The 139,786-nt window shown below is 37.9% G+C and overlaps 7 protein-coding genes across 9 annotated transcripts; 5 read left to right on the top strand and 2 right to left on the bottom strand.

Annotated features, from left to right (window-relative positions):
* Positions 1 to 1,025: 1,025 nt before the first annotated feature.
* Positions 1,026 to 58,895, top strand: gabrb4 (gamma-aminobutyric acid type A receptor subunit beta4). 2 transcript variants are annotated; one of them, XM_059351562.1, is made up of 10 exons: positions 1,026 to 2,050; positions 4,893 to 4,987; positions 37,267 to 37,334; positions 40,017 to 40,237; positions 47,699 to 47,781; positions 51,608 to 51,745; positions 54,712 to 54,864; positions 56,267 to 56,523; positions 57,153 to 57,242; positions 58,446 to 58,895. In XM_059351562.1, exons 1-10 carry the CDS (start codon positions 1,971 to 1,973, stop codon positions 58,797 to 58,799), a joined length of 1,539 nt encoding a protein of 512 aa, XP_059207545.1. In that variant the 5' UTR covers positions 1,026 to 1,970; the 3' UTR covers positions 58,800 to 58,895. The 2 variants fall into 2 exon arrangements, with proteins under 2 accessions (XP_059207545.1, XP_059207546.1); XM_059351563.1 differs by lacking the exon at positions 57,153 to 57,242.
* A 16,227-nt stretch (positions 58,896 to 75,122) lies between these two features.
* LOC131986565 (V-set and immunoglobulin domain-containing protein 1-like) lies at positions 75,123 to 81,952 on the top strand. Its single transcript, XM_059351586.1, has 7 exons — positions 75,123 to 75,372; positions 75,491 to 75,645; positions 77,037 to 77,244; positions 79,601 to 79,747; positions 79,832 to 79,936; positions 81,107 to 81,251; positions 81,343 to 81,952. Exons 1-7 carry the CDS (start codon positions 75,330 to 75,332, stop codon positions 81,428 to 81,430), a joined length of 891 nt encoding a protein of 296 aa, XP_059207569.1. The 5' UTR covers positions 75,123 to 75,329; the 3' UTR covers positions 81,431 to 81,952.
* A 2,913-nt stretch (positions 81,953 to 84,865) lies between these two features.
* tmlhe (trimethyllysine hydroxylase, epsilon) lies at positions 84,866 to 91,351 on the bottom strand. The gene is made up of 7 exons (XM_059351575.1): positions 90,867 to 91,351; positions 90,607 to 90,783; positions 87,436 to 87,715; positions 87,190 to 87,309; positions 85,801 to 86,037; positions 85,512 to 85,650; positions 84,866 to 85,333 (listed from the first exon to the last, which is right to left on the bottom strand). The coding sequence occupies exons 1-7, from the start codon at positions 90,988 to 90,990 to the stop codon at positions 85,202 to 85,204; spliced, it is 1,209 nt and encodes a 402-aa protein (XP_059207558.1). The 5' UTR covers positions 90,991 to 91,351; the 3' UTR covers positions 84,866 to 85,201.
* Positions 91,352 to 95,557: 4,206 nt separating this feature from the next.
* On the top strand, positions 95,558 to 107,021 carry mpp1 (MAGUK p55 scaffold protein 1). Of its 2 annotated transcripts, none has more exons than XM_059351570.1 (12): positions 95,558 to 95,923; positions 100,625 to 100,753; positions 100,865 to 100,943; positions 102,046 to 102,131; positions 102,249 to 102,317; positions 104,534 to 104,730; positions 104,865 to 104,968; positions 105,061 to 105,141; positions 105,282 to 105,362; positions 105,450 to 105,652; positions 106,051 to 106,125; positions 106,212 to 107,021. In XM_059351570.1, exons 1-12 carry the CDS (start codon positions 95,801 to 95,803, stop codon positions 106,386 to 106,388), a joined length of 1,404 nt encoding a protein of 467 aa, XP_059207553.1. In that variant the 5' UTR covers positions 95,558 to 95,800; the 3' UTR covers positions 106,389 to 107,021. The 2 variants fall into 2 exon arrangements, with proteins under 2 accessions (XP_059207553.1, XP_059207552.1); XM_059351569.1 differs by having other exon boundaries at positions 95,559 to 95,923; positions 100,622 to 100,753.
* A 3,754-nt stretch (positions 107,022 to 110,775) lies between these two features.
* vamp2 (vesicle-associated membrane protein 2) lies at positions 110,776 to 119,031 on the top strand. The gene is made up of 5 exons (XM_059351682.1): positions 110,776 to 111,019; positions 116,124 to 116,223; positions 116,515 to 116,673; positions 116,921 to 116,972; positions 117,833 to 119,031. Coding segments are annotated over exons 1-5 (330 nt in total). The 5' UTR covers positions 110,776 to 111,017; the 3' UTR covers positions 117,850 to 119,031.
* Positions 119,032 to 128,047: 9,016 nt separating this feature from the next.
* pcolcea (procollagen C-endopeptidase enhancer a) lies at positions 128,048 to 133,389 on the top strand. Its single transcript, XM_059351670.1, has 9 exons — positions 128,048 to 128,249; positions 129,665 to 129,773; positions 129,869 to 130,127; positions 131,187 to 131,311; positions 131,430 to 131,566; positions 131,648 to 131,988; positions 132,071 to 132,148; positions 132,783 to 132,953; positions 133,048 to 133,389. Exons 1-9 carry the CDS (start codon positions 128,161 to 128,163, stop codon positions 133,176 to 133,178), a joined length of 1,440 nt encoding a protein of 479 aa, XP_059207653.1. The 5' UTR covers positions 128,048 to 128,160; the 3' UTR covers positions 133,179 to 133,389.
* Positions 133,390 to 135,137: 1,748 nt separating this feature from the next.
* Positions 135,138 to 138,083, bottom strand: tmem88a (transmembrane protein 88 a). Its single transcript, XM_059351746.1, has 3 exons — positions 137,667 to 138,083; positions 136,219 to 136,542; positions 135,138 to 135,677 (listed from the first exon to the last, which is right to left on the bottom strand). Exons 2-3 carry the CDS (start codon positions 136,522 to 136,524, stop codon positions 135,390 to 135,392), a joined length of 594 nt encoding a protein of 197 aa, XP_059207729.1. The 5' UTR covers positions 136,525 to 136,542; positions 137,667 to 138,083; the 3' UTR covers positions 135,138 to 135,389.
* Between the last annotated feature and the right edge of the window lie 1,703 nt (positions 138,084 to 139,786).

A 139,786-nucleotide genomic window follows, 5' to 3' on the forward strand; every position in this document is an offset into this window, starting at 1 on the left:
ATTCCACACAGAAGAGCCGCAGGCCAGATTCAAACCAGCGACCCTTTGCTGTGAGGCGGACAAAATGTAAAATTATTTTACTTTTTTTTGTTTTACATAGCACTCAACAAAGGGTGATCTTGTTATTTAAACTAAAAAACATGACCATAAAAATGTAATTTGTTCATCTTTGCTAATACATTTCCTTTTTGTTCATCACCGATGGGAGGTTTAAACTGAAAAACCTGTTGAGCATTAACATGTTGGAAAGAAAAAAAAGCTGAGGCTATAGACTGATTGACTGGCCTATTTATCACAGTGGCTCTGACAGTGATGGTGATGAGGATGATGATGAGGAGGAGTCGGACAGTGATGATGAAGCAAAAGTGGAGTGTGATATCCCTGACACGCCACATTTCTTCTACATGTATTATTGTAAATGGCGCTATCATAACAGAAATGGCTCCATGGTACATCAGTTGCTGTCTGCTTTTGTCCCACTGACACCACAGTGGTGACAGCATTGGGTCTACTCCTTTAAATGCGCCTTTGCGCATAGCCTTCACCACAACTGCATCAGTGCTGGCTGGGTTGCTTAGCAACTGGACAGCACAGAGATCCCTGAAGAAAACCTCCTCCTCTGTATAAAACACAAGCTTGTGTGATTCTTGAATTGTGATGTGTGCGTTTGCAAATTCCAATAAGGATGTTTATGTTTCAAATTTAAAAAAAAGCGATTGGTTCGTGATAAGGAATAAAAATAAATAAAAAGAATGCGCGTGTTCATGTTGTGTGTGCGCGCAACAGCGTGTGTATAGGTGCGTGTCTCTCTCTCTGTGTGCGTGTTCCAAAATTATGGCAAAGTGGAAGAAATGCATAAAAACGCACCGGCACACACTCCCAGCATCCTAATAGGTTTCAGAGAGAATAGGCAGACAATTCAGTGCATGAACAGGCTGTCGCTAAGGAATTCACCTTAGGTGTCCCCCCTTCTCCCCCCCAGTAGGACATCATTTTAATTTCAACTAAAAAAAAAAAAAAAAATCAAAAATCGAAAGGAGACAAGAGACGAGATTTCCTCATCATGTCCCCTCGGACTGTTGAATATCTGTCATTTGTTCAGTGTTTCGAGGAGGAGATGCGCGGAGCACATTAACGTGTTGAAACGCCATTTAACGTTGGACAGCGGAGGCAAGTGGACTTTTCAAATAGCCTCTTTGCATCTTTGATATGAAATCTGACGCTGTGATACATGCATTGGCGTATAAGGGGCCATCCATATTTCTCGGCATCTAATTTTTTTCACCAGAGGAGTGATATAGCCTGCTCTGACGTCTGCATCAGATATTACCCAGTGCTTTTTCAATGTGCATTTTCCCCTCAGTGACTTTGCGCTGATCTACATCATCAGCAGCAGCAGCAACGGGAGAAAAAAAAGGGAATGAAGATTTCATTTTTCTTTTTTTTAAACTCACCGCTCCCCTTCAGCCGACCAGCGTTTCCAGCTCAAACAAATATCTTTTAACAACATCACGTTGTGGAATAGTCTGGCGCCAGAGGATCGCTGGAACCATGCCTCTTCTGCAGATTTGGACTGGGAAATTTCATCCACCAATTTGATCATCAAGAGGCTGCTGCTCAGTCATTCATGCCAGTGTTTGTTTTTTTAAGGGGAAGAATACTTGTCATCACTTTTAAAAGTATTGTGTATGCTGTCTTTGAGCAAGATGTCTGATCTTCTGGTGTTGGTCGAGGGGCTCTGTGACCTGCACGGATTTCCATAGCCGGGGAAAACAGCGGGGGCCAATTACGAGATTTTTTAAATCAAGAACCCTATTTTAATGAAGACATCGCATGCGTAGATGTAGGCTAGTTCATTCGACATTTTTAAAAGGCAATTATTTTTTAATTGCCAGCTTTTACTTTGTGCATTTTCTGGAGGACCACTGGACTGGTTGGATTATAGAAACTATATATAAGGATTTGTGGAGATGTTGGGTCGTCAAGAAGATAAATTATGTGGAATTTTCTCTGCTCTGGCGGCTTTGTCCTTCTTCTGCTTTGTTCAAAGGTAAGAAAACGTCGCTTGGGAAGAAAAACCTTTCACACCAATAGACGTGATTACCGGTCAATAAAAGGCTGAGATGTGGCAAATCGCATTAACGGGGTACCCAGGCCTACTTATTAGGGGCATTGCTGCCGATATATGCTCTATTAGACAGTGCTGTGGCGCGCGAGCGTAAAAACATGCGCGTGCATGGCATCAAGCCTATTGTGAAACGTAACCTACTCCCGATATCAAAATGGGGATAAACATATGTGTACTTTCTGTTTATCCCACACCTCAGTAGTCTATAGTTGTATTGACAATTATTAGCTGATAGGATCAATCAGCCAGCAATCGATTGATTACTCCAGGATAAGCAGCTATAGATGTATGAGTCTACAGTGCTGTAGCCACTCTGTCTGACAGTCTACTTATTCTATTCATCCGTATAAACGCAAAGCAATATTCCTATTCGTATCATCTTCTTAATTGCCAATTTTATTGACCGGAACCAAATCAATTAAAATCGAAAAATAATCCCAGCAGGTCATCATCTGCTGTTGCTTTCAAGACAGGACACAGGATGTTAAGATTTAACGTTTCAATAAATAAGATCTTAGAAATGTTTACAGTATGAATAACTGCAGGAGCCTTCATGGACATCATCACAGCCCCAATCTCCAGATCAATTCCTTTATTGTTTCGGTGTTAAAGGCACTGATACATATCCCTTGTGGCCTACTCCTTTTCCTTGGCTGCAGTAACCTACAGCCTCTGTTATGAGATTTAGGTGCTCAGTGAGAAGTGGGTCGCTCTTTCTTGACATTTTGATCCCATTATATTATAACCAGGAATAACAAATAAAAGGGGCGTAATCTTGTATGTATTGTTATTCCTCTCATAATGATGCTCTCAGGTGTCAAACCCACAAGTCCTGTTCCCGGCCAGCTTGATGAACAGCTGCACTACCTATGAGCTAATTGAACAGTGCTTCCCTGACTGAGCCGAGGGCTAGTGCTCCTATCAGGGGAGCAATTTTAACCCACTACCACCCCCTCCTCCCCCCCACACACACACGCTTGTTCCACACCCTCCCCCGTAACAAGGAACCTCAGCTGGAGAGCCGGTCTCGGTCAGGTGATGCAGGTCATGGCACCAATGTTATAAGTGTCAGTCAGACTAGTGCGGACTATACGTTCCTCCTGGGGATAGTCTGTCTCCAGTCCAGGCTCAGACCAGCCTGTGCCTCTGACAGAATGATGGGAGGCTGCGCTGTAACACAGAGATTATTTAAATACATGCTGAGCAGCTACCTGATACAGAAACCCAAAAGACTGGCATTATTACTTAAAATTCCTTCTTTTTTTGAAGGACAGACATCAATAAAATGCTTGACAGGTGCATCATCACCACCACAGCCCCTCTACTGATTAAATGGGAGGGGCAAATGCAGACACAAGGCACATTTTGAACCTTCCCCATGATAAAAAAAAAACAGTCAACATGCTTTTAATATACACTGTATGGACAAAAGTATTCGGACGCCTGACCATTAAACCAACAGGGACTGCAATGACATTATATTCAAATACATAAACTTTAAAATGGAGTTTCTCCCCTTTTTGCACCTAAAAAAAGCTTCCACTCTTCTTGGAAGGCTTTCCACAAGATTTCGGAGTGTTACTGTGTGAATTGGTGCCCATTCATTCTGTAGAGCATTTATGAGGTTAGGCACTGATGTTGGATGCGAAGGCCTGGCTCACAATCTCCGTTCCAGTTAATCCCAAAGGTGCTCAATGGGGTTGAGGTCAGGGCTCTGTGCGGGCCATTCAAGTTCTTCCACACTGAACTCATCAAACCATGTCTTTATGGACCTTGCTTTGTGCGCTAGGGCACAGTCCTGTTGGAACAGAAAAGGGCCTAACCCAAACTGTTGCCACAAAGTGGAAGCAAAGCATTGTCCAAAATGTCTTGTTTTGTCAAAGCATTAACATAGCCCTTCACTGGAGATAAGAAGCTAGCCCAAACCCTGAAAAACAGCCCCATAGCATTTTCCTTCCTCCACCAAACTTTTACGCACTATGAGCCTTCGTTGATCCCGCTCTGTGATTTTACGTGGTCTTCTGCTTCGTGGCTGAGATGCTTTTGTTCCTAAATGCTTCCACTTTCTAATAATATAACTTACATTTGTCCGTGGAATATCCAGCAGGAATGAAATATCCCAAACCGTCTTATTTCAGAGGTAGCATCCTATCACAGTACCACGCTTGAAGTCACTGTGCTCTTCAGAACGACCCATTTCGCATCACAAATGTTTTCAAATGGAGACTGCATGGCCTGGCACTTGACTTTATACACCTGTGGCAAGGGGTCTGATTAAAACAACTGAATCCAGTAATTAACAGGTGTGGCCAAATACTTTTGTCCATATAGTGTATTTGTCCAACGACTGACTGCAGCATACAAAAAAATACATCTTAATCTTTTCAGTGTGAATGTTCTGACTGTAAGGTTGTGAGAATGCAAAATGAAAACTGACTAAAACTAAGAATGATATAGGCGAAATGTGAGGAATTAATGATTAGTTCAAAGAAATTAGGATGCAACGATACATGTATGTGTTGTTTAAAGTCCTCTTTTCCTTTGTCAAAGCCTTACCACATTGCCATACAGAGGTTTCCTCCTCAAAGGTGGCATTAATGTCAGTAATGTTGAGACAGAGTGTATGTTCAGTAATAACCTATCGTACAGTACCGTAGATGTGCTTTAGAGAAACAAAAAAATATCATTTTCAAAAGTATGAGACATGTGTTTGCTGCCCTGCTACTTAAAATGGCTCTTATACACTTGTGGTTTCTTCCTTCAGCTCTTCCACTGGAAGCACCGGAATGTCTGTGGCCAAGACCACCGTGGACAAGTTGCTGAAGGGATATGACATCCGTTTAAGGCCTGATTTTGGAGGTACGTTTTGCGGCTACATCTGTTTTGGTGGTTTCTGTTGTCGCGGGTATGTGCATGCCAACGTGTATGCACCATAATATTCACTAGTCATTCCTCTGAAATCTGTCAAAGAGTGGCCCTGTGGCAAAATATAGGGAATGGCTTTGATGTGACTGCTACCATGTCATTACTATGCATCTATTCACATATCGAAGATGGCTGCTCCTCGAGAAGTAGGGCACACACGAAGAAGAGCAGTCAAACACTATGCTTTTTAAGACCAGGAATAGTGAATGTATTGATTTTTTAATTATTTTCTGATTGGAGATGTTTTATGGCCTCTTTGTGTTGCATAGCAGTGTTTCTGGGCGTTTGATTTGCAGATTAGGGAAAACACTTTTGCCCCATTAGCTTTTATTGGAAATTGGGCATCTTTTATATCCGCTCTTTAGAGTAATGGTTATTTTGATAATTGCTGAAAAAATAGAAGGCGTGGGGGACAAGTCATTAGTGTATGTCATTCGAGTTGATTGTTTTACTGAAACAAAAAAATTCTCGACCCATTTTGTTTTACTGAAACTAAAAAATTATCTTTTGATGTGACCATATGTATAGTGTTCAAATGTTTTTTCTTCTCTTGCCATTTCTGTCTGACTGTCGTTTGGGAGCTGCTGTGACGAACATAATTTCCCTGCAGGGATTAATTAAGTATTTCTATCTATTTCTATCTATCTATCTATTCTATCTAACCACAGTAGATGGTTAGCAAGATAAAACTGTTTGGGCTTTTGAACAGCCTGTTGCTCATAATGATCAGGCTGCTTCAATGTAAAATTAAAGGTTTGGAATAGAACAATGTTGCAAAGTTAAGTACCTACAATACATAGGATGGATTTTAAACAGGACGTTTCCTGTTTCATCCCTCTGACATTAGCATCTGGGGCCCGGTCGGCACAAGGCCACTCACTGAAGACGTCATAACTCAAAGCTGACTGACAGCCACAGTGATGGCTCTAATTGAATACAGTATGATTGTACCTCTTTTTTTAGCACCAGTTTTATTGTTCCTGCTGTAGACATGCATTCAAAAACTTTGTACTCACAAAAGCTTCTTCCAAAAACATAAAACAGCCAGCCAGATTTGCTCCAGCTCCATTTTTCCATGGCCAAAAATATAGAGTATTAGGAAATATATCAACATGCTGACAAACCCCATGCTTGCAAATGCATGACCATCCCTTGTTTAGTCATTATTAAATAAAATCTTAAGTCAGAAATGATAGAAGAATGATACAGTAGATATCTTTTTTTAAATAGGCTGCAGGCAGCCGCTTGTCAGTCATGCGACGACATCACACTTGATGAGAATGAGAGCAAGCAGTGAAAAACATATAGCAGGTGCGCCTCCTCATATAACCTTCCTCTGGTTGGGTGCACTGCCAAAAACAGATGCTCTGATGAAGGCTTATGTGCCAAAATGCGTTAGTCTGATGTTAGCCATTGTAAAAATATGTTATAGTTGAGGTTACGTCTTCGTTCAGTGTTTTGGAGTGCTGCCATTTCAGAGTTGTTTCATAGATTTCAGTGGAAGGAAATGAAAGCAAGCAGGAAAGAAATGTCTCATTCACAACTGTTTCAGACAGTTGAATCAACAGGATAGTACTCGACAGTGGTTATGAACATTTAACATTAAGGAATTTTCAATTTGCTGCCAATTTCAGTTTGGGAAGCCATCCACTTGCTTCTAAAACAAATGTAAACATTACTTTGCCCCACTAAAGGCATGTCAAGTAGCGCCTTCATGACACTTGGCATCAATTCTAAATTACTTAAAGTAAGACTTCTTTACTCAAACTTTATTGTCCTCCTCACTGGAAAAACAGTGTTGCCACTGGTGTTCTACAAGCAGATTAAACAACCAAATGTTGGCAGTAACTGTTTATATTTTGTGGCACCTTTTTTGTTGATACACATTTGACCATCCTTAAATAAGAATGTTTTATCCATATATATAAAAAATAAACGACTGTTTTTCCACAAATCATGAAACAGTACCACTTTGTACTGTATCAATTACATGACAAGCAAAAATGTGAGAAATCAGAAAGCAAATTGTTGTTATTCTGATACTAATTTAATTTTTTTTGTATTAAAGTACATGATCATTGGCTGTTGCCCACTATTGACTTGCAGCCTGGGAATGCACTGGAGTGGGTAGAGCAAGTTTTAAAGAGCATCCCAGGCAGAGAGTAGCTGTGCTTTACCCTCAGGCCAGGGAGCTGTAGTCCATCATGTCTTGATATTTCCAACATCAGTCAGCTACTTCTGTCGTGACACAACTGCTGACGACCTTCAGCTCTCGAGATTCAACAAAGAGGGTTTTAATTTGGCACAATGCTGGACACTGACTTTGGCTCTTAACAGGCCGGCCAGCACTCATATTTGAAATAAAAACTGACTCAAAGGAAAAGAGACACTGTGGTTTGAATGGTCAGAAAGGCGTTGGCCAAGACTGATGCCACAGAATTCCAATAATATGTTGTGGCCGTATCACCAGTATATGCAGATGAAAAGCTCTACAGTCACTCTATTCAGACCTTGCCCTCGTCTGCCCCTTGGTCTGTGAGCCAAATTGGAATTTAAGAAATGGTTCACAGACCCAAATGGCAGCTTTCCCAGCGTTCACGATCTTGTAGAGGAAGTGAATTGTATTTGTTTTTTAATTGTAGTCATTATTAATATTTTTTATTTGCAGAAAACTTGGCTTTGTGGCATTTTCTCCAACTAATGCATCAGTTGCAAATGGTGTATATATCTCTTCCCTTTAATTATCTGCTTGCTTGGATTATATGAAACTTCCTAACAAATTGCCCATGGTAACAGAGCTGAATCATAGACCACAACCCCAAGGTAACCTGAATGATGCATCACGGACATTCAAATTCAGTAAGGTGAGCAGAGCATTGCAGACCCAACAGAGAAAGCATCACTGTTCAAGGGTAGCATTAATGGCCTTTTTTTCAGACTCATTTGAGTTATGAAACTGTACATTTTAAAGTCATAGGTCAGCGGTGGGAAAAGTATTCAGATCTCTTACTGAAGTAAAAGTACTAATACCATACTGTTAAATGACTCCACTACAAGTAAAAGTCCTGCATTCGAAACGGACTGATGTAAAGTACAAAAGTATCAGCATCAAAATGTACTTAAAGTATCAAAAATGAAAGTAGTTGTTATGCAGAATGGACCCACTCAGATTGTTTTATATATTCCAAATATATTCTTAGATTATTATTATTGATGCATTTATTTAAAGGACTCATTTTAACTTCTTAATACTGTTATGATATTTAATAAAATAAAATAAAAAATAAAAAAGTCTAATCACTTTATATGTATCATGTTTTTATGTTAACTCTCAACCTGAAAAGTAACTAAAGCTGTCAGCTAAATGTAGTGGAGTAAAAAGTACAATATTTGCCTCTAAAACGTAGCGGAATAGAAGTATAAAGTTACATAAAATTGAAATACTCAAGTAAAGTACAGTACTTGAGTTAATGTACTTAGTAACAGTCCACCACTGACTGTGTTGTTCATCAACATGACTTCTTTGTCTTTCAATTCCACTTTTGGAACTTGGCACTTGAAAATCCAATTGATAAGAATTCTTTGCAAAAAATGAAACCAGTTACCAGTATGTACATAATTGCTACCTTTTTTTTTATGTTCCATTCTTTTCTTTTCTTTTCAGGAAAAAAGATAAAACAAATTTTAGTTGCAGTTTGTGTGTCTGTTACACATCCTCACACACCAATGTCTCTTGTTTTCTAGCTTTCACGAAATAAGAAATGGCCATATGCTTTTTTTTTTTTTAATTCCTAGTTACGCAAATGATAAATGGGATGTGTGAGGATGTGGTAGGATAATGTGGTAATGTGGGCCTATTTTGGAGTGTCAATTGATATGTCTGGGGAGCTAAAGCTTTTTGGGAGTATAGAGGGTACAGATATTAGAACAGTTGGGACATTGCTAATGTGGATTACAGATGAGGTTAAAAAGAGCTACTAGGTGTTTCTTGCGTGGGTGATATTCCATATGAGTAACTGGCCTATGAATGAATGATGATGTGAAGCTTTAGAAGTCCAGTTTCAAAGTTCACAGATATTCCTGTAAATGAAGCCAGTTTGATGCCTATATTGTGGCAGTTACAACAGTTATTGGAGCATTGTTTTTGATGACATGCCCTGATGGAGGCTGCTCTGAAGGGTTAATCATGGCATACAGTACAGTGCCTTACCTTCCCTGACTTTCTGGAAAGCTCTTGAGCGTTCATAATGACCTGTAATAACTGCAAAAAATACGGGGAATATTCATGAGTTAAATAGTTTGAATGTTTGGGGTCATTGTATTTGAGACTGATCTGAGGCAGCGTTATGCATCATCAGGATTGGCTCACAGAGATCTGACTGAAGTACAGCACTATGACCAAAGATACTGTAAAGTTTTAAGATGGAGCTGGGTACCCTCAGTGGTTTTAAATTGAGGAAGCACTTCGATCAAGAACCAACCTAATACTTTTACAAGTCCAGCTTGTATTTCATGCCATGAGGGGAAAAGTATAAGAAGCATTGGAGCATTTCTACAGACTGAAGCTCATTCTTCCAGTGCATCTTTCCAATAGTCCTAAAAGAAAACAATGACACTATCATTAAAAGGTACAAGCATGTGTTTTGATACAACCACCTAGTGTGAAAGTGGCCAATTGTGTGCCATGGACAGCCAGCAGCTTGCAGGTTTTCCAGCCAACCAAAGAATTATCTCACTGATTAGTACCCTTCAGATGCAGAAGGAAGGAACTCATCGGTGAAGTCACCTGCTGAGGTAATCAGTGGGCCCTCCATTGCACATGTTTGGCCTCTCCTGGACTAGCTATAGTGACCTCCAACCTGAGCATTTTCCAGCAATAGTTTAGACATAGGAAAGAAGAAGCCCTTACCCTGCCCCATGTGTCCCATCTTGGCACAAAACAGTTTTACAGAATACAGATCATGGAGAAGACACATGAGGATCCTTTGGGTGCCTCTTGGTTGAAAAGCTGTGCTCAATTGTATGTTTGATGCCCCAACATAGACAAGTAGATAGAGAACAAAGCCAATCAAAGATTTGTTCAACCACCTGCTTACATGGCTTTGTCAGGCCATTCAAAGGGCAGGTAGATTGATGGCCCCATCACAACATAGTGTTTGCAGTCTGCTCAATACTGCAGTGACAGTCAATGGGACAACATTTACCTGTGACCTTTATGGTGAGTTCATGAAACAACATGGGATTGGTCATATGAGTACAGCCTCTTTTTTTTTTTTACCCTGTCCTTAATGGTTAAGCATAGCAAGTGGTTTACTATGAAAAGGTTACGAAGTGGGACCAAGACATGTTTGTCTTGTTTTCTGCACTGTCTCACACCACACATGACTGTAAGCTACTAGATGCTCGCAGTTATCCAAAGAGGCGGAATGCCAGATGGCCGACTCTGGTTTTTGGGGACCAGAATGGTTGTATGTCCCAGTGACTGATCACAAACCATGGAAGAGATTTATGGGATCATTTGGGTGCCTCTTGGTTGAAAAGCTGTGCCCAATTGTATATCTACTTTCCTGACACAGACACGGATGTAGAGAACAAGGCCAATTGAGAAATGGTTCAACCACCTCTTTTCATGCCTTAGCCAGTCAGTTCAAAGGGCAGATGTTCCTCATCTGTCCCTGAAATTGTGTATGCTCTCTCAAAGTAGATTGATAGCCCCATCACAACAAAGTGTTTGCAGTCCATGGCCTGCTCAATACTGCAGTGACAGGCAAGGGAACGACATCCACCTGTGACCTTTTTTTTGTTATTTCATGAAACAGAATGGCATTTGTTATGTGAGTGCGGCTCCTTCCCAGCCTCCCCTTATTGTTTGAGCAGAGAAAGCAGATCAGACAGTGAAGGAGGACTTTAGAATATTACGAGGGACCAGGACACTTACAAGTCATTTCCTGTATCTGTGTCACGGGGGTTTCACCACTGCCCTGCTCCTTTAGGACACTAGACCGATTCTTTTGCCCCAGAGTCCCCTAAGTAAATATTGGATCCATTATTTATTTTTTTACAAGACACGTACCACTCTTCTGCAGATTCTGTCACTAAAATGGCATTTAGTGACAAATACAAAAATAAAATATTTACTTTGTTCAAGATCTGCTTCACTCTCAGCAACACAGTTTTAACAACCGGCAACACATATAGCGTAATATTAAAGGGTCGGAGGAGAATGAGACTGTGCTGACTTCAAAGACAGTAGTATATACCATTTCATACCACTGGTGCAACTTGTAATGCATCATCTTTTGTTATGTAGTACCTTTGGCCTTGCCAGAAATATGTACTGTATGCTGCAACAGTATATGTAGAGATAGATAGATGGATTGCAAATTAAAGCATCCTGTAGCAGCATGCAAACATACATTGAACATACAATATACATACATTAAAATTAAACTTAACCTTTAAGACAGTAGCCATAATTTAACCTAAGATAAGCCCAGGGAAATTAAACATTTGCAGGAAATTAAATTATGTGCTGATAAATTAAGCATGTGCAGAGACATTTAAATATGTGCAAAGGAATTAAAATATTTGTAGAGAAATTAAATATTTGCAAAGATGTCCAGAAAAAAGTGCAACACAGAGAAATAAATTGTCTGTTTTGAACACATGTGATTAATCATGCTAAATTAATTTCAGTGCAACCATATCTCACTTTTTTACGACTTTTCTTATTCACACAAAAACATGTACAGTCCTCCAAGAATGCTTGAGACATTATATGTCTCAAATATAAACGGTTATTTCTCTGTCGAGTTGTTTGCCACTGCAAAATCGCCACAAATGCAAATACTGCCTTTCCAGGACATTACAGCCGCCTGAAATGCATTGCAAGGTTTCTCTGACACATGACCTCAACACATCCAGTACAGGGTTGCACGGTGGGACATTATGCTGTATGATGAAGTGGTTTTCATAAAAGTGATGACCCATAAAATGTATCTGAATACATTTATTAAGTAGAGTAATGAAATACATGACCTAGCTAAATCAGTTTCATAAGAGGCCCATTTAATTATTAACCAGTCTCTCAATACATTTACACATATGGTGTAACCTTGTAGTCGACGATTATTTGAATCATTTTTATAAATCACAACAGAATGTTTTATGGCTGTTCATACGCTGATTTGTCACGTATGCTGAACATTTCAATCACGCCTAACAGTATTATAGCCTGTATCCTGATATTTCAGTTCCTACTTCAAACAAATTGTGAATTTATTCTACCTACTGTACAAAGTCTTGTCTTCTCTGCTTATTACCTTGATGTGCATAAATAGACTCCTGGAATACTTGTTGTTCCACCCAATCAGCATGGGTAGAATAAATAAAAATACTGCCTGTAGCCAATAAATTACCAATCAATAAATGGTCGTTACAATAAAGTCTACACCTTTTACTTACACCGCTTAATTTAGCCACTTGCTGTATGGTCACATGTTTGTCTTCATCTGCATGTGTGTGTCCTTATGCACCAGAGTAATGGGCGGTGCCAAGTAGGGTTTGCACTGTCGGTCAGAAAAAAAGGGCAGGCTGACCTGACATTCTGTCGCCATTATTGATTAGCACATGGGGACTAGAATCATGTAGAGCAATGGGTCACCAGTGTGCTAAATTGGTTTGGGTTCTAGTGAGGAAAAACATCATTGTATCGATCTCTATATTAAAGAAAGATAAAAAAACAAATGTGACATCCAGGCCGTTGGAGGAGATAAGAGGACCCAGCTCAGTTTTCACCACGGTCACACATTTGTCCTTCTGGAGGAAATATTTCAAATCAAGCTGTCATCGTCACGGGAATGGGTTTTATGATCTCAGCTTCCACCATTAACAAAGCATGAAGGGTGACATATCATAAATGCTGTGAACATGCCATTCTTCCTGCTGAGTGTGAACCAAGTGCAGGACATGTCTGGACTACCAAGTACCAAATTTGTTCAAATTTGAATTTACACTCCAGCATTTAATAGATACATAGGTACTGTACAAGTGTCATGTAGGTTCTTTTTTTTTGGACAAGTAGACTATTTAGTATAATTCAGTATAAGGCATGCCAAAATATGTGTTTGAATACAAGCGCTAATCATGAAGAGCACGGAGTGAAGTTAAAAGCCCCCACCCACTGAATATACTTGACAAATGTCCAGGGGGCGTTCTGAGGCAAGCACTTTTGAAATGGTGACTTTGGGATGAGCTTGTAGTCATAGAGAGAATGTATTTTTAAATGACCACCCTGATGAAAGGCTGTGCTGTAGCATACCAGACAGCTAAAGTCATTCAATAGTATATTGATGTAAACAAAACAAAATACATACAAGATATAACAAATACTCCTTTTGGACATAAAGGCACCACATGAATCTAATTAGAATTAAAATAAATGAAAACCATTATTTAATAGAGCCCAACAGATAAACTGGATGACCAATTATATTTGGCTGATATTGGTCTATAAATGGCATATTGGTATTCTTTGTTTCTAGCATATGTGTCGTCCTATATGCGCCTGTATGAAACCTTTTTTATACAATCTATAATGCAGGAAAAAGATGCTTTGGGTGATTTGTAAATGGTGTTATTTATTTTTATTTATTCTTAAGTTAAATGGTCAGCAATTGATACTGACACAAAACATAACATATAATAATGTTAAATATTGTCATATTGGTTGCAAAATTGGTGCACAATCCACATAATAAGGTCTATTTTTATTCCAGCTCAAAAATGTTCAATATCAGCCACCATAACGGCTGAAAATTGGTATCAGTCTCAGAAATCGCATATCAGTCAGGCTCTATTTTTTGACATCATTAAATGGGATGTGGTTCATTGAAAGTGTGGGCATTTTTTCCCTCCAGATCAATGTACAGTATTTACCACAGTGTTTAATGTGATTACAGAAAACTGCGAGTTGCACCACATACAACATTATAGGGGAAATCACTCAGCAACGGGCTCAAAGCTCTTCACTGATTGCACTACTCATTCATCTTCTTCTCTTCATTACATGGAAAAGCCAGAAAAAAAGCTAAGTTGGCTGGTTGGGTAGGGCTTTAATGCTAACTAGGTAATCTGCTAGATGGAGATTGGATTACTGTTCATGTGCATGTAGTCTTAAATGTGTGATAAACAGAAGTTCACATATAGTGCATATCCTGCTCTAGAGTTTAGAAAGTATTTGCATTGTATGTTCAGTATTGCGCTGTTTCATACTATTCAGCTTCTTTGCAGTGGTTGTTGATTATGTCAGCATTTACATTGTCTTTCTCTCCTTTCTATACTGAACATGGAAAATAATTTAGATTATCAGCACAAATACAGTTCTCTGATGCTTTCCTAAGCTACTCTCCTTCCTTACTTTGTCCTTGTCGGGTGTAATAAACAGTGATACTGGCTTAGTGTGTATGAAATGGTATTCTGTCAGTTGTGCAGCAGAGAGAAAATGAATTTCGCAGAGCATACTGTAGATGTGCATAAACAGGATGACAAAGAAACTGGAGAGCCAGTAAATGTCTAACAGAAGGTGCTGTACCGGGGTAATTTATGAAGTGTTGTCAATTGTTGTAGATGGCCTTGCAGATTTTAGAAATCCATGTGACTGCTCAAAATTGCCAGTGATGATTGTTTTGGATGACTTCAAGCAGAGGGCTTCTTGGGTGCATCTGGAGATACAAAATGTTTCTGTACATAATGAAAGTACCTCTAAGGCAAATAGGACAAAAAAGAATATCTCCTGTCCTTGGACTGTAATGTCACAAATGAAATACAATTGACCGTTCGCAAAACCCCGGACGCTCCTCGTCCAATTTTAGCCTTAGCAACCGTTACTAAGAGAAGAAGGTCCGTCAAGATTTGAGCTCTGAGCAGCAAGGTAAAAAGGGTGTGCATATGGGATTTTTAAATCTGACACCAGTTACCCTAAGAGTTTAGCAGGAGGAGTTGTTTTTTCCCCTTTTTCCAAACTCAAAAAGCAAGGGGAGCATTGCTGGCTGTGGATTAAACAGTGTGGGAGAGCCCACTCCCAACTTAATATCACAAAGATCAACAGACACAAATGTCTGCTCCAAGTTGAGCTGCTAGCTAGCTAACATGAGCTAACTAAAGATTGTCTAGCTGTTAGATGAGATAACCCAGACCGGATTTAACAGCTATGGTTCCTCTCAACTAGTATTATTACCACTACTAGTGCAGAACAAGTCCAACAAACTAATGTTAATGACACCATGTGTAAAATTAGCACACTAAACTAGCTAGCAATGTTGCTAGGAGCTTAACATAATACAGGGCTGTGCAGTGCTAATAGCTAGCGTCACTGTATCCCACATCGGCCAGGTATTGGCTAACATTCTATTAAAATTTAACATTTACATCATACATAAATGATCATGTTGTGTTTCCAGTTAATAAAGTGTTGTGAAACTAGTGTCTAAATTCATATCTTCAAAACGTATATCGTCTTAACCATGTACGTTAGCTTCAGGTTTACCAGAGTCAGCAAAAGGACGCTATTGACGGTGAATTAGCCTAGCGCTGTCGTTGTCATGGATTGGTCACTTTCATCTCCTTCCTGTAAAACAACGGGGGCTGCTGATTTTTTGGGGGGAAATAGGCCTATCCCTGTTATCAACACATCCGGTCTGGTTCCATATTTATTCAGTCCTTCACAATGAGTCACAGTAGAGTAAAGATACAGATGTAGCCTATAGCACATGCTACATCAGACTGTGCTATGGAGGATTTACCATCTGGGCACCAGGGACATCTTATTTTTCATGTTTTCTAGAGTGCAGCCTACAGATTAGGTGTTTGTTACTGTAGTTACATACCAATGATAGAGATTTTGTGGATTGTGCTAGTTAAGCATGAACTCTTGTAGCACCATTGCTATAAGCAAAAAATGTTAATGTACAGCCCTGTACTGTATATATCAATGCTGAAAATGACATCCCAAAAGGCCATTATGAAGCTATTTTAATCTTTGTAGCATTTTGTGAATGGGCAGCCTACCTTGCGGAGGTATTACTCCAAAAACACTTGTTACAACAATGATGGTCGGGCATCCCGGTGGCACACCTGGTAGAGAGCATACCATAGAGGCCTTATCCTCGGACTCAGAACCCTTTCCCGCATGTCTTCCCCTCTGTCTCCCCCTTTCACCCAGTCTCTCTCAATATCAATAAAGCTGTAAAAATGGCCAAAGAAAAATCTTTAAAAAAAAAAAAAAATAGTGCCGGTCTGCTCCAGGGCTACTGACGGTCCTGGAAGCTTATGGGGTATAGCAACAGTAACTAAGGAGGCGGAGCTTTTGTGACCGGTCAATTATTTTAATTGAGAGTCCAAATTTGAAAATTCAGTATACCCACAAAGTACTGTGCACTGTCAATCCAGCCTCTTCAGGGGTCAGGGGTTGCAACATAACACCAATCTGATTATTCTGGGGGGGTCGTGTCTCAAAAAGGTTGAGAACCACCGCTGTGGATCAACACATTGGACATTGACATAAATCAAAACCTAAAAAAATAAAAGTCATAAAACAAGACATTCTGCAAATAAGCAATGAGTGGACAAGAAACAGGAACATATTATGACAAGTGCTGATGCTGTTTATGGGCAAGAATCTTGCAATACAAGGGTTCAATGTATCAACCTATATTGCTATACTGTAAGTTTACTGCCCTTGTGTCAGCTAACCTCTACAAGTCCTCCAATGAACATACAGGGCATGGCTTTTCTTGTATTTTAATGAAGGCTTGATGAATTGAATGAGTGAATGAATGAATGAATGGTAAAACTGAAACAATACAGAAATAAAACATACTCATTATACAGATTTGAACACCTTCATTAAGCATATGCATTATATGATTACACATGATACTTACAGACATGTATTTTCCAAGGCAAAAGCTCATTAAAATATATGTCTTCTGTAACACGTGTCTGATACTATCTTTCTCGTCTGCATGTGGGCATTCTGTCTGACAATAAATCTTTGCATGTAAACTAGACATGGGACATAATATCTTGATCATCATGTGTTGTATTAATATTTTCTTATACCATTACAAAGTTCAGCCTTAATTAAATACCATGCAGATAAAACACCTCTTTAAGACCATAACACAAGAACAAAATGTAGAATTTAAATGTTGTTAAACTATTGAATTACAGTATATTAAACTGTAGCATTGGAAGGTATGTTGCTTCCATAGCTGCTCATATTGCTAAAGTCATATTTCTTCACAACAGGATGGCTGTCTGTCAGGGCTCCATTATGACTGAACTAAGTATTTATCACAATGCACTGTAAAGGAATTTGACATGAGCCTTTAATGGTTCCAAGTGAAGGAGCATTAGCGTATACTTTGCAGTTTAATGATCATGAACATTAAAAGCATCGATAGGTGCCAGGAGCACAGGGATGTGAGAGCTTGACTCTATCTGCACGGCAGCTTGTGGCCATAACTGTAAGCACCTGATCCCAGGCTATAGGCGGCATTCATTTTACCACTCTGATGCAGCTCGGTGCCAGTTCATCCTGCAGCCGTGTCATCAAAGTATGGTCACCTGTTCCCGTCTGCCATACAGCCTGGGTTTTACTGATCTCATTTCCCATTGACCCAAATGAGTCCCAGCTGCAGCTTGATCTTGTTTGTAATGGAAAAGCAGTAAATGTAGCCATGAAACTCCAGATCAGTTGCAGTGAGACTGGTGAGTAGAATAGACACTTAACTGACCGAATATGAAAGGGAGATCCTGGCTATATGAGTAAAAAGACTTTATATTCTGTTTCTAATTCACTATACTGCATGTAATGCAATTGATCTTAGCCTATTATTTTCGTCCTAAGAGATAACGGACTAAATGCTCTTTACATACTGTATACATGCAGCTATTTACACAAATCACTTCCCACATGATTTTTTTTTTACCCTCTGTGAACGTGACCGCTGATTGATGCGTGCAGGACATTAGCTGCAACCTGCATTTTGGCAGCCGCAGCCATTAAGTTATATAGGATGGCAGTCGTTCTTTTAAGACCAGTGGACATTTTTGCAATACCGAGGACAATCTCTTAGTCTGTGTGCTGCCACATGTCAAATGGTGGGCTGTTTTGCATACGGGCTGATAGCACAGGCTGTCGTAACTCAGTCTCAAAGTAATGCCTATTCAGCGCAAAACAGGAGTGTGTTGTCAGAATCCCAGGATGGATGTTGGAGCATGAACAAGTGGTATCTATCCTGATGAAGAGAGAACACCCAGTGATTTATTTCAGAGGAAACACGGGAAAAATGCTCGAGGTGGGCGCTTTTCCCTTTTCCCTTCACTTAGATTTTCTATTTGAATTAAATGAGGTGTGTATGTAGGCAGGCAGAGGGGGGCAAGGGTGCTGAGAGATAGCATGCAGGAGAAAGGACATACTTCATCTTCCCATTCAAAGTGTTGTTTTCAGCAACTTTGAAATGAAGGAGAAAAATGCTGATAGAATTGCACCAGAATGTATCGCAGTGGACTGCAAAGTACAAAAACCCTAGGTCAGACATTGGTGAGGCATCCTGCATGCTGGGCTTATTTTCCCCCCGTTTCCACTCTCCTCTTAAGGTCCCAAGTGACTCACTTTTTGAACCTGCGGTGATTGATGGGGGGTGTGCCCTTGACAGGGCCAGGATAGGCTGGCCAAGGGCAAGATGCAGCTATCCAATTGTTTCACATAGATAAACAAGGGGAAAAAATGTCATTTACAGCATGTGAAGATAGATGTTGTCATCCTCACTACCGGGAAGCACGCTTAAAGGCCCATCTCATTATTGAACTCCAACAGCCGGCTGTATAAAACTGGTTTCCACATTAAAATGATGTGTGCTTCATGTGAAGCTGGAGAAAAAAACAAGATGGTAGAGTGTAGATATTGAAGTCAACAATAATATAAGAGAAGCATTAAAAATATAAGAGCTGGACTTTATGATGGCTCATGATGTACATTCAAAGATCTCAGCAATAATTGGCCATTGTAGTCGTTTCTGTTTGTTCTATACCTACTATTGCATCTACTTTTCTACAATCAGGGTGGATATAAGTTGTTGTTGTTTGTTGTTCATCCGTCATTTTAAGACATATGCAGCGTCCGTGCAGTAAACTTTGATAGTTGATCCCAGTCTACTACAAATTGCATTAATTTGAAGAAAATCCAGGATGTCACAAATAAACTTTATTTAGTCAACAGTTTTTTGAACATTCTAACTCAATATATATTGAAACGGGTTTCTATCGCATTAGCACTTCGGCTGCCTCGATCTTGGTTAAATCAGGATAATGTACTCGAAGTTGCTCCAATATTGAAAATAACCTGGACATCATTCTGTATATGATCTCTTACATGCAACTGTTCTTCATCAATAACTAGTAGATTGGTATTCAAGTCCAAGTGGTTTTACAGTAGCTGTTGAAATTCATCCAAACTTAAGTTAAAGGTACAGTATGCCATTTCTTCTGCCATGGGGTCTCTCAATAAAAACAATAGCAAAATAAATAATTTGATGATTTCTTAAAGTCTTTCTGATGTGGCTCAGGCTGAAATAATCAAGGATGAGTTAATGTATTATAATGTATTTATGATACGTAGTATTATGTTATGTCATTTCATTCCAATGAAATGGCCAGTGTTTCAGACAATACTTTCTGCACGAATGGAAATCCTCAAATATATGGGCTGATGATTGATCATAATTAAAGTTGACCCTCATGGACAAGCGGAAAAGTATAATCTGGCCTTTAGATTCTATTATTGGAGTTCTGATTCTGCAAACTTTCTGTTACTGGTGTTACACAGGTTTGATTGGAAACATTTGGGATAATGCAAGCACACAACTCAACAAAATATATAACATAGGTCTAGTAGTTTTTAGAAATTTTATCTTGAGACTTGATGACCTGTTATATTTATTCAGATCCTTACCACAGCACATTTTGTAGTATGTGATAATTTCCCCATAGCTACTCTGCAACAACAGCTTTGTTAACAAAAGTGGCTGAAAATATTGAGCTTTGTCATCACAAGAAGTAAAGAACTCCTCTCGCTGGATGTTTGTTGGCACTGTTTTTTAAGTGCATGCTTTCAAAAGACGATCCATTATTCAGGTTTTTTTTTTCTTTTGGCGGTTGGGTCTGTTGACTTTGTGGGCACACTGTGGCTGCTCTTATTGAGTCATCAGTTTCAATCAAAGACTGCTATGCAAACATTTACAAATCACTTAAACATGTGTTACTGTGTCAACCTGACAGGCTGTTTTTCTGCTGATGCGGTTCGTAGTCAGATGGCCCGTAGATGATCTCGATAAAGTGGAACATTCTGTCCTTTTCTGCGTAAAACTGCTGTATATGTCATACATATATTTATTTATAAAGTCAAATGTCTACTGGACTACAATCATTTACAACCTGCAAAGTGCTCATTTAGTCTATAATTTATGCCGTCTGGTCTCCATTAAAAGCATCTGGAATAGATCCGTCCATTTTGCCTATAAGGTCACATGCCTCTACAGTTCAAATATAGATGTAGGTATCAACTGACTGATGAGCTAAACTGTCTTCCTCCCTCGTAGCACAACACACCTTCTCTGTTTCTCTCCATCTCCTTCCTTCCTCTTTGAGTCTTTGAACACTCACCAGCACACACTGTCACTTTTCCTTTTGATTCCACTTTTTTCAGTTGGTCTATGTGAGTTTATTTTGTTTTCCTGACTTTACATTTATGCGGTTTGTTTTTGATATACTATTTTTTCCTTGTTTTTAAGTCTGTCATTTAGACTCTGTTATCCAGCTCTGTTGACTTTTGTTTGTCACGTTGTTTTTTTTCTTTGTTTTGTTTGAGGTGAGATGTTTTTTTCTGGGTCTTTTTTTATCTCACCTGCACAATGTGACTTTCCCTGTTCCTTTGGTGTATCATCATTTCATGTGCAAATAAATGAACTCTAAACTAGGTTTTATGTAAAAGAAACACACAAAAAAAGCAGTTTTATAATTGCTATTGTCAAATTTTAAGGGTCTGTAGTTGAGCTCTTGAAACATTGTGTGGTCGATGTAATGGTCATAACAGCTTGAACCAGCAAATAAAAAGAATCGGACGTAATAAAAACATATTGGTCAAAATGGCAGTCAACAACATGATCCCCTTTTCACTTGCATGCACACCAGAGTTAGTGTAATGGCCACAAATTAATATATTAATAAGGACTTAATTCATGAATCCGGCTCTCTTGAGACACATTAGCCATGATCGTTGAGGAGGATCTACACATAATTACCACAGGTTAATGTAATTATGCAGGCAGCTTGGGCAGGACTTACCATTACACGGCATGCCACTGAAGTAACTGGGATTTACTGCACATGTAGGGTTACTCAGGAGATTAGCTTTGAAGGAGACTTTATAAATATCAAATCTTTACATTCCCCACCTAGTAATACTTCAAAATGTTTACTTCAAAATTATAACAAGACATGGAAAAACTGTCAATGTGTGACTTGCTAAATAAATTAGGTCTATAAGTAAATAAATGATAAGTTGGACCATAAAGGACTATTAAATGAATCATACATTTCTTTAGCCAAAACGTTTCCTTGTGGCTGGAGGATATATTCTCCAGTGAGCACACTTTGTCCTCAAGTACCCACACTGTACATCCTGCCTTTTTATTATTTATAAAGAAATTAACCTTCACAATGTCTTTTCTTTTAAAATGTTGAAAACCAAATCATGACTCACAAATTCTTACTCTGTCTTGTTTCTGCAGCACATAGCTATTAATTCCAGCTCTGCACATCTTTGTCCTATTCATTTTCCCAGTAAAAAAAATTGTGGGTGTACATTTTTGATTTACTTCCATGTTATTGATATTTCCACGAAATGGACCAAATATTGAGTTCAACTATATTACAATTACACTAAAAATTATGTTTAAAACTATAGAGAAAGTGTTATTTACCTGAATAAACTCAAATCTACTAAATTAAATAAAGCTAAACATTCTACTGTAATTCACTCTTCATCCCTTTGGAGTACTTTAATAATGTTCCTCATGGGATTGTAATTTATGAGTTGGAAAGGCGGTCGGTAATACGTGCAGTGTTTCATAATTCACTGACAAAATCTGTGTATGTAAGTAGGAAGCATTGTTCATATGCAGCCTCTTAGTGTGGAATCTAAGTAGGTTTCATATATCAGGTTGGAGGTTTGTGACAGGATAGGACGATAAGATGAGGCCACCTTTACTTATCCCCTGTCTCTCCGGCTTCTTGTGATGTACTGCCTCTGCTCTCCAGTTTTACCTCATCATTTTCTTTTTCCTTTTCTTCTGTCCTTTTCACTCGCCGTGCCAGAGCTGCTTTAATGATTTCCCTTTATTTACCAGCTATCGCTGATCTTACCTTGCTGTTTCCCCATCCACATAGTAGCTGCTGTAAAAGCCTGCTGCTGTGTATTCATAGTTGTCCAGTGATGTTAGAAATATCATTTTTACAGTTTGATAATTATTGGGCGGGAGCTTCAATGATTCCATGCAACTTTTATTTGATTGTCCCACTGAAATTGAGAAGAAGGTAATATACATCATGGTATAATAATTATAATGAAAAATATCATTCACTATTACATGCATGTGTCACTTTGTTCACCAACAGTACTGAAAGATGTGCAATAATCTTACCACCACAGTAGCATATAAATGAAATAATAAATGATTTGAAATGATAATTGTGAAGCAAAATTAAAGCATTCAAATGGCATGTATTTTTATCCTAACTTATGCAGTGTTATTCTTTAAAAGATTGATGGATATTCAAGGTGTCCAGGTTAAATGACTGAAGTTGGAAATATATGACACGATTAATTAAGCCTTAAGAAAAACATTAAGCGGAGCTGCAGAATGAATTGCCGTGTCAAGTCAGTAGGTCTCCTGGTGGCCTGTTGGGCAATAAAATTGAACAGCATGGCTTAGATCAAATCACTCTGGGGATATTATACCGAAATATTAAGTATACTATTTCCAACTTCAGCCTTTTCACTGCAGTTGTAGTTATTTCTAGCCTGTGTATATCATCCTCCTTTAATCTGTAACAACCACAGACTAAACATGGACCACCCATAGCTCATTTTGTGGCCATTGTCATCTTGGCAGTGCTTCGCTCTGTGTAACCAGAGTCCAAAACATGGACAAAGAGCTGGAGCATGGGTGGCAATGAAACAGGCTGAATACGGTCTGGTTGATAAAACACTCCACCTCTGTCACACGCCTGTCACGCAAAGCAGCTACGTCCATAAGTCCTGCCCCCTCGCAGTTGTCATGAATGGGGAAATTAGCTATAAAGACCAAAACCGTGTTCTTTTACCAGGCTGTAAACATGTTTATTTCTGCTGTAAAGTTGGGCCTTTTAACATAGGGGTATATGGAGATTGACTCTCAAGGAACTGCACTTTTTGGCACTTCAGTGTCCTACCAGATAAGCCTTTTTTCCCTGAAGGTTTCTGCAGCCAATCGCTGCAATCATTCTTCGATTTAATGCGACATGTCAACCAACCAACCATGTATATATATATATATATATATATATAAGGTAAATTACTGAGTTGGCAGTTTCGCATGTGGTGTAATTTTGTAAAAAATGTTTGGATAGGAAGGAGTGGTGGTGGCTTTTTATGCAACCCATTCATATATATATTCATGTGTCTTATATGAAGTTGAAAAAAAGGTAATGAATTGAAGTTCTTTATGCTTTCAGTATTACTTTGAAGGTTCTTATAATATTCTTGTTTCTTGAGTGATACTCAGCCCTACAGAATACTGTATTATATATTAATCAAGTGAAAGAAATCTTTCCCTGGTGTGCACAGTTATATATCTTTTAATCTATATCTATTTTGTGTTTGAATAGTGAAAAACAATGATTGCTTAATTCCCATATATGAGAAATACCCAAACAATGTTGGATATTGTAAATAAATGACAGCTACAAGGTAATATTTCATATTACAGTGTTTAACACTGCTATACTACTTTACTGCCTCATGGTAAGCAATCATTTTATTTTGAAATGGTTACACAGGAGCACTGTGGAGGAGAGACAGTTGCACAACTTTAAAATGATCTTGAATATTTATTAAGACCACATGGTGGTTCAGTAGTTAGCACTGTTGCCTCACAGCAAGAAGGTCGCGGGTTTCAATCCACCAATCTGTTCAAAACTGTGATCTGTTTGTGTGGAGTTTACACGCTTGCTGCATGTCTTAGTGGGTTTCCTCCGGCTGCTCCAGTTTCCTCCCACAGTCCAAAGACATGCAGGTTAGGTCAACTGGAAACTCTAAATTGCCCGTAGGAGTGAATGTGTTTGTCAGTCTCTATGCGTGTTAGCCCTGTGATAGACTGGTGACCTGTCCAGGATGGACTCTCGTGCCCAGTGCATGCTGGGATCTAGACTCCAACCCCTTGCAACCCTGAAGAAGAACATATAGAAAATGGAATCATTTGTAGCTATTGAATAAAAATACATTCATATGCCTTATCTAAATATATGTTGTGAAATTTTTGTCTTTATTCAGACATGAAGCTGATATTTTTTTTTAATGATTTCTGAATAGTGAATTGAACACAACCTAACACAAGTGTTCTCATTTTGTGAACGTGTAGGAATACTTCAAGTCTTGAGATTGCAGCATGAATAAATCCAGCCGGCACAGGCAACTACAGCTCCCTGTGGTGACCTATATAGCTTCATTCATAAAGACAATCTACATTTACATTCAATGTGTCTAAACTGTAGAATTATCTCTTCCTCAGTGTACTCTCATTGGATGCAATCCGCTGATGTTAATATCACCACATATTTAATAAGTCTTGTCAGTCAGAATTTATTGGTTTGTGCCTGTGATAATGACCTGATTTGATACAATATGTTATATATTTGTAACCAGCCTTTAGGTGCCATATACTCAGATATCAGTTAACCTTTTGTGAAGCCAATTTAGAAGCGCGCTGGTTTGACTCCGGCCTGCAGCTCTTCTGTGTGGAGTTTGCGTGTTCTCCCCGTGTCGGTGTGGGTTCTCTCCAGCCCCCCATGAATGAATGAATTTAGAAGTGTCTTAAACCTGCATTCTTTCTGAAATCCAGCAGGGGGCGACTCCACTGGTTGTAAAAAGAAGTTAAATTGTATGAAAGTCACTGAGAAAAATCACTTTTTCATGGATTTACTCACTCACTCAACATTTCTTTTTAATGAGTTTATGGTGTCAATCGCTAGTTTCCAAATTCAACATGATGTTAATTTGTAAATTTTGGTCACATTTAGAGTAAAATAGGGTAAGCAGGGTAAGCTATCAGGCGTGGCTTCCTTGTGACTGACAAGTCACTGCAAAAGTATTGTCTGTGTTTTTGTCTTAGAACTTTGAATATTTCAAAGTGTGTTCTCAATTAATGAAAGTTAATTCTGACATTTTGGTTGCCCGAAAATGTCAGAATAAAAGACATTCAAAGGAGTCGGCTGGTCAGTTCAACAGTTGGTAGATGTCAGAATTCACATTTACACAAAGCTCATTTGGAATATTTTAAATGTATAAGCTTTACAAAAATGTCACCACAGTTAGATGTGTTATTCCGATCAAGTCCCCAAAAATCACATACCAAAGTATAATAGAAGAGTTATTGAATTCCTTAGACTAGCCATAAACACTATGTTGAATTATAGAAATGTAAATGTATCAATCTTTCTTAAACAATCATTGTGTGTATTTGGCAGTGGTGGAATGTACATAATTACAATTTTGAAGTACTTGTACTCTACTTGAATATTTCCCTTTTTTCCAACGTTATTCTTTTACTTCAGTACATTTTGAAGCAAATATTGTTGTTTTAGCAATTAGCTGCCAACTTCAGTTACTTTCCTGGTCGACATTTACATAAAAAAAAAAAAAAACCATGATCAATTTAAAGTGATTAGACATTTCTTTAATCCAAACCTCATAACCATATATTAGGTAGTTAAAATGAGCCATGTCTTTACAAAATTAAAACAATGCTTACATAAATACATCAATACAAATAATCTAATATATTTATAATACATTTAACAATCTGAGTGGGGTCATTATGCATAATGAGTACTTTTACTTTTGATATTTTTCATTATATTTTGATGCTGATACTTTTGTATTTTTGAATGCAGGACAGAGTCGTTTTGCAGTGTGGCATTAGTACTTATACTTAAGTAATTGATCTGAATACTTTTTCCACCACTGGTGTTTGCTCACAGTCTTTTCCTATGAAAACGCCCTTTGGTTTCATAAACCTTTTCTGCTTTCTCTGTTATTGTATGAGCAGCTCTCTGCCATTATGGAAATAATTGATGAGGTTTCTGTATTAAATGCTGGGGCAGAATTCGTTGCGACGTAACATGCTGTTCTGTTTGTTAATTTCTTGAGAAAAGGGCTTCACGAGGACAGTAGCCATTGAAAACAAAAGCAAACACAGACTCGACTGGATAAATCATCATGCTTCTCTTGCAACACTGTAGGGAAAATGCTGCACAGTTGCTATGGAACCCTCTGTTGCTAGGCAATGGGTTGATTATCAGAGTTTTTTATATAAGAGGCAGAGTGATGTTTTCTTTGCTGTCCACCAACTTTGCTTTCAAAACTGACAGGTTGTTACAACTGACAGGATATGCGGAATAACATAACAGCCTTATCCACGATTAAAATGCAATTTATCCATTTTTATATATTCATACTGTGGACTGGAATTTACAGCATCCTGAATATTCAAATACTTTATATTTACATGAAATGTAAAGATGATGAAAGCCGTAAACATCATTGTTGGGGAGGGGGGTGCTTCTCATTCCTATGTATACCCTAGAAAACCATATCTGCGACTGTCTGACTTCCTTAAGGAGCCTCTTTAATCAGATTTCATCATGAACTAATGCTGTATGGGCTGCAATGAGATGTCTTCTCATCTGCTGAAAACTCATTTTTCTTGGCACAAGTACAGAATCAACCCAGATATGCCAAAAGATTTAACTCAGCCCCTAATCTCATCACCTGTTTGCTGGTAATTTATGCTGCTCCATTTATTAAAATATCCAATTTATAATCAGTGGTAGAGATAGAGAGGGAATATTATTATGTTGCCCTCTTGTGGTTGTATTCAGATACCAGACTGATTAAGTCTTATTAGAGGAGAAAGGAACCTGTCTTTTTTCATTGTCTATGTTGTTTTTTCGTAGCTGTGTTTGCACTGCACTTTTCCTTTGTTTTCAGACATGTCAAGACATAAAAGGGTGTGTTGAAATGACCATCTAAAGCAGACATTATTATGTTCATAGTCCAGGAAAGTACTAGCGTGGTACATTTTTGAGGTTGGCCAAATTCAAAACAAAAGCAATGGATATCAGCAGGGAATTCTTCCTCAGTGTCTGGTCTGATTCCATGCTGTCCATGTAGTCCGAGTCTGATGAGGGACTGATGAAATCCCTGGAACACAACCACCACATTGCCCTAACGTCTGATGTCCTACGAATTCATTAATTTCTCTTATTTTCCTGAATCCACTAATGTTCATGCTATCCATTGTTAGTGATTTGACATTTAATTTTTCAGATCCACTTTGTGTAAACCAATCTGACAGCGTCTACGTTGCAGAAGAAGAAATAGATATAAAACAAACTTTCAAAAGCATTTATGATTTTTGTATATTTTTGTATATTTTGGCTTTACATTTGATGAAGAGTGCATTATGACTTGTTTTGGACTTGAAACTCAAACTTTGACCTCTGACCTGACATGTCCTGCATTGCACTGATTCCCTTGATGGTAAAATCATGCCAAACTCCATTCAGAAATCATCAGATTTAATGATGCTATCTTCTCAGTAAAGTAAGATACATTGGCCATCATATGAACCATCATGCAGTGATTCATTTCAGTGCAGTGCAAGTTTGTCTGCTGATGTATTAGCGACATTCAAATACATTTATCAATCTTAATTGTTTTGGTGGGAGATATCAGCCATAGAGATGTCTTTTTCTATTAAATATAATGGAATAGGAAGGCAACTTGTGGTGTTTTGAGCACCAAAAATAAGTTAATGTAGGAACTAACTGCTTACAGCAAGGCCTCTTCTGCCAGTTTCTTACCTCAAGACCTATAACATATTCAAATATGTGTGAAAGAGGCTTTAGATCAGGGATGGGCAAGTGGAGGCCCGGGGGCCACATACGGCCCTCACCCTCACTTGAAGTGGCCCTCAGTACAACTACATGCATTTGAGCATGAAATCTAAAAAATGCAGTGTAAAAATGCACAAAATTACTTCTTGCAATTAATGTTGGTCTGCTGTTCTTGCACTGAAAAAAAAAAGAAATCACAGTAAGTGGTTATTTTTTATTTGCTTCAAACCTTTTGTATTCCTATTTATACTGTTAAACATGCATTTAGCATGAAATATGTTAAGTTACTGTGCTGTAAACATATTTAAAATTGCAGTTTCGTCATATCTGGTTAAGTGCACGGTCCTATATGTGGCCATGTGGTAGTGTCCATGAAAAACTGTGGCCCCCTCCAGCATTTAAGTTGCCCATCCCTGCTTTAGATAGTTCAGGTCCAGGTAGGTGGCTCAAATTGAAAAAAAAAAAATGTCTGCTTCCTATCAATAAACTTACATTGTTTAGATTTGAACTGCCATTTCCAAGGAAATCATTAAATGGGGCAGCCTCAACGCCCACTACATCAGTTTAGCTTGTCCTCCCTGAGGCAAGACGAGTCTGTCAGAGTTAAAGCTGAATCTGGCGGCACATTGTTGGAGTTGAGAGGACAGAATGTACATTATAAGCAAAGAAGAACTAGGCGAACAGTCAACAAGGAGTGAAAACATGATAAACACAACAAGATGCATGACTGGCTGATTTTTAAAGCATCAAGGGAATCATCTCAGCGTGGCGGCATCATCGTAAAGTTCCCAACCTTGCTAATAATCCCCTCAGCCGTGATCCAGGTCAATCATCCGATGCAGAAACACAATCTAGATGTTGTGAGGATGATGTACTAATTGTAAACGGTTAGCATGGGGATCATCAGGCAGGCAGCACCACTTGATAATCATGTAATGTAAACTGTACAGCATTTAGTTTCAAAATGCACTCATGTTAATATTATTAAAGAGGCATTTCCCATTAAAGATAAGAGGAATTAGGCCCATGACACCACAGAAGGCTAAGCAGTAGTTTTGTTGAAGATCCCATTCTGGCATGATTGCTTTTGTGAACACTGAATGTCATATTATTATGCAATAAAAACATTTTTTTTACAGAGCTTAATAAATGTATTAGATATAAAACAAGAAACAAATGCTTTGAAATCTTTCAAAAGCTTGTTTAAAACTAAAATGATATTGTTATTTATTTGGCCAATAACAAAGGTGAATTCACCTTTTTATATCCAGATGTGAGCCGGCTCACTGGGCTTCTCTTTGAAGTCAGAAATGAATCAAACATTCATCCACTAAAACTTATTTTTCTGTTCAGAAATGCAAGTAAATCACTATAATTTGACATCTTAATCAAGAAATGATAATGTGCTTTACTATTTTTACAGTTATTTTGTACCACAGTAAATTTGTAAATTCATGGATAACAATAATAATTATATTTAAGCATTACAAATTTAATTTCAGTTAAAGAGCTTCTACATACTGGTGTATTAACCATTACAGAAACATAAATAATGGTTTTGGTAATTACTTATGCTGTTATTTTAGGAAAGCTGTGGCATAAACCGATGGGCTAATAAATTTGTTAAGCACTGTATATATTTATACACTTATTGATGTTGTAGGTGGCTCATTTGGGACAAGGTACTGTCAAAGTCATTAGCCCATGCTCTAATAGTAAAGATATCTGATGTCCAAGTAAAAGGGGGATAAACAGCCTGTTGGAGATGACGTTTGTTAAAATACTAACAGATGCCATACATTATCAGCACTCTGAGTGCAAGAAAGTGAACATCCCTCCTTTAAGAGAGCTATATGGCAGTTTCTCAATCTTTTGCACTTAGTGATCAATATGTCATTGGAAAAAGAACAGCAGTGTGAACATGGTGGTTGGTTTCTCTATGTGGTCTGCATTATGTTTTCCTGTTTGCTCAGCTTTATAATATTAACATCTATTGCTACAGAGAAAGCTGGAGGATTAATTGTACATCCTGACAAAATGCCCACCTGCCATTTGCAACAGATTGGTGAAATCTTAATATGCACTCAATACATTTTACTGTAGATGATAGTTGAAGCTTAAAAAATATCCAACAATTGAATGCATTACAACAATCCAAAAATGCCAAATGGATAATTGTTGTTGTCGCTGCATATGCGATTGATACTGATCCTATACAGAAATATTGCTAAATAAATGCAGTAAATAGTTAGTTACTTGAAAAAATGATGGCAGAAAACATACGGAAATATCATCACATAAATGAGTCACACTGTCTTACATTCCAGTTTCATTTATGTAGACAAAATGTTAATTAGTGAGCTCTAGAGGAGCTGAAAGGTAGATTTTCTTACATTTGAGCAGAGGCAGGCTAGCTGTTTCCCCCTATTTCCAGTCTTTATGCAAAGCTAAGCTAACCCGACAGATATGAGAATGGTACCAAATTTGTATGGAAGCAAATAAGAATTTCCAAAACTTCAACCTATTCTTTTAATAAATGAAAATGAATCACCACAAAATGCTACCATAATGTCTCGTAAAGCTCCTAACTAGTTGATTGGGTGTTGAATGTCATACGTATGTTATTATTATATTATGTCTGTGTTATGACTCTGATAGGCCAATGTTAGCCAATAAAATTAGCTGACTGATAAACTTCCCGACTGGTACAATTGGCCGACTTTGCAGAGAGTATGTGCTTTCTTGTGTGCATGCTGGTAGAACATGCAGTCATTACTCTGACATGTCTCATGTGGTCAAAAACCCAACAAAGCACCTTTCATTTTTTACAGTTCCAGTAAATCTGTTCTATCCTCTGAGCGCAGAGGGAGCTACACGCTGCGTTCAGTCAAGAAGCAAAAGTAGTCGAAAATTCAAAATCAGTGCATAATTATATTGTGTCTCTGTGCACTTTAATGTACTCACAACTACGTCCAGCTCATCATCAGTAATCTGTTGAAGGCTGTTCTTGTTGTGATATTTGACCCTGAATCAGAAAACAGGAGCAGGTCAACACATTCAATGGATTCTTGTAAAAGTAGTGGAAACTATTAACACATTGAAATGGTAATTGTCCAGAGACAGTATGGTTTGCCTAGGGACAGTATGTTCTCTTTCACACACTCACTCCTTCTTTGTATAGTATCAAACTCAAGACAAAAAGATGACTGAGTTTAGCACTTTGTTCATTTGTTAAGTGTTATTTTGAAAGAATTTCTGTAGAGAGAGAAAATCAAGCATTTTCTAGACAATACTGGAAATGGTGGTTGACACTGAATGGAGAAGTGCTTATTTAAAGATGCAAAGGAGTGTTGTTGTTCGCCCGACTCGTGAAGTGCAAGTACAGGTAACAGTTTTATTTTGAGAAAGCTGTGGCGACAAAGTGAAGGCCTCTGTTTCACTAAAGCAGGGTCAAAATATGCAGAGAGAGAGAGCGAGAGAGCGAGAGAGAGAGAGAGAGAGAGAGAGAGAGAGAGAGAGATTTGGTTCTTTCTGTTTTCATCTAGCGAACGAATGTACTTTGACGTCTCTGGGGAAAACTGTTACTGGTTGCCTTCACAAAGTGCGATGGAAAATGGCCCTACTTTTTCCCTTTTTTTTCTGAAAGAGATGGGTCAGGGAATATGACAAAGCTTCAGGGCATTTAACGTAGTGGGGTGGAGGAAATAGGATTACAGGATATAAGAGAGAGGATAGATGGGCCTTTTTCGGTCAAGTGGTTTTCTGGTTAATATTTTAGTACTAGTATTTGAAGAGAAACAAAATAATTAACCAATATCTGCAGGGAGGGCGCCATAGGAAGAAGTAATGTTTAAGGCATTTAGAAGGTACACTGACAGTAGTTATGGATTTGAGTCTGTTTCATATCATCAGAGGTTTAAAACGGTTTGTGTTATGACCCCTGGAAAGACATATTATGGTCAGTGTCCACTCCAATGTTGCATCCAGGAGTGCTCAAACAGAAAGAGACCAGGATTTTACATTAGAAGTTTTGTATATCTCATGTGATGTCAGAGATGAGTACAGTCACGACTGTCTCCCCTCAGGCTTCGGGGGAGTATTTCCTGACCCTAATACCTCGGAATAAGGAGAGCGCAGGATAGTACAGGATAGTACAGGATGGTGCACTGTTTCATTTGCAGCAGAGCTTACACATAAAAAACCCACTTTCAATGTTTTTTTCTCTACTTAGAACTTGAGAACAAACTGACTAACTTCTGATTGACTCGGGCCGCTGGAGATCACACATACTTCGACTCCATACTGTGGCAGCTTGTTAACGTTTGCATAAATTGCCCACCACACAGCTGCCACATGGTTTTCCACGCAATTAGCAATGTTATACGCTCAGGTAGGGGTTTAGCACATGCTTGTGGGCTAATGCAATTATATTTGCAAGCTACATTGCTAGAGACACTATAGTTCAGATGGATTCATGCACTGAAATGTGCGCAGTTAGTGAATGTAGGGATGTTAATGTGCATACATTGGATTTTTTTGTAGGTTTTAAACATGAATTGCTTGTAATGTAATTCCTGGCTGCAATGTCCATGCAGAGACACAGAGAGGACAGATGCAGAAGACCAAGATACACTGACCAATCAGAGCAGACTGGGCCGTTGGGGTCGGGGGCCTTAAAGAGACAGGCGCTAAAATGGAACGTTTCAGAGAAAGGGGGATTACGGGCATGTTAAGATTGACAGTATGAGGAAAAAAAATATTTTCTTGAACATTAAGAAAGTAAACATATTCTTGTAGAAACCTAAAATCCAAAAATGCATAAACCTGAAAATCAGCACAATAAGTCCCCTTTAAGGTAAGAGACACATCCTAAGCTATGAATGATTCACTCTAAAATAGTTTTGGTTCAGAAACAGACTCAACAGTCCCTGTGGTCCAGAGTTGGATCAGATCTTGGCAATGCGCCCTGCAGGAGGGCATCTGAGCCTGTCCAAGCATGCAAACAAACAAACGTGTGTTAAGCCACCTGTTTAAGCCGTATTCAGTGTTGGTTTTGGCTTCACGGTGGCTTTGGGTCAGTGAGACTTTAATTCTGGGGGAATTCTGATGGGCTGCACGGACCATTATTTTACTTTCATGCAAATCTAGTTTGTAATTGGATGGAAGTGTGGTGCCACTATGGTTTAAAGTGATTTTCAATAAACTAAAATTGCTGAAAATGTTCCATTGTGTCATTAAAGCATACTTGAGGAAGTTTTCCCCTTAATGAAAAGTTTCCATTGGCTAATTGTTTATCAAACTAAATTACACAAAATATATTTTCATATTCCAAACAACAGAATGTACAATGAGTTACTTATACGTAAGTAATTGAAGCCAGGCACATGTTTTTTGAGTCTATGCTGTTATGACAGTAATGAACTATAGTTAGTGAGGGTGACGAGCAGACTGACAGCTTTGATTGATTCTATTTTTAGCCAGATCCAATAAATAAAAGTATAGTCCTATGGCCTTTCCATGCACTTACATTCTTTATTGAAGGGTTGTGAAGGCTATTTGGACAGATTAGGGTTACATTTGCAATTTTTATACATTGTCAAAAATATTTATGGAATCTGAACTGTACAAAACTGCAACCCATAAACATCAGCATGACACATGCTGTCTACAGTAACTGTCAAGATCTTTTTTCTCTCCATTCTTTTTGCATTTCAAAGTGTTGTATTTTGAGAGGATTAGAACAAAGGGAAAGTTGTAGATCTGTTCTGGTCAAACAGACACTACGCACTTAAAAAAAAAAAAATCTATTCTGTGAACCTGTTCAGTACATCCATCAGCTGAGCGTAGAAATGAATCACCTCGTTCTCTGTGAGTCCTACCTGACGCTTCAGATGTTGTTGGCTTTGTCACATTGTGCAGATGTGATTGTGTTGAGAATGAGACCTTGCAAAGTTTAGAGGAAATGTGAAAACAAGTGATCGGCACTGATGTGCAAGGACAAATCCAACTTTCGGCTGCTTCCGACCAGAATGACACGAAAGCTGCTCAGTTCCCGTAATTAGCATCTTCTGTTTTTTGTTAGTCAGAGAACAAGATGTAGATAAACAGAGCAGCAGAGAGAGAAGTAACCCTTGCATACATAAACAGTAATGTTTAAAGCCTATTTGAGGGAAAACAGGTTCTGTGCCTCTTCACTGTGATGATGCACGCAAAAAGTACATATTAAAGTACAGCTGTTTCCTGTGTTGTTTATGATCGTTATGCTAATGACATTTCCACTATAATACCATGAAACATTATCCGAATATACTGATTCAGCACCGCCTCATAAACCAATCACTGAAATGTTTCTGCTGTTTCTGTCTTCTGTGTCAGCACTTCATATTTTGTGGCCGGATCATTCTCACTGAAGCAATGTGAGGCTGACACGGTTTGAAGAGGAAGAGACGGGGGGAGGTGTTAAGGATAACATTAGGACTAAATATGCACAGAAGGCGAAAGAATTTGTAATGATAAAACACTGAGAATCAGTGTCAACAAATCTGTTCACTTACACAATCCAGGGCCTGGGGTAACAGCTTCTCAAGTGGTGGGTGCTGCTTTTGCTGCTTCCTAGAAAAGGTATCAAGTAAAGAACAGATAAAAGGGAGAAAAACAAGTAACTCTGATAAGACTCCAGCCCTGTCTGCAGTTCTACGTATAGCTTCTTCAGCTTTACTGTCTATGTTGACTAAGCAGGTGTGGTTGTAGTGTGATGCTAATATTCTGACGTTTGTTTGCATAAAACCTAATTAGAAAAGAGCTTACAACGACACAATTAAGGTCCCATATTGTAAAAACTAAGATTTCTACGTCTTTTTTTATTATAAAGTACGTATATGTACTTAATGTGAAAGAATCAGAAGTTTCACGGAGAAATGCACATAGCCCGTATTTAGAAAGTGTGCATTTAAAAGAGCAGTCATGTCTGTAAGATTGTTATGCGGCAACTATACTATATGTATATATATATATATATATATATATATATATATATATATATAGATATATATATATATATATAGGTACAGTCATTTGCCAGCTGTAGACCATATACGTATAAAGAGAATTGGATTCAGCATTTGAGGTGGGGCCCCATTCATTCCTATGAAAGTTGTGTAATGGTGCCTGAAGCCCCAAAAAGCTTGTCTAAAATAAAATAATAGCCAAACTGTCCGCACAGTGGGGCCCATAGAACCTGCACACCAGAGACTTCCACCAACTACACTGGCTAATTTCCAGCGTAGCCCTCTGCTAACTTGAATGGAGATGAAGTAATTCAAACGTGCTGCTTTTTTACACTTTCCAAATGTTATTGGACGGAATGAATCCAATTTGCAGGGATTATGATATCACGTGACGGACCCCGAAGTTGTGATTTCACTGACCAATCAGAGTAGACTTGGCTTGTTTGGGGTGGGACTTAAAGAGACAGGCGCTGAAGCACCTCAGAAAGAGATTGATACAGGTATATTCAGACAGACGGCATGAGAAAAAAAAGTGTTTGTTGTCTGACTTTAAAGCGGTATGATGTGTTTTTCTAGATGTTGTTGAAATTAGGGGGTGGTCGAAGAAGTGGAGGTCTCTGCATGTTATTTAATGCACACAACATCAAATTCATCTCTTGTGCAGCATAATGAATACAAGTACAAGGATGTTGAGTGAGTTTATACAGTTGTGGCTCAGTGCCAGATATTTTGGGTCCATTGAAAGTTGCTTTAAATTGTGCTTAGATGGTAAAATTGTCAACACACATAATATATGGTCAGCTTATATGTTCAACCTGTAATAGCTGACATCCCACTCCACTGGTCAGTGGGGACACAAGTCTTGTTCCTCAAATACACATTCCTAAATATCAAGTTTACGCTGAGCTTATCAATACATGCTGAGCAGAAACACAGAATCAAAAGCATGTAAACAGCATGTTCTAGCAGGAACCAAAAATACACGTATGATGGTTAAAATGTCCCCTTTGGTGTTTTAAAAGAGAGAGAGTTTCAGGCTTTAGTAATATCCCACATTTGTCATTGCCATTGTTTAAAATATATTGCAAGCACACAGAAGTGAAGTTTGTAGTTTATTATTCAAAAAAATCTCCCTAAATTAAGATAATTTTGTACATAAGCCCATCTGTGTGATCATAGACATCACTCTGACGTTAACTCCTCTTGGTTACAGTGACGCTGGCTACATCGCTGCTGTGAATGGATAATCCTTGTAAACCTTATGTTGTGTGAATACTGAAGTGGGCTAAGTGTTATCTGTACATGTAAGGGAGTTGATGTGCATAGCTGTTTACATGTCTACGGCATGTACTGTAATCATGTAAATGAGGCCCAGTATGCTCTTCCTGTTCTTTACATGGGTTGCTAGCCTGGAAATTAGGATGGATGAGTGCATTTTTTCCAGTGTGGTTTCGTAAGCACAAGCTGAGAGTAACTGATCTTTACTTTGTGTTTTACGTACAGCCTCTGAGCAGCAAAAACACATCTGAATTTTTCATCAATGTAGTTCAACATGTGCAAATAATACATAATGCAGCTCTTCTATGTGATGTTGTTCACTTAACCGTGATGATGATGTTGAAATTCGATGTACAGGTAAAAGCCATTTTCGTGCATTGTAAAAATGCACCAGTATATAAAAATCTGATGGGACTGAAGTTATCAAATAGTTTTAACGGTTGGATTAAAAAAAAAAAAAAAAAACTATTCAAACGGACATAGGAACATATGTGTAATTGTGGAAATTTGGTTAGAAATCCAATGGATTTAACATCATCAATACTCCATTTCAATTAACTAATTTACTGCTAAACAAGAAAGCACATTGGGATTACAGTAGTTATCTCTTATAGTATTTTATTGACTTGAGTTTTTCCTTTGTTTCTTCAGGTGCTCCAGTCATTGTAGGAATGAGCATCAACATAGCGAGCATCGACTCCATCTCAGAAGTAAACATGGTAAGTTACAAACTTCTTTGTCTTAAGGTCGATATCATGTTATCATATCATTGATCTGTTCATTAGACTACACAGGAAAACTGCATGTGGACACGATAAATCCTGCCCGATCAGTGCTACACATGTGCAACAGTCAACGAGTTGAAAACAAAGTGAGATGGCTCACTCGGTAGCTGCTTCCATCATCAGCTCCAGAAAAAACACTTTATTTTTATTCATTTATTTTTTCCTAGTTTTATTGAAGTTATTTTTCAAAATTGAATGTCAAACAAGATAATAACAGAAAGTTTGTATTTTTTCATCTTTTACAAAGGGTTTAACCTGAGTCAGACAATGCAACAATGACAGCAATACAGGTGCATCTCAATAAATTAGAATATCAAAAAAAAAGTTTATTTATGTCAGTAATTCAATTCAAAAAGTGGAAATAACACATTGTATGGATCCATTACACACAGAATGAAACATTCCATGTCTTGATTTATTTAATTTCTTCTAATTATAATCATTATTGCTTACATTTAATGAAGACCTAAAATTCAGTCTCCCAAAAAAATGTATTATTACAAAAGACCGATTTTAAAAAGTATGCTTAATATGGAAATGTTGGCCTTTTGAAAAGTATGTCCATCTATATGACTCAGTACTTGGTTGGGGCTATTTGACTTGGATTACTGGAAATGGACTTTTCCATGATATTCTAATGTATTGAGATGCACATGTATATTGTATCCATACAGGGCATTTTTGTCATGAGTACATTCACACATAGCATGACTATTACACTCTGAGAAATCAATTATTCAATGGGGCACAGTTAGGGATAGGTAAGGGTTAGGCCTTCACAACACAAATAAAGGCACACTAGTCTTGTTGTGTTGTATGAAGAATGAAGATAATAACAAAACATTGTGACTCTATATTCTGAACTACCTAAACTTCATCATTCCTTTTAGGCTTCACAAAAGCAGCCCTTACCAGATCCTTTAACAATAAAAGCCCTAGACACATAGTTGGTAGTTGGTCCTTTGCTTGAACAAATCTATTATATCCTTTTATTTAGCAAGTAGCAAAAAATTGCATTCCTCCAAATGGTATTATTATATATATTATGTTGATGTATTAATTTGCAGGTGATTATTTTGCCTCAGTGGTGAAGTATCTGTGGTGAAAATAATTTTTTATACACATCTTTCCACGAGAAGAAACCTTGTTTTTTTCTGTTTGTTTTGAACTACTGATCATTTCCTCATAATATGATCCTAACACTACTCTGCCAGACAGCACATATTGTACTGACTTGAGAGCTACAGTTAGTATTGCAGTGAAGAAGTTGTGAAGAAAGCAATGTGGCGGGTGAATATGAGTGAGGACATTTGTCTCTTAGCACTCTCTCTGTTGCACTCAGCTTGACTCCTTACATATGGTGGAAGCTGTCCTTTTTACATTTTATGTTGATTTTTTTTTCTTTCATTAGTTTGTGTGTCTCACTTTTGCTTCTGGAGTGGTCAAATTATTTTCTATTTCTTCTAATCAACAGCAGACTTTGTCTTAAACGTGTTTATGATCTGTTTGAGATATCCTCACTCTAGTACGTTTTTGAATCGCAAGTTCTGAATGGGAACATAAAAACCCTTTGATGAATAACAAATTCATGTGTATTAAATCCTCAATTTCATAAAGGGTGAATAAAAAATTCTATAGGGGAATTTTTTAAAGACAATTATGTTTCTAAAAGCGTTTGTTGCGTGTATTTGTCAAACCAATTTAAAGCAAATCTGCATTTTCATTGTCAGTACATATACATAAGTGAGAGGGTTGATTAATGCATGATGGAGCATGTTCCTGATACTTTTCTAATCAAAGGGTGTTAGCGATATACTGTGGTCTTAACATGCGTCATTCCACAACACATGCAGCGTGGCTACACTCACTAACTTAACAGTTAAAAACTGTTCTTAGATAAATAGGACACAATACTTAAAATCATTGGAATGTGTGAGTGTAAATGTGTGTAATGAAGCTAATGTGTATGTTCCCTGGGTCTTACTGTCGACTACAGTACCTTGACCAGAGGGGCAATGATGCATTAGCAGGCAGACATTATATCACCACTTAAGCACTTTCACAGTTAGATTCAGTCTAATACAGGAGTACTAGCACAGCTTTATTTATTGGTTTGCTGCCCATGTCCTATTTTACAAATGCTGAGCAGTTTAGTTTTTCTGATTGTGCAAAAGAGTGAAACAATTTTCATGATCTGAGAGTATAAAAACTGCGTAGAAGTGCTCTCATAGCAAATGCATTTCTTTTATTGCTGTAGTCGTCTTATCAGAGTTGCTTATTCCTCTTTTTAGCTTCATTAAGTTACATTGTAGTAAAACCAAAGAATATTTTATAATTCATTAGCATTATATCTGTTGGTACACACCACCTTGTTCTTGTTCTCCATATTAATTGTGTTACTATCTGTCATTTGTGGATTCAGGACTGACATCAATGTTTTGATAATCCATGCCCACTTTGAAGGGGTCCTCTTAAATCAGGCACTGGCGGGAAACAATAAGATAAACACAGAACAGAAAAGCATTTTTGCTCAAATGTTTCCCACAGCTCTTGACCCTGTGTACAGCTGAGTAGTTTTTTGTCTGTGACTTCATACAAGTTTTTCCTTCTCCCCAGGACTACACCATCACAATGTATTTCCAGCAGAGTTGGCGAGATAAGCGTTTGGCCTATGGTGAGCTGAAGCTAAACCTGACTCTGGACAACCGTGTAGCAGACCAGCTTTGGCTCCCTGACACCTACTTCCTTAATGACAAGAAGTCCTTTCTTCACGGTGTGACAGTAAAAAACCGTATGATCCGACTGCACCCGGATGGCACTGTCTTATATGGGCTGAGGTAAGAACACTGGACACTTTGCCTTTATCTCATTTTCATTTGTGGATAATTAATACTCTTTGTTATTTGTTTTCTCCATTTAAACATTTATCTACTTGGTAAACTAATGGCGTTAGTTACAATTTTTAAGATAAGTTTTCCAGAATTAAAAATAATGATATGGCTGCAGTGATGTTGTGCAGCCTTAAAGTAATTTGTAATTCCCACAAACTGACTGAGGTACTGACTAGAAACTTAGTCCAGGGTTCCTCCGCCTTTTTACCAGTGCATGCTGGGAGTTACCTAGAAAAGGAAGATGGTACGCTATAGGGAAGGGATTGATGGATTTTTCATGTCTTTTTAAACTTACTTTTGGAAAGATTTAATAATGCAGGAAGATGAAGCCTCAGAAGAAAATATGGATATACAGGATAACTATTTCCTTCATGCTGGGATAGGCTTTACCCCTCTGTGACCCCAAACAGCATTAGCACATACAGGAAAGGCTGGATGGCATCGGCAGAAATCTAGAGCAAGCGCAAACACATTAAATATCAGAGAAACCTGGAGCACTGAATTGACAGATGCAACAGTGCTGAAAATCCAAAGATACTAACTTTTAATTAGATAACTGCTGCCTTCTTAATTTGCTTCTGTCATGTGGCAGTAATACAGCAAGTGACATTTTTTTGATAACCTCACGAGGCGATAGAAAAACAAGATCACCGTAGCTAGTATTGATGACTTATGACAGATTTATTTTTGGCAAGAAAAACAGACTTTAAAGCTTTATTTATAAAGTTATTAGTCTACAAAGTTCTGAGTGTGACGCAGGACAAACAAAAACAATATTTTGGAAGAAGAGAGGTGCATTAAATCCAAGAATCATTGTCCCAGAAAGGCTAAAAAAAGGTTCAAAATACTCCCCACCTCAATGTCCCAGATCACTGTGACAAACTAGACAATTCAGTCAACAGTAAATGTGCACACAGAGACCCATCTAAAATCCCTCAGGGACAGCTAAAAGTAAGAAAACGTCCCGAGGTTTGTTCAAACTCCGAATGGATTGCTGCTTTTCTTAACACAAGTCATTAAAATAAAGTAGTTTGATGGAAGCAAAGGAGCTGGGAATGTGTTTTGTTCCATGAATAAAAGAAAATGGCAGTGACAAGGTGTAGATCATATGAACTAATGAATTATTAATGCAATAATCAGTATTCAGAAACTCTGAATTACTGAATTGGTGCTGACACAAAAGGAGATTTGATGGCAAAAGTTTTTGTTTTTTTCCCTTTTATGACTCTTTGCAAGGTATCAGCTTTGCAAAAATGCAATCTCACTGCAGCTGAAGACCACGCTGCAAATGTCTGCCTGCGAGATGAATCCTTACGGTTTGATCTTTACCTTCTGTGAAATTGCACATGGGCCTGGCAATGTATAAGTGCAATCTTGGAGCAGCATGGTGCCGCCCTGGTGCAGGATGAATATATCATCCATTGGGGCGTGCTTCAATAAAGGCCAATCAAATCACCTTCTGTCCTGCCCCCTTCTGCTGCTATTTAACGGCCACTGGACTGAAACAGAAAGACCTCATACATCCTACAAGCATGCGTAGATTACCTAAGTAAGAATAATCTGTTTGTGTAGATGCTAATTAAGCATTAATCAATAACTTATATGTGTCTTTGATTGTTTTAAATGTGTACTAGATGAAGAATTTTACATATGCGTGCCTTCACCAAATAAAGCAGGTGGAAACGGGATCAATTTCATGCTATTTGGTGCCAAAATGACACTGCGCCACCTGATCTGAATAAACATTCCCAGCTGCTCCACTCAGCGCACGTACCTCAGCACATCCTGGTTCCTTTGGAGCTACAAAAGTACCGAGCAGGCACAAGCATAGTAAAATGGACTTGTGCCAGAAGAAAATAGCATTACACCTGCATTTGCACCTCTACTGGCTTTGTGCCTGCATAAAACAGAAAGCTAAGGCTGTTGCTAGGGACACTAGCACGCTCCAACATCTCATCTCCAAGCATACTGCACAGGGGTTTACTGTTACCATCACCCACTGCAGTAATGGTAAAAGGCAGATGGCGTCAAGCCCTTGGATCTGTCCTCCAGACCATTTTTTTTTTTTTTTTAGCAGTGTACGGTAATTAGAGGCAGTGCATAATCTACATGCCATGGTGATTTCAGGACCTTTACAAGCCTCCTGTAAGCATGCAATTATATTGCTTTGTGAAAATGTTTGACTTTGCCCAAGGGTTGTGTGGACTTTTATTTTCCGAGAACAATAGATGTTGTGTTTCCAGTTTAATTCATTGAAATGTTGCGCCTCTCAAGTTTGACCGATTCAGGTTTTTGTTGCCTTAAATGCATTTTCTTGTAAAGACCGCCTGTTTGAATCCATCCCCAGTGCCACTCTTGAGCACAGTAGAATGCAAACTGTGGACAATCACATTACACACACTACTGCATCTAGTGCTGCGCTCTCACCTATCCACTCACTGTGAAATGTGCTGATACTGGTGGTTTTTTTCAACCATTATTTACCTTGATTCCTTGTGCTTGCAGTGATTTTAATCTTGGTTGTGCTGATTTGTGTTGATCAACCTCTTCTATTTTTGTATTCATTTTAAGTACAAGCTCTACTTCACAACTGTGTCCACATTTTTTTATCCACTGATTTTGTGTTGAGTGTTGAATCGAGCTTACTCTGTACCTGCAGTCTTTATTGTAGGAATAAACCAAGTAGATAGAAACAACTTTTTAGACTGCACCACTTTTTACCTTTTTAGATGCCTTATTTTTCTAAAAACAAAAACTTACATGTATGCAATCATGATAATTACAAAAACACTATAGTGTCACTAAAGTGAAAAAAGTTTAAATATAACATAATTACAAATACGTATTTCACAACTAACAATCAGAAATGATCCAAATAATTCAAATTAAATCTGACTTTTAATTGATTTAACCTATAGTTCTCTTCATTGCTGAATTTCTATATTTTAGCGCATTGATAGTTATTTAGAGTAGCAGATGGAAAACCGGAGCAATCTGCTGAGTTTGTTTGTATTTGCTCTGGCAGCTGAGTCTGGTCAGCCTCCTGTTCAGATTGATTTCCAGACGGCCTGGCCCTCAATGGGCGAATCAGACCAGCTCACTTCACCAAACTCAGATCAAACTGTCAAACTATAGGCAGCAATAATAGAATATAAACCAAATTCTGTTACAGTGTGCCTTGTTCTTGCCTCAAATTGTTTTTTTTTTAGAATTTTGAGAAAGTTCCCAACTTTCATGTGTCAATCAACACTACGTAACATGCTGCCTTGCTCCGATTGGTTGTTGTTGGGTTTTGTTTTTTTGTCAGATATTTTTGTCTGCAACTGTTGATAACACCCAATAGAATTAAGAAAATGAACTGCCTGGTTAAAGTTCTGGTAATCAGATCATGGCCCCAGTCCCTAAATGGTAAATGGTGACTGGATTGTTTCTGTGCCACAGATTTCTTCATCAGTCCACCACTAAAAAATGTGTATATGGCTGCCCAAACTGTAGTTCCTTTCCCTAGAAGTGTCCAGAAGCTGTGAGAATCATTGATGGAGGCATGATGGTGTACTGTATGTCCAAAATTCAAACATAATCTAGAAAACTGCCCCCACCACATTCCTGGAATGAATGTTGCTTTTACAAACCTTGCTTGAATTTTCATTGTTGTATACTGTAACTAGATTTTAACCTTGTGCTTTATTTTTATGAGAAGAGAAGGGAGGGGTCTGGGTCTGGAGTCTGCTGAGTGGTGCAGTAGTGTTGCAAACAAACAAAGTCATTGGAAACATCAATAAAAGAAGTTGTGTCAGTAGAAAGTGTCCAGCCCTTAGTGCATGATATAGCAGCTTTTTCTAAGTTGCCATTGAGTTGAGGGGCTAAATCATCATTAGCAGACTGACAATCAAGTTTGATCGTGCGCTGGGTCCTGGGAGCATCGAGACCTTTGTTGATCTCAGCTTTCACCAGATGGTGAATTCTCTCTTCCCATTCTTGTGAATCTGCTCTCTTGTGTTCCTCTGTTTATTAAACCATGGTGTAGTACTATGATCGTCTTTGGTAAGCAAGCAGCCTTACAGAGAGGAATACAGGAGTAGACTGTGTAGGTGTCAAAACTATTGCTCATATATTTGAAAGCCTCCCTGTCTGTAGTGCTGAGCCTCTGGGATCCACCTCCAGATTGCTTTTAGGTTTCATAGAATTCTGGCACGAAACATGGTCTGAGAAGCCAAGAGTGGCCTGGAGACACGCGTGGAATGCACCTTTAATATGAATCCAAAGTTTTTACTTCCTCAGACGCCAGCTAGTAAACCTGAAGAAGTTACATTCACAACAATGATTGTCAAACTCTTCATTGTAGACATCTCACACCCATGGATGGATTACTGAACAGGCCCCGGGGCCCAAAGGGTCAGAGGCCTGCTGTCCTTCACCTGCAAAATGTCACTCAAAGAGATACAAAGAAATATAATACGACTGCAAAGAGACCAAAACATGATAATGCAAAATACAAAAACAACTAATATTGCATATCATGACATCTACAAAGTAAACCGAGTGCTGAGTGTGGGGCTGCAGTGCCTGCTGCTGACCGTCTCTGGTGGGACTCTAAGTTGCTGACCTACATCTGCTGACATTTCCAAATCCCAGGCCCTCGCTGTGAGCCGTCCCAACTTGTGCCTACTCAATGATGATTCTCTCCTGACTTGTTAACTGTCACATATAAAGTCAATTTTATTCGTCCGGGGTTTTTTTCCCTCTATGCCAGGGGGTAAAGAATTAATTTCTGTCCATTACTCTGAGCTGCTGCTGCTGCTGCCGCTGCTTCCAGGGCTTCACTGCTCCACTGTGTACCAGAGGTACTGTCTTTTAAGAACAGTAACTGTGCCTTGACAGGATATGTCTTCCTGTTTATAATCACAGAGGACACAGGACTGCACTACCGCTTTAGGTTATAGGCAGTACATTTCAGATTCTCAATATTTTAGTTTGTTCCTCTTTTAACTGCAAACAATAAGATGCAACTTTTTTGGTGATGTATTTGTGTTACCGTCACCTTACTATACTTTTTGGGGCCAATCTTACTTAATAGATTTGTAAAAGACTGTGGTTTAGTTTCACTGTCATTAGACTTAAAGTAACAATCTCACAGACCATGGGTTTATCTCTTGTTAAATTGCTCACTTTAACTTGTTTTTTAAGTTTAATCATCTATAGTCATCGCTCTTTTCTTCGCTTGTTTTGCCATAGTAAGCTAGACGGTTCACCCCTTTACACACAAGTGAGTTAAAGATGGAGTCTGTTGTGTTCGCTCCGCCTGCTGTATCTGGTGGACGAGCCCCTGCTGGGTGATGGAAAGTGCGTCACAAACTGTGTGCCGCTTGTGAGTTTTTATGGGAATGTCACCACGGACACCATTTCTTTTTATTTTACCTTGTGTTTAATTTTATTTTTGTCATGAAAGTGCAACAAAGCATAACACAGAACACAAAGCTTGGTGTCAATAATCCACTTATTGTCCTTCTTGTAGTCCAGTCTCCTCTGTCTTGATGGGTTTTATAGACAGTCAACTTTGCCCATTTTTCATAGCTTGTAGATTGTTGCAACCATTTCTTACTACTGCACATGCATTGGTTTTCATCAGTGGGCCATAGGATCAGACACCATTGTGTTATGTTATAGTGACTGATCTTCAGGATTATTACTTTAAAGGCTTCAAATGCATGAAAGCATGTTTTCCTAACCAGCTTCTTACTCTGAATCATATGATAATACAAAGCCATTTAGATTTATTGCCAAAGGTAGAACCTTTTTACTTTGGTCACGTTAATTGTGATGCGATTTTCTTTTTTTTTACTTTTTATCTGTTTTCTGACGTCCATAGCTCTGAAGAGAAACATTATGTAAAGGAAGTTGCTTTTTTCCAACTTTCTGCCTGGAAAATCATGATTGCCATGTGAACTTTCCTATTAACATAATTAGGTTTAATGTTGCCTCCTCATAGTGTGTATCGGTCGTAGCCCTGGTGTACACTCAGTGCACAGGAGCAGTGTGAGGCAGCAGCAGTACAGTACAGTAGAGCAGAACAGAATGCAGTTTGAGCAGCTGAATGCTTGTGCAGCAGAATGTAGCTCAGTGTCATTGTGAATAATAAATACATACCTGTCACACATTTTGTTTATGTATTATTTCCCTTACCCTTCTGGTGCCTCCTGCTATCATGCACCCAGAGGCCCTACATGCTTGTGTGTTAATCTGCCCCGATCAGCTTCAGCAGAACATATTTTGTTTTCCAATTACCGTCTGACAGCACTCTGTTCACCCCACCATGACCAATTTACAAACTATGTGTTAAAGCCATATATTTCCAATGCAAACAGCTTATTATCTCCTGTATTGTTCTTATTATTCCAGTCTAGATGGTTGCATTTGCTTACTGCATCAATGTAAAACCATGGACTGCAGCAGCATAGGTGGCTTTGACTTAAAACATGATTGATAATGTATCCAAAATGTGAAACGTGCTTTAAAGGGTAAAGCTTCATATTACTCTCATCATGCTCTGTGTCAGAAGCCACTAGCATGTTCTCAGGGGAGCGAGCTGGTGGCTTCTGACACCAAAATGATGAGCTGAAAATTAATTTTTCTATTTCATTTACACAGGAGGGCAGTAAGCGAATGAGAGCTAGTATGATGAACACATAGCAGCTGGTATGAACAGCAGAAATGTAATTACTAAAATGTGCTGCACCGGTAAATATTTCAGCTAAATGCCACAGACCCCTACATGTGTAATCTGTTGCCAAAGCTGTTTTTCCTGGGCTACTGGATTTATTGATATTAATAAACTGCTATGCATACATATTTTTTTAAAGCTACCTGGCAGAAATGCATATCTCGGAACTAGCAATAAATAACATGCATTGACAAAACCTCAGATGCTGAGCAGTTAGTGATCCATATAAAAGGAAATACTTCTCCAGACTACTCATAGAAACATAAAGAATAAATCATATTTAAGAGTCTCTGGAAAAAGAGGGGAAATACTGAGGAAAATTCCCTCACAACAAACTATTTTATTTAATATCAGAGAGCAGTAGTTCTTCACGTGTACACAAGCAGAGACTTCAGATCCTGAACCGTGAATGTGCTACATAAATTCAATCTCCCTAAAATACATGCAATATTGGCAAAAAGCTCGCTCAATAAGAAAAGATTTAAAGCTCGCCATGAATTATTGAACTGTTGCCGCGATTTCATGTTTTCAACATGTTTCCAGCATGAATAAGTGGTGGACATTCTGGTGGTTCATCATAGTGTGCAACACGTTAATCTGGGTCGTCCCCTTGAACCTTGGACTTAATTGTCATAGTCTTAATTATATCTCATAATAACTGTCTCTGTTGTGTTTCTGTCTCTTAGAATAACCACCACTGCTGCTTGCATGATGGACTTGAGGAGGTACCCTCTTGATGAACAGAACTGCACCCTGGAAATTGAAAGCTGTGAGTATAATTGGACTTTGTCTCTAACAACAAAGACCTTAACACTGAACTAACAGCAAGAAGCATGATTTCCAGTAAGCTGTTTACACAGGCTAATCTTAAAATAATCATGGTATGTCTAAAAATAACACATAATCAAGTGACCTTTTGTGGTAAATGCCTTTGTGTGGAATAATTTAGAGGTGTCATTAGTGAAGTATTTGGCATCTTTGCCAATGGTGTGCCATTTGTCAGCTGGCTGACCTCTGCAGTTGATGACTGCCTTGAGAAATAGTGAAAAAATCACAGTGCATTGATTACTGTTCCCTCAGTGTGACAGATGGACGGGCCACCACTTGATCTCTGAGTGCTGAAGGAAGAATGATGACATTAATATTATGAACCTTACTCCAGCCTCGATATTGCTCTTAACCCCTAAATTACATAAATATCATGCAATGTCTAAATAAACACCCAACACAGCCACAAAAATCATTTAAAGAAACAATTTGCCCAAAGAACCCATAAGTAGTAACTAATACGCAAGTATTATTACAAGTAATAATTAGTTATTGGTTTAGTGCATTTTAGCACATGATAAATCAAAAAAGATACCTTAAGGACATGGTCATTCTGGAGATCCAGACATTTTGTTCAATAAGAGAGTATGGTTTGTTTTCAAATACAGTAACGTACCATTACCTACTATTGTCCTTTAAGGGAAACTTCTGTATGTTTTAATCTGGATCTTATTTTTCAGAGAATAATGGGGACAATAATGTTTTAAATTGATGCAGTATTTAGAGTGAGTGTTGCTACTGGAATGCAGTCTATTCATTTAGTACATTGTTGTGCAGTATCAATTATATGCCAATGACAGGCTCAGCTTGGTTTTATAACATTATTGAAAGGAAAAACTATCACCTATTTTACCACGTCCAGTATTTCTGTAGCTATGTAATTATTTTAAGCCTCTCCTGTTCTTTTCCCCAAACCTTAACAAAGTCGTTTTGGTAGGTAAACCTAACAAAGTAGTCAATATCATAACGTTACCAATGTGTTTAAAACAGAGGTTGTGACGCACTTTAAACACCAACTGTCATTTTGTCAGATATCATACAAACTAGGTTTCATAGGAAATCATACAGAGTGATGACATTGAAAATCTTTAAGATAACACTAAGGTACTCTTTCTGTTTTTACAAAATCACAAACTGTTCCCAGTAAGCTTCTCTCCAACCGTCTCACTGATGTTTCCACCGGTATCTTCTAGTCACCTCTCATAAGATTTCAGATTCAGACTTCTTTTTGAGCAGAACTTGGTTAAACCCACGAACAAACAGACAATCTGAGCCTGTCAATGGCAAAACAAACACCTTTAATGGACGTACATTGACGTAATTGGATCGAAGGATAACATCGCAGCTCGTTTCGCAGCTGCTGGCTGCTGCACTTTCACTCAATACTAGATCAAATGTTGTTGCCCTCATTTGTCACATCAATGCATGGGAACATGGGAATCCAGGTCAAAAAGTACCAAAGGTATAGTTCAACATTTTTTGGAAATAAGAGGTTTGCAGTCTAATCTATTCAATCTAACTCTCTGCAAGAATACTATTTCTCAGAGTAATTCTGAATAAAGGTTATGATCCAACTCTTTGTGTTTAGCAGTACATGGCTAATAAATTGGCCTTTAAATGTGAAATTACCCTTTATGGATAAAAACAATATGGAATATTCTCCTCTTCTGGTAGCTTAACTCTTAAAGGAATGTCATCTTTATGTGTCTCTGTGTATCATCTGTGAACATGTACATATACATATATATGAAAAAATAACACAAAGTGCAGACTTTACATGATATCACACATTATTATCTTATTGACGTTTCATTTCTCTCTTTTTTTTCTCTCCAAATGCTTTAATTTAGATGAATCAATATCCAGGAGAAAAATGCGCTGGTGGTGTAATTAAAAATTGTATTTGCTTGATCATTTTCATTGACCACTCCATCAATCAAGCCACTTGCTCAATACAGCAGATATTTGTGGTTCTTGTTGTTCAAGATAAAACTGCAGAGTGTTTACCCTCGGGGACATCAGTACGCAATGAAATATGGATATGCCATGAATTAAAAAGTTGCAAGAATATCTGCTGTTTATGCTCATGCAATGCTCTGCACTAGTTGGAGTCATGCACATTAACCATTAGTTTGATTGATTAGGCAGGCAGTTGTTTCAATTTCATGGACAATGTCACATTTCCTTAGCCTATAACCTCAGAAGGAGATTTAATGGTAATGAATCTTGGTCCCTTAGTGAGTTTAATGCCATCCAGGTCTGGACGTGGGGTAGTAGGATGTGAAATGTAGTAACACTTCCCGGACTGAGAAATTGCTCTGCAGTGAATGCATACTGGCCTATTGACATAAATCTACTGCTGTGGTCACTTTCAATTGCACTGCCAGTTGAGAATGTGTGGGAGCGCCATACCAAGTGACACATGTTAATAAATATTCATGCAGCAGGTAATGCATGCAGTGATATAGCTCCATAGGAGTCTGGACGGTGGAGCATGTGATTGCAGGCTGAGCGAACAGACAGATTTAAGTCTTAGGTAGAAATGTTTTCCGCTGACGGAGGTTTTGTTGTTTCACTGCTGTCTTTGGTGCTGCATGGTCCTTCTGGAGAAATGCATCTTTAGGATTCATTTACTAAAGCTTTGATTTCTCATTGAACCATTAATTGCGCTTAACTCAACCTGACCTGGTCTCTGGCACTTTTTTGGACCTGGTTAAAGGTATAAAATGCAACATTTCCACTTTAAAATGTCCAAAGATGAGAAGAGTTGTGTGCTTACATGATCCAAGTTTTTTTTCCCAACAATGTTGAAACCCTCTGGAATGTATAAATTTGTTCCAGGTTATAGTACGTTTTATCCGTCTATAAATGTCATCATATAACCTTTATGCTCTCTGGTTGCTATAACTTTCAGGGAAACACGTCAACGAGTAATCGTTAATCATACAATGTATTCTACTCAGTTTTAGAGGTCTTATGAAACAGAAAGAAGTAATGATGCAGTACCACCAAAATAGTCATATGACACACCCTCTATCAATAGGTAGAAATGTATATTAATGGGAAAAAAGTTGTATTGTAAACAATTACAAAACTATACAAGTTTTTATGAATTTAATTTTGAAATTGAATTGAATTAATTTAGAATTTCATGTTTGTTACAATTATTGGACATTTTTAATAAATAGATATTTAGTAATCAGGTAAATACAGCATGGTAGGAATAATATTGGCAATAATAAGAATCTAAAGAGCCAAATTTAATCTCAGTGACAGTTGTGGACATTGACAAATCTCACACTGATCACTGGGTGCTGTGCAATGTACAATGGATCTTGTTCCTCAACCACATAAATAGTATCTAAAAATGTTTCATGTTTATATTACATGTGTTTTTTATTTTTTTTATTTGGAATTTTACATTTTTCATGTCCAAAGAGTCTTGTTCCCATTAGTTTGTTTTCTGGTTGGGTGTTAGGATGGTTAAGATTAAGATGATGAGATTGTTGCAATAGTCAACATATAAAGATACCATCACTGAGTATGTTGTGATGTTGCTTAGCTCCGACTGTTTCTAATGAAACAGGGTGGATAAAAATAACTACTTGATTTGTCAAAGCAACCTCCACTCATTATCCATACTCTTGATACAGACTTTAAATTGAGAAACATAATCTTTAATGGCTGTTTCCTCACCAAACTTACACTCCATGTTTTATTTCCCTCTCCCTTCTCTCCCCCCTTGATTTGCCCTGACCTTGATACAGATGGATATACCACAGATGACATCAAATTCTTCTGGCAAGGAGGAGACAACGCTGTGACGGGCGTTGACAAGTTAGAGTTACCTCAGTTCTCCATTGTAGACATCCGCTTGGTGTCCAGGGAGGTCAGGTTTACCACAGGTAAAAATGCTTCCAATTAGGCTGAAAGTGTCCGCTGCATACACAAAATGATTCTTACATGCTGTATAAACGCCTCTGGATTCGAGTCTCCACTGTGAGTTCTGTGAGTGGGGGCATCAGTAAATACGTCATTGTCACTGCAGGGAATATGATTATATTTGGGTCGTGCAGGAAGACAATTTCCTTTTCAGTGCAGTAGATTGTAGGTGGCCATTTCCACATATTTATAAAATGTGCACTGACTTGCAGAAAAAACAAAGTGCAACTGAAGTAGCAAACAGTGAGTCATAAAAGCTACAGTAATTGCTCTCCGACATATTTTATCATATTCTTCATCAGTGTTCCTATTAGAATCAGAACTTCAATTAAGCACATCAAATATGCAGGAATCGTTGGTACATAAATGCAAATGCATTCCTTTTCTTTTTTGCAACTTTTCTTTGCGCACTTTTGCCTCACAGCAAGAGGGTCACAGGTTTGACTCTGGTCTGTGGCTCTTCTATTTGGAGTTTGCTTGTTCTCCCCGTGTCAGCGTGGGTTCTCTCCAGGTCCTCAGGTTTCCTCCCATAGTTCATAAACATGCAGCTTAGGTTTAATTGGTGATTCTAAATTGCCCATAGGAGTGTATGAGAGAGTGAATGGTTGTCTGTCTCTATGTGTCAGCCCTGTGATAGTTATGAGGCACTGGTGGTTTGCATATTTTTTCCCCTGTGATAACTGTTTGTCTCAGAATGCTCACATTTAGCAAAAAGATCAATTATAAGTAGGCCTGTCACATAATTATAACTATAATAATTACTATATCGACTTATTGTTCGATGTATAAAAATGGACACGATAGTTTTTCTCTGGACTCAATATATTGCCGTTTACATGCATGACTTTTTGTGCTTTTTTGTGTTGTGTTTAAAGTTAAGCTGCAAATGTTTGACAGGCAGTACGATTTGCTGAAAAAAAACAACTATATTTCCCAATCAGCCAGTCCAGCTGTTTATATGTTATTTTAATAATAAAATAATATAATACGTAATGAATTCTCAGTGCAATGTTTTGTTAACAGAGCCTGAAAGTCTATTTTATTTGTTTTGGTTGTAGTTTATTTATCTATGTTTTATTTATCTAGGATATTTTAATATTTCTTTTCCACATTTCAATTCCAATGTTTAATATTCTCGAGATTTAAAAATTAATTGCTGTGGAAAAGGATGTACTTATTATGCTCTAATATCATTATAAAACTAAAACGACATGGATACAACAATATGATTGTTTATCTTGATAGTTTCTGGGAAAATATATCGTCCTTAAAAATGTGCTATTGTGACAGGCCTAACTATAAGCAATATTTTCTTTGCATTTCTCTGATAGTTTAGTCTCCTGCTAACTGTAGCCAAAGACTTAATAACAGCCATGAGCCTTTGTATTTGTCAAAAGTTTTCAAATAAATTCTCATAGAATTGTGGCTATATAACGACATCATTATCATAATCAAGATGATTGAAATAGTATTGGTTACTATATCAACCATCAATGTGCATATGCTGATGCTTGTTAGGTGGGAGACAGAGAGGAGAGAGCTGCAGGTGTCATATATTTTAATTCTGGATTTTTTTTTTTGCCTTTTTTGCAGAAAACTGCCTACCTCAGCTTTAAGCATAGAAGCTAAATTGCTCTTTTGCCACTGATTGAGATATTTTGAGAGGATTTATGTCCATAATGTTTGTTTAAACTACAGGACAGTGCAACACATACATAAGTTACCATAGATTTTGCATATTTAACTTTTAGTCTATTAGTCTATGGGCATATGTGTCAGGGTGTGGTGATGGCACATAGTATGTTTTCAGTATTTTTAATCTGACATACTGAAGAGATCACACACAGAAAAAGTTCAAGGACAAAAGAGTCCAATGAAACAACCAAAAATGATGTATTAGTAATAAAAAATGTTTGTGCCAATGTGTCAGTAATCTTATTCCAGTTAGCTCCAGCTACCAAAAGACAAAAGTAAAGTTCAAGTGTGATTCTCATGTTTGAGTTTAATGAAACGTGTGCACATTAATCTAGGAAGTACTTGGGTGATCTAAGCCACTTGTCTCAGGTTTGATGAAGTATGTATGCTAAGGTATTGATTCATTAAAAGATTTACAGGAACCTGGAGATGATGAGGTCATTCATCATTGTGTGTTCCCCATAGCAAATAGCCTTTTAGATTAAAACCATCACGCTTATCTGAAGCCTTTTTTCTTTGGTGACATGTTGGAAATAAAACTGTAGATAGAATACATAGAATGGAATTTAACTATGTTTAGGGCAATTTGTATTGTTTCCAACCTCGTAAATATCTCGTTATAGCTGAAGCAGAGGGATCCTGATTTGATGTATATATTGCTGTTTGCATCAGCATTGTATTGTTGTGGTTGTTTAAATTATAGTGCAGTCAAAAGACCAATTAATGTCTTGGCACAACCAGCTGATATTTTCCTGCAAAATGTAAAATGGAATGAGTTACTACCGTGTCACCACACACTGTGTATTTTCCTTCCTCTTTAAGTGTAAAGGCATGCGTTGCAATTATGCACCTCTAAAATGCCCTTTTGGTAATGTTTAGAGGACAGAGAAAGCGTGAAAGAAAAGCAGAGCTGCTCTCTGTGACAATTCTCAGAGGGATGCTGGAGCTGCCTGCTGAGATAGGGGGTTGCAGAAAAATCTGCCGTGTTTGCGACTTTCTGCCATGTTTAATTGGAATCGAACTTGTCCCTGGAAAGGAATCCATCGCTTTGGGGAAATTAAGTGCTCCATCTGAACAAATGGAGAAATGACTACCCTGCGCGTTGTCAAAGTGCAGACTTTGGAACTCTTAAGTTGTGCCAACATTTCCCCCTTCTCTCCTTTTTTTACACTGATGTGTTTTCACTCTGCCCCTGCCCTTTGCCCACCTATCACTCCATTCTTTCTCCTTACAGGTTCATATCCAAGGCTTTCGCTGAGTTTCAGGATTAAGAGGAACATTGGATATTTCATCCTGCAGACATATATGCCCTCCATCTTGATCACCATCCTCTCCTGGGTCTCCTTCTGGATCAATTATGATGCCTCTGCAGCTCGGGTGGCCCTGGGTAAGACTCAGCCACCATTATTAAACTGTCCCTGTTAGCGTGTGGCTGTCACATGTTCAGCACTGTTGTATACATAGTCTACATTTACTGCCATATGAAACTTTATTCAAGTCCAGCAGTGCTGTGTAGACACACTGATGTCCAGATGAACAAATATGGAGTGATGAGTAATATTTCAATCTGAGAGCACTAATAGCGTACCATGAGTAAGCCCGAGGGACATGCATGCTCATAATAAATGTGTCCCAGTTATCCTAAAGAACAGAATGTCACAATATCCAACCACATCCTCAGTTACCCTCTCACTGCTTTTGTGACGTTTATGACATTCAACATATTACTGTGTATAATAAAGAGACTCACTCATATATACTGACAATATATTATCATATTACTGCAGTTGGCTTAATCATCAAACCATACAAATATGCTAAAAAAAAAAAACCCAGTGAGTTTCACAATGCATCCACAATACCAGGAATGTACATTTACTCAAGAACTGTACTGTATAATTTTGAGGCATTTGTATTACTGGAGTATTTCTACTATTTTATACTTCTACTTCACTTAACTCTCTATTCACAGCAGATTCAGATTTTACATCATCCTACAAAATATCATGGTACAGATTAATCAGTATATAAAATATTTATAATTAGCTACACCTTACCAGCAGCAACAGCATTAGAAGGCTGTTTATGTGCTGATGCACAGTAGTGGAAGAAGTATTCGGATCCCCTACTTTAGTATAAATACCTGCTTTCAAAAGTACAAAAGTATCAGCATCAGAATGTACTTATAGTATCAGAAGTAACCCAGACAAGTTATATATTCTCAATGTATTATTGAATATATTTTTTATACATTTATAAAAGAGGCATTTTTCTGTTGTCCAGGTACGGCTAACTTTAGCTAAATAAAATACTTTTATGTGGTTTAACTTATGAACAGGCATAATCATTTTCATGTTAAATCTCAACCTGAAAAGTAAATAAAGCTGGCAGCTAAATGCAGTGGAGTAAAAAATACAATATTTGCCCCTAAAATGTGGTGAAGTAGAAGTATAAAACTACATTTGTGGAAATACTCACGTAAAGTACAAGTACCTCAAAATTGTACCCAAGTACAGTACTTGAGTAGATGTACTTAGTTACATTCCACCACTGCTGATGCATTATTAGTACTAATAGTATGATGTATGATCATATTACATATAAATAAGAACCATTATGTTGCTAAATAACTACTTTAACTTTTTAATGTTATGTATATTTTGCTGATAGGATTTTTTTGACTTTAACATACTCGTTCAGAATGCAAAGTAATATAAATATTATTAGAAATTGTGTCTAAATGTTTAAAGTGCAATCTTTTTTGTTTCTGTGTGTGCTGCTGTACTCAGGTGTGACTACGGTGCTTACCATGACAACAATTAACACCCACCTTAGGGAGACTCTCCCAAAGATTCCGTATGTGAAAGCCATCGACGTCTACCTCATGGGCTGTTTTGTGTTTGTGTTCCTGGCCCTGCTCGAATATGCCTTTGTAAATTATGTGTTCTTTGGCCGGGGCCCTGCGCAACAGAAGAAAATCAATGAGAGGCTGAACAAAGTCAACAACGAGCGCACAAGATACGAAGAGAAGCGCCTGAGGGAACAGGTTTGCATCGTCATTTGCTACTTCGCTTTTGCTCTCCGTGTCAGTCAGAGTTCATGTACAAAAACAGCTATCTTGTGCACATGAGATTTCTAGCCATTTTATCCACAGACACCTATGCAGTATTCCCCGCAGTAATCTTCCAGAAGTATACTGATGCCACCACAGCCCAATATGTATTCACCAACCATCATCCATTGCTTCTACCTCGAGCACTGACTGCTTTTTATCGAGCATAGCCCTTTTCATTGAGATAGCTACTCATCTAGCTCAACAGTGGTGTAAACATTCTCATTTCTTATTTAGGTTGTTGTCTATGTTTATGCTGTGGGCTTCATTCATTCTCACTCTGCTACCTTGTATCTTAACATGTTTTTTTTTACTTTTTTAACTTAATTTAAAAATGCAGAATGCAATTTTATTAGGCAATGGCAGACGCTGAAGTGGTCAGATTGAATGAAGCCCCCCCTCCCTTGTTTTTTGTGTGTGAAGTACTAAATGCTATGCTTATCCAAAGTTGTTTACTGTTAACTTTATGTCTTATGCATTGTGTAATTTTGAGAAAATGTGCTTATTTGCCAGAATTTTATAGCCATTTTAATGTTCTCTTCATTTTTCTTTCACATTGCAAGGACTCCATTTCCGTGCCGTTTCAAACCAACACCTTCAGGTCATTTACACAGCGAAGAAATCTGTATCTCGAGGAACAAAGAAAAGTTGGGGTACATGTATTTAGAAATCATATCAGCTGTAGGCCAGCCCTCACAGTAGAGTTAGGATGTTCAAACTACTTGTGTCACTTTTTATGCAACCCATACGACCCCTACGTCCACATATGTCGTTTGTTTCTACCCTCTAACTGTTGTGAAACGGTCAGTTTGCTTGAGTTAAGGCAGGGGTAGGTAAACTGTGGCTCCAGAGGCCATCTGCAGCAGCTACCTTTCATTTATCAATGGTGTTGGCCCAAAGCAATTTGTATTCTTCCAATGTAAAAATGTGAAGCTTATATAGGGCATTATTAGTCAACTAAAATATGCATCATAGCTTTCGAATGCTTACGGCCCGGCGCCTTTACTTCTAAATTTTGCCAACTTCAAGTCAAGTTTTGAATTTTCCCCAGCTAGGCCAGCTTTCAATTTCAAATTTGCACTTGGGTCCTTGCTGCATTCTGACAAAACCATATTAATAAAGGCTCATTCTGACCTGTAAATAATGTTGGTAGGCTAATCTAGACTTAGTAGGTGTTTTAATCTTCATTGTAAGGCTCAAAATAAGTTTTCGGCTCCATCCACTTAATTCAAGACTTGTTGCCTTGACCTAAGCAAGTCATTTTGCAGCCTAATCCTAACCAAACTGCAATATATATATATATATACATATATATATATATATATATATATAAAACAGAACGTGATAAGTCACCTAAGTCTGAAAACAGGTTTCTCCCAGGCACAAACCCACTAAATACCTATACATCAACCACAAATTGCTCCCAGTATACTCAAGTCTTTTTTTTCCATTACTACTATTACTACTAATACTACTCCCACTACTAAATCTTTCTGCTAGAAATGTCTTTGTGGCAAAAAGTACTATAGGCTAACTTCTCCCATGTGTGTATCCTCACTTCCGTCATAATCATCGCTAGATGCCACTAGAGGCTGCTGCCTAACAATAAACATAAATATGTGTCGTAATAAGCTACTGTACAAACGACATATGTGGTCGTTTTATGGGGAAGGACAGTCTCCTTTGTTAACTATTTTTGTGGCATGCAAGAAATGACATTCCATATCATCCCTGCATTTTGACAGCTTGGGGGATGGGAGGGGGTTAATATAAGTTTCATTATTGAGGGAATTTGGGGCTACTGCTGGACTTTTCAGCCCTCACTGACTCTCAGTGTCGTTCCCCTCTCCTCGCAGGTGGATGCTTATGGAAACATCCTCCTCACCACGCTGGAGATGAACAACGAAGTGATGCCTTCTGACGTGGGAAGCAGCGTCGGTGACTCTCGGAATTCAGTCATGTCCTTCGACAGCTCCGGGGTCCAATTTAGGAAGCCCATGACACCCCGAGATGGCTTCAGCCACCACTCGCTGGACCGGAGCGCCATGCGGAGCCGGGCCAATTGTCGGCTACGACGACGCTCCTCTAAGCTCAAGTTGAAAATCCCAAACCTGTCAGATGTTAGCACCATTGACAAGTGGTCCCGGGTCATTTTCCCTATCACCTTTGGATTTTTCAACCTAATCTACTGGTTGTACTATGTGAATTGATGTGCATCCCACTAGGAATCATGGGCCATATTTTGAGAGCACATTAAATTGGCTTTGATACAGTTCCAAAATATGTATACACATATACAAGTTGAACATATGTATATGCATATTTCTATATATTATATTTATATATACACGTGTGAAATCTGAAGGACCTTTCTGCTGTACAAAGTATTAATAGGATGACTTGAATGTTTAAGAATAATTGTGAGAGAAGAATTTCAAGGCTTTGGGTTTCTTTTTCCTCCTGAAAGAAAGAAACATACACACAAACAAACGCAAGATCCCACCTGGGATTTTTGGAACTAAAGACTGCATGATATTTTTGCTAAAAAAAAAAACAAGAAAAAAGAGAGAGTGAAAGCTCTTGAGAGAGAAAAGATGTCTCAGAGTCCCATTGACTTTTTATTGATACTTATTGTAATCAAAAATCCTCTACTGCAGCTCATGAAATCAGTGGTGGCTCGTCTGTTCAGGCATCAGCTGAGTGAGATCCTTGACACCCCTTGCCCCCCGCCGTCCTCACCCAACCCACCCCCCCACAACCCTGCCCATCCATGGATAACATGCACGGAAATCTCCGGTTCTACTATGTACAGCAACCTTGTTTGGATTATGTGTTGTTCCTTGGGTTTTTTGAAGTGATATTGTTCTCTTTATCAGACATCAGCTCTGGCCTAATGGGCGCCGTTAGAGTGCCGCGCGGATGGGATATTTGAGCGCAGCATTCCCGCCCAGAGTCAACGCAAACTTGTGTTCCTTTCTCTTCTCATGTTATTTTTAGAAACATGTCCTTGGGGGGGAGGGAGGGGGTCTTTTTCATTATGGTTGAAAAACAAGTGCTGATTATTGTAGATATGATTTTGTCTTGAAAAATACTGTGATTTCAGAGAGTGTCGAAACATGTTCTTGAGGTAGGGCATTATGAGATAAAAGAGTCAAAGGTATGCATTACTCATTTTGATTGTGTGAAAAAAAAAACATATTCTATACATTTTATCATTCAGTATTCTCATGAAAGTATACTTGTACTGTTTATTTCCTCCTATTGATTGATTCTCATGCTCTTTAGATGCAGAGTTCATTGACGTCATATCCTGCTTTGTGTTTGCTATAAGGAAATGGGAGGATTGCTTTTGTGATTCGTTTGAAATTATTCCACAGCAAAGATGTAAGGACATGTATATTCAAAAGAGTCAACATATCAGCCCGCAGTTTGACCAGTTGTCATTCAGTATACAGTATTTCTTTGTTTGTTTGTTGAGCATTTGTGTTGGAGTCGCAGTTTGTGAAGGCAAGATTATTTAATTGGGATAGTAATGGGCAGCTCGGGCAGAAGACGCGAGAAGAGGAGTTTAACATGTCATACTCAAACTCAATCAGTGCCATCACACAAACGCTCAGAACCCCGAGGATCATAAACATCAGCCTAATCAGGAATGATGCAGTGATTTTGGGGGAGGAAATGTGTGATAAATAGCCATGAATTGAAATTACGACCAAAAGGCCTATAATCCATATGCATTATTTTTTTGTTTTTCTCTCAAACACACATACACACACCCTGCATTTCCAGTACTCAGGTTCATTAGCAAAAGGATATAAAAGTGTAGGACCTTGATTTTTGGGGTAAGTTAGACTGAATAATCACATATTTATAGGTTGTGGAATCCAATTAAGCCACCAAATAAAAGTTAAATAATGAAATTGAAGTGGGCATTGTAAATAAAACAATACATTTAAATCCCAGGCCTGTTCAGCTTCATCTGAAGTGCAGATCAGCAACTTCCTCAGTGTCATCTTCACTGCAGGCACAAACAGGCTCAGAGTTACAACCAATTCCACTATTGGGTCCCAAAGCACAAAAAAGATTGGCTCATTAGAATACACAGGTTCCTGAGAAATACTAATGGGAACATGAAAGAAATGTCCACATACAGTACACAAACACATGGGGACAGGGGGAAGATGGAAGGGCTGCAGAGTAATCAATTTATCATGAGAAATATCCACTCCCCTCTGGAGCGCAGGGTGTAGTTTGCATAAGATGTCTTCAAAAAGGAATACTGATCAGAAACCAATTTGTCTCCGTAAGTCAGACTGACGTTTGTACAGTGACGTGGCCCGAGCTGTGTTCCCAGTTTCTCTTTTTGTTTAAATTTTATGCATCATTGTCATTGTACTGTAGAAGCAAAAGGGAAAAAAAGAAAGAAAAAAAGATCCCCTTTAATGTCCAGTAATCTATGAAAATATACAGAAAATTGGGATGAGAGTAATAGAAAGACATACTGAGCTGAGTGTTACATTTCTGTCTGCAGCCGAACAATCTGTTGTTTGTCTCCCAGTCAACTGTGAGGTCCAAAGGATTAAATGACCAAAACATAGTGAAGTCTTAAATGTGAAGAAAGTAAATTTGTTGTTATTTATGGAACAAAGTTGACAGTGAGTCAACAAGTGCCACAATGAAACGAAATTTCTACTGTGTTATATAGAGAATACATATTCAGTATTATACTGTAGGTGACTGGTAAATGCTGTAATGGTGGCACATCTGCACAAATTCAAAGTTCTTCAAAAGTTGCCAAATGAAAGTGAGTCAAGATTGAAATGCAATGAACTTGAATACTGTAGCATCAGTTGTTTCAATGTGGATGTGTTATGTTAGTAGCGGCTAATGTAGCCTCGAGGCGCTAGCCTCGAGCAGAGATGACGAGCAGTCTGGTTAGCTCACTTCTTCTTCTCAACTCCACGCTGGATGTATTATAAGACTTGGTTACATTTATGGCGCCTATTCAGTCCAATGAGAGTTGTTTGCCTGTCACATATGGCAAAAATTATTTTCCAGTTTGTGGGTTTTCGTTATGCCGCCCACTGAATATGCACATTGTTTCTCCCGCTGGCCCCACCTGCAAGTTCCCGCTTAGCCCACAGGCTTAACACTGTGATAACATCACAGGTTTTTAAATCACTTTATTATTTTACAAATATAGAACCTCTGTGGATAAAACAAAAACAACAAATACGTAATAGAGAGAGTCATAAATGACCTTGTTTGCAGTTCACTGTGTCCTATCAACAGTCTACAATGGTGGTCTATAGGGAAGATGCTTTTTGGGGCCGGGTTTTTTTTTGTTGCAATACCACAACTGGCCACTGGGAGAAAGTGGCTGCAAGGCTGAGTGAGCGCTCTGTATCCGATTTTATAATACATCCATGCTCAACACCCCCAGATTTATTTCACTTTCAAACTTGTAGTCTTCAGACCCAACCAATGCTGATTTCACTTGAAATTTATAGCAACAAAAGCCTTTCTACAACATTTTCACATATGCAGTAGTACCCCCAAGACATGTAAACAGACATTGGTGTGTTAAATCGGTGGAGTTCCCCTTTAACTAACAATATACATCCCTGAGATATGCATGCTGCAATTCTAACCTCTCATTTGAGATGCTGCAATGAAGTAATTACTAGATATGATTCTCTTTCTCCCAATTGGTTTTTGCAATAAGATAAAGAGCAGATCTTGATTGTGTTTCCACAGTATATATGGTGGTATATGATGGTAGGAGTGAATTTATGCGTCTGAGTCCGGGTATTCAGATATAGACGTGGTGATTACGGATGTGCACATTCACGCTCATGTTTCAGGTAACCTTGTCCTTTAGAATAAAAATAAAGCAAGGTGGTAATAGTTAGATGATAATGAATGCAATGTTAATTCAAATACCCTTTACAAAGTTTTTTTTTCTTTTGCATCATTTCATCCTGGTCTGCACACTAACAGCCCGTCAAACTGTTCAAAGGCAATATGATGGATCTTTGTTAAGAGTAGAGTCAGAGTGTGAGGCCAGAGGATGCTATTTGTTCCAGTGCAAGACAAGCACACATTGTTTCTAAAAACATGGGACTTAAGGCAACCATCAGTGTTGTTTTATCTAAAATAATAACTAAAGAATCCTAATCGATCTACTCTCTGGTTCCAACTTGCACTTACAGTTTGTAACACAAACTAAGAATCAAATTCCCATTCAGGTCGGTTTCATTCCCAGAAATGAATACAAACATGCCTATTCAGGTATTAACTTGTTTGTTTTTTTATATATAGTTGATGCATATCTTTAATGAACTCCAAGCAATTACAGAGAAACATTAGCAGCCCTTGCATGCTTGCAAAATATACTCACCACTCATTCCACTCAGAACATGTATTACCTGCTTTCTGGACATGAGATCAGCACATTCATCCCAAAAGCTGTGAGGATCTTCTGTTCTATGCTTTTACTTTAGTATATTTGCTTATACAAGAGAGAAGATAGATTTCTTTTCACACATATGTTCAAGGAGTAGAGGAGGAGAAAAAAAAGTGTTGAACTGATTTCAATGTGAATTTTCTTGCCTCTAGTGTATATGTGTAATTACATGTGAATTGTACTGTAAATATAATATCTTTCACTTAATAGTTCTTAATGCATGAACAAAAACATGGCAGTTCGTAATACCAGCTAGCCTCACTGCTAATGGCATGGACCGCTTCTCTAGCATTGGCATACTTCTGCAAACGAAACCTAAAAAATGAAACACAAGAAATACATGGTGTAAACAAAATAATGGAGAAATCAATGCAAAGTCCTCTCACAGTGATGGAGTTTCTGGTGGCTCTGAGCTTGTATTGGATCACCTGCTCCTTCAAGAACAAGGCTAATGCTGCTGCAGATTACAGTTTGCCTTGGTTCACTGTCAGCGACTGGGATGGTGCCATCTTGAATGAAATTCTCTAGTTGGGCTTTCCTGTTTACCGTACCTGAATTTAGGTTTTTCGGCAGATTTCAGCACAGTATACTTGCAGCGTTTACCTCAGCCATCAAGAAATCACAGAATCGTCCAGGAATCTGCTAAAACTATATAGGGCATGATCGGCTAGCTGGCTTATAGAGGCTAGAGGAGCAGGATAGCCTTAAGAAGGCGAGAGGGATGTTCTTTCCTGTTCCTCAATAAGACAGTCATGTGTGCCCTTGAGCAAGGCACTTAGCCAATTGCCCAAGTGCAGCTGCTCACTTGCTTACAATAGAATTCAGTGCAGTTTAGCTCCTGGAAGTAAATATGTTATGCTTTTGTGAGGGTATTGATAGGACATTGACCCCTGGATAAATGCAAAGATTAAAAAAAAATGTTACACAAATGTCCCTTGGTTCTGTTCAAGTAAATTAAGCCCAGTACTGTAGTGTGATTATACTGCCTCGCCAGTGCTAATTACCAGCTGGGATCTAAAATGGTAAAAGATATAAATCATGTCACTTTTCTGTTGACCCCAGTCTTCATGTCAGGGCGTTTCATCTGGGATTACACCGCTCCCGATGAAAGATATGCATGATAGGCTGAACCTGTGAACACAAAACTATTCCTGTGAGCTATAAATAGCATGGAACCTAACCTCTAATAAAAGAGTGGACCACAAACATGCAAGAAAATTTCATCCACCGAACACCAGAACAAGGCTGACAGACTCCTCACTGTTGGAAGAACTTCTGCTGGTGCATTCATTATTTTGTATGTACCTTGTAGGTTTTGTTTTGCATGACCTGAGTTTTGAAAGGTTTATTTTCATATCTTTTTTTACTCCACACCATCCGATTCATCTCCACAGCCAGGAAAAGAAGGATTCAGTGTTTACATGCTCAAATTGCACTTGTTTTACAGTCAGCTCTATAAATCTTGTGAAACAAACCGGAGGAAAAATGTAAACGTAGAATGTACATGATGTGATTCGTGCGAATCATGAAAATGTACTTCTGCACTATGTATTTACTGTAAATCACATAATTTGGAATAGATGCACCAAGTGCATGCTGTAGTTTTATCAGGTTCAGCATAAGCATTAACATCAATCGCCCTTCAACTACAAAGGATGTAAAGGATGCTCAGCAGTAGCATCTGAACGTAAGCCATGTGATTGCACACTGAGTGGGTGTTCCCTGTATTTTCTCTTTAATAAGTTGCCTCTGGTTATGGTCTGTTGTCAATTACTGTATGATGATACTTGCAAGAAGCTGTGCTGATTACCAGTTACACATCAGCATACCTCCCTCTTTGAAAAATCATACCAGGGAGACTATCTCATGTCTAACCAGTGAGTAAGAAAGATTTTCCAACACTTTATAAAAATTGGCAACGAGAAAGAAAGAAACCCACAAGACCAACAGCCCATTTATTTTTCAATATTAATTAGTAAATGATTTGATTCATTTCTGTGTTCATTTCTGATTTATTGTATTTGTTGCATTTGTTATGGATTGTTATTCTTACTGTTGTTGTTGTTTTATCATAAGAAGGAAATGTAATTCATCTGATATACTGGCACTGGAAGAAAAATGCATTTGGTTTTTGTACTGTAATTGTTTTGTTCACATTGGGCGCTTATTTGATTCAGTTGTTTAATAAGGTGTTTGATTTCATTTGGAGTATCAGTACTCATGGAATCAACATTTGTGTAGTATGAAGTTGTATTTTTTTTGTCAGTGCAAATTAATGTTATAGTGTCAATCAGCTTTTTTAGGTGTTTGAACAAAATGTGTTTTTTACAAATACAAGGTGTTCAAGTATGTGGTATAAAAAGGGTTATCATTCAAACAACAGACTTTTTACAAATAAAGGCTTATACAGTAAAGAAAGCTAATGTCTTTTCATTTGCCCTTTGAGGACTAATATTTGTTTCATTTGACTTGTTATTCATTTATTTTCAGATATTAGTCCACAAAAGGTAAATAGCATTCAATGTTGCAAAATGAGAGGATAAAATCAGGTATTTACCATTGCTATTCCAGGTTGTTGTCAGAGCTCTCACCTCTTAGTTGGTGTCTTGCTTTTGATGAGGACTGTTGGACATGAAGACAGTCTGAAAACAAAATTTAAGAAAAAATCAAGAGTATCTTTTAATTTGATTACAAAACATTGCGCGTTTATGAGAATATACCTCCTTTCATACCCTATTTCCTGAATAAAGACGCAAAGTGACTCCTGCTTACAAGTGTAATATTTGCCCCTTTTTCAATTCAGGAACTATTAAATATCTACTTTTTTTTTACATTGCTGGCAAACATAACATGAGGAAAAATGTTATACTGGTCGAATAGTGTTGTGGCTTGTCTGGGGCAGTTTTAGTCCTGCATCTACAAAGCTCTATATAATGAATTTACTTAGTTAGAAGGACAGATGAAACTCTTTGCTGAGACTATTTGTCCTCTGCTGGAGGACACAATGCTAAATATGGTAACACATTTGGATTTTTTTTTCAGGATGTACTCTGGGTTTGAACCCCATGTTTGGTGAAGGTGAGGCAAACAGCCTCTAAATGTTGCTGCACCTGCAGCACAGAGAACAGTAATGATCCAGTAAGACATTTGAAATATTATGGTCTCTATGCCTCTAAGCATTGGAAAATAATGTATTGCTGTTCAAACCAGCTCATTGATTTTATAGATTCATAGCAGAGGTTGTTTGGGACCCTTTGGGAACCTGTGCCCCACCTTTGAGTTCTATGTGAAGCAACAACCTGTGGAAAAGCACAAACTGAGGTTTTTAAAAATGTCAAAGTAGTTGCCCCCACCACCAAAATTCAAAACACAGGACTTGAATCTGCTATAACATCCATGGTCGTCGCCATCTTGGTTTTCCTGAGCAAAAAGTGACCTCATAGCAAACACACCAGCAAACGCTAGCTAGCTAGCTTGGTCTATTTTACTCTAAATTTAACAAATGAACTAACTGCTGTGTTGAAGAAGGCTTGAAACGTGAAGAAAAAAAAGTGAGAAGTATAGGCTTATTTCCTACTAGATTTAATTAAAATCTAACTCCTTTTTACATCCAATGGAGTCTCCCCCTTCTGGCCATTAGAAAGATTGCAGGTTTAAGGTTTACTTTTCAGACTTGTAGCCTATATCCACTTATTTAATGCAGTCTATGCTTCAAAATAAACCAACAGAGCACAACTTACGATAATATTTGTAATACTTGTAGACACATCAGCATTTTACATGCACAAAAATCTCACCTTTCATCTACTACATATAGATGGCCAGGGCCTCTTTCTGTGAAGTCTGTGTGGATGTCCTCCGGGTGTTGTGGTTTCCTCTCACAATCCAAAGACATGCAGGTTCACTGGAGACTCTAAATTGCCTGTAGGTGTGAATGTAAGTGTGAATGTGTCTGTCTACATGTGTGTTAGCTATGTGATAGACTGGCAACATGTCCATGCCTCACGCCAGATGCATGCTGGGATGGATTCTAACCCCCAGTGACTCTTAACAGGATAAAAACGTATTGGATATTTGTACTTTGCATGTCAAACTCTTTAGTTATATGTGAATAACGATTTTAAGTGTATTTGTAATTTGATCAGAAAAACAAGATTGATCTGTGTTTACCAAATCCAACACATACCAGTGTTGGATGGTAATTGTGCATTGATGGCTTTAAATAGTCATCAGTTCCAGGCTTCATTAATGATTTTTGAGCAGTGACATCCCCAGACACTAATACTTCAATGTCGTTAGGAGCAGGACCCGGGGCCTTGTGTGTGAATGGTGCACATGCATACAAATGACACATACACAGCTCAGTGTGCAACGTTCAGTATTGACAGCATGAAAGGAAAGATGGACATGAGACCACAATGAATACAACGTGTGTCCGCACAATTGGGAAAGGATTAAGGTCTGGGCTGTGATGCTACGTTATTACCAGTGTTGTTACAATACAAGGTTAGTTTTCTAACAGCAACTTATGATGTGGAAATATTACTTTATATTATATACTTTACTATATTCTGAGGCATTACAGCTAAACTGAATGCATCATATTAGCCAGCCTGTTAAATTTAACAGTAAGGGATTAAACAAGAGTCTATCATCAGTTTGCTAACATGCTCACAGCAACAATGCTACCATGCTGATGTTTAGCAGGTTCACTGTCCTCGTGTAGCATGTTAGCATACAAACATTCGGTTGCATAAAAGTCTATGAGAAAATGAGCCACCTTCTCACCTGATTTATTACCTCAGTAAAGAATTTCTTAATCAGTTTAAATTATCAGTCGATTGTTTCAACGATTCTTTATTACAGCATGATGTTCATTTTGTAAATTATATATATATATATATATATATATATATATATATATATTGACAGTCAAATTCACTACCACTGTAACCTGTCAATCAGGATAGAGGCGTAGCAATGCTTATCTATGGTACTGTGTACATTTAAATAGCCGTTAACATGGTTTTGGGATTATTTTTTAAAGGGGTTTCAACAAGGGTTTTTTTTTTTTTGCAAACACTGAAGTGACAAGAGTTATGTTTATGTTTTGCCTTTGTAAAAAGAAAGAAGTACAGCAGTTGTAGGCCAAACCTCAAACATGCAAAACAGCCACCCAGTAACCATTAAGATAATAGCTACAGCCTACCTCGCTCATGTTTTTCCCCAGTTCCACTTTTTTCTGCTTCATATCAGTTCTTTTTTGAGACATGGCTGTTTTACTATAAATAATGCATAGGAGCAAGAAAAGGCATGCAGCAGCACTGTTAAGAGGGGAGAGAATCATTCTTAAAATTTCCCGTCCATACAGTACATATTATGTACCAGTGTACTTATAAAATGTACTACAAAATGTTTAAAATGGATACATTTTTTAGTCAGATTCTTGGTCATTTCGAATTCCTTTTGAACACAAAGCCTTAAAAAAAAAAGTATTCTATTTCAAGAAATATAAAACATCGTAAACTCTCACAAACCATGCACATATAATGTATGTATTTAAAGTGGTTGTGCACATCAAGTCTTTCTTCCTTTTCTTTTTCTTTCAAGAATTGAATGACACAAGAGTTGTCACTTTAAAATCTATTTTGTCAAACAGTTAATCAGTAACTACAATTACTCCTCCTTTTGAGCTTCAGCTTTGGGGAGACCTGTTAATACCAGAACTTACACATATTAACTAGACTGATTTGAGGTCAGAGGTCAAATATTGATTCCACGGAATCAATAACGATTAATAGAAAGGTTAACCAGGGCACCTTAATACTTACAAAATCAATGCCACTTATATGTGACCGGGTCATAAAAAGCTGTGGTAAAGCAGCCTCTTGAAATATGAGTTTATTGCAACAAAATCACCAATAGTGATACAGTAATGGAGCTGTAGTTGAATCATTTGGATCATCTGAAAAGTATACTACATGTTTTTTAAATGAGGTATGATCACAATGTATCATTAAAACAGACACTTGCAGAAAGTCAGGAGATTAAATGGTTTAGATTTCTATTTACTGTACGGGGTATATTCTCAAAACCTATTTGATTGATTGCTTTATTTAAACTAATTATGTCTAAGCTCTTTTGTTTTGTTGTTGTTGTTGTTGTTGTTGTTGTTGTGTGTGATGTATTTCATCATGCTTAGTCTCCTCTAGCAGCTGTGACCTGTGTAATGATCCTGTCCTGGCGTGTCCTCCTTCAGATACAAGGCAGATTTAATGCACAGGTTTGTCTCATCTAATTGATTTCTTTTAATTTACTCTCAGTTGCCTCCAACAGGCACTTTGACAGTTGATTACGCTGCTAAGTGAGTTCACCTTGAGAGGAACTAAGGTACATAAATAATATGTCCAAAATGAAAGGATGTAGAGAGATCAACCTATATTAAAGATACAATGTGTAAGATTAGGCCAGATTTGATTGACTAACATTATTATTACATTAACAGTTGAAGAAGTGACAAAGACGTCTATGGATTGTGTTGCAGAGATATCTACAGAAATTAGCATGCTAGCCAGCTAGGTCTTGTGACTCCAGAGATGATATTGAGTCACTGTAGCATCCAATCAGGCCTCAGATACCCCATTTCAACCAACGGAAACCTAGTTCTAGTACTAGGCTGGTGCATGTGCTGGTATGAGTTAGTTCAACTTGCCAGAACCTGTTTGCTTTTCCACAGGCTAGAGATCCATCACATCACTTTATACGTCTGTATATGTCTCCCCTCTCTGCAAGCATAATAACAACAATGGCGGACTCATTGTACCTTTCGAATGTTGCTCCTGGCTTTGCGAGCCAACGCTGGCATCAAAAGATGACTTGTGCAACACATTTTTGCTGCTCACCTTGATTACATTACATTTTTATTGAATACACTGAACATAAAATGTTAATGTTAGCCTTTGTTGTAAGCTAAAGCTAGCCAACTAATGCTTGCCCGCTGATGCTAGCCCATATCAATCACATTGCAGTTAAACAAATCAAATCAAACCAATGATACACACATTTTTGTTGGTCTTGTTGGTCACGATAATCCTGCCCCCAGCTACTGACATAAATGGTTCGTGTTTCAAGACCAGCAAAGAGAACTGGAACCCGATTTTCTACCTTGCAATCCCAACAGTCTTTTCACTGCTGGGCTGTTCGTCTCCATTCACTCTTAGTGTGATCTTAGTGTGTAATCACCGCTTGGATGGTGCTAAACTGCAGTTACACAACCTCGAACAGCGTCATTGCTGCAATTAGTAGATCATGTAATTCTTGCACAAGATGAATTGCATCTTTACATCAAGATCAAATTATACTCATTACAAAGAACTGGTAGTAGTGTCTGGAAAGCAACAACAAAACAAGAATATGTACAAATGCTTCATTTCATAACACTTATGTTACGGATAAAACTGCTGTTGCTGAATTGGCCAGTATTTCTCTCTTCCTGCATGTGAGTGCACCGCTCTGTTGAGAAGATGGATACAGTCGGTGAAGTAGCTCGGCAAAATGCGCCTTCCATTTCTGTGTTCTATTGTCAGCACTCCATATAAAAACATAAAATATTGAAAGGGTGCATTAACATGGGTCAGGAATTGATGGCTGTTCCTCTGTGCGAGAAAAAAAAACTGAAACTGGTGAAAAAGCAGTGGATGGCTGGATGGTTTGTGGCTTAGAATGGGGATGGTGATTTTTGCCATTTGTTTTTGAATAAATTGTCTCAATTGATTCAAACCAATGCATTAAGGTTGACCTAATACATGGAGTATTTAGAAATGATTTTAAAAAAGGTCAATAATTATGCTGTTACAGTTATAACCGGCATGTTTGTGCAATACTTAAATCAATCCACTATACCAAGCAAAACTCATATTACTCAACTCATATTACTGTATCTTTTACAGTGGGGCTTCTGATTCAGGGCCAAGATAGTTTCAAAGGGATTTACGATGACTGATGTTTTTTCTTAGATTGGCTGGATAGATTACGTCCTAAAACCATCAATTATTCAGTAAATAAACAGTTGCATCTGTTTGTCTTCTACCCCAAACAAGAATCACAAAGCATAATCTCTGACACGATAAAATGTCGATCATGCTCCTCCTGTAGTGCAGAGGAGTGGAAACATAATGTGTCCAATAAAATATTAAGACACATCTCTTCTATGCAATGTGACCACAGCTGAACCACTAAATCCAACCCCCCCCCCCAGGGGCATCTTGTAGAAAATCTGAGGGTATAGCAAAAAGGATGGTGGTGGTGGTGGTTAAGGTGGAGCAGTTTCAGGTGAGAGTATAGTTAGATTTATGTGCTAGAGGAAATGCAAACACTGCATACTGGGCGATAAATGTAACTAAGAAGGTACACGTGCCATCGGTGTCAAAGTCAATTTTACCAATTAACTGATACTGCTTGGCTTTGTTTGAGCCTGTCATTGCCCTCCAACATTTGCATTATCCTATGAATATCAATCAGCACACAAGATCTGATTTTAACAGAATCTCTCTTCAGTATTTTACACTCGACAGAGAAGGCATCGCAAGAATCACTTTAAAACATTAGTTTTGTGGTATGCTTCATGCAAAATACAAACTGCTTCTTCCCAAGTGAAATCTTTCACTTAAATTGTGATAGGATCACAAGTCAAACACATAAAATAATACTTTTTCTGGCAGATCTCAACAGGCTGCTTCTGAATTTATTTTGGCATTTTCCCTGGTTTGAAGTCAGTCACTGAAGGACAGATTTTAGATGATCAAAAAAGCCATTAGACAGTGTGGATATGGGAACATAATGTGTCTAATGTTTCTTTATGCCAATAAGGGTCAACTATGTGCTCGCTCCTTTTTTTATTGCCTGCACTTTATGAAAGTTATAGCCTAAATGCAACACTGACGGGCTGTCAATTAGACTTTTTGCTGATGCAAACTATCTCACTGCCTCTGCCCTTTGTTTCATGCTCTTTTCAAAATCATGACAGGTCACCTTCTGCTATAACAGACTGTGTATTTGAGAGGTGGCAAAAGTATCAGGAGATGTTGCCTCTGATTGCCTGTACTCCACTTCCTTTTACAGCTTTATTTGTACAGTTATCTTACTGAGAGCAGTGTTGCATACTTGCATTTGATGCCAATGTGAGATGATAGTTAAGTGTCACTGCCTTTGACCTTTAGTGCAGAGGAAAAAAAGAAATGTAATGCAAAGAAGACCTTTTTGCCTGTGCAGGTCAGATTATGTTTCACACGATTGTTTGTGGTCTTTTCCCCCCACATATGATTTGTTTTTGTACCGTCACTGTTACTATAAGTGTTACAGATGCCTGCTACCTGTATGGACAGTAAGTGAGATCATGCTAAGTGTCTGGTCTATATTTTTTTCTTCCCTCAAGGCGTTTCAGAGCAGAGGAGAAGGGTGAGGAGAAGTGAGTCCAGTGTGTGGCGCTCTTGGCTCTGTTGCCATCAGCTGTCTCAAGCTCCCTGCACCCCTCATCACACACACACACACACACACACACACACACACATACACACACACACACACACACACACACACACAAACACTCTTAACATCTACCAGCCTGGCCTGCCATCTGCTGGCCAACTTCTAAATTGCATCACTGTTAGTACAGCAGTTACAGTACCAGCCGAACCACACTGCTGCCAAATACACTATATATAGATACATTACTACAATAATCAACTGCTATATATTTGGTTAAATATTGTTGTTGTTGTAATGCGATAGCTATCTTCAGATAGGTCAGTCAAAAATAAAAAAGAAAACACCACACCTTCATTGAGTACTCGCGCTTACAGAGCCAAAGCTCTGATTCACACCTCCTCTCAGTCTGACAGGGAAACACTGCTTGTAGTGGGTGGATGAATAAGTCTGTGTGGAGGTATTGCACTGAATTCTGCTGGATGTTTGTGTAGGACTCAGTTCCAGGCCCAGCAACCTTCATTCAACTGTGTGAGACAGCTCTCTAGACTCGTGCGCGCTGAGAGGTGGATTCATTGTCGGCTCCTGCGCTCACATTCAGAGCTGCATTATTGACTGTTGATGTCACTCAAGTGTATTTAAGGATAGTTATAGTATGCCAAGAGGTGGTTAATCAGATAATGGCAACAATCTTATAAGCAATTTGTACAACGGAAGATTATTTGTTGTTATAGAAATTCTTAACAACCTTTTAAACCACGCTGGCGACATGTTACTGTTGGTATACTGTTCAGTCCATATATTTGGTCCACTATAGAATGTATTAAATCACTGTGGCTACATTCATACAAAAAAACACAAATGACACCCAAACTGGACAACATTGTGGCAACAATTCGTCATTCACAAGGAAGCTAAGCCATACCCTGCTTTATTGTCTATTTTAGTCAAAATGGGACCTTGATTTACAAAATGAACACCATACTGCATTAAAAAAGACACGAATGGGTGATTGAGGCCATAAATGAATTATGAAATGTTTACTGAGGTGAGAAGTAGGGCCATTTTCTCATAGATTTTCTATAAAGTTTTTACTCCTTTTGCAACCAGTGGAGTCGCCCCCTGCTGGCCATTAGAAAGGAAGCAGGTTTTAAGCACTTCTTCACTGGCTTTCCTTTTCAGACCAAAAGGTTGCACCAGGCAGAGCTATCTCAGCAAGTATTGGATGGATTGCCATGAATATTACAACAATTCGTACTGATTGTGGCCATTCCTTGACATCTCATTTGATGCCACATTCTGGCTTTTAGTGAAATATCTCAGCATCTGATGTATGGAGTACCATTCATTTCTGAACAAATGTTCATGGTGCCCATTTGTCTTCTTCTGACTTTTCCTCTAGTGCAACCAGAAAGTCACAGTCTCAATTAGTCCAATACTTTGGTTGATGAAAAATTACCTGCAAAGCTGTTGTTTTGAGACCCTAATATTATATTTTTGAAAAAGTGTGTAATGTCATGTGCAATTAAAATAAAAACCATGATGATAATACACAGATATCAATACACTGCCCCCAAGATCAGAAGTATGAACTGCTCTTGAATTATAAGGCAACAATAACAGTGGCAGATTTACATCAATTATTGTTTGCTTCACTCTTTTTAGTTGTCCCACTTTATGGAACAAAACATTCATTTATCCCCTTCTTATCATTTATTTACTTAAGCTGGCAACTTGATTGTTTCATAATTGTTTCTTGGTCTTGGATTCTGATCAGTTACTCATGAGTCATGGTGTTGATTTGATTTATTTTAAGACAGGTCGTTGCACTGTAACGTCTGTGCAAACACACAGCTGCTAACACACGTTGTTTTCTTCAGACAAAGTCTGGAGATACCAAGATTGCCTCACTTCCTATCCTGTCACGTAAGTGTCTTCTGGATAATGAGCTCCCCACGCCTCCATCCACTTCCCACGTTATCCACCCCCTTCCTCCCTCACCCCTCCAGTCACCCCTGATCAACATTTTTCACATTGTTAATCGCTTATGTCAGCTTCTGGTAATTATAGACAATTAATCATGTGTGATTCACTGTCTCTCTCCGTCAGCATTGTGCTCAACGCTGTGTGAGCGAAAACGACAAAGGTGAAACTGCCTTTATTAAGTACGCAGCACCAGGGAGTGAACTCCCCAATGATAAGCAGCATGTTGCAGTGCTTTGGCTTACACTTCCTTGAGGCGAGCGATAAAGGCCAGGTGGAGATTAAATTACATTAATTCCTTCGCCAGAAGCCCTGACCCAGAATGACTTACAAGACAAGGAGGATGGAGTGATGAGCTGTAGTGAAACTACTGCCAAAGTACTGAAAAATGAATTAACCATCGGTGTCACAACACTCTGGGGTCCTAAACTGCCTTATAAAGTCAACAACCTTAAACACGCACAATAAGCTGCACTGACTGTTACTTTATCTGCTGTAATAACTGTATTTACTTCATGGGACAAGTGAGATTGTTTTTTTCTAGTTTTCTTCTGCCTCCACCCAAAATTATTAACGGCCAAATTGTGTTTTTTTATAAAACAGCATACACACACCCAGTCTGGCAAACATGGATATGCAAACATTGTGTTATCAACATGCACAGTATCGGCCAGTCCATTACCAAGTGTACTGTAACCTTGCCTATGAAACTGTAACGTACTTTATTCTCTCTTCCGGTGCCTCCTGCAAGAGTCAGTGGTGGAGAGTGTAGAAGGTTCAGTGTGAGTGTTTCCATCGCTCTGCAAAGATGTGCCCCACGCTGCAACTGTTGGTGCTCATGAGCATAATAGGTAACTACATCTCTGCCTATTTCTCTTGTAATTCTTTATTTTGGGGGAGTATTTTTATGCATAGGTTTGTATTACATAGTGCTTTAGCAATGAATGATTTTGGATTGTTGGATTGTAGGATGTGTTGAACTGATCACGGTCAAGACTCCGCACAAATATGTCAATGTTACAACGGGTGCAAGTGTCCTACTGCAATGTACGTTTGTGACTACTGAGCAGACCACCGGCCTCACAATCCAATGGGACTTTGTTTCCTCCATGACACCACAGCAGGTAGACACACACACACACACATGTTACACTTTTGTACCAAATGTGCTTAAATGTGTGTTTTTATCGACTGAGATGTAAGGATGCTGTGAGTACTAGAATATTTTTTAATTAATTTGAAGCAAAGCAACCCTTTCCCCTCTACATTTAGTTTCAGTCCAGTAGCTCACAGTGTTTAATGACTGTACAAGGCTTCTAAGTAATTATTGAAAAGTCATTTTGTGTATCTTTCAAGTTTGCAGGGAAAAAAATCTCAGCTTTTTAACAAAATGTGGCACATTGTGGTCATTGAAATGCAACACTCCAGGTGGATGCACACTGGGTGGAATCTAAGGAAAGAACATTTTGGAAGATATTCAAAAGTTTCAATTGCTTTTGTTTAAAATTAACTCGATTTCAAGGCTTTCATTTATTCAAAACCACATCATATGCACAGGTTAGCGCCTTTTTTCACTTTGCTGCATGTTCTTGACCAACCGTCAGGAGACACACCTCACTGAGACAACAAAGGCTGTGACCGCCAACTCTGACAAAAGCTGATTCAAACAAAAACCACTCCATTAGAATTAACTGCAGGAGTATGACTATTCAGAGTTTAAAATTGATTTAACAGAACGACTTATGTTTAATTACCTCAGGTGCTCAAGTTACATTTTATCATCTATTGGATTTAATTACACTAAAAGGCATTCATTTAAGTCATAGGGACAACTCAGGAAAAAATGTATTTCAACTTTTGTTTTGTTATATAATTCAGCAGTTCAGTTTCTAAGTGTCTAGTAAATATATTTTTACATGGATAGACAGAGAGATGTAATAGTGACAATAAAGAAAAGTAGAAAAGACTTTAAAATGAACAATAATAATAATAATAATTAAGTAAAATAAAAACGTTTACATTATATATTTATAAAAAATAAAAAATACAATTAATGATAAAAAACAGAGATAGCAATAGTGATACAAATAACCTGAATAAATAATAAATAATAACCTGAAACTAATTTAAATAATCAGTTAAAAAAAACAGTTAATTAAGGGAAATAATAAAGAATACATCTTACAGTCAAAAGAATGTAACCATTACAGAGAAGATTAACCATTTCATCATTTCTAAAAGGAAAGGTAGGATTGTTAAATATTAAAATAAAAAAAATAAAAAAACTGTTTCATACTCTGTTTCATACAATGTTCATACTTTTTGAAAAGTAGAAGTGACAAATCTCTTTTTTTCTGGCAGCATTAATTTAAATAACTTCCAAACAATTGTACAATTCCATACAAATAAATGATAATGTTTGAAATAACTGCTCATAGTTCCTTTCAACCGAGGAAGCAGAGACTGAATAAAATGTGGATCTAGTATATAAAAACGTGTTGCCATCTGCTTTCAGGTGTATTACTATCAGTCTGGAAAGGAACTCATTACAGAACCTTACGAGGGCAGGGTTCAGCCTCCCCATTCTCCCGCCACAACCAGAAATGCTTCTATATTGATAAGCAACATGCAATCATCAGATTCTGGAGTCTACAGTTGTCAGGTTCACAACTTTCCTGATGTGGACGGACAGTCTGAGGTCAATATCCATGTCAATGTTCTTGGTAAGTATTGCAAAATCCAGAAATATTGACTCACGTGATTTTTTCTTTCCATATACATACATTTTTATAATTTTTTTTTTTTAATGTCTTTTACACTTAATGACCCTACCACTGTGAGTGTACAGTGAGTTTGTAGGTGATTTCATATTGCCGAGCCACACCTGTCAGCAGTATCGGCTGAATGTTTGCATTTTAAAAGAAAGCAGAAGTAACTAATCATTTCTTGTGTTTGAATGGTGCTCTGATGTTCTGCTTTCGGCACACCTGGACCTGGGTGTAGTTTGACAGCATGAGCTGCTGTTTCCGTATAAAACTGACATTAAGACAGAGAAAAGAGGAAAAGGAAAAAAAAACTGAACCTTGTTCTGGTGTTTCGGCCATTGTTCTCCTGCTCATAAGGGTGTGGCAACCTGAAGGGGGAAAACCAAAGCACACAATCGCACAAGTCTCTCTGAAGTTTCTGGTCTCTGACACTTAATTACTGCCACTACAAGTGAATAGGGTACATTTTTTAACTTAAACATTTCACTATAAAAGTCCCGCAGTTCATTATTTACATTAAAACTATATATATTTTTAAAGTGTTTTTAGTTACTGATATTTTAGATATCCAAATGAGATGCAAACGTAATATTTGCAAAAATTGTTATATATTTCCAGGAGATAAATCTGAACATTGGATAAAGCAAATTTTAAAGCAAGTCAAGTCAAAATCCATAGAAAAAATTACATTTTCGTCATGTTTTTAGGATCAAACTTTTCTATAAATCAGGGTATGAATACAAAGACAAGGCCCTTTCGTTGGGAAGGAGCTTTCCAACACTGCCTGTGATGACAAGGTTTAGACTACACTTGCAGTACTACATGCTGCAATAGAAGAATAACTTTTAGTAAATTAAGAAGAAATCTACAGGCACATTAGGATCAAATATTGTAAAATATACATCTAAATGTTTGTTTTGGAGGTTTTCTTTCCACTATTCTGAAAGAAGACATGTTATGGGAGGAAAAATAGCCAAAAAAACTTTTTCAAAAATTTACCAGTGCTTGAAAAAACAATGTTTCTACCTGTAGTGTCTCACCTTGAATTTTTATTTAAAAAATAAAGTTCTATATTCTGCCCTCCTTATTCAGCTTTTTTTTTGTATTTCTCAATATTTATCACATGAAAGTATGGCTGAATTAGTCATGTGTGAGCAATCTGCTTTATCACTTAAGGGTTTGTTTTTTTAACATAAAATCCCAGTGTACTGCAGGTAAAATCAAGATTTTCATTGAAATATTTTAGTGCTGAGATTACTGTATCCATAATCAGTGTTGTAACATTAACAAATCTATTTAAACAGTGGCCTTGAATCGTGTGATTAGGGAATTAAATTCATTTTGAATCCTTTCATTCACTGAGTTACCAGGGACAACCTCGTAGGCCTCAGTATCCTTAGTAGTTTCCATGGTTACTGCAGCAGTCTCCTCATTGTCAGTGTTGGAAATTAGAGTAGGACTGTGACTGCATCCTTGTACTGCATACAGAATATATATCAGCATCGGCTGCATGCTAAACACACGTCTTGCATTTCATAACCTTTGTGAAAATGTTTGCAGGACAGTTTCCACATACGGAATGTGATGCATACTTAAGTGCTGCATGAATATGCATGGCCGATCTCGTGCTGATTATCATGGGATCCCACATGATTTTCATCACTGCTTACTGTTACATATAATAATGGTAATATTTTAAAGAGAGTGAGTGTCATGAATTACAAATTAGTATGAAAGCTGTACCACCATTGCGGAAACAGTAGATAAAAAAATGAAGTAATGTCATTTTAAAGACGTTTTAGCAGAGCTGTATTATCAGTATACTGAAAATAAATGATCCATAGGCAGGCACAGAAGAATATCAGTCAGGATTTAGACCCAGCTCCGGAGCAGAAAGTTGTAAGGCCACACCTTAGACACCTCCTGCATCGTGATGACTAATGGGCAGACACGTGACACGTTATGTTTGATATAAGACAATAAGCAAAGAATTGGTAATTTCTATCTATCTATCTATCTATCTATCTATCTATCTATCTATCTATCTATCTATCTATCTATCTATCTATCTATCTATCTATCTATCTATCTATCTATCTATCTATCTATCTATCTATCTATCTATCTATCTATCTATCTTTTATTAGACTTGATGTTTTCAAAGCTCTCAGGTTGAATTCAGATTGGATTTTTGCCAAAATAATGTGAAAATTTTCATTGATTTCAACCTATTGAACATATCCTTCATAACAATGCCACGTAGATTTATTAAAGTCCCATAATAAACTCATGCATTCTCCTTGTGCTCTGTCAGAGAGGCCCTCTGTTCCTTATTGCTCCGTCCACGGTGATGTGGAATCCGGTCACCTGGTCACTCTGACCTGCCACAGTGAGCAAGGTAACCCCAAACCGGTGTACACCTGGACCAGACTGGATCACACAATGAAGCCCATACAAGGAGGTCAGTAGTGCTGTGTGTGTGTGTGTGTGTGTGTGTGTGTGTGATTGACTTGTTGATACTGCATATTCATACTTTTTTGTACAGGCCGGATGGAAATCAGAAACATATCCCAGTTCCAGTTTGGGGAGTACCAGTGCAACGCCACAAATGCAGTGGGATTTTCAGCCTGCTCTATAGAGCTGAGTCCTGGTATGTTTACATATTTTTGTTTTTGTGTGTGAAATAAAGCCATGAATACTGGTAACATATCAAAAGGTGTCCCCCTGGAGTCCATCGATTTATTGAAAATACACGTGTTTTATTTACAGTAATAACTTTATTTGTATATGATATGTAGACAAACTGAGAAAGCTAGTTAAAAGATCAATCATAGGAGCTTTCAGTGTGCCATTTATCTTTCTAGACCATTTTTGAATTGTGAATTTTCTTGCTACAATGAAAACTATTACTATTTTTAATTTACATGCAAATAAACTGTTTTGTAGTTATATTATTGATTATTTTTCTGCTGTTTTTGTGTGTATAAATGGTTAAAAAAAATGTACATTTCCATAGACACGTGTCTGTTAGCCTGATAGCCAAGTTTGTGTGGAGAAAAAGGAACCATGCATGTGATGTAAGGACAGACTGAAAGATGCTAAACAGAGACAGAAATGAATGCATAGGAAGTTGACAAATTTGAACCAAAATCTCCTGGACTTCAGAGGTTTAAGTACAAGTACTCCACTACAAGTAAAAGTCCTGCATTCAAAACTTCAGTAAAAGTATCAGCATCAAAATATATCAAAAGTAAAAGTACTCATCATGCAGAACGGCCCACTCCAGATTGTTTTATATATTCCAAATAATTATTTTATTATTATTATTGACACATCAAAATATAGTGGAGTAGAAGTATAAAGTTACATAATTTGTGGTAAAGTAAGTACCGTACTTGAGAAAATGTACTTAGTTACATTCCACCACAGATATACATAAAGTCAAGTCAAGTCAAGTCAAAGTTTATTTATAGAGCACATTTAAAAACAACCTCAGTTGACCAAAGTGCTGTACAGTTATTAAAATAGAATAAATCACACACAAATAGGTATAAATAAAAACAGTAAAACAATAAAATAGTAATAAAAACTCAATCCAAAACAGAGTTAGAGATAAAAAAGACAAATAAAAGGGTAAAAAAAGTAAAAAGAAAGCCAAGGATTCTTGCCTAGCTGGGACTGAACGCCAAGGAGAATAAATATGTTTTTAATAATACAAGATAAGATAAAATGATAAAGCTCAACTGTCCCACTTTACCAGTATTCACTTACACATCGACAAAAATAGTAATAAGGCTTCATTCATTTTTTGTTTGTACAGAAGTGGGAGATGGAGTGATTGCTGGTGCAGTGATCGGCGCGCTGCTCGGGTGTGTGCTCATCATCCTGGTTGTGTGGTTCATCGCCCACACTGTGAAAAAGCACAGATACAAAGCAGTCAAAGTAACAGAGGCCAGCGAGATGAAGTGAGACTTCAGGCACTTTATGTGGTTGCATTTCTCCATGTCATGCCTTTAAATTCAGGTTTGTAACATCAACTCTCCCTGTGCCCACTAGGAGGAGCACTCATCAGGTTCAGGAAGCCTCCGATAGCGTTGCGGTGGCAACCACAGCCCATTCTGAGGCGGATGAGCCACAAGCCTAAAAAAAGGTCTATTGAAAACAACTGGACCGACGTCACTCTCTTGAACAACAGGATGTCCAGTCTTTAACATACGTCATTCACAAATTGATTCAACATACAAAGCTCATGCTCCTGTTTGAATTTTTGCATTTTGTTACATTTCTCTGAATCAAAAAAACTTAGTATGCTCAGCATCAATTGAATCTTAAAAGCTTGTTTTTTTCATGTCTTTTTATTTTTTTTACTTTTGCTTGAATATAGATACAATATTTGTAGTACTTTTACATTTTATAGTTAGTATGCCATTCAAACCATGCTGATGACCCGTGTTTATGTAAAAGCTGCAATATTAGAGCAAATACTTGAAATGATTGTATGGAGAAAAAAAAAATCAAATGTTGAATCTGCATCATAAAAATGATCAGTATGATTTTTTTTATACATATAATAGGACCTTATAAGAAATATTCTGTTTACAAAACTAACAGTAGTCCTACATCACATTTAGTATTTTACCGCAAAACATGTACTATATGATATTCTATCTATATCTATAGATATTCTTCATATTTCAAATACAAATTAAACTTTCTGGTCCAAATGGTGCTGAGTTGAAATTCTTTATTTTTATTTCATTTCAATTTAAGTTATTTACTTTACAGTGTTAGTAAGTCTGTCTGCTTGATAATCACATTTTTCTGCTTAAATGAATTGAAGTGAGATGAATAAACTGAAATCTAAATAGATAATAGAGTTGTTGACAAAGTTTACTTTTAGCGACATAATATGCAGTTGAAAAGGGTAATACATAGCAATACTAAAACACATTCATCATTGTACTGTTGATAAACCTAACACCCGAAGAGAGCATAAATTGGCTTCTTCAGTTGTTTTTTTGTGCTACAATTGTCAAGCAATCCTGATAAAATAATATATTGTGTTTCATCTAGGTGGCAGCAAACTTACATTGTAGCTCCAGCACTTTCAGATTGGAGTCCCTGAGATCTCCATGAGGATTTCACGCATATATTTCAGTGGCTTTCTTTCTTCAGGAATGTGAGCGGTCAGGTGATTTTTTTGCCCTATATAGCAGAATCTCAACCTGCTCTAGGCCTTCTATTGTTGTCAGGAGTCACTCAGAAAAATTGTGGAGAATCTCAACTAATTTAAAAAGACAGCAAGTAAAATTTGATTTGAAGAATATATCAGCTGTAAATGTGATGCAAGCACAGAAATTTAAATAGGTAGCTAAAAAATAATGGATGAATTGTTTATTTTAACAGTGAAATAGTTATCTTCAAAATTGCGTGAGCACATACAGTGGTAAGCTAAAAGTACTGACTAAACATTTTAAACATTCAACTAAAAGTAAAAACACAGTAACAGGAAAAGTAACATTAATAATTGAAATAGCTACATGAATAGAAGTAGAAGTAGTATGATTGCTGACCAAATCAGATATAATAGAGTTAAGTTTTGTGGAAAAATCACTTTTGTCATGAATGGTTTTAAGCATTTGAAACATACATTGGGAATTGATGATGAGGTACGTGAACAATGCTAAAGAGCACTGCATACTCAAGAGACATCTAGCTATATAATAGTATTGTGTTGCATTAAGGTTTGAATCTATCAGAGCAGACATTCAGCTAAACATTAGACACATATTACAGACAGTTTAAAGTCTCTCTGAGCCAGTGCATTTAATGACCTGACAACAAGGTTGAAGTTTGGACTTAAGTGTCAGATGCTTTTTCTGTGGCATGAAGGTTAACTTCACAACTAGACGTACCTACTTTTATGTTTTTAAAACAAACTTTAACTAGTCGCGGATTATTCTACAGATTTTATTTTGAATTAAACCTGTAGTTAGGAAGGCAGTGGTGACAGAAAGTAAAGGCACTGGTTTGATCAACAGTTTAATTAACAGCTGCATATGAATTATGCACTTTGAACTATAGTCATGTCGACATAAAAACAGCAAATATTTTACAGCTCCTTCTATGGCACCACCAAATCCATAAATGTGCTATCTCGCTGCCAACGCTAAGCAAGTATCCACAAATTTATATTTGGCAAGTGCAAAGGCAGCACAGAGACCTTTCAATATGTTTCCTTTAACTGGGCTGCCTGACATCTTTATGGAGCAAACTTCAGTCTACTGCACCACCTTCATTTGAATTAATCTTGCACAGGTTACACTTTAACTAAGATCACCTTTTGTCAACTTAATTTGCATATATATATATATTTATATATACCAGTATACACATACATATTGTACCCCAGCCGTAGCAGAACTCAAATGTAGGTTGTAAGGGATTTATTTGTTAAGGAGTTTCACACAGAGTATATTATTATTATTATTATTATTTGTAACAGCCTCAGCTAACGATGCTGTCAGAAGGGTAATATTATTGACTCCTTTATGTATTTTCTACCATCCCTTCATCACAATATTTAATGTGATTGTATATTATAGTATGAGCTCCACAATTTCAAGCCATTTGAGAACTACATTCAATGTTTCAAGTTTTATTCATGATAACTCAAGCTTTGAAATGATACAAAAACTATCGACCGTCGCTACTTACAAAATAATGAGCGAGGAAGAGTAAAAGACAACAATACGCAGGAGTGACACTTTTAGTGCAAATGTAATTAACCCTCTCCTAACCTCTAGTATCCTACTGTCAATGTCAGAAAAAACAAAGGAGAGGATTGTTGATTTAGCATCACAGAGAACATGATCATCCCATATCTCTACCTTGGTACCTTGGTAAGTAAAGCTCAGAAACTTCTATATTTTTTATGAACCTTAATAAAAGCACAATTCACAAATATTTTATAACTTTTACTAAGGAGCAATATAAAGCATCCTGACCAGAAACATTACAAACCAGCATGGGATGTGCAGGGCCCTGGTTAGGAGGGCTCAGTGGTACGTCTCTACAAGGCATCATTGATATCAGAAGAGCAGGTTCTTCGTTCGAAACTCCCCAACTCATTCACTCCACCATGAAAATATACTTTTGTTCCATTCTTTTTTTTTCACTTTTGTAATGTAAAAGGCACGCCATCATGTATGTCCCTGGGAATAATTTGGCATAGCTTATTTTTTTACACTTCTATAGTGTCAGTAATGTTAAAGAACAACACAAGAGAAATGTAACGAAAGAGATTAAACACATATTCATCAAAATGTCATATTCAAAAAATGGATGTTTTGACTCAAGTTTAAGATTTGTTAGATTAGGATGAAATACATAAATTATTATATATTTTTAAATAAAAATGTTCGTAGAAATTAGTTAGTTCTGTTAAAAATACCTTTTTGGCCAACAACTCCATCAATGTTGGCAAGAATATTAAGACTGGTGACTCTAAGACAGGGGTGTCAAACTCCCGCAAGTCTAAGGGTGTCAAAAGCCCGCAGTGTAATTTTATTTGGCCCGCGAGGCAATACCAAATTATTATATTATTATTGTACTACAACAGCTATTTATTTAGTTATATATTGTATGTTTATCAGCGTTGCTGGTTCCATATTGAATGTTAAAGCAAAACAAGTGTGGTATATATTAAAAGGTTTATTTGTTCAATGTTGGCCCGCGATTTGATTCAAGTTTTAATTGTGTATTTGAGTTTGACACCCCTGCTCTAAGCAAAGTAATCACACCTCAGCTGAAAAACAGAAGTAAGATTACAAAGTGATGCAAAAAGAAAGCACCCTAGTTCAGACCAGGGAAACAGTCAGTAGGCTCATCGGTGAAGGGACCTTTATGTCCAGGATCAGGCCTGCAGACCAAAGCAGCGTGCAGAGCTGAGGACATCGTCTCTGGTCAGATAGCATCCACAGAGCTGCCTCAGGCCGGTGAAAGACTCCCTGCCATGCATGACACGCCAGTTGTCGATGAAAATCACCTTATGAAAAAAAAACCCAATGAAATCTTTAAATTGGACTGAAATATACTTGAATTTGTATATTCTCTATGTACTTTTTATTCATCCTAAAGCTGTAAATTAATCAAGTGATTAATTTGAGAAGCGTTTTTCATTGCTGTTTTCCGTTTTTTCCCTTTATGAAGTTTGACTTTCTTACTTTTCCTGGATTCAGTTTCACCCACAGCTCGTTCTCCGGCCGCCTTAGTTCTGCCGTCAGCTCTCGATGTGCCACATACCACCGCTGAACAACGTCATGGGGCACTGTGTTTATCAATGATCGGTCATAGTTGTTGTATCTGTTGGAAAAATGTTATTTTAATCAAACTAGAGAATATTCAAACATTAAATGTTGCCTCTACTTCCAAATCCTAACATTTCAATATCTGATAATTGACTACTGTGGAAACATTTTGTAAAATCAACATCAAATTAAAGTGCTGACATACCGGATCAGGTACATTTCATTGTTCCAAGGATAGACGTTGAGCAGGGGGCCGATGCCCGTCATGTGGTTTCGGTGGTCGTCAGAGTTTTCAATGTACTCGTGCCTGATGGGCACACGGGCAAGCAGCTCAAAGTTTTCAGGGGACTGTTGCCGTAGTTTTTCAGCGGCGTAGAACCCGTCCACAAGTAGTGTCTTTCCCCCTGTTCCTTCATGCTTGAGGCAGTGGAAAACCTGGATTCTGAAGCAGGAAAAAAAACAGCAGTTGCTTCCCCTGAGCCATAAGCACACTGTACTCAAACAGTGGCGTCAACATGGAAAATGTAACTTTTCTTGGGTTAAGTTTAGAAAATAGCTAAATTAAAACTGCTCAGTATAATGTGAAATACTGACACTAAGGTATTAGGGTTGCAAAGGCGAATTCGCTAATTTCCAGTAAATTTCCAGAAACTTTCCATGGGAAGTTTAACTGGGGAACTTTGGAAATATTCAAAATAAAAACAACACTATGTTCTTAATCACTAGTAAAAAAAACCTCCTTTAAGACAATTTCATGTTAATAGTTCAAATAATAGCTCCATTTAGAAGAAAATAGAAGATAAAGAATCATATGATTTGGGGCGTGGCTACCTTTGATTGACAGGTCAAGAACAAGACAAGAACGAGACTGTGTCAATAAAGTTATATAGATATAAAAAAGAATATTTTGCCAAAATGAACATCCCAGTTAATGCTAACATGAATTAGCAGCGGCTTCTCTCAGTCAGGTTGCCAGTGCAGTGAGGTGTGTAGTCGGTGTTGTCATATCCCTCTTGCTCCTCTACAGTCCAAATATGGTCTGCTTCCCGTATCAGAAACAAGATGGCGAAACAAGATGGTGACGAGTGTAACGATGAACTCGATGCTTCCAACAAGCCACAAACCAGTGGGTGACGTCACGGTGACTACGTCCATTATTTATATACAGTCTATAGTTAATTTAAGCAAGATGACCCTCCAAAAATCCCCAAAAGTCCCATTCAACATGTAAATGAATAGAACATGTAATGGAGGAATGAACAGTGCATGTAGGGGGCGTGGCCTCAGCAGCCCTGCAGTAAGCAGTGCACTATGTACATGTGATTGAGGAATAGCAGATATTCAAGTGTACTTGCATGAAATCTGTTTTAGCCATGATTATGCAAAAAAATTCCCCAAGTATATTTAAGTTCCCTGTTAAGGGTCAACCTTCAATTTTGTAAATTCCCGGTTTATTCCAGTTTATTCCCATACATTCCTGTTAATTTCCCATGAATTCCCATTAATCCCCAATGAAAGTTTTCAACTTTGAAAATTCCCAGAATTTGGCAACCCTAGTGGTTATCACTTATCAGTTAATCTCTGCTGCACCTACCCGCATGGTTCCTGAAAGTAGGAGGTGTCAGTGTGACGGTCCAGGGCCAGCTGGCTGTAGGCAGTATCTCCTCTGGAAAAATCTGAAGTAAAACACCACATTCTTCCATATGTAGTCTCCCTTGTGGATAAGTAAGAGAAAGGAGGTTTACGAATAAGCAGATAAGGTTGGTGAATATTGCCAAAGTAAATTGATGATGCAAAATAGTTTCACAGCAACAAAAAGTAAAAAAGAAGCACTAAATACCTGATAAGACTGACTCTCTGAGTCACTGCCTCTGTGGCCTCAACTGTAGCTGGAACATCATCTACAAAGGCGATCCCATACAGAAGATAGTTTTGAAGAAACTTCTTTACTTCATCGTCACAGCTCATAAATTTGTCCCATTTGGCGGAGGATACGTTTGCATTTGTATAGATGTCTGAATTCCAGAGGACGCGCGGCTGCACGGAGCTCTGCCTCTTTCCTTCATAGCTGTTCTCAGCCAGCCAGCTAAGGCTGTACTTTGACACATGACCTCCAGGCCCTGGGATACAGAAATTAAAAATATTGATATTAGAGGGTACAATTAATGGAAATGACATCAAATACTATGAATAGCCTGATTAAGAGTCATCTTAATGAAAGGTTAAAGCATATTTGAAAAGATCCCAGTATGTGAGTGAACGTTCTGTTTAAACATTAACCTGAAATGATGAGGGCACTAAATTCTCAAGCATACTTATCTTAAATCCAATCTCTTATCTTACAGGGATGATTATTTTTTTAAGTGTGGTTGTGTGAGGCATTTATTCAGTCAGTGTATTACCTACAGTAGATGACATTCAGCATGCCCCCAATTTGGAGAAGAAGCTAAGCAATGTACCAATGTGGCTGGCTGCAGAAGCAAAACATATTTCTGCTATCTAAAAATAAAAAGTGAATATTAGAATGTTACACCACTTGCCAAACAGCCCTGTTTAACTTTATATGGTGTGAAGTGAAGCCTTCATTGACCAAATCAGTCATTTTCCCGTGTAGTACATTGGAGTTGCTGGTCTACAGCTGCTTTAGTCAATACCAAAGTTAAACAGTCATACAAACAACTAATCAATCGAGGCAGTGGTAGACCAGCAACTCCAGTGTTCTGCAAGGTAATAATTACTGATTTTGTCTATGAAGTCTAATGGCTGTGAAGACAGCATAGCTGGCTTTACTGGCTTCATTTCCCTGTTGGAAAGGGTGGCCTGACAGCAAGGTAAAGAAAGGTATATACGTATAGCATACACTTAAACTAATAGAGATTTTTGGTAATACATTGACTATGGATAAGTAATTCATACAACCCACTGTGTAGTGGCAATTTTGTCCGAAAAAATAACAAAATTAAATTTAAAACAAACTTGTGTGGTGTACGCAGGCAAAGAAGGTGATGTCCATGCATGATTGTTAGTACCAAAGGTTTATTTTGTCCATTGCGAGCAAGCAAACAAAAGAACAAAGAAACATGGCTCCTGCTGCCTACTCACCTACCTATATAACATCAGGTGCCCACGGTGCCAACCCAAATTCCATAAAACACAAAATATAATATGTAAACTAAATATGCTAAACAATAATGATGATTAAACTAAACAATTAACTAGCAAAACAAAATATTATCAAAATAAACAAATGTCTAAAATAATCAAACAATACTCATTGTTAATAATAAACTAAACAGACACCTAAATACTAACAAGAACTAAATAGCTCCAACACACTGTAAAAAATAATTCCTTAGTGGAATTGTGTCCAAGTGTATGTCATGTCCATGAACATAAACATAAATGGAATAAGCTCTCTACTGTACTTCCAGTTATAAAGGATTACAGAACAGCTCGTAAAAGCTTTCCATTTATATGTACTGGAAGAATACAGAAAATGAGCCGATCTGATTTGTGTGCTACATCAGTATCCATGGAGGGCCAGGGTTCATGGACAGAACGTGCACATCCAGACTCTGCTGACCTTGATTATCCAGCACTAACAGGGAGAATTCAGTCTGCCCACGTTATCTGAATCATCAACTGTCTTGGGGGCTGATGACTCCCTGTTTGTCAGTTTATGTAAGAGTCAGTGCCACTCTTGTGCATGAATAAAATACACTGTAACAGCCCAGTAGCCCATAGGGAGGCATCAGTCAACCTTTAGGACAACCCTGAGTAGCATAAGCCAGACAGACACCCAGCGAGCAAGAAAGCATTAGCATCTCCAGGCTGCCAGACTCTGACTGCACTGGTATATTACTAAAAGCTGAGTGTGGGTATCTCCCTGTCCATGTTGTGCTCCCATCTTAAAAACTGAGAGGCATAGTCACAAAGAATCGTTTGGGACCATCCAAACCTCCAGAAGGCAAAGATGACACTTTTGTCATATTACATACTCAAAATATATTATAACATCTAATGTCATATCATGGTATCCATATATAATCCATATATTGCCAAGTACTCAATGCATATCATTTTTATGATCAATTCTGGGGTGCAATCTGTTATTCTGTCTCTGTTGTCTGTCTCTGTGGGTGGGGGTCACTATCTGATTGACATAGGTAACTATCTATGCGTGCGTAATTCACTATCTGTGTATGTAACTTCTCTCTGTGCATTTATAGATTAATCATGCAAGATGCTTTGCTACAATGATCATGTGCCAATATTGTTTTTAAACTATGATTAAACTAAATACATTTACTCTAAATACATTTACTCCATCTACTTAAACTTTTCTCTGCCACACTTACCATAGTAAGATTCTATAATCACAAAAAGATATATTTTATGTTTCATTGTTTATTGCAAAATCTGTGTCTCCAATAATATCTCTGCAAGTCATATCAAGGCAGGAGTTTGTGTTTTGAAAGTTTTGCTACAGGTCAGGTCACAGACATGGTGTGCTGAGCAGAAAGATAACTGTCTTCTCTGCTTGGTGACATGACGTGTCCACGTATTGAATAAACTGACAAATCAGCGGATTGAGAGGAGGCACTTCTGGAGAGATCTACCTACATTCTTAGAAAACTTTTGTTAGGCTATAGAACTGGGTTTATGGGAAATTAGACTGTGTTCAGACTTCATGATCTGACCAGCCTATTTGTTGTCAGGGACGTGTAGATTGAACCCAGAGACTCTGTAAACTACACATTTCTTGACGTATTGTAATAAAATGAAGTTAAACTGAGAACTCGGATGTCTCCTGCGCATCATTCCCCATCAAACGACTGGCGCAGAGAAATAGGTGGGCTTTTGTGTTGGAGCCAGATAATTTAACTTTAAAGGTTTCCTCAATGTATTTCTCAACAGCAGACAGTGGAATATGACTTTGCCATGCTTTACCAAACCAGCCTTATATTTCAAAATGTAGAATTGTAGCAAAACCTACTTAAAACTAACTTACAGGTGAGGATGAGCTGGCCATCTTGCACACTTGTGTTGTCAGGACGGATGTTGAGGTCTATGCTCCCGGTGTCCACGTTTCTCTGGTTGGTCTTGGAGTTGTATGAAGAAGCAGAGCGGCAGTGATCCCGCAGCCACATGTAGTTAAAATGCATAACCGCCCCTCCATAGCTGAGCTCTGGTGATATCATATGCATGAGGTTAAAGGTGAGTTTTGCTTCGCATGAACATTAAAATTGACTTAAAACACTTAAAACTCACCGAGGCAGTTTTCAAGTGGCTGAAAAGTTGCAGAACACGCGCGGATCTGCATCTTGTGTCTCCATGGCAGCAGCTGAGCCTGTTTCAACGCGGGTCGCAAAATCCTATTTAACGTGCCTAACATGGTAAACAAAATAAAGAGCGCAGAATGAAGCACAGGCGTTCAGTATATCCAACCTCTCTCCCGAGCAGACACTTCCTTTAGCGCTTCACTTCTGTCATCTCAGAGCATTTCTCACTATGCTCAGATTAATTATTAAACGCGGCATATATGCTCTTGTGATTTGGGTACAATATTGTAAAACTTCACCGGCATTTAACCTTCGATACGAATGTGGCGGAACTGTTTAGCACATGCGTGGTTCTCTTGACCCCAATACCCGGATGTCCAGGACACACGGTCAGTTTCAGTAAAGTGCTGAGTAATCTGGAGGCTGTAGGTCTGTCTGTTTAGGCTACCACCGGATAAAAAGAAAAGAAAATCACCTGTCAATATAATGCAATACAATTCGTTTGTTTAGCTACACAATCACAGAAGTAAAAACACCAGTGTGCACTTAACAGATAGATATATAGGTCTTAAGCCCCGCCCACGTCGGAGGGGAAAACAAATCTTCGCTCTTCATTGACTTTGTATTGAAATAAGCACCTTGGTCAATTCCATATCGTCACCCTATTAAAATAATCGCCTAACTCATTTTTTCAAATTTTGCAGGAAACACAAAAAACTTCACCAAAAGTGTAATATATGAAATTTATTGATAACTTCACTCAAAAAGGATGTAACAAAGGATGGCTTTTGGCATAGTAATAACACTGTTTGTAAATTATGTAACTTAAGAGAAATAAATTACTTATGCAATTTTTTAACATGCCTTTGTGACTTAAGCAAGATATGGTAACACTTTATTTTGAAGGTGTCTTCATAAGAGTGACACAAGCCTGTCAGAAACATGACATGACAAGTATAATGAGCATTAATGTTACTTCAAAGTGTTATTAATGTTCATGACACATCCCATGTCATGTTTATGACACGCTCATGTCACTCTTACGTAGACACCTTCAAAATAAAGTGACCATATCTTGCTTAAGTCACAAAGGCATGTTCAAAAAATTGCCTAAGTCACATTTTATTTTAATGAATCCGCTTAAGTCACACACTTGACATAGGCCATTATCTTAAAGGGGTAAAATCACATGATCTGATCAACTGAGGATGTAGGTGATCTTACCATAGGTGGCCGGCGTCATGAGGAGATGATTTAGGCAAAAAAAATGTTTTGACAAAAAAAAACGTATTTTAACAGTGTGATGATATGTTATCAAACAACAGAAAAAATGTTGAAAAGCTGCTGTGTGGTGAAATGCACTGCCAGAGGGTAAAGAAGGATACATAACCAGTGGTGGAAGAAGTATTCTGATCTCTTACTTAAGTAAAAGTACTGACACCATACTGTAGAGTAACCCCACTACAAGTAAAAGTACTGCATTCAAAACTTGCATCTATCAGCATCTAAATTTATTTGAAGTATCAAAAGTAAAAATACTTGTTATGCAGAATGGACCCACTCAGATTGTTAAATATAAATTCCAAATATATTATTGTATTATTATTTCCAATGCATTTACTTAAGCACAACTTTACTGTTGTTCGGATAGGGCTAATTTGAACTACTTAATATACTTTTGTGTGGTTTAACTTATAGACATGTATAATAATTTTACATTTATTGTATTTTTTCATGTTAAATCTTGACCTGAAATGTAGCCAAAGCTGACAGCTAAATGTTGTGGAGTAAAGAAGACATTGTGTTGCTAAAATGTTTTGGAGTAGAAGTATAAAGTTACATAAAATGGAAATACTCAGTACCTTAAAAATTTACTTAAGTACAGCGCTTGAGTAAATGTGCTTGGTAACTTGGTAAGCTTTTTAAATCTGACAAACCAGAAAAACAGAGTGTGATGAGTTGTGTTCGGTCTTTACAGGCGTGTGGGGTTATTTTTTGGGGCCCAATTAATGAGACTCATAGTTTTTTTTGAACAGAGAAACTGTGCAAAGGATAAACCAGTCTTTGCTTAATCTAAATCTAAACTCTGGTTTACAGACAAGAACAAAGAAGAAGGCACACAAGAAACCGCAAACAAACCACCCTAAGGAATAAAATTCCACAGGTTTACAGGCTTATTTTACATGAGCTGTGTGCACAGCTGTAGTGCTTTGAATGGCTTCCAGGCTCTTGCCTTACGGACTGGAGGAGTCAAAATAGTATCAAAAAGAAAAAGAAAAAACATGGTTGACTATTTGTGTGTGATTCCTCTTAATACATGTGGGTTTTTTTAATGCACCATCTTAATATTAATTTGTGTTTCTGTGTAAATTTAAAATGCCAGGACTCAAAATGTCTGTTAGAGCCCTCAGGCATGTGACGATTTGACAGCCTTAAGCCTTCACAGACTTACTGTGGACGCGCCTTAAAGTCTGTGAGTGTGAGTGTGTGGAGATTGGAAGAAGATTAGATCAGCAGTGTCTGATAGCAGGTGACAGATGTGCAGGTAGGCAAATATTTTTGACTTATCGCAGCAAAAGAACAGCTGCTGCTGATAACACTATTTGCTTTATTCAGGTGTCCCAGTAATCTGTTATTGAGCTGGTGGGTGAGCAACATAAGTGCTTTAAATGTATGCATTATTTCTTGTTGAGAGCAGTGTATTCAGATAGTGTGCTGTTGGTTTTAATTGAGTGTACATGCTCTGTAAATCCTGAGTTGTTGAGATATGATGTTGTGATTCATTTTGAAGTCATTGTGCTCTTGCAGGGGCCCATTGTCTCATAATAATTGTCTCATAAAATTATGACAGAGGTAGTGTGTGCTGCTCACCAGACAGCATGAAAAACCTGTTTTACCTTGAAAGCCTGACAGCTATGAGAGGCAGAAGTAAACTAATTCTTCTCACAAGGGGTCAAGCCTAAGCAGGCTGAGTCATGTTAGTGGTGGATGTCTGATACAAACCTGCATGCTGGCTCCCTCTGGAGTCCATTCTGAAAATTGCCTTTTTATCAGGAGCTAACAACGCCAGCCTGAACACCTCTTTCCCTTTTCTCCCAAATGTGGTGTATATTAAAATGAAGAGCAGTGGGGCTTACAGCTGTCTGTACAGAATAGCCATGGCCCTACTGCACAGTGCTGCTTTCAAAATAAATTAGGTAGGTTAATACAATAACAAACAGTATGCCTTAACCATGATAGAGCATCCAAATATACTGCAAAACAGTTTTTGATAACAATTTATGAATAAGTAACCATCTGTATAACATGGAGGAATGATTTGGACATACAGGCCAAAATAAAGTCAGTCAAAGTAGAGAATGCCCTTTTGCATTTGGCTGACATAAATCATGTGTATTATAGACTAAAGTGTATGTTGTAGCTGTTTAATCTGAGGTATACGGTAAAGGAGACTATAACCTTTAGGGGAAAACAACCAGATTTTGATATTAAAATTGTCTATTTAGGCCATATACTAACACTCAGGTCGTGTTGACAGTATATTGCTTATACATCCATTTGATTTACAAATTGTAAACATTATAAGCCTTTAAATACATGGGAATATGTTATAGGCCTCAGAGCTAATATTAAAAGGACTTAACGCCTGTGAATGATTAAATCACATGATCGGAGTACTCTCCTGCTGATGATTGGTAATAAGCACCTTGAAAAACATTCAGCAACCTGGTGTATTGTTTTTGAATCGGCATCCCTACGAGTCAGCTGCTGGATCGCTCAGTAGCACTCCGTTATTTTGCTTCCTTGTTGGCTGATCGTTCAGCCCTGCTGAGAATGCTGCGGTAAAGCTGCATTCAGGCGCTGTCGGAAAATTCAAAAGTTTGAGTTGGGTATCTGCGAAATGGTTAAAAGGACACTTAATTCCAAAATCTAAATTAGCTATAAAATGTTTTATTTGTATCTTACCTTTAGTGCTGTTTACAGAGCTCGTTATGAGCAGTTAGATGTAGGAGCTATTTTCTTTCCAGGAGAGTTCAGCAACTCTAGACTTATCTAGATTTTAAAATGTTAACACAGGCAAGCGAAAATGTATTGTTTTTATTTTAATTTTAAAATTGTTTTAAGGGTGAACTGCCCCTTTAAAGTAAGAACTGCATAACGGCGTTTAATTTACCAGAATCTAAAGTGATCTGAATCTGAAGACATCCTACAAAAAAAAAATAATTATTGCATGTTTCCATTATTTATTGTTGGCTCTTACAATTTTAGAAAAAATGATACATGAAAGGTTTCAATAGGTAGTGGAGATTATGAAAACACACACAAAAATTAAAATAACTGACGAAGCAAGACAACCAAACAGAAATGTATACATTTGCGTCCAATAATGATGTGTGTTTTAATTGCTTGTATGAATAAATAAGTATTAAAACAAGACAGATATGTGGATATATCTGCAAGTAAGAACATATGCTCAGGCATAATACACAGCTGTTTAGTAGCTAGCCTGTAAATGTAGACCTAATAATGAGATAAACAGAAACTGCAGAACAAAAATAGTAACTCATATCACATGGCCTATTTTAATTGAATTTCCGTGTAGACACAATTCAACGAATGGGAATATAAACACCTTGAGTTGTGGCATTTTGGAGCTTACAGGGGGCACCTGAACGCAGCATAAGCCTGCCCATCTGAGCAGCAGTCAGTTGCATGTTTACTTGCTTTGTCAGCGGTGTCCCCGCAGCATATATCTCATGTACCTCACCTGCTGCTGATCAAAACCTTGGACTTTTATCTCAGAGAGTGACTTATCAACCGTCAGGGCTCCTTATCAGCAGTTTCCTGTCTTTGTGGCCTGCCTCTTGCGGACCTTGAGCGGGGGCACATCGGGTTCACGTTTTTTTTTAAGCTAACGGAAAGATGACGTTAAAATCCAATAAAAACGAACCTGCCGTCATACTGGAGTCGGTGAACAGCGTCCGGACAGCCCTCTCCGATCTCTACCTGGAGCAGCTGCTTCAAAACAAACCAAAGTCTGACAAGGTATGCTGTCGTTTTTACCTTTTTTTTTTGTATTTGCCCCCCAGATTTTGGTGCCTACATGTTTGCTTCCGGGAAGTAGAGATGGAGCACATGAGCGTTGTTTGTTCCTCGACAAGATCTCTAAAAATAGACCCGGTCGTGTTTACATAATTCAACTTGCAGCAAGTGAATGTGTTGATGTCTTAAACAGAGAGCTATACATGAAGATGTGTCTTCGTTAATCAGCAGGTCTGTGTTAGTCACCTCTGCGTTGGTCAGAATTGCTCAGTCAGCCTTAGTTGGATCCCAGCAGACATTAGATTGACAATTTCACTTCTGCATTCCCACCAAAATTTTTTTTTAAAAATGGGGAAACGAGGCTATATATCACATGCCATATCGTCACCCTGTTAAAATGATCACCTAACTCATTTTTTAAAGTTTTGCAGGAAACACGAAAAACTTCACCAAAAGTGTAACATATGACATTTATTCATTTCATCATTTCACTCAAAAAGGATGTAACAAATGATGGCTATTGGCATAGTAATAACACTGTGTGTAAATTATGTAACTTAAAAGAAATAAATGACTTAAGCATTTTTTTGAACATGCCTTTGTGACTTAAGCAAGATATGGTAACACTTTATTTTGAAGGTGTCTACATAAGAGGCACACAAGCCTGACAGAAACATGACATGACAAGAATCATGAGCATTAATGTTACTTCAAAGTGTCATTAATGTTCATGACACATCCCATGTCATGTTTATGACACGCTCATGTCACTCTTATGTAGACACCTTCAAAATAAAGTGTTACCAATATTAGTGTCAACAATAATCACTGATAAACTAAACTGATAACTAAATAATCTCCCTCTAGTTCTTCTTTGCTGGGTTCTTACATGATGCCTCTGAATGTGGCAAATTGTCAAAGAAGTGATGATCTTAAAGGGGTAAAATCACATGATCTCATCAACTGAGGATGTAGGTGATTTTACCAAAGGTGGCCGGCGTCATGACGAGATGATTTAGGCAAAAACAACAACAATTTGGACAAAAAACGATTATTTTAACAGTGTGACGATATGTCTAGGTGTGATCATAAGGCAAAACGCCTGTGAGTCAGTGGTATAAAGCCATAAAAACTGTATTTAATTAATCCCACAGTAGTCATATTTAACTGTGAATGTAAAGTCGTCTTAAAGTGACAAGATTTGGCCCTTTTTTCTCTACCAGTGTTATGCAATATTTAAGATGGATAGATGGACAATAAAGGTCAGGTTAGTCACAATCTTAACAGTGCTGTGTAACTTTGCCAAGATCTACAGTGGTGGGAGTAAACAGTCAGCTGAGGACAGACAGGTTGTTTACTTGATCACATTGTACCAGGTTGGAATTTTAAGCATTTTAAACTTAAATCCAAATTATGTTGCGAAACAACTGACATTGCCTTCAAGCTGGGCAAGCACCTGATATGTGTGACTACAATGACGTAAAAACAGTTGCAACTTTTTTGATTTTGAAACTTGATTCCTTGACAATCTCCAGGCCTTGGATTTGGCAGCTACTAATACAGAAGGGGAACTCTTTGTCCTAAACTACTTCTCAGAATTTGAAAAGTCAGCACTGAGCTACTGAGGGAAATGGTGAAGGGAGGAAACTCCTTTCCTGACATCAGCAGTTTGCAGCCTTGAGTTACAGTCTTGTCAACGTGTTCTTCTGCGCAATGCTGATTTGTGAAATCAGGATCTTTAAGTGTGGTCACGTGATCCTTTATCTCACTTTGCAGGCTGCAGTGTGTAACATTGTTCATGTTGTGGTACATGAGATCATTTTTGACATGATGTCTGGCGGATTTATTGGATTTTATGGATGTTAATAAGTGAGGAGGCCTGTTCTGTTCTGTTCTGGAGTTATGCCCCTCCAAAGGCTACTCAAAATACTTCACATACTGTACACTAGCCCTACATAGACACTCAGTCAGTCGTGCATTGCAACTCTAGGACAACTACACAACTTGTTATTTTAGCCACACTGCTCACCATCATGCTGCAACAGAAAAACAAGTTTGAGCAAGTCTGGCTTCAGGCAGGTGAAACCTTGCACGAGACGGAGGACTGAATGTCTTATTTCTGTACTGGCTTTTTAACAACCCGTCCCGTTATTTTTGTATAATATATCCAAATTCTTGCAGCTCCATATAGATCACATATTGATTTCCTACTGTGTTCTTTCAAGTGATCAATATTGCTTTGCCTTTTGGCAGCAGACCCACCCTTAATCCTACAGGGGAATGTGATTAATAATGAATGTTCTTTGGCTTGAAAGGCAAATCAACTCAAGAGAAAGAGCAGCTATGAAAGAGACGGATTGGATTATGTTGTAATTAATCATATTAAATCATGTTGCTATGTGACAAAAAGAAGAACAATAGGTATAGATATTGGTAGTGTTTTATCTTATCCAGAGAATAACGTTCTGTTTGATCTACCTCAAATAAAACCTTTTAGATGAGATGAGCACAACAGGAGGCACTCTGCTCTCCTGAATGCATTTTGCCTTTCACTAACAGTCTGTTTATCCTGTTGCATCTCCACACCCAAGACTGGCATTCAAGTTTCTGAAAGGGCTTCCTGACCCCGGTTATAGTAAAATGTGTTGACTGTTTACACTGATTGCAGCACATTGTGACGAGCCGTCACAATGTCTTTAATCATTTATGTCTTAAACACTCAGATAGTGTCAGCGATCAAGCTGAGGGAGCTCATTGTCACAATCCTGATGAGATGCGTTTAATTAAAAATGCCTTTCAGTGCCATTCCAAATCTGATAACTAGGGCTTGAGAAAACAACCTTACACTTACGTTTTGGGATACTGCCTGGCTGGATGCCCCTAGCTATCAAAACATATTCTACAGACTTAGGTCAAATCTTTGTTTGGTCATTTAAGTATCTATTTGAATGGAAATAAGGAAACAAATATGCAAAAAAATATCATTCCCTGCACAAAAAGTAGTGCTATAATCCTTGATGTTATAGGAACTGTGCTGATTGGTTAAATGTGTACTTTTTAGAATTTACTCCGGTTGTATGTGTATGGTGGTGTGTTATTTCTATAACAATTTCTCTAAAATGTGACAAAATGTATGTATATATATATATATATATATATATGTATATATATATATATATATATATATATATATATATATATATATATTATACCTATTGTTTTGCCAGATTCTGCCAATACATAGCATTACTAATCAAGTCAATATTTCAGCAATCAGTGTGAGGAAAGATTCCCTCTATTGCCTACCGAGTAAGAAATATGTTCTATTCTTCGCATTGCTTTAGTTGTTTTCTCATTATACCATGCAATTTCTGCTCGTATTTCTGCACTTTTGCATTTGCAGTAGTCATTAGAACACAATATGGTTCCCTTCTCACTATCTTTTATATCTGATAATAAAGTTTTGTTGTAGAACTTACAAGTAAAACACCTTAGAGTCAAGCGATAGAGAGCAGTGTGTGTTGTTTTGGGACAGATTTGTATGTGGTGATTGTCTCTGCAGCAAGATTGCTGTTCAGATTCCTTTCCTCTGAGGATGTAATTTAATCGGTTCAACATGGGACCCCATCCAAGTACTCCTTCCTGGTACTGTACAATCTCAACATAATCCAGCACAAGCCTGGTAAATAACTATCATGTTGCACAGAAAAACAACTGCTTTGCTTTAATGAGTCCAGCCTGTTTCTAGAGCAGCACCAGTCAAAGAAACATACATGTTAAAGATCAACTGGGCATGAATGAAATTCTTAAGAGAAATAAACATGCTGTAGAAATATCTGCCTGTGTTACACACCAGACTGCAGTTACAGTATTTTATGGCTGAGGTTATAGGCGTGGAGGAAGAGCAAGGCGATAATGATATTTATTGGTTTATTGTAGTGCTGATGCTGAAAGATAGATAATATGTTTTTTCGCTGAAGCAGTGCTGATGTGTCATTTCCATGCAGACAGTTTGTGCTGATGCAGGTAGTCATGACTCTGATGTCAGTTTGGTGACCAATTTATATATAACTTTTGATGTTGTACATTCATCATAGTCAAGAATACAAGTTTACTCCCTAGGAACCATTAGAGGGTATCCTATACATTTGATTGGATGTCAATGACAGCATTGTGTGTTTGCCGGAAGATCTTTTTGTGGCTGTCTGTTTTTGTGGCTGTCTTCTCAGGCAGTGATCTGGACTAGATACACTATAGTCTATAGAAGTAGCATGGAACTTTTCTGGGTATTGGGATATCCATCTTCTGGATGTATGACAGTATGACTCATAGCATTTGCTTCCCTGTTTTTTTCTCTCTACACTATACTTGAAAGAATTTGCTTCCTTACATTATTGGCACTCTTTGATGTGATCACATGGGTATCCATGACCACCTGGACCAGGTCACTGGACGTGGCTAATGAGGTGTTATAACACTGGGTTAATTTTCAACCTTGAACATATGTTGAAACTGCAAATGAAACATGGCTGTTGGCACACATGAGCAAAAAGCTTCCACTGCAGTTATGGGAAATACCAGTGTGATAATGGTCTGATTTGTCCAGATGAACTATTGAGTCAAATTATTTGCTTGAAGAAAAGTTTAACCTTGGTTGTTGTTTTAATTAATTTTGTGCTTTTTCTTCTTGTTTCTTTAAAGCAGGCTGCTATGCAAACCTATGAGAATAAGGGAGCCGAGGTTTACACCAATGGTAGTGCTGGACACGTGAATGGCACAGAACTGACCAGGATGAAAGAAGTAGAATTTGAAAAGAATCCTTCGGAGCCGATGGTAAACTCTCTGCTTCCTCCCACACACACACACACACACACCCACACACATACAATTGTTATACTTTTGTGTTGCTAATTGCTCGTCATTGACTGTGGTCTTTGCCTGCAGGGGGTCACTCTGAAGCTGAACGACAAACAAAGGTGTACTGTGGCCAGAATATTGTACGGGGGCATGATACATAGACAAGGTAATTAATCACACATTGACTTGATTTGATTGTTTGTGAGTGAGTTAGCTGACCTGCTGTGTAGAAAGAAAGTTTTTTTACCCAAAAGGTCAATAGTTCAATAATAGAATCTGGCTAAGCATTAGCATTAGAGCCCGACCGATATGGGATTTTTAGGCCGATGCCAATACTGATTTTTAGAGGGGGGAAAAAATCATCAATAACCGATAATATGTTGGCCGATATTGAAATTTTTTGAGCTGGAATGAAAATAGACCTTTTTTAAGTGGATAGTGTACCGATCTTTCACCACTTTCTCAAACACAAAACTTTATTAAATAATATTAAACATTGGTAAATATTATACATTAAAAACCAATGCATTACATTGTAAACCAATTCTAGGAATGATAACTGAGTAAATAAAGAATCATTACTATTCAGTTTCAGTCAATTGCTGACAATTTAAAAAAAAAAAGCAAAAAACAAAAAAAAGCCCTAACTAACACCATTTCTAAATCATGCCAAGCTACATTTTCTGCATTACATATTGTGTTAGAAACATTTCCATAACTGCACATATCGTACAGCATAAATACAGATACTGCTATGCCTTTGATAGGCCAATATCGACTGATAATATCAGTCTACCAATATAACTCTGCCTCTATTTAGCATCTGCCAATAGACAGTATATCTCAGGCCATGCACAAGCCAAGCTGTGTTTACATAGTTGGTTAACATGCCTTCATTTTCAGAAATCACTTTATTTTTCCCCATAGCTGCTGCACCTCTCAGATTGGTCAGCCTTTGGTCCTTCACATCTTTTTTTCTCCATGTCTGTAACGCCATCATTGCAATCAGGAACAATGATTTGAGAATTATAAGTTATGATTTTAGATCTAGGCTGCCACTGAGTGTTCTACTGCCAGTAATAATCTGTAAAAGGCCATTTTGATACATGGATCTCCTTCATCTCTTGTTGTTAAGGCATTTATTGACTTTATTATTACTTTAATAGCTGCTACCACATATAAGAATCACAATAACTGCAATACAGAAACTGAGCTCAAACACATAAGAGCATATTTGGAGTGACTACACTTTCTTCTTCTCTCTCCAGGGTCCTTGCATGAAGGGGATGAAATAGCAGAAATCAATGGAAAAAGTGTGACAAACCATACTGTAGATCAGCTCCAAAAAATCCTGGTAAGTTGATATTGTATAACCTATTTTTTCTACTAAAGTCAATGCAAATCTTGATGTAAATATTGCTGTTATAAAACTATATCTATGAGTAAAACTGTGTGATTTTTTTTCACGCAGAAAGAAACCAATGGAGTAGTCACAATGAAGATCGTTCCCAACCTGCAGAGTCGATCCCGAGCCTGTGAGGTAACAACATGACCGGCTGAATATGCACTTAGATTTGGTCAACTTCGCTTTAAATTTGCATGATTTAAACCAAGAAAATTAGCTTTTCATTCCCATGGTAACTTTTCGTGGTGTAATCTACGACAATGGGTTTGATTGCATTTTTTTTTCAGTTTTCCCACCACAATTTACTCCTTAAAAGGATTTTGTTCTTTATTAGGTGAATCTTCTGTTAGTCAATGAACGACGCAGGTGACTATAAAATAAGTTTAAATTTAAAGAACATGACTCACATTAGTTTTGCTAGACTTGAATCACTTTGATGATGTGTTTCAATCTGCCATCAACTGCTCACAACACTGCTGGCTTATTAACAACATATAACAATAGTCTGATATAAGAATTGACAGCAGGTTTAATTTAGTGACAAATGATTCATGTGATTTATTACTGCATTAAGTTCAGTTTTTGCTGTGGTCAGTGATGGCAGCTTATAGTCCATTAATATGTAGGTATAGTTAATATGCTTTTCATTCTTTAATGCTCACAGAGCATCATTTTTGGTGACCCAGACCTCTCCAGTATACCCACTCTTAGTGCAACAGGTGTATTCATTTTGACTGTGTACATCTTCCAATGGAGTGACTTGGGAAACCATAAATGTTTACAAACTCTACTAACAATAATAATATTTTACCCTGAGGAAAATTTACATGTGTTCCTGCTGTGATCTTAGTCAGTTTTGTAAATAAACAGATTTCTCTCAAAAATAAGATTGCAGATCCCTGCAAGAGTTAACAAACACTACGCAGCCTTTCAACTGTGAGCAGCTTCTTGAACAGATGTTATTTTCCAGGGATCTGTTCTGTAAGAAGGTCTGAAGTTGAAATTGAAGTTGAAATTTAGCTGCACTATACCATTTTATGTTTTCTGCAGATCAACTGCAGCGAGAGAATTAATAATTTAGACTGTGTGCCTGGATCTGAGAGAAAATGATACATTTTTACTCATTATGTATTGAGCTGTCCAAGATCATATCAAGAACATGTACATTTTTCCAATTAACATTTGTAGAATATAAATTTGTGTTAGAAAGTCCTTATATGAATATGTCGTGGAAATAATTGTGACGCATGTGCAGGTAGGTCTTTCTGTAGGTCTTTAAAGTCGTGAAAGGGATGTTTGAGCCGAAAAATCAAGAATGCATATTTTTCATCTTACCTGTAGGGCTGTTAAAATCAATTTTGTTTTAGTGTGAGATGCCAAGTGTTAAAGATATCAGTCACACAGAGGTGCCTGCCTTCTCTCGACTATAATGGAACTAAATGTCACTTTGCAAGTTCTGCTCAAAGTGCAAAAGAATACATCTGAAAAACTCAACATTAATTTCTCTTTCCAGAAATCATGTTCCTGTTACTCAAAATATTTCACTTTGTTATTAGCAGTTCCACAGAGAAACTATTTATTTCTACCAAACTACACCCACCAACTGTATCACCATGCAGAGAGAAGCATGCACTCATGGACGAGAGGCTAGCTTGCAGAGATTAGTTTATAGCTTATCGATACTACTAGCCCGCTTAGCATCACTAAAGTAGACGACGCCATAAACATTTCCATTTTGCTCTGTCACAAGCATGAGCCTCTCATCCATGAGTGGGTGTGCATCAGAGGGAAGAAAATAATTAATATATGCAAAATGCTCAAAGCAATGTCTATGAATGATTTTAAGTGACAGGGTCATGATGTCTGGAAAGAGAACTTTGAGTGTGTCAAATGTATTTTTGGCGATTTTGAGCACCACAAGTGAAGTGCAATCTAGTTCCATTATATTCGAGAAAAGGCAGACATTTTTTCTCCTGATATCTCCAACACTTACACCAAAACATTCTAGATGGATAAATAGCACTGCCGGTAAGATGAAAAATATGCATTTTTAATTTTGGGAGAAACAGTCCCTTTATGCTTTTATTACAACAATATGGGTGAATTGTGTTCACTGTCAGACAAATAAATCCAAACTTTCCCTTTAAATTAAAACAAGAGACGCTCAGTAAAAACTGTAGAAGGTTTTGTTTCAAAGTCAAATGGTTAGCCAAAAGATGGATTTATTAGATGTGGGTTCAGCATAAATAAATACACAGCTGACCTTGATGATGGGCGGCTGAACACATTGTTTAGACATGCAGGTTATCATCAATGTCCAGTAACACCAAATACATATTCTTAATCTGCAGATGTACATGAGGGCTCAGTTTGAGTATGACCCCGCTAAGGATGACCTCATCCCATGCAAAGAGGCAGGTTTGAAGTTTCAAACTGGTGACATCATTCAGATTATCAACAAGCAGGATCCGAACTGGTGGCAGGGCAGAGTGGAGAGCAGCGATGCTGACTTCGCTGGACTGATACCCTCCCCAGAGCTCCAGGAATGGTAAACAGCTCTGTCATACTACCTCACAAAACATCCTCACACTTACAATGACATGCCAAACACTGACATAATATTATGTGCCACATCAGCACAAAAATGTTCCAATCTGAAGCAAAATCTCTTTCCCACTGCAGGAGGGTGGCAAGTAAAAGCAAGGCCAGAGAGGGCAGTCAGTCCTGCAGCCCGTTTGGAAAGAAAAAGAAGTGCAAAGACAAGTACCTGGCTAAACACAGCTCCAGTGAGTGTCCCTGGAATCATGTGTCCTGGATGTTTTTTCCTCAGTTGCACTGTAGTGTGGGTTTGTCTCAAACTAAATCCCCTCTGTTTCAGTTTTTGACCAGCTGGATGTGATTTCTTATGAGGAGGTTGTTCGGCTCCCTGCCTTTAAAAGGAAAACACTGGTTCTTATTGGTAAGCATTCTTGCCCACATTATTTATTGCTGTATCAAAAGGTTTAATAAGTCATTTTCAATCATCCCTACCAAGCCGTGTATTCTTGATAAATTGCTGGAGCTTTCTTCTCCCAATATAAAATATTCTGCTCTGTTTAGGTGCCCCTGGTGTAGGAAGGAGCCATATCAAAAATGCACTATTGACCAGATACCCTGAGAAGTTTTCCTACCCTGCACCACGTAAGCAGACCCAAACAGCTTTTCATTATAAAGAATTGCCAGGTTTGCAGAGTTGCTTATTGGCTAAGTCTTTATCCTTCTACACAGACACCACCAGACCCCAACGCAAGGAAGAGGAGAATGGGCAGGAATATTTTTTCATCTCCAATGAAGCCATGACCAAGTGCATCTCTGGAAATGAGCTCTTGGAGTATGGCAGCTTTCAGGGAAATATGTTTGGTACAAAAATTGAAACCATTCAGAAAATCCACGAGCAAGAAAAAATCGCCTTGCTGGATATAGAACCACAGGTGAGCATTTCAAGGTTGTCCTGGAGTCATGACATGAAAGAAATAACTGATTTATGGAATATTGTACTTTTTGGGACCCTTTCAAGGTCAAAGCCATATACTGAACCAGACTGTCATAAAACATGGTTTTAAGCACTATTCAAAATCTTAAAACAGAACAATAAGAAAAAAGTCAGTGTCGCTCTTTAAATCCTCAAAGGAGAGTCAACATTCTGTATCAGAACACCGCTGAATGTAACCTTTTTATTACTAGTGAGAGTAGTGTGTCGCCAAATGTAACATAGTAGAAGTATGTATAAAACCACAACGTGGCCTTGTAAATTATATTCCTGAGACTGTTTCCATGTTGTTAATCAGTCCAAAAAAACTCTTTTTTTCCTCCGAACATTTTAATCTAGACCTTGAAAGTCTTGAGGACTGCCGACTTTGCACCTCTCGTTGTGTTCATCGCTCCGACCAACACAGCTTCCCAGGTAGATCTAAATCTTTATCTGAATACACACTTAAATCGCCAGACTCAGTCAGCCGACAGCTGCTAATCCTGTTTCTTCTCCCCTAGACGGAAAACCTGCAGATGATCCAGAAAGAGTCGGACGCCATCTTGACCACGTACGGACACTTCTTTGACGTGGTTCTCGTCAACAACGACGTGGATGAAAGCGTGAAAGGTGTGGAGGAGGCCATGGAGCGTGCCACCTCCACCCCACAGTGGGTGCCTGTGTCATGGGTGTACTGACCGATGTCTGGCACCAGTATAAAACCTTTTCTGTTTGTTGAAAAGCAGTGCAATATCACTCCTTACACGAAACGAGTTAGTGATGTCCCAGGTGTGTATGGGTTTACTTTTGGTTAATGTTTATTGTCACTGAGGTTTTTTTTTTGCACAAATACATCCAAAAAAATTAAGCAATATGTTGAAAGGTTTATTTTAGAGAGTCGATAACCTCACTAGGGATGTTTTGTTTGGTTGTTTTTCGACATTTGTGCTTGAAGCTTTTGAGGCTACAGGATAGTTTTGGTGCGGCACCTTTGTGATTGTTGGAACGTGAGTAAATGCAAAATAGGACCACAACTGTGAATAAAATCCTCCCTTTTAAATAACAGGATTTTTTCATTTAAAGCATTATTTCTGGAATCGTAGACTGTTTTTCTGTTCTCATTAGATTGTGCCATTATATTGAGATCCTGAAACTGTTTGTTCATACAGTGTGTATGTGTAACTCCATCCATAATATCTTCTACATCAAACTTTTCAGTCAGCCATTGACAACCTCACTTGTCTCATGTCATCAAAAATTGTATACCTCATGGGGTACTGTAAAGGCACTTTTAAACAAAAAATAAATTTCCCAGCTATGTTGCAACTGCTTCTTTGACTGTGTTTCATATGGGAACCTGTTCTCCAGAGCCCTGAAGCAAAACTGTCACTTTTATCTCTGCAGGAAACGGCACAAATATTCCTTCAAGTAGGTTTGACTATTTTATCATTTTGGTTAACACATTGACACATTAATCGACACATTAATCTGTTTTCTGTGCATGTGGTTCCTCATGCCTGAGCAGAATATTTAATTCTTAATCTCTAGTAATATTTTCAACATGGACTTTGGAACATAAGAATTGTGTGGGCGGGAGGATTCATGTCCACCTCAGTTTTTCAAAAGACGTCATAGCTCAAAGCTATGATCAATTATAGATCAAAACGTGTGTGTCTGAGCTGTACAATAGAAGCAATCTTCCACACATTACAATTCACCGCTCATCCACAGTGTGGGAGAAAGTTACAGGTTATACATGACAATTTGCTCACAGCTTCCATCCACAAAAGCTTTGCACAGTTCCCTTTGTTGCTTTGTCGGGAATTGTGTACTTGGTGAATTATTTTTTTTGCTGTACATGGAAACAACCCTGCTGAAATGAAATATTTTAATTTACATGAATTTGACGTATTTATAATGCGTTTTGAATAGAATATATGGAAATAAGTGATGATTCAACAACAGAAAAGCTACATGGAGAAATGGAAATAACAATATTATAAAGCATCTATACATTTTGGGTCTTGGAGAAAATGAATGTGCATGTGTGTCATTCTTCCAAAGTCCTCCAATGTGATTATCATTAGCATTTGTTTTTGGCTATATATTCCCCTAAATGTTGGGGAAAGGGTGGACTAAATGGATCAAGAAAAGCATTACATGTCAAAAATGAAATAAATATTTCATCATCATAAAATTTAAAGTTAACATTATATGTTTAGACCGGTGCATAAGTCAATGCCAAAATGTAATAATAAAAACACAATATAGGAACATGTTTGCATAACGGTAAGTTTTACAAAACAGAACTATGTGTATGAACAGGCAAAATACTCTCCGGTTTTGTTATTTCAGATTTTCGAAAATATCATTAAGGCCGTAACAATGAAGGAGGGCAGCTATCACTACATCTGTTTGTTTTTTTTGGGATGTTGGCAAGAAAACAAAGCTGTCTTATAGCACCACCATGTGGGCTCCACCAAGTTAACATCACCTTATGGACTTTACTCTTCAATTTAGAAGTGCTTCTCTAAAAGGCCTAATCTGTGATTGCATTCAATTTATTTAAATATATTAGGAATAAATAAATGACAGGATTATTCACATATATGCAAAGACAAAAAAAGTAAAACAACATTATGTTTGAGTGGCAAATATAATATTTTGTTTTATAGTAAGGTAGAAAATATTTTTTGAATATATTTGGTCCAGCATGAGTTCAGTGGTGGGACAGAACGGATTTATGAACTCATGTGATTTCAGCCTGTTTAATACTTGCTGCGTAGAAAGCCGGTTGATGTGTCAAGTGAGGTCATGTGAGGTTTAGTAGGTTGAATATGTAACTGGATGTTTGTGTGATTAGGTTTAATCCTCCAGTATTAGTTACCAGCATAACAGTAAACACAAAACAAATACAATGACGTGTCTCTCACAACATCATGCTGCAACAATTTTTTTAATAGGGATACCATATTCATGCATCCAAAAAGTCTAAAACTCTACACCAACATGACAGCAGTTGCCTTTATGACAATAAACAAGTTAAGGATCTTTATATATTTCTATTTATACTTATTTATTCCTGTTACAGACACATTTCTGAAGTCTTTTTACTAAATTTGGCCAAAGATAAAAACCCACTGAGGCCTATTATTAGATGTTAATATTATTGTTTCTAAGTTTTTTAGACTAGGTAATCCTTTTTGGGTTTAAGGTGCAGTATTCCAATAATTATACCTCTTTAAACACTAGTGTCCATCCACCTTTCATCTTTCTGGCATGGTCTATCAACATGGGGGGAAATAATTTAATAGCCTGACAAAGACAGACTAACAAAACATATTTTAATTTAATTTAATTCTTAAATTCATGGAATGACATTATAAAATACAATGAATAAAATAATGATAATAATACACAAATTATGTTAATAACAGTATTATACAGGACAGAATAAAATATATACTGAAATAGATGAATGAAAGAAAAAAATGATGTAGGATAGGCCTTGAAAAAATGAAAAATCTGAATATACATTAATATATTTCCCTATTGGATTAGACAGGTGTTTATCGAGAAGGTTAAAAGGTATTGTGGGTCATCACATAGTAAGTAAAAATTGTAAAAATGTAACTTTTTTTGTACTAAAATTTAGGGAGTAGGCTATTAAACATCTAATCAGAAAAATATAATCTCAAGCTTTTTTAAAAATCTATTCCAGTCTATTGGTTATTTTGTAATGATTCATATAGCTTTTTTATTCTATTTTTTCTTGGGGAAACTCCCAAAGCTCCCATGGGGGGCAAGAGGGGTCCCTAGGGCCCAAAACTTGAAGGTATGGTTTAAAAGACCCTGTCCAACAACTGATATTAAACCTATCATATTTAAAGTAGCATTCTGAAATGAAATGCAGATTAGCCTGAAATAACAGTGAAACCTTGTTACTCAAACAAAAGGCTGCTAAAATGCTTTCAGGTTGGTTTATTCTCCACTACATCCTTGTCCATAACGTCACACTGTTAAAATAATTGCAAGTCATTTTTTGTCAAAATTGTTTCTTTTGCCTAAATCATCTCCTCATGATGCCGGCCACCTATGGTAAAATCGCCTCCATCCTCAGGTGATCAGATCATGTGATTTTACCCCTTTAAGATCATCACTTCTTTGACAATTTGTCACATTCATAGACATCAGATAAAAACCCAGCAAAGAAGAGCTAGAGGGAGATTGTTTAGTTGTCAGTTTAGTTTATCAGTGTTTTATTGTTGACACTAATATTGGTAACACTTTATTTTGAAGGTGTCTACATAAGAGTGACATGAGTGTGTCATAAACATGACATGGGATGTGTCATGAATATTAATGACACTTTGAAGTAACATTAACTCATGATACTTGTCATGTTTCTGACAGGCTTGTGTGACTCTTATTCTTCAAAATAAAGTGTTACCATATCTTGAGTCACAAAGGCATGTTCAAAAAATTGCCTAAGTCATTTTCTTTCTCTTAAGTTACATAATTTACACACTATGCCATTACTATGGCATTACTATGCCAATAGCCATCATTTGTTACATCCGTTCTGAGTGAAATGATCAATACATGTCATATGTTACACTTTTGGTGAAGTTTTTGTATTTCCTGCAAAACTTGAAAAAATGAGTTAGGCGATTATATTAACAGGGTGACGATATTTACTATGAATGATAATCAGACACCTACTGCGAAGCTCGCCACACCCCCTTTCGAGGAACGCCATTTTGTTGACACACAGACTGGCAATCAAAATAAGCTCCTTTACTCAAGCTTTAAACACAAGCTTGGCCATGACATGTAAAGCATACAAAATAAATGTGCGTACACCCCCCATAACCGCATCTAGAGATAAAAACGGAGCTCTCCCGGGCGATAAAACGGTGTGTTTGAAGTCTCCGGTCACCCATTTCAACATGAAACTCGCCGCGATTGACGTCACCGAGCCATCTTTGTCCACCTAATCCAGGCGGCTGTTTATTACACCTTCATTACTGCACGGACTCTGACAGCGCCGGGCTCCAATATTAGCCTGCAGGTGCCGCATCACCGTAGAGATAGAAAGAGGAAAACAGGTTTTGTAGCGAGGGGACACATCTCTGTGGCAGATACAAGTCAGTGCTCCTCCTCGGCTATATAGGCAGGGAAACGCCACAATAACCAACCAAAGGGTGCCAGAGGGTAGAGAGGAGCGCACAAGGCAATCCACATCCATCTGCCAGCCACTTAGTACGCGCTAACATTTCCAGTCCGGATTTCAGCACAGCTGTCCAGCCAATACTACTACCAGGAAAATGTGAGTACAACATCGTTTTAAGCTGTGTGTGTGCGTGTGTGTGTGTTTTTTAAGTCCTGATTTATTAATGAATTTCGTCCTCACGACTGATGTTGGCAGGCTATCTGGGATTAATGGTGTCTGAATGCTCTCCTGTGCGTCTTTGCCATTAAAACACTGAGGTTATTTCACTGGAGTCACGTTCGTCAGTGTATTAATGCTATTCACTGCTGTTGAATTTAATTTCTACAGCTTTTTATTTCTCTGACAATATGACTAAAATGTAAATGTAGAAGCTAACGCGTCGGCCTAACCTTGGAGCAGACGGAGGGTGTATCGGTTTAAAACGCATTATTAGCCGTGTTTTAAGCCATTTACACGGTAAACGAGCTCCGTGTTTATCTTGTGTCTCTTTTGTATTTTTATTTAGTAGTCTGGGGCTTTTCAACGGAGACAGCACGCACGCATCTTTTCCAGTTTGGACTGGTTTGATTTGAAAAGGACACCGTCTGTGCGGTTACCCACAGGCTAATTAAAAGCACTTTGAAGGAAACATCATGTACAATAAAGCCCTTTTTGTCCTTACTGAACATTCACAGGCCTCCATTTTTGTGTCGCTGAACCACAGGTGACGATTAAGCTCATTCCAGAAACAGCAAGGACACAATGTTGAACAGTCAAAGCATCGACATTATTCGACGAATACTCTTCATTTCTTCTTACAGACGGTGACATTATTAGCTGTTATGTAGGCTTAGGCCTAGTTTAGGTGTATTTATATAGGATATTTGCAGCCCACAACGGGGGGTGGGGATAGCCTAGCCACCTACTGTATGTCGTCGATTGTCGTGCGAGGGCGGACAGCTATATATCTCACCATGTTTCAGGCTTAACCCTGTCTTTCTGTGTTCGACTGCACATACTATATACAAGGTAGGCTCCGGAGAGAGAGCCGACTGTGAGTTTTTTAATTATTTTTTTACGCAGCAGGCAGTAAAAAGTGCCAACACACGACATGTCATTGACCTGTGGCGACATATTTGTTAACACTCCCTTATATGTTACATTTATCGCTTATAATTTATCATCCAAGTGTTTAAAATCCATCCCCCCCCCATGAGGAACCTCCCCGCCCTCGATGTGTGCTTGGCTTCCACTGTATTTACAGGCCCCTTTCGTCGTGAATCGTGAGGTATTATCAGGACGTTTTGTAGGCCTGATTGTGTCTTGTGTTCCTGGTCAGAAATGTAAAAGAAGTGAGTGCTGTCAGGTCAGGTCCCTGCTCAGTAACATCAAGCAGAATGGGATAGTGGTGCTGGGATCAGACAGTTTCTGGTCTGGGCTGCTGTGGCGCTGTCCAGTGCTGAAATGTCGCTCTCCAGTGCTCAAAGTCAGACAGCGTGCTTTTTCATTTTGACAGTGACAAACAAACACAAATTCACTGATTTTATTTCAGATTTTTATTAGCCTTATGGTTGGGTTGGATTGAATTAAATGTAAATCTATCTATCTATCTATCTATCTATCTATCTATCTATCTATCTATCTATCTATCTATCTATCCATGATTTAGGGTTAATAGGGTACCTTAAGTGTTTAAGTAATTGCTTGTTTCATCAGGGACCCCAGAAAACCTTGCACAGACCCCTTTGTGTCGTAAGAAACCACATGGCGAGACTATTTTTATAAGCTCTGTCTTGAAAGAGGGTTGAATATATTTAGCCTTCATGGCAAAACTGACATTAGCAATGGACTTTCAAGGGAGAGGAGGAGGAATGAAACTGGACCAATCCTGCATGTTAGATTTGCTGTCTTTTGAATTCTTGGTAAATACATGGATTCCTGTTACTTCTGTTGTTTTCCCTTATTATGCTCTTGGAATAGGTGAAATTAGAGTATGTGTCTACTGCATCTAGTCAGCTCCACAGTTCATTAGCATGTAGATAGTTTTCATTTTATTTTATCAAATGGCTGAAATACATGGACTAATGATTACATTTTGAGACTTTGAGACAAATGAAATAGGTTACATCAAGATCTATTGGCCGCATCAGTGAAATCAATAAATCTATAGGTAAATGGGTATAATTTTTTAATCAACAGTGAAGATTATGTACCAAAGTGGCACACATGAGAACATGTGTCTCACCTGTGTGTACAGTTTACAGTTAACCCCTCCATGGATCACAGTAGGCTGTATTCACAAGATGTGGAGACTGGGGAGAAGTGTAGTCTCTCTGGTTGGTTGGGGTGTCAGTTTAGAGGTGATGATAGTGTGAAACTCTGCACACACCTGCAAAACACCTCTGTGGGTAATCACATAGATGTTGGATAGTAGGGGTGTGAATCACATGTTTTCTTACAATAATACAATATTAAATTGATTATGTGGATAACTATATTATATTTATGGATATCACAAAGTCTTGGTTTACATTTACTTCAGGGGATATGAGATGGTATCTTATTCCCATTTAACCATAACCTTTATATCAACTGAGCAAAATAAACTTAAATATGATTTGACAATTTCATTACTAAACTCTTTCACACATTTAAATAAAAAACAATTGATTCTTCTTAAGAGAGGGAAGTAAATATCCTCATTGTCTTTTTCTTGGCTGCATGCCATCACCTGCCTGGTGCTATAGGCCATTTCAAAATAAAAGCGTATCCTTAAGGTGCCAGTTGGTGTCAATGTTTCACTTTCTATCAATGACATTGGATCATTGATCATCAAATCAATACAATGACAATTATTTGTCCAACACAGCGTTTGATTTATGAACATGCTGTTATTGTAGAATAGAAATAATCATTCCAGTCTCACGAAACGTACATAAACATATATCTTTATTTAGGCTACATAATGTTATAGCACCACTGTATATATCACAGATAGCCTTGGGTCTTTTATACTGGCAGTTTCTATTAGGGCTGGTTGTCAGCAGGCAGGGACCACCGGCACCATCAGGCCAATTATTCAAAAGGATTTGTTGTTGTTAGAGGATTAGTAATGTGTGAGCGTGTAAAGGTGACCTTTATACAGAGTTTAGAGGGACTGAGTTACTGCTAAGGTAACTTTGTCAAAAGATACTCCAGCCTTAGTCAGTTTTACTTTCTAATTATAGAACAGTTTCACTGTCTACCTGTATTGATTTCTCTTGATTGATTGCAATAAATCGTGCTAAGTTAAGCATGCTGGGCTACTCCACACTACATGCAATATTTAACTACTTTAAGCGTTTTGAATTTTAATGTATCTGTTGCTATATCAAGTAGCAGAATGTTTAAGATTTAATGTTAAGACTATGCTCAGACTTTTAATTAATATGGGCACAACTGAGATATTAGCAGGTTAAAAGAATCATATAAAACAATAAAAAGACACACACAGGAAATAATGGCAGAACAAGAACAAAAATCATTTTAATGAGTGCTATTTAAGATTTGTCTTGTTCTGTGAAAAAATCGTATATGTTTAAATGATTTAAGACAAGCTTGTTGTTCCTTTTATAATTATGGTTAAGCAACTATAGTGTTTTTTTTTCTTTGTTTCATTGTTGTGCCTGTTGTCTATTCTGCAGGGTTAGATTCTTTAGTGGGGTGACTCCTTCAAAATAAACAAGATCCAATGGTTTAGGAGAAAACGCATTTCTGTGATACATTTTCCCTTTCAAAGTTAAAAAGTAAAGCCTTTAGAATGAGGGGAATAATTTATTTGGTGAATCTGCCAATTCTGTTCAGATGTTATACGTTATGTTTGGCTCTCTGTCTTTGATTAGCCTTGTATCAGTAATGGTTTACCTGCATGAGACATATATTTGACATATATATAACTCTGTAGCTGTAACTTAACTCTGTTTTTGTTAGACTTACACAAACAACACATGGGTTGATGGAACAGGATCAGTATTAAACTTTCAAACAGAACAAAAAAACTGAAATGATTCTGTTTCTATTGATCTACATCATGAGTAAATATTAAATAGACATTCATGAATTACCTGTATATACTTGGAATATTTCTGGTTTATTAGTTCCCCCTGCTGCAAAGAGTAACATAAAGACAAGATTTTTTTTACATGCAGCTTTCACTTTCAGTGCATGACACTCTCACTTAAATTGCCCGTCTCTTCCTGAGGTAGCTATTGGTGCAGATTGCATCCAAAAGAATAGGTCCATGTAGGTTATATTACAACCTGACATGACGAATCAACTTGACATTTGCAAAACCTTCGGTAGTTGATTCTCTTTCTGATAGAAGGTAATTACATGAACTCTCCAGGAAACCAGTAAACCTTCTAAATCCTGCAAATGAGATCCAATTTTAGCTTGTATCGCATTACTCAACATGACTGTGCACACTTTTCCATCTTTTTGATACACAGTAAAGTTCCAGTAGCGTCTCCAGGTCATTGCCATTATCTCTTAGCTCCAGGAAACGTTAAATCCACAGCAGGACTCCACAATCTGTGAACAAATATTCGGAGCCAGTGAAAAAACATGATTCTTCAGATAATATAATTGTGAGAAGCCTGAATCAAATTAAATTTGTCTTTTTGCTGAGCCACCTTCCTAAGATATATATATGTTTACAGATATAATATATAAGAGAGCAGAAGTGGGGTAAGGTGTACATTTTTAATCATCATATGTTAGTGTACATGAAATAATTTGATCTGTTAGCTGATCAAGTGTGATGTAATACTTGAGCAGTTGACTCTGAACTTTTAACTTGGTTCAGTTAAACATAAATTAACATAGCAAAACATGTAAGTATACTTGCCTAATCAGTTATAAAATTACACAATTAAAAGAAGGTAATATATGGAAAGATATTCAATAAGTCAAGTCTTATTGAATCATGTTAATTTATTGATTTATTTAGCCCCTTGATCCCTGTTTGTTAAAGTTGTATATATCAATAGAAAAATATTTAAAACAAAGAAATTATTACAAGATACATGTGATGATTGTTTTCCTGTTTCAGAACGATGGAAAGTGATGTCATGGTACTAAAGCCAAAGATGTTTCTTATCCTTGTGTGTTTGAGACACTCTTAACTTTTTTTTAATGATCATCTTTAAGTTGACCACTGAATATTTGTCTTTTTTATCATTAGGTCTGCCCCAGCTGGAGCCCCTGCACCAGAGGGAGGGAATCAACCTCCCAACCTCACCAGCAACCGTCGTCTGCAGCAGACACAGGCACAGGTCGATGAGGTGAGTACGAACATTGTTTGGCAAACCCAAAGTCATGTTGCCAGTCTCAGAAACAGACATTCACAGTTTTAGCATCATTCATTGGTGACCAGCAAGGTAACTCAGTATTCTCTGCTTGCCCACATACTGTACAGATTTCCAACCGAAAAAAACATGATTGCATGTGAAACTTAATAATCTACTTTCAATTATAATCCTTATCCAGAGTGTCAGGTACATGCTGTTGGACCCTCACACAGAATCTGTCTCGATAGCCGATTACACTGCACTGCTTTGTGTGTCTTTCCTCAGGTGGTGGATATCATGCGTGTAAACGTGGATAAGGTTCTGGAGCGTGATCAGAAGCTGTCAGAACTGGACGATAGGGCTGACGCCCTGCAGGCTGGAGCCTCTCAGTTTGAGACCAGCGCTGCAAAACTGAAGAATAAATACTGGTGGAAGAATGCCAAGGTGAGGACTTGCAGACGTGCTCGCTTGAATAGCAAATAACTGGGTATAAAGACAGCCATAGACTTGTCTGCTTACAAAGAAAAAAAACATGAATAATAACACTACAGACAGGAGGAGGTGAAATGCTGGTGTCATTTTTGTGCTTTTAGGAATTTGGCTTAGAAATACTCTCAGTGTGGTAAAATGGAAGAAAGGACAAAATTGACTGCTTTTCTAACGTCTTTTTCACAATCTCTACTGGCTACAGATGATGATTATCCTGGGTGTGATATGCGTGATTGTCCTCATCGTCATTATTGGTAAGAATCTTTCTGATGTTTTTGTGTGTATTGATTTATAATTGTTGTCTCAGTGGACTTGAGGCAAACATTGTCTTTTATTTTAATTTGAGGGCTCTTGCTTACATTATATCATCTTCTTTTAAACTAATGAAATAAAAAAAAAATACATAACATACATTTAGATTTTATTACACTATCTGTTTGTCCTAAATTTAACAAAAGTTACCATTAACAATGCCTCATTTGCATATTTAAACATAAAATTTGAGATTGGTAATGCAAACTGTAAGTAATTAACTGGGAAAGTTTTACAGTGGCACCTGTAAGTTAAAATATTTGCCCTTTGAAAGGCCGTTTTCTCACATTTTTCACCCCATACTCGTTCAGAAAACTCCACTTCAGAATCACTTACACCAAACTTTCTAGTTTAATTTCGATCTGTATTCTGCAGATTTTTACTGAGGTATTTGTTTATATATCATATCATCATCTTATCCCCATTACATTGGGAAATTGTTTTTTTAAATGGTTAAGTATTGTCTGATTTATGATGTAATCAAAATGAATTCTATGCAAATTAGCACATATTTCATAAGATAATGCATCATTTGTATATTTAAACATAACATAATACTTACTTTGATACAGTGTAAGTAATCAACTGGGAAAGTTTCATACTGTCTATTTTTACCCTGTTCACCTGTAGTCTCTTAATCAACTATAAAACGGTTTCTCACATTTTACACATAAACTGCATAATGTAATGCATGTCCCTAAATGGAAAAAACAGCATAAAAATGTTGGTAAGTTGCTGTCAAATGTTTGCATTACTTTACACATTATGAATGACTTTCACTTTCCTTTCTTTCTTTCCACAGTGTACTTCAGCACCTAAGAAGAGTCGCTCCTACCCCAGTCTAATTCTTCCTTGCTACAGAAAGAAAACCCTCAAATTGATTACAAAATTAACCATGTTAATAATTTATTATATATCTCCCAATTAGCCTCGATATAAAACCCCTAAACCTTCAGGGCCCCATGGCTCCCCCACTTCCACCACCTCGCCTCTGGACCCCTGTCTATATTTGTCCTGTGAGTGTGTGGCCCTGTCTCCTTTCTGGGTCCTCTTGGCTTTTCTAACCTGCCATACTGAGAACCAAACACTTGTGACGATGCAACAACAGAAAAGGAAACAACGATTGGCGATAATTGTTACATAACTGATATATATAGTTCTTTGTAGAGTTTTATTCTGATATATACTGTTTTGTAGGTGTGTGTGCGTGTGTGTGTGCATTTTGTATTTTTTAATTTTTGTATTAATTTTACGTATGCTTCAGCGTTAACTACTGCCTATTAATCAAAGTGTGTATCTTTGCATGTATCATCATCCGTCTGACCCCTGCTTACTCTCTCTTTTAGGTGTACTTTTGCACAGTGCACAGTCTCCATTTGACTATGGAAATACCATTTCATTTTCACGTTCATCTCATGCCCACTGAGAAAGTTCAAAATAAGCCAGAGAACTAAAACTTGTGCTAGAAAAAATATCAAGTTACAAAGATTTGAGCAATTACACAGACAAAACTGCCCTAGAGAATTCCCCAGGTTATTCTTACTTGAGCTCCAGATTTCTATAACTTGATGCCAAGTTTTTAGCTTCTTTGCTGGTTTTCTAAGAGAGTAAATGCTCACCGAGATTGATCAAGCATACAGATAATGCATGAATTGTTAAACTAATCCAGAGGAATCATCATGTCCCAGTCCTTTCCATCTGATCCTCCCAGTATCTGTGTCATTTCTCTTTCTCCATTTCACTCCTGGAATCATCACTAACCCTCTTCTGTGCGTCAGCATGCTTGAACACCTCAATTTCTTGATAATTTCTAAACTGCCATAGTACAGTTGGACCAATGTCTGTAGATGTTTCTTTTTTATTTAAATATTACGTAGTGTCTTATTTCGAAAACATTCCTTCATTGCAGTCTAGTGCAAATGGTCTTACCGTAGCACATGTAAGTGTAAGTATCTTTAAAAAAAAAAAATACACGCGATGAAACTTGTGTCGAAAACGTGGTCATTCAAACCATAGGAGAAAATAGTTATAGTTAATAGCTGTAAGGGTAAGTTTTGGATAGACAGGATTAGACTTTCAATCTGTCCAAATTATTTTCTTTTGTAAAACGGGTGATGTTATCTTAACATTACACTTACAGTATCCTGTGGAGATGTCATTAATGTCAAACTGTGGATATGGGCTTGAAAAACAATTCTAATGCCAGGTGAAAAAATGGGGCCGTTTCGTAAATTGATTAATTTCGATAAAAGTTCATTCTTACCGGCCCGTTACCTACACTGAAAAGCCTTAGTCTCCAGTCACTTCTATTAGTTACTGTTGAATATTTCCAGTCAAACACACCCTCACACTTGAAGTCTGTGTAGGGGGAGTGGCTGACTGCAGAAAAGGAATCTGTTTAAAATGCACAAACAACCTTGTTTTTGATGGCGCTGTCTTGGCTGGTCAATAGCCTGGCCAAAGGAGATCCTCGTGCAGCAAAACCTCTCCACATGAAGAGCACATAAAAAAAGAGACAATTCAGCCTTATTTGCAAATCCAGGAAATGGGACCGATGCTAATGAGGAAAATGTCAATTTCAACAGTTGAGTTTTAGGTCAGCAACTTTGGGGTAGGCTCAGAAATTTACTGTCAGAGGTTAGCGACAAGAAACGTGAGAAGCAATTAAAAAAAAAAAAATAGCACTCCTCAGAAGAGTGTTTTGCTAGCGCAGTGGTTCTGTCTCAGTGTTTCTCCCTATAGTTAAGGCCTTTTTTCTTTTTTAAATATAATAGATTCTATTTTTATTATAGTATATTTTTGTGTGAAACAGACAGGTAAAGAGGAAGTGTGCAATCAGTGCTATTTGCTGCCAACAGCAGCGAGCTCCTCTTTACCTCTGTCTGGTGTGTTTTTTGTAATTCAGCTCTGTGCGTTATACACTGCCAAGCAACAAGGGAGAGGCTTCTATTCTTATTGCCGTTATTTCTTTCATTGGTGCTCTCGCTGGTTTGGTCTTAAAACATTCTTTTACATGTTTCGGACATCTACTCCTGTGTATACTACCCTTCTGGCTACTTTATGAGCAGGAGAGCAGGGCGATATGAGGGACTTGTTTTTTAATGCTCTGTCACTAAGGCCTTGTGCACATGACCGTGAGATGACACAAACCTTAAATTGAAAGGAGTTTAATTTCAGGAGGAGTTTCCGAAAAATGCCGGAATTCAATTTTTTCCAATAAAATGTTGAAGTGTGCAGATCTGGAAGCAGCTCATGCTCTCCTGCCACTAATGTAATTGTAAACACTCCTAAAATGTCGGCTACAGTTGGCTACAGCCACTGGAAATATCTAAATACCACAAAACCAACAACATTTCAAGTGTGTGTAAAGCCTTAGTAGCCTTGTCTCTTTTCAACATGACCTCTTATCTTCCCCACCAGCTGAGTAGACCAACCTGCCCCCCTTTTGCTCAACTCACTGATTCAGAAACCTATGGTGTGTGTGTGCGTGCGTGTGTTTGTGTGTGAGAGAGTGCAGGTGCATCAATGTGTGTGTGTATGTGTGTGTGTGTGTGTGTGTATGTGTGTTAGAATAGCTCTGTGTTGGGAATATCCCCAGTTTATCCCGACAGATTAGGCCGCTTAAATCTCAGAGTGAGGGCACGTTGTTTCCTTGACCACTGAAGTACACAAGCAGACCGGTTAGAGATCTGCCGGCCAGGACCCGTACTTAACAAACCCCCTCCTCCCCTTCCCATGTTTTCCTCCAAACAGAGCAAAAGTAAACTACAGAAGATTACCAAAGACCAGATTTCCATGCTTACGCTGCCAATTGCCATCAAAAACAAGCGGAGAGAAACAGGTTATCCAAACAATTCAAGTCTATTTAGTCAAGTCAATTTAAAATACGTATACCCTTACCCTATTTATCCACAGATTAACTATCACACACTGTTTATATGGTGTGTCAGTTTGGCTTGTGAGTGTGCCATTCTAACATATGCAAGTTAAACCAAAACATAAGGGCCGCATGCTTCAAATCTCAAATACAGTCTGCCCCACCATGCCTACCCAGGTCTGAAGAGCCTCTTTAATCTGTAACAGGTTAATAAGACACATGATCCTATAACTAATAATAGCACAACTCTTCTTTTTTTCTCCATAGTACTGCCAAGATCCAAACGGAAAGATATATAAACTAACTATAGCTATTAAAAATAATCCTAGAAAATCGTTATAAAAAAAAATCTGCATTGTTTGGTGTTGTAATATGGGGGTGTTTTGGGGGGTAGGGGGTCCTATATCCTCAGGTTTAAGGTATAAGCAGTTTACCAAAATATATATGAGGACAAAACTATAACAGCAAAGTGTAAAATTGGGTTTTTGGCAATAGAAAATCATTATAGGGTTACAAATGTGGTCCTTTTAGCCATCCTGCAGGAGTTAACCACTCAAGTGAAATAACACTACTGATTGGGGTAGGACTTCTGTGTTATCCATGAATCCAACTGTTGTGAGCGCTCAACCAATTTGGTCACAATAGTGAAAAGGAAGTGAGTGCTCTCTTATTCTGTTGCTTTACTGTCTGTATGAAAAGAAGTGCGTACATATTTTAACACCGTGGCACTTTTTCTGTTGTGATTCATTCATTTTGGTGGGATGGGAACATGTTCGGTGGAGAATATTGTCTTATGTCAACCTCAAGAATTGTTCAGGGATCTCAACTTAACGCTGTGTTCAGGTCATATGGGGGTGATTCAAAATGCAAGTTGCCAACACAGAAAAACTGTTCAGACCCTCTTCCAGGTTCGAATTATAACTTGTAATATTGTTCAAACTTGGAAGGAAACAAGCAGAAAGAGAGACTAATGAAACATCCAATCCTTCAATAAAGAGTCATGTAATATGTACAGATTGAGAACTGTTCCCCAACGTTTACCATCACCCCCAAATGGGATGAATGCAGCAATAGGAGGGAACCTTTTGAGTCTCTGAATGTTCACTGGATGGCTATAATTATACAATATTCTTGTTATTATGTGTTTTGATTTCAAACCAAATATTGTGTTTTTTCTTTTGCATCAATTTTAGTAATAACTCCAGATGTCACTGAATTGTTTGTATGTGTTCACTGATGGGTAAAGGTAAAGAAAATGGGATGCTAATGGGAAGAAAAGTATTTTTACCTTCAATTGTCCAGAATGCTTAGAATGATTCTCCAGTTTACATCAGATTGCTGTTTGTATCTACAAGATATATTTTTTTGTTTGAATCTGTTTATTTTTGAGGAAAGATTTTGATTTCTCTTTGGGACTGGGGTTTCTGGGATGAAGGCCCATGTTGCCCCTGGTCTTCTGGTCTTACAGGAGGGACAGGACTGGAAGTTCATGGGCAATGTGCTCAGTTTAATCTTTTTTTCTCCTTTTCATTTGCTTTTATTTATTGATAGATTTATTGTGCTGTCATTTGGTATGGGATTAGAAACAAGGTTGACTCAACGTAAAGAAGAGGAGACTGAATGAAAAACTAAAGTACATAAAATAATTGTAGTGTAAATCTATCAATGTCTTATTATATTGATGAACATCATGAAATATATGTATATTGGAAAAACAGTATCTATGACAACTTGTACTTTTGTGTGTGCTTCACGTGCTTTGTGGGTGTGCAACAATGGGCAGATGCAATTTTGACCGCAATTCTGGGACCTTATCTGACCTGTATGAATAAGCATAAAAATTATTATTAATACAAAGAAAAACCTGTTGCTTTAATTTATCTCAATTACATGTTAGTGTGTCTCAAAAATACATGCAGACCTGGAGTAATAAGGCATATTGCTGCATTTGTCACTTGAGATAGTCAAGTTTTTACAGTCACTGACCTCCACTTCCTGCCTGCGCACACACACACACACACAGACTGACACATTCATTATAAATCTATACATGCGTGCACACAAATCGTATGTGCATTAAGTCCAATCTATCAGCTGTCAAAACTATAATCCCCTCTCTCAAAGAGGACATGAGGTCACAAGGAAACTTGAAATCTCATTGAAATCTATAAAGTGTTCACATTATGTTCAATTTGATAATGTAGGTCAGCAACATGTGGATGCAGGATTTGCACATCAACGGTGCATAGAGAAACATTATTGAACCTCTGTTCTGCCTCATGCAGTGCATTATAAACAGTTAAAATACTCCAGAGACCGTTATTATTAAAACATTTCCATTCAGGAAGGATAATAGAGCAGTGCCCTTGTTCATTCCTTGTTAGCCCTTATTCTATATTGGTTGTCCTGGTAGAATTGTGCTGTAGCAGTAAAAAAAAAAAAAAAAAAAAAAAAAGAAAAGAAAAGAAAGGAAAAAAATACCCTTGTTACAATGTTCTAGAAAGAGCCAGCAGTTCATATCGCTTCCGGTGACTTTTATTTTGAAGTGGTACATCATTCGGTTCCATAGATTTCTTCCAAAGCTTGCAAAATATATTTCCTGCTCTTATTTTCCTTTACCTTCAGGATTCATATACACTGAATGAACTGCGGGACACATAGCTTTAAAAGAAAATGCGACGAAAAGGAATGTTTCATTTTAGTGCATTATGAGCAGTTTTTGGTGCTTGGTGAGGGACAGCTGACACAAAGCAGAGCTGGCATATTTCTCTCATTTTCTTTCTTCGGTTGCTTTGTCAGCGGAAAATAGCCCACTCTCTCCCTGCTCCCACGACTGACTGGCTTCAAATCAAATCACTTGTCGGTCCACAGCACACCGGACTACCGGCTATACTGAGCCTCAGGTCAGGCTACATGACAATTAGCTAAAGCCTACAGTAATAACCTCACTGTTATCATAACTATTGAATAAAAAGTGTCTAGTCTGGTTATATCACAGGGCCATAAGTGGGAATATAGAACTGGTTGTGAGCGGAATATAGGTTTGTCCATGGGATATAATAACACTAAGGCCTACACAGGCACTCAAATAGTCCAACCTCTCATACACAGCGGCCCAGGTTGCAGTTTCAATGTTTCACCACCAGGTGTCCCCATAACAGCAGCCAGTCTGTACATAAATAAGGATTGACCATACTGCCCTACAAAGTCTAACTGCAGTAACTGCATTTTTGGTTGAAATTGAATTATGACTAAAAATAAACTTTTTTACGTCTATTTTATCTTGTGACAACGTTTAAGATTTAAATTTTGCTTTATTTCAGAGAAATAATGATATAAAACCCACAAAATCCAACTCAAAACCAAGCAGTAATTTCACTTACCACGGTCTGCTTTGGATATATATTCTAATTTGAACAGAAAAATAAGTTTATTTGAAAGGGACATTATTATCTAGATAGATAAAATGTTATTAAGACTAAAATATAACATGACTTTATAATATTAAGTCTAAAAAATGCAAATATTTGAATAGAGTTGTTAAACACTTTTAAATACACTTATAACAAATCAGTTTGAAAATGTTTATTCACTGAAAACTCAATATAAAAGCTAAAAGAAGACAACAACATTGTAGTTACTGCACTCTGTGCAATACTATTATAACCTTTTACAGCAAAACCAGAGTGCAGTCACTACATTTTTGGGGTCAAAGGTCAAATAAATTATCGTGATTTTTTTGCATAAAAATTACATGATCAATACATGTAGAAATAAGTGTCATATCACTTATATACATATAATCGATTTGGCTGGCCAGTAAAAACACGTTAAAAATATTTAAAGCAGTTTTTATCAGTTTTACCCTTTGCATAGTTACTGCAGTTTTTAGGGCAGCATAGAGTACAGGGAGAGTTGTCAACTAGAGATTCATAAATAGGCGATATATATTACATGACGTTTAAATTACATAACATCAGTGACTGTGCATATAATATTATTGATTTGTGGAGCAAAATTATTGTGTTAAAAAGACATTTCTTCATATTCAAGCATGATATATTAACAGAAAGTGCTGCACAGTGTGGAAATCCAAGCCTGAGTGTTATAGATTGGTTGCTATATGTTAGTAATATACTACCATACAGAATACGATTATATATCAAACTGGGATACTTGCTTTGCATGTGGGCCAGTTTTGCAAATCAACAGGAGTTAATAAACAAACATTTATACTATGTATCAAATAAAATGGAAAAAAACCCCAAACAAACATTAAAAGGCCCATAACTGACCTTTCTTTGAAATTCTTTGGTTTCAAATGACTTTTTTTTGTTTTTAGCTTATTAATTAATCAGATATTTTACTGCATTTAATAGTTATAATGAACTTTTTGCTGGATATGTTATATATATATGCATTACTTTTGAAAGAGTTTATACAACATTGAGCAGTACTGGAACATCTTCTATCATGCAATCACTCCAGTGTTGTAATGATTCATAAACATATACCATACATATAATCTGTTCCTTAGGAGACAATGAGTGACATAATTAAAGCATTTTATTGTTAAATACACACTTATGTTATCAGATTTATGCCAATTTGTGCATGTGCACTCTGACGTGTTATATACATTCAAATTACAAAAAATATTATTGTGAACCAATATATTTTCATTGTGAACTGGAGACGGGCCACTTTACACCCCATCATGGGTCAGATTTGGCTTGCAGGGCCGTAAATTGAGTATCACTGATGTATAATCGAGAGGAGGAGGTCTTATCCACGCTTCTGTTTAAAATATTTGCAAGTAGCAAAGTCACATCACTGCAACAGCAGTTCTATGAGCATGACTATGTGAGAATGTCTGAAATTTTCACTGTGGTTTCCAATTTGGAAAATACACAACATATTTGTGTCTATTGCTGTTTCCACTGTGAAAGGAATTGACTTTCCAAGCTATGCTATTGTCATTACCACCCTTTCACTTACTGGCAATATGATGATGTGTCTTCTGAGCAGCAGCCATGCAAAGTGAGGGAAGGCTCACTTTATGTGTGATACTGTATGCCCCATTTTAGCTGAAGCACATGCATCTACAGTGTGATTTGGCTGCCTTATTATAAGAATCCACTTCAGTTCAATATCTTGTTAATGCCAAATTTGGTGACATGATGTTTTAGCACATTGTCCGCTCATGAGAGAATAATTTCAAGCATTCTTATAGAGTACACTATGAAGTGTATCCAGGAAAAAGCTATTATGCTTTCCCTCTTTAAATCTGAAAGAAGTCACATGCTAGAAACTGATGACAGATGTTGATGTTTCATACTTCCAGTTTGGAGTCTTCTCTTTTGGCTCCATCTTTACTGCTCTTGTAGGATGTCTCAGATTATCACCAGGGATTTCATTTCCAGTCAAATCTTTATCTCTCTCTCTGTTTCTATGTATTGCCAAGTGCACTGCATAATTATAACGACTGATCTTTTTTTAAACGGTGCACAGTAAATTTGAGAGGAACCACAATTACAGAGAACAGATTGGTCTACGATTGTTATAAAATCATCAGTTTCGGTCCGTCACCTTTCCGAATGGACTCACACAACGGCACACATTTGTTTTCATTTTGTTTTCCACTTATTCGCCACAGTGTCACATTGAAAAGTGTTTTTATAAATCTGAGAAATTGCCTCGGACATAATAGGGGAGTAATTTGCAGGGAGCGTGCAGAATAATAATACAGTCATCTGTTGGCTCAAGGAGACATGAACATGACTAAACTCCAGGGTGCATTCAAGAACAACTTCTTACTTTGTTAAACTGTCTCTGTCAGCTCATCTTAAGTTTGTTTTCCAGTTTGCTGATCTCTCTCCTTCATAACAGTCATCTGCTCCCCCACCGCTCTTCCCTTTGACTCTCCAAAAAGGAATGTCCAACATGACGGGTTCACCCGGAGTTATTGCAGAAACCTACACCCTCGGCTTGGATTCTTGCGAAGAGTAAAGGTCACTATTACTCCCACACATAATGGCAGTGGCTGCACAGTTGTGCACTCTCAGACGCTGTCCGCCCCCCAGCAGACTCTGCACGTCATTGCATTCCTGTTTCTGCTGCCTCTTATCAGGACTTTGGGTTAACACAAACACAGCAGGATCTGGGAATGCTTATTTCTTCAGCTCAGTATGAGCATTGTAATCCCAGCGTTAAAAGAAATGCTAAAGTCGTACACCAGATGTATCCAGAGGCACAATCTCTCTGTGTCTCCAGGAGCACAACTTCAAGATTTTATGATCTGTCTAACCTTCCTGCTCCAGACTTTGATCAAGGTGTTGCAGCTCTGCAGTCTGTGAAAGTGGCTGATTTTATAGCATTACTGAAACAGCATCCCCTCCACAGGCCTCAGTAATGTAGGCCAGAGGGTTTGCTCTTTAGTGAATCTTAACAGTGAAAGAATACTCCCCCCTTCAGAGTGTTATTCTTGCCTTGGAGGATTGCGGGGGCAAATAGACACTCTGGCTCAGATGTTTTGGAGCCGAAGGAGCCCCTGGGGCTTAGGGAAATACGGTATGGGGAAAGATATCACCAGTTTTATGATGCTCTTTGTCTAGATCCTATTAGACCTGAAAAGATGGCTAAAAGTAATCATATATAGAGAAAAAAATTCTTGCAAGTAAATTAAAGGTCTCAATCATTGTGGAATGTAAAGATTTATGAGTCCTACAGCCCATAGAGCCCCAGGCCCTGCACCCACCTGTGAATGCATAACGATCAGCCAGACACCTGGGGGGGTGGATTCCAAACCAAATTTCTTCTTAAACTTAAGTTTCAAGCATGTAGTGAACCGAAAACATGTGCTGTGAAAAGATACGCTCCTTTCTGTCCACAACGCCTCAACCACAGCTTCTGACACAACTCCCCTCTCTCTCTTTCCTCGATGTCCTCTCTGTTATATTGAAACCAGGGTTATTATGGTGAAACATCTGGTTTTAATTAGAGCCTTGGCCAGCCCCCCTCCCTCCCCGCTCACGTCATCCCCCCTCATGGCTCTTTGCTGCCGCTGTTGTCCTTCTCAGCATCTCTGGCCATCTCATCGTTTCTCGAACTCTCTACCCGTCTGATTCCTCCCCACTCATTCATTCTCTCCGCCCATCCCAAGTGAGCAACCTCCCCCGTCTTTCACCTCTTGCCTCCTGCCACCATCTCCCTTTTCTGCAACAGTCTGCTTTGCTCTTTGTGCATGCTGCATCATGATGAATGTGGACTGCATCTGGGGTCTCTTCTTGATCCTGTGTCTGAGTTTAGGATGGACGAAGGCTCAGCAGACCAACTTCACCAGGTGAGGATAACGTTAATGTTTGAGGAATGTGTCATGGACTGTCATGTCTGATCGTCATTGATGTGCCTTTTGTGATATTTTAGGTGAGGCTACTATTCTTAGTTTTAACAATAAGGTCAGAAGAGCCTGTAACTTTACCCGTAACCTGAATTCTTTCCTGTCTCTGTAAGCAAATTCTTTCCAGTCCACTGTTTGATTGGGCACAGAGTTGTCCTGTTGGTTTTTGGCTCATGATGTGAGGCATGCTGAGTGTGCAGTGGCTGTGCTGCCACAGATGTTAATGCTTTTGCTTCTGCCTGTGGGGTCGAATCAGAGCAACTTGGCTCTAACTCTGGACATCTTGGCTCTAATCAAGAACTTTGCTGGGGTTCTGCCGTCTGAGCTCGTAGTTAGTGGGAAACTGTTTTTCCGTTGCATCTAAGTATATGTTTACTTCTTCAGAATGGGGGATGGTTGACTAACTAACTTTCTTACTACTGTGGAATGTCATGAATTATTTAAGCAAGATCATTTTGTTAGTGGAGCCAAAACCAACACACCAATAAATATAAAATGCCCCAAGAATATTCTTCTTGGTTCACGAGTAAACAAATGTGTCTCCTGAATATTTGCTGGCAACAGCCTGAAATAGGATATTTTCCATTCTGTGAAACTAGTTTAAACAGTCAGTGTTTGAAAAGAAACCAAATGTATTACTTAAAAACAAAACCATATGAGATCAGAAACGTCTGTCCGCTATAAAATGTACTTGTCAGCTTCATCTAAAAGATTTTTTTTCCTTTGAGCTTTTATGACTCTAAAGCAGTAGCTCCTTAACATTTTAAACCATGGCACACATCCAAACTGATATTTTTTTTTTTACATGTCAGCCACATTACTATGGCAGTGCAGCTGCACACAGTCCTGTGGGCTGTGGGGCCCTCAATCACTGTGTTGAGTGTAGAACAAGTGATGTCAACTCTGTCCCAATAAAAACACGAACTCCAAAATCACTAAAAGTGGCCGGATGGTGTTATACACTATTTTGAATATTTTTGACGTAAAAGTGTGAATGTGCCATTTTTCAAATAGTTAATAATAATAATAATAAAAAAAAAAGAGGTTTTCCATATATTCCCATTTAACAGCAGTCTATAACAAAATGGTATGCTTATTCTATTCTAAATAAACTAGAAAAACTAGAAAGAAAAAAATAATAATTAAAGGTCACACTACAGGTCACTAACTGTACATAATGTTATGTTATTACAGTCAGTTTTCCAGTAAGTTCTAAAATACCTCGACGGCAAAGGAAGTCAGTCAAAACACTTGACTCGTTGGAATTGAGTCTCAGTGGACTTGCATTAATAATGCAATTCTATTGTCTCATAGAGCTGCAGTGTCATTACTATTGTCCATTGTCTCTTTCATCTCAGGCCTGTGTTCCACTGTGGAGGAGACCTGGTCTCAGACTCAGGCTTTGTTGGCAGTGAGGGCTTCCCGAGCTTCTACAAACCCAACAGTAAATGTACCTGGCGTATCACTGTGAGTCACTTCCCGTCCTGCCATGTCTAAATACTGACTCCTTCCTCACTCAGTGTCTCAGCGTCTGACTCATACACAATCTCTCTTGTTTCCAGGTCCCAGAGGGAAACGTGGTCATGCTCACTTTCCGCATATTTGACGTTGAGGCTGACTCACAATGCCGCTACGACTATCTGGATGTTTACAATGGCAATTCGAACTTGGTGCAAAAACTGGGCCGCTTTTGTGGAACTTTCCGGCCTGGCGCTCTGATTTCTACCACAAACACCATGATGCTAGAGATGGTGACTGATGGAGAGACCCAGAGCAGAGGCTTTGTGGCATATTTCAGTCAAGCCAGACCGTACGTAGATGGTATGTTGTCACAATAATTATTTTTTTATATATATCATGTATGTGTCCACCACAAGTTTACACCACAACTTAGAGATGCCAGGCCCAGATTGCAGCATACACACAAACAGAAAATGAACTCACATACAGTACTGTGCAAGTCTTAGACAGGTGTTAAAAAAATGCCCAGAAGAATTGATGCTGCTTTGAAGGCAAAGGGCGGTCACACAAAATATTAATGTGATCTGGATTTTTCTTCTGTTCACCCACTTTGCATTTTGTTAATTGATTAAAAAAAACTATTAACAATTCTATTTTTGAGAGCAGTCTTATTTTACAGCATTTTTCCATGCCTGCCTAAAACTTTTGCACAGTTCTGTAATTATTCATAATCATTTCTAACTGAGATTTTCAGACCTAAATTATTCAGTATAATATTAAAGCATAACAAAGTGTGAAGAATCACTTTAATTGATAGGACCATATGGTCTTTTACCATCTGGAGAAAGATCTGAAATCCAACTTTTAAAACAACTTATTTTTTTAATTATTCAATAAGAGATAAATACTAGTCAATGGGATTTTTAATGGTATCCATTTACATCTAATAAATGATCCCAAAATGATAAGTAAATCAATCATTAATAATGCGAGCATGTGTTTTAAAATAGTAGATTGAACTTGCCTACCTAACACCTCAGCTGAGTTCATCTTGCTTATAAATTTAGCAGCATTTTGCTCCCTTAATGTTCTCTCTAAAACAACTTGCTAAAACTGCAAAACAAAACTCTCTTCTAACTCTCTGATTTTGCAATTAGTCTCTGACTGAATATAACTTAAGCTTCTGCTAACATTAATTGCTAGAATTTTAATTACAACTCTTAATTGTGCAACTGAGATCTTTAATTTCCAGAAAAGTGTGATTGATGTAACATATGATCAACAATTGCAACCTGAAAAGTCAAAAAGTTAGTGAAGAAAATCAGTATTTTGCAGACGGCTTATATAGTACTTATAGTAGTTATAGAGTACTGCTATCTCTGGTAATTGTTGTCATGGAGTGTGTATGACTTGTTTCAGACGCGCAGTTCTGTGGGGGGAAGATAACAAAAGCCCAGGGAGAGATCAAGACGCCCAACTGGCCTGACAAGAAATACCCCCCAGGAACCAGCTGCTCCTGGCTTATCACTGTGGAGCCTGATATGGTTGGCGGCGCTCTCACTCACAGCATGGAAATCATTATTTGCCAAAGTCTCTACTCACCCATTATGGGAAACAACTTGATCATTTAAAGTCATATTTCTGTTTCTGTGTGGGTACCAGGTAATCCAGGTGAAGTTTGATAAGTTCATCTTGGAGGCTGACACCTATTGTCGGTTTGACTATGTGGCGTTCTTTAACGGAGGAGAGAAGGATGATTCACGGCTGATTGGAAAATACTGCGGCGATCAGGCCCCACAGTAAGTGACATCATCTCTGAAGGTGTTTGGGCTTTAAAGTTATTTTAAATTGACTACAGCGTCTTCTTGTCTCCTGTCCAGGCCCATTATTACCACCGGCAACGTGCTACTGGTCCAATTCGTGTCTGACCTCAGTGTGACATCTGATGGGTTCCTGGCCCACTATACCAGCTTCCCACGTGGTTCTCAGATACCAATAGTTGACTCAGGAGCTGGTTCAAGGTCCATCCCAAGAAATCCTGTAGTCAAACCGGCTACACGTCCCGCTGTCAACGTACCGCCACCCGCTCCCACCGCCAAATATGTACCCCCCGAGCCCACCCAGAGACCCAAACCAGTCAAACCCACAAGAGGCCGTGGACAGGGCGCCACAGGCCCGGACAGGAGGGTTCCTGTCACGAAACCAAACGGAAAGAGGCCTGGTGGGTGAAGTTATGTGCCCACTATGCCCATGTTTCAATATGCAGGATATGTATGTGTAATGTACATTTCATATGTTTTTAGTCCCTCAAAACCCTCTCTGCGCCAAAGCCTGTAAAAGAGATGGAACCATCAAGACCAGTTTCTGTGCCAGTGAATTTGGTAAGTTTCCCATCATTCATATATGCAGCAAGTAACCAAGGTTATTATAGTCACTGAAAACTAACAAAATAACGAAAACTAGAATTGAAAAAACATTTTTGTTCACTGAAATAATAATAAAAATGAGAGTTTAAAAAAAAAAAAAAAAGATTACTCACTGAAACTATATTGTGTGGTTACAAAACGAACTAAAATTATAGTGAAAATGTCCTTCGTTTTCCTCTTTGTCAACTTTTTTCATACCTAAACCATTTTGGTTGATATGAAATCTATTTCATTTATCTGGTTTTATGATTTAATAAACATATTGGGGCTGAGATGGATAAGACAAAGGAAATAAAGGCAACATTTATTGTGGCTTTTTTAAAATCTTGCACCCAACAAATACCCCATTACAAAAAAAACTAAAACTAATAAAAACTAAACTAAAACTAAGCATTTTCCAAAAAATAAAAATGAATTAAAACTAGCAAACTCACTACAAAAACTAATTAAAACTAACTGAATTTGAAAACAAAAAATCACAACGAAATTAAAACTAAAACTAATGAAACATCCAAAACTATTACAACCTTGCAAATAACCAATCAGCATGAGACAATCAAATGTCTGACTGTGCCGTTCTTTTTCCCAGTGATAACCGGGAAGGTGACCTCTCTGGCCCCCGGACCCAGAGGTACTCTTCAAGTTAGCGTCTCCCTCATTAAGGCCTACAAGGCAGGCCGACTAACAATCACACAAGTCGGAGAGACCATGTCGGTTAAGGTGGTGTCGCAGTGCAAGAAGTGCCCGTTGCTCCGCAGAGGTATCTTGAATTCACAAACTCATAAAACCCCACTTATTAACATTTCCATTTACTCAAAAACATAATTCTGATTTTTTTTCTCCCTCTCCAATAGGTGCTAACTACATAATCATGGGTCAAGTAAATGAAGAAGGACGTGGTACCCTGGCACCCGGTGCATTCACAGCCCCTTACAAAGCCCCACATGACAGATTATTAATGAATATCAACAATCAACCCTGTTAACCTCACACATCTGTAAAAGCTGGGAAACTCAGATGACATATCAAACACACACATCCAAATATTACAATGTGAAATACAGATCTATTAAAGCACAATAGTGCAGTAAAACATAACTACAGATTTATCCACCATTTTAAAGGAACACTTTTATTCAAACACCGTCCAAAACCTAATGTTTGTAATTTATATATGAATAAAGGTTTATATCTCTTTTCAAATTGTGTGGCTTCATCCTTGTTTATAACTTTGCAGCTCTAGCTCTCTCTTCACCTGTCTCTGGTTCCATCTAGTGGATTTAAAGGGTAATAGCACTCTAGCTAAGTTATTGCTAATTTAAACAACTGATTTAATATCCCGTGACATGAGTGGGCCATTAGTCAAGTAGTAGTCCATCAATATGTCAAGTCTTACATGGAGATTAATGGATGCTTGATTGAGGTTTTTTTTTTATTTAATGAGAACAGTGAACAGTCTCAAATCTTTTATTCTAACTGTGTTTTCTTAGATTTATACTCTTGCTTCCAAAGCTGCTCTTTTTTTAGTATCTATAATAACCTGCCGACCTGATGGTCTGAGATCAGCTTTCATCAATTTTGGCAAGTGAACAGGGTAAAACCCCCCAAAATAAAACAAAATATATCACCATGTAACATTCCAAGTAAATTACTTCATGAAAACATCAATGAGTGAATGTTTTGTTAGATAATATGTTTAAATCATAGACTGTATAAATTAAATATTTTTTAAATTAGTTTAAATATGCAAATAAAATGCAAATATGTTATTTAATGCAACTTTTGGTAAATTTAGGAGAAATCTGAAGAGACAGATAGAAAAAATAAAGATCTATTTTTTTTAACGTTTTTTTCCAGTCTAAATGGACCAATGCACGCGAAAACAACATTTTACTTGATGACTTAATTTAAAACCTACATAATAGTACAAAGTGAGCTAATTTGAAATACTACATTTTACTCATTCAGGGACAAACAAATGTCCGAAGTGCAATTTCATCAAGGCGTATTTAATTTAATTTAATTAATTTTTTTTATAAAATTGTATTTTTTTGTGAAGACCGTCCCGTCGTCCTTATCAAGAAGAACATTTAACAAATATTATTTATAATCTAGCCATAGTCTGCGTCACGTGATAACCTGAGGCAGGTGAAAGGTTATCATGTGACGTAGTGCTCCGGGTTGGCTGTGACGCGTCACGCAGGACGCTGCAGACAAACAGCGGAAGCGGTGAGATGGTGAGTTTTGAGTGATTGATTACCATGTTGTATTTTTAGTTTCAGTGTAACACAGCGTCATTATGCAACTATTGTCTGGCTGCTGGTCCTCCTGCTCAATAGCTTGTACTCACAGTGACGCGCACCTGTATTTAACCCCTAGTAACCCCCCAGTGGTTGATGTGATGGAGGTCATGTTTTGGTTTGCCTGAACACTATACTGCCCTACAGAGTCTGGTCTAACTGCAGTAAGTACACAAAGGGTAAAACTGAGGAAAAACTGCTTTAAAGTTGTTGTTTTTTTTTTTTTTAACTTGACAGCCTAATGAATTATTGGTAGGTAAGTGATATGACACTTATTTCTACATGTATTGATGATGAAATTTTTTCCGCTCTAATAGAAATGCAAAAACAGAGTGCAGTTACTACAATGTTGTTGTCTGTCAGTATGAATAAAGAGATGATCACCCATGAACCAGATGCACATGTTCATATTTGCCTACACCCTGATGACCAGCAGTATCCTGGGGATGACATTAGATTTTTAATAAGAATAAGAAATGTTTTATGTAACTTTGAATGATGTTTATCCTTTCCAGTGTACTTCTTTAAACTTCACCTCCTTCTTTTTATTAAAATTGCTTGTTTGGTTTGCTTGTTGTGATGTTCTCTCAGATGTTCGTGGCTTTGAATAAAAGTGTACTAAATTAAATTGTAGCTTTGTTGTAACATTAACACTTTATTGTAAAAAGGTATAAAAACATTCAGTACATTAAAATTGTATAGAAAATGAGATATTGACTTAGATATTAACAGTTGAAATATATGAAATATAAAATATGGCTTTTTACAGTGGCTTTAGAAATAGAAATACAATGGTAATTTGCTTAAAAAAACAAAAGAAGAGCCAGACTCCAACAATCCAATGCTGATCATTCAACAGGGATACATATTACAACCATATACAATCTTCTCCTCTCCTACACCCATACGCTCCCCTTCCCCTCCCTCTCTGAACCCCCCTGCTGCCCACAACACCCTCCTCCGTCAGCCTTCCGCTGGCGAGTGGCGGGCAGGTTCTTGTAGACGGCGCGGCTGTAGGGAATAAAACACATTCCCAGCTGGAGGTGTCGGGCCAGGCGACAGAAGGCAGCGAGTGCCAGGACCAGTAGGGGTGTGAGCAGCAGGAAGCCCACAACCAGCAGCGCCACACAGCCGCCGTCATCCAGTATGTCTGAGCAAAACAGAGTTGTTCCATGGGGCAGCACCTGGAGGGCAGGAGGAGGAGGAAATGGGTGAGTAATAGCACAGATGCACAAATCAAGGAGTAGACACATGCACAACTTCCCCAACTTTTAAAGCATGTTCCTAACAGGAAAGTAAGACATTAAATACTCCAAAAAATCAGTATGCACGACAGAAATGTGTGTGTTCTGCCGAGGTATACCACTGTCCCACAATGCATTGCACAAAGGAACTAAAGCAGCTTAGTCACAGCTGCAAAAAATTAAAATTAAGCTCCTGGAAGATCGAGTAAAACCTTCGAAAACAGTTTCAAATGTCTGAAAAAACATTTCCATTTCCTTTGTGCAGTTTGATTGGATATTGCAGTTTGATTGACAGTCTACACCATTTCTTGTTACTGCAAAGATTCCTTGTATATTAACTTTAGAAACCATATATGACATATTTTATTAGGACTATATAGTATTAAAATATTGTATGGAATTTGAACTCAGCACCAGTCTGACCTGCTACTTTTTAAATCTGCATGCAAAGGATTTCCACAGGAGCTTTTTTTTTTTTTACCGTGGAGTGGCACAGGAAGCCGAATATGATCATGGCGAGTGCCGGGGTGAGGATGATGCCAAAAATGATGGTGGCCAGCGTGCCGTTGATCAGTGCTATGATGAGATTCTGTGCAGTGACCAGCACAGAGCATGCCCAGCAGTCCAAAGAGCCCCTTAACTCCAGGGGGTCAGTGCCTTCGCTGCCACCGAGAGAGTACGGAGGCGGCACCACGACCCCTGACCCCGCTCTAGAGGGGGAGGCCAGCTCAGAGTGGCCATGCTCCGATATGGTCTTCTCCAGCGTCCCGTTCCGCGATAGACTCATCTTTTCTTGCAGTTAACGCTGCAGGACAGAAAAACAGTTACAATTACTTAATTATCAATCTACATAATTTTCTGGATTACACTTATTTAACCCTGTGTTCAGTACTAAAAGTCTGCAGAAAAATGCATTTGTGTTTCACAATCCTGAAATGATGTGATCAGAGTGTGCCAACTATTTTAAGTGTTGTAGTTTCTCTGTTGCACCAAAACTTTCTCTTCCCTGTATGCTCTGAATTTTTCAGTCTGTCCACTAAAATCATAGAAAGCCAAAGAATGTTAATCCATGAAGTAATGGGTTCCTTAAACACGGTGGTGAAAGGGGTGGAAAGTCAACACAGATAACTTCACAGCTCTAAGTGCGAGGAAATGGGGCTCCACTGACCCCACCTTCAACCTCCAGGATAACCACGACCCAGAACAATGAGCCAGGAACAGCTGGAAAACTCTGAAAAATCCCACTAATCACGAGTCAGAGTGTCGGGAACAATGTTATGACTATGATTTTGAAAGAATACATGCTGTGCTACTGATTGTTTTTTAAGATTTTATTTCCTTGTTCATTTCACTTTTATTTTGTAAACTCAGTGATGAGAAAATTATGGGCAAGCGCCACCGTTTCCCTCTGTTCTCTACTGTTAACAGACACTGTTATTAAGCTAAGTGCCATGCTCTGTCCATCAGCATCATTTTAACTAAATAACAGATCACTAAATTAATGTTTCACCTCCATTGTCAGATTGGTAAGTCAAAGGTGTATATGTACAATAAGAATCAAAAGATTGAAAGTGTAACAGTTTCCTGATCTTTTGAAAGATTTTAATGGGTTCTCCAACACGTTTGTGGCGTGAAGAACACTTTTAATGAATTTCTTTCCTTTTTTCAGGGCTTCTGTTTGTGAATGTCAGTAAAATCTGTCTTCCATTCAATCACGGAGCAGCTCAAACACTTGCCTTGTCATGACATCATCAATACCGCTTTGATTGATTAACAATGAAAATCAAAACCAGATTCGATAACATTAGTGGAGGAACTTTACATATTATGTACTTTTTTTTACTGAGTGAATTCAGCTCATTTGTCAGGGTAAGGATTTTTTCTATATCTTCAACATTATTTTATTAAAATAGAGTTTGTTGTACTCACTGTGTAGTAAACCTGATGTGTCCTCCTGTAGCTCGATGCTGGCAGCAGATGATGGGACTCTGTAAGACCTGGAGAGCGTTGAGTGGTCAGAGACAAAGAGAATTTCAAGAATTTCCCCCTGATGTATGTCTTCTCTGTTTGAAAATCCAGTTCTTGAAAGAAAAACTCTTAACTCTGCTACTTAGCTTAATCTAAAATCCTTTTGTGTTCTGGACTATTTTCAAAAATATTACTTTAATAAGTCCAAACTTCCCCCTCGGCCCTCCTGTAGAGCGGCTCAGAAAGGAGCTCTGTAGACTCGAAGCAAACTCTGCTTTCCCACTGGCTTCAGCGCTTCCTTCCCTGACATTCTGTTTCCTCACTCTGACTCCAGTTTGAGATATGATTGAGTGCGTAAGTGGTTATGAGTGTGCGCATGTGTGTGTGTGAGTGTGTATCCTGTGTTGCCTCTAATGCGAATGCACAGAGAGCAGGCTGGGCTGTGTTAAAGGCGGCTGTTAGTGTCTGGGCAGGGGAGCAGTGGAGGGTTTGTGTGATAACCCCTGGACCAAGGGGGAGGGAGGAAGAGTGTTTATTTGGATAGATTAGAGAAGTCAGGGTATGCTGCCCAATCCACAACACTTACACCCTTACTGAGCACTTTCTACTACACCACTGTCAAATACTGATAAGGCAGGTTTCAACATTTCAAACAAATGAGCTGTTTTTTTTATTGATGTTCATGTACAATAAAAATAGAAACTGCCAGTAAATCCTTTCTGTCTTTTTAAGACTGACTTACTGTACATACCATCTAGACCATGCTGCACTCCATCATGCCATTCTGTAGTAAAGAGGGCGTGAACAATAGGACAGAGCTACTCAACTACTCCCAAAGCATAGAGCTCTGATATACGAAAGTAAAGGGCAAGCAAGAGTTGCTTAGGATTAGTCTCAGAAGTGGGCATGACAGAGAACTGGCCCTTGACCTTTTGATGAAAAACAGAGCTGCACTTTCAGAAAACACAAGGAAATGAGGATTGGTGTGGGGGAGGGGGAGGGGAGAACATTGACTAATTTGGTGGGGAAAAGAGGCTATCATGGGACTGATAAGATACCAGAGAGGCTCAGTTCAAAGGGTGACATTAGTATTTTGATATGAAGTCTCATTTTTTCATGCCGCTTTGTTTATTTATTTGTTCACAAGGGTAGATATATGCTCTCTGGAGAGAAGAGAGAATTTTAACAGTTACTGCAAGGAGAAATGATCAAAGAGTCCATGGCATTAGTGAAAAAAAAAAAAAGAGTCTGGGTAATGGGTGGTTTTGTCATTAACAATGCCACAGAGTGTGTTGTTTATATGCGTATGTCAATGTCTGAGGGGGCTGGTAGAGGAAGAGCAGCCTTCCTGTCCTTGGAACCGGGATATCCGCTGCTGTGTCCACGTTTTACGATGAGATGTCCCCGCATCTGCGGTTTTGGCAATCTTATGTCCTCTAACCTTTGAGACGGAGTTCGAAACAAAGGACAAAAATAGCAACCACAAAGACAAATCTGTGGTTAGAACATAGGAAAGCTAATAAGACAGTTTGATTGCATTTGCTGCACTTAATAATGTCTGCATGTGTTATGTTATTGATGTTTATAACTGGTTTGTACCACTGAAAATATATAAGCTGGTCATATCATCGAGCCCCACTATAACCTTATTATATAACCTACTATAAATGGGGAAAATATGGGGAAAAATGGGGAAAATATAGAGATATCACTAGTTTGATATTATTTTTACTATTCTGATTATTTTCTGTTACTTCTGGATTTAAAAAAAAAGTCTTAACTAAAGGGAACAGCAGCAGCCTGCAGCTTTGACAAGATTTTATCAGGAAAATGTTGGAAGCAACATCAATTCTGAAGTTAAGCTAGCCTCAAGCAAAGAGGTCCAGTGGAACCACCCAGTGGCCAACAGCTGCAGACTGTGACTAAAGTGCAGCTGCAACATGTGATTGTTTGAACTACGTGACAAAAAAGAGCAAGAATATGAACTAAAGCTGTCAGATAAATATTGTAAAGTAAAGAGTAAAATATTTGTCTTCCAAAATCTAGTGCAGTAGAGAGTGGGAAATACTCAAGTAAAGTAA

The sequence above is a fragment of the Centropristis striata genome, chromosome 15 (assembly GCF_030273125.1).
Source record: "Centropristis striata isolate RG_2023a ecotype Rhode Island chromosome 15, C.striata_1.0, whole genome shotgun sequence".
Taxonomy (NCBI): Eukaryota; Metazoa; Chordata; class Actinopteri; order Perciformes; family Serranidae; genus Centropristis; species Centropristis striata.

Coding starts and splice junctions, on each gene's coding strand:
- LOC131986565 (XM_059351586.1), top strand. CDS start 75,330: ATGTGCCCCACGCTGCAACTGTTGGTGCTCATGAGCATAATAG. Junction 75,646..77,036: donor CCTCCATGACACCACAGCAG/GTAGACACACAC, acceptor ATCTGCTTTCAG/GTGTATTACTATCAGTCTGG. Junction 81,252..81,342: donor ACAGAGGCCAGCGAGATGAA/GTGAGACTTCAG, acceptor TGTGCCCACTAG/GAGGAGCACTCATCAGGTTC.
- tmlhe (XM_059351575.1), bottom strand. CDS start 90,990: ATGTTAGGCACGTTAAATAGGATTTTGCGACCCGCGTTGAAACAGGCT. Junction 87,716..90,606: donor TGGCCAGCTCATCCTCACCT/GTAAGTTAGTTT, acceptor TCTGTATCCCAG/GGCCTGGAGGTCATGTGTCA. Junction 85,651..85,800: donor AATGAAATGTACCTGATCCG/GTATGTCAGCAC, acceptor TTTTTCCAACAG/ATACAACAACTATGACCGAT.
- pcolcea (XM_059351670.1), top strand. CDS start 128,161: ATGATGAATGTGGACTGCATCTGGGGTCTCTTCTTGATCCTGTGTCTG. Junction 131,567..131,647: donor TGCGGCGATCAGGCCCCACA/GTAAGTGACATC, acceptor TCTCCTGTCCAG/GCCCATTATTACCACCGGCA. Junction 131,989..132,070: donor ACCAAACGGAAAGAGGCCTG/GTGGGTGAAGTT, acceptor ATATGTTTTTAG/TCCCTCAAAACCCTCTCTGC.
- gabrb4 (XM_059351562.1), top strand. CDS start 1,971: ATGTTGGGTCGTCAAGAAGATAAATTATGTGGAATTTTCTCTGCTCTG. Junction 4,988..37,266: donor TTTAAGGCCTGATTTTGGAG/GTACGTTTTGCG, acceptor TTGTTTCTTCAG/GTGCTCCAGTCATTGTAGGA. Junction 54,865..56,266: donor TGCAGCTCGGGTGGCCCTGG/GTAAGACTCAGC, acceptor TGCTGTACTCAG/GTGTGACTACGGTGCTTACC.
- tmem88a (XM_059351746.1), bottom strand. CDS start 136,524: ATGAGTCTATCGCGGAACGGGACGCTGGAGAAGACCATATCGGAGCAT. Junction 135,678..136,218: donor GCTTCCTGTGCCACTCCACG/GTAAAAAAAAAA, acceptor CCTGCCCTCCAG/GTGCTGCCCCATGGAACAAC.
- vamp2 (XM_059351682.1), top strand. Junction 116,224..116,514: donor CACAGGCACAGGTCGATGAG/GTGAGTACGAAC, acceptor GTCTTTCCTCAG/GTGGTGGATATCATGCGTGT. Junction 116,674..116,920: donor ACTGGTGGAAGAATGCCAAG/GTGAGGACTTGC, acceptor TACTGGCTACAG/ATGATGATTATCCTGGGTGT.
- mpp1 (XM_059351569.1), top strand. CDS start 95,801: ATGACGTTAAAATCCAATAAAAACGAACCTGCCGTCATACTGGAGTCG. Junction 100,754..100,864: donor AGAATCCTTCGGAGCCGATG/GTAAACTCTCTG, acceptor CTTTGCCTGCAG/GGGGTCACTCTGAAGCTGAA. Junction 106,126..106,211: donor CGACCAACACAGCTTCCCAG/GTAGATCTAAAT, acceptor CTTCTCCCCTAG/ACGGAAAACCTGCAGATGAT.